At 42.2% G+C, this 121213-nt stretch overlaps 4 protein-coding genes across 4 annotated transcripts; 2 read left to right on the top strand and 2 right to left on the bottom strand.

The window, feature by feature from the left end:
* Positions 1–20929: 20929 nt before the first annotated feature.
* On the bottom strand, positions 20930–22769 carry LOC306921265 (lecithin retinol acyltransferase; the record flags this gene model as incomplete). Its single annotated transcript, XM_079498374.1, has 2 exons — positions 20930–21085; positions 22272–22769. The coding sequence occupies 2 exons, from the start codon at positions 22767–22769 to the stop codon at positions 20930–20932; spliced, it is 654 nt and encodes a 217-aa protein (XP_079354500.1).
* Positions 22770–24444: 1675 nt separating this feature from the next.
* lrata (lecithin retinol acyltransferase a) lies at positions 24445–26104 on the bottom strand (the record flags this gene model as incomplete). The annotated part of the gene is made up of 2 exons (XM_079498530.1): positions 24445–24597; positions 25550–26104. 2 exons carry the CDS (start codon positions 26102–26104, stop codon positions 24445–24447), a joined length of 708 nt encoding a protein of 235 aa, XP_079354656.1.
* A 12288-nt stretch (positions 26105–38392) lies between these two features.
* Positions 38393–45521, top strand: fgg (fibrinogen gamma chain; the record flags this gene model as incomplete). The annotated part of the gene is made up of 9 exons (XM_079498835.1): positions 38393–38455; positions 38700–38750; positions 39046–39232; positions 39374–39458; positions 40136–40266; positions 40784–40917; positions 42495–42679; positions 43635–43912; positions 45294–45521. 9 exons carry the CDS (start codon positions 38393–38395, stop codon positions 45476–45478), a joined length of 1299 nt encoding a protein of 432 aa, XP_079354961.1. The 3' UTR covers positions 45479–45521.
* A 5552-nt stretch (positions 45522–51073) lies between these two features.
* plrg1 (pleiotropic regulator 1) lies at positions 51074–66392 on the top strand. The gene is made up of 15 exons (XM_079498516.1): positions 51074–51262; positions 54933–55039; positions 55227–55345; positions 55983–56036; positions 56497–56590; positions 57071–57158; positions 57684–57782; positions 58201–58293; positions 58428–58577; positions 61094–61195; positions 62219–62321; positions 62741–62849; positions 63536–63675; positions 64987–65180; positions 65570–66392. Exons 1-15 carry the CDS (start codon positions 51254–51256, stop codon positions 65627–65629), a joined length of 1521 nt encoding a protein of 506 aa, XP_079354642.1. The 5' UTR covers positions 51074–51253; the 3' UTR covers positions 65630–66392.
* The last annotated feature ends 54821 nt before the right edge of the window (positions 66393–121213 follow it).

Here is a 121213-nt window from a genome sequence, read left to right as displayed (position 1 = left end):
ACAGCTTAGGGTTGCCTTAATTGTCTCAATCTTCAAGAAGGGAGACAAGGCAGACTGCGGAAACTACCGTGGCTTTTCTCTCCTGTCCACCATAGGGAAGGCCCTAGCTCGCGTGCTGGCCAACAGACTCACTCCCCTGTCAGAAAACATCCTTCCTGAGTCTCAGAGTGGATTTCGCCCAAACAGAGGCACTACTGACATGATTTTCACTATTCGCCAACTGCAAGAAAAATGCCGGGAACAAAATCAAGCACTATACATGGCCTTCATAGACCTCACCAAAGCCTTTGACTCAGTGAACCGCCAGGCCCTCTGGCTGGTTCTGGCAAAGATTGGCTGCCCAGAAAAGTATGTCCGGGTACTGAGACTGCTGCATGATAATATGTCAGCCACAGTACAGTACTTAGTGGCAGTGGAGACGAAACTGAACCCTTCTGGGTCGACACAGGAGTCAAACAGGGATGTGTCATCGCTCTCCATCTTTATTGCTGCTACTGTATATCCTCCATCTCACAAGCAAGCATCTGCCCCAGGGAGTCGACATCATGTACAGAACTGACGGCCAACTCCTCAACATCAACCGTTACAGGGATAAAGGTCAAACCACCACTGTATCAATCATGGAGCTGCAGTTTCCGGATGACAATGCCCTTGTAGCCCTCTCAGAAGAGGACCTACAGTCCTAGGACCTACAATCCTATCTGCGTTTGCAAAAGCATACAAACAGCTTGGTCTGGCCATCAATATAAAAAAGACCCAAATCCTCCACCAACCACGACCAAACAGCAGTACGCCTGTCCTACCCCCCAACATCTCCATCGACAACATCAAACTGGAAAATGTGGACCACTTCCCATACCTCGGCAGCCTCCTATCCTCAAAAGCTGGCACCTAAAGGCACTTGAGACGTACCAGACACGTATCAGAGGTGTCTCCGGAAAGTCCTCAGGATTAGCTGGGAGGATCGGTGCACTAACACCAGCGTCTGACTCCTGGAGGAGGCAAACGTTCTCACCATCACTGCCACCATTGCCCAAAACCAGCTCAGATGGACCGGCCATGTTGTCCGCATACCTGACTCTCGCCTCCCAAAACAAGTCCTGTACTCCCAGCTTGTTAAAGGGAAACGGGCCCCAGGAGGTCAAAAGAAGAGGTTTAAGGACAACATTAAAACAAACCTAAAGAAGTGCCACATTGACCTAAAAGTTTGGGAAGACAAGGAAACAGACAGGACGACCTGTCTGTTTTATATATATACATAATACATAGTCATACATTCACTACATATTTATAGGAAAGGATATACCCCCTTGAGATGTATCAAGAGGGTCCTTTCCAAGGGCACAGATGGGCTCTGACTCTGAGAGCAGAGAGTTCTCCATTAGTTGATTGATTGATGTTTCTATTGACAAAAATGCATTATAGAGGAACATCGTTGCTGTCAGGCAGAAACCTTATATCTTTATATTTCGATTATTCAACTTAATGTTTTCTTTTCTTTTGTAAATTAACGTACGTAATGTACATTGTAAAGCGCATTGGAGAAAAATATTACATAAATGCAGTCCATTTATCAAAATTATAAAACACAAAAAGCTTCAGGGCTTATTTATTTCCATGGTTGTCCTTGGAGTGTAAACGGTTCCAGCATCTCCATCTCATTTGAAGCATTTACACAGTCCCACATAATCTTTTATTCAATTACTCAATGTCATAACATGTCCTCCTACGCTACATTACCAACTGTATTAGGCTGGTCAAACAGACCCAAGGTCTGCCCGCATCTCCTCAGTACAAAGTACACGAACCTGTGGACTGGCACCCTCTACTGACAGTGACGTCAGGACTTCGGTGCTCTATTTGCCTGAGCACCCGGGCCAAGCTGAAAGCATCAGAGAGGATTCGTACCCCTGTCTTCTCGGTGGTAGGCAGCTGGACCAGCTCATAACAAACATTATTTATGAACAATTGAGACCTTTGTCATATAATCGGTTCAGGAATATAAAAGAAGACATATCACAGGTTGTTTTCTAATCACTTACTTTTCGATGTGCACAGTAGGCCTATATCATTTTATCTGAGGATCTAAACAGCAGCAGGTTTCTGGCTCCGAAGTATCGCGAGATTTGGCTGCCAGACAGGAAACGGTGGGAAGTCTTGCGATACTTGATACGTTCAGAAATGTACTTTGTGCTCTTTAGATACCATACCTCTGTACAAATTACACAGTGTACACATCGAAAAGCAACACAGCAGACAATAATGTGTTACAGTGATTAGTTTACAAAAGGTCTCAGTCATTCATAAATAATGTTTGTTCATGAGCTGGTCACTGAGCTCTCATTGACTAGTGCATTCTGCCAAACTTCCGGGTAGTTTGGCTCCCATGAAAGTGTCCATGAAAGGGTCATGGCGCAGCCCAGTCACGTGAACACTTCTCTTCCTTCTCAAAGCTTCCTTGCCATGCACCCGGATGCCCGCTCTAGTCTCTTGTCTCATTGTTGGCTCCCACAATTTTCAAACGCTTCCGCCTAACAGTCTGTGTAGGCTATACATTGGAAGTTCTGAAAATGATAAAGCAGACGTCGTGCCTTGCTCCCCATTTCCGTTTCTCCTGTGCAGTTTGTGCCCTACTGATGTGGATCAAATTAGTTGAAGCCTATCTAGCCCTGCTGCTTAGCAGAATGAAATTCAACATTGTAAATATATTTTAAATATATATTGTTGTCAACGGAAATGTCAAAGTTACAGAGATCTCCATAATATAATATATGGAGATGTATCTTCGTCATATTTGTGCCTGGCACAAAAGGGACACAGACAGTTCAACAGGTTCAACAGGTACTCTGACAAAGCCCCTGAACAATATGATTATATGAAGCTGTCGCAACCTGTGAGGCGAAGTTACAGCAATCGAGCACATTGTAGTATTCAAAGAGGTGCCATGGCTTTTTGAACGCTATAAGAATTGTTTGGCCTTCATCAATCGAAACAAGTTAATCACAGTCTGTAATCTGTTGTGTCTACTATTTGAATTCAAACCATCATCATAATTTGTGCGGTTTGTGATTGTGTGGGACTTCCAGCCTGCAGTATAATCAGGTTATTTTGGTATTAAGTTTAAAAGGCAGGTGGCTTGCGCACATCCAGTTCCTGGCTGGTGCCGGACCAAGGCAAGTACAGTGAAAAGAACAGAGTCCGCACACAGGATTGCTCCAATGTTGTTTTCTTTTTATTGAAACACCATAATATAAGACACGACGTTTCGACCGCAGGCGGCCTTCATCAGACTCTCTTCTTTTCACTATTTTGGCATTAACACACATGCTTTCTCTTGCCTCAGAATTCATCACTATTAGTGATGAATGTGCTGTGACGTATTTAACCTTCGCATTCAATAAAGCCACTGCAAATGGTCCGTCACAGCAGCGCTCAGGTGGGATAATTGGTGTGCCAGAAGGTTCAGTCTTTGTTGTGGGGATGTAAGCATGGCAGGGGCAGTTGTGCTGGGACTGTCCGTTCGAATTAGATGAATTGTGAATGTATGTGACACCTTCATCACAGCAGAGTCCTCAGTGCTAATTTAACCGTGAAAGTGAGGTATATAGAATCAATGGCCACTTTCTCTTCAGAGGCAACTCAGGCAATCAATGGAACAGCTAGGAGCACACAGTACACACCAGCAGCGAAGCGGTGCTGATGACCACGGGAGATATAATATAAAAGATGTAAAAGAGAGGAGGACACACAGCTTGTAGCCACGATGCAATCACCTTTTATTTATGCGTTTAGAAAGACACCAACGTTTTGTGAAGTGTTCTTCAGAGGTTGTACGAACAATTAAAATAAAAGTACAAAAAAATCGTATTTTGGTGCAATATTTAAAAAACTTTATGTTGGTACTGTACTGTATCTTCATCAACCTCGGAATAAACGTTACCTTACTATAGCCTATTAAGACTTCACAATGAAAGTAATTAAATACTACATTGAATTGCACCTGAACTGATCTATATAATTATGTACAGTATCTGCTGCTATGCTCATCCACCTTATGTCTAACCTTATAGCATCAGGCAAGCCTCATCCTAAGGGATGGAGTATGGAGGTACAGTACATAGAATCCACCTTGATCCTGTTCAAGGCTGCATGCACTCACAGCAAATCTACTTTCATGACAAAGGGCCCGAGCGCATCAAATCTAATCTGGAGAGAGAACCAGCCTAACAGCACAATTACTCAACACACAGGTCCCTTCCTTTCATTTTACTTCCACTGCTCTGCCTAATGGGACCTGTACGTCTCTGTCTGGCGCCACACAGCTAATTTATTAGTCCAGGTCACCTAACCTGTCACCTGTCCCCTTCCCATTTCTCTATCAGTGTTTGGAGGAAACCAGTGTGTTGTGCTCTCGCTCCCTGCTTACAGTTAGAGTCTGCGTCATAGAGTGTCGCAGTCCCCCCCCTTTCATGACGACGCCAGGCCCAGGAAATAATCCCCAATTTTTCCCATAAACATTTCCAAAAGTATTTATTTAAAGACCTTTTAAGTGTCGTACAAAGCCAACTCGAGTTGTGACAAATCATGACAACAAACACAATATTTTGGACCAAACGAATAATTACAAAGAAGAAAAACTAAACAAAAATGTGCCGTTTTTTTCTTCTTTCTAATTATTTGTTCGGCCCAAAAATGTTTTGGGCCTGGCGTCGTCATGAAAGGGAGCGGGACCTCTATTGTGGATGATCACAGTGGGGACAGTGAGTGCGTTGTGAGCATCCAGTATTGGTACATATAAAAGGCAGAGTTTCTGAAACCTTTGAATTTCAATGACCCCCAGTTTGGTTTACATTTGGCCACAGACCCTGGCAGAGTACTTGATGTTAGTCAGCTCGCAGTCCAGATATGGTTGCTGTCGGACAGAAACCATCTTCATATTTTAACTTTTTCTTCTTCATAAATTATTGCCCTACTAGTACTTGATCACACTACAACGTCACACAATCCTACAACATCACACAATCCGCTTCGAGCTTGCCACTTTTGTTGTTTTCGAATTTGAATCCTGAAAAGTAACAGTTTTGGACATATGTGGTTTCCAGGCGACAGAGACAATATGGAAACCAATATAATATAATATAATATGGTTATGCAGACTCATTGGCATTGCGGCTGGCTAGGCAGTGATGCACCACATGTCCCAGTTCTCTACATCCGACCATAGCAGCCATACTGACTCTAACCCCAATGGCTTCTCTCACGACTGGCGAGGGAAAGCAGGAGAATTGTTTTTTTTTCAAAGTCTCCTGAACTTGAACGCGGCATTTTGCATTGAAGTAATTTGTTTCGAAATCCATGTCGTACGCCGCATGTCCAGTAGATAAAGAGTGCAGGGTTGCACCCCGAAAATAGCTGATCTACAAGCTCTCAACGTGTCGCAGCACGACGCGTTGTAATCTTGTAGATCTGCTATTTTCGCTATTTTGGGCCAAAAGTGCCCTCTTATGGGATTTCAGCCCCTGCCTCTCTGCCCTCTCTAACACTTTCTGCACGTGCCTGATACACACAACATGCATGGCATGCTGTTGAAGAAGTCTATACTCAGCCACTATGCAGCCCAGGGGACGATACATTAAATTAAGTTACAGCGCCTCCAGTCCATCCAGAAATTGTGACTGAAGGCTGGAGGGTCATTATCAACACCAGCCCTATCTCCCTATACCTGTGTCAGCCTGCCTGTCTCAGCGAGAGTCAGTGCAGAGCCTACGCATCTCACACTTTATTGCATCGCTGTTGGCTGGATAACCTTATATGTCCAAAACCGTTACTTTTCAGGAAATGTGTGGGGGAAACCTGCATTGGAGCCAATGTAGTTACTCACAAGCCCTATAGTTAGGCCTAATACTTTTCATTGGTTCGATACTGTCACATTCCTGAGCCAATAATTTGATCACCATGCAGGTCATCGGGCAGTAGGAGACTCCATAGGAGACAAAAATTCAAGGTGTAATTGATACGTGATTGATTGATTGATTGATTGATTGATTGATTGATTGATTAACTACTCCTTTAACCACTTAAGGATGTAGTACATGTGCCTCTGAGATGTAGTGGAGTAGAAATTTAAAGTGTTAAGAAATGGAAATAGTTGAGGAAGTAAACGTGCCATCATGACGTGACATTGCACTTAATGTACAGTACTTGAGTAAATGTACTTAGTTACTTTGCACCACTGCAGCTCATTAAGGTTGGTGTTGGAGAGATCCTAACAGCAGCATGGCTTCTTTCAATCTGAACTGAGGAAGCACAGGGGGGAGTGGTCCTATACCAATTTAATTATATTCGCCAACCACTGGCCCCATGGTCCTCTTCTCACTGAAGTGGAGTTGGACTTAGAATTCAAAGATGAAAGCAGTAACTGATGTATGTATGTGGTCACTTCATGATTTATTTAATGCTAAAAATCAATAATTGCTTTGGCTTGGTTTTGTTCTAAATTCCGTGTTCATATGTGTTGAATATCACATGTATCCTCGTTAGCAGTATAGCATGTAACCAGAGTTCCTTGCTGAGGCCATAGTGGCAGGATATGATATCAAAGAAAACGAAATGAGGAAGAAGAGGAGAACATACAATAAAATAATAAGATGATCAAGATGAAGATCAGAACCACAACAAGAGACAAAACCTAAGTTTGTCACCTGTGCCTTTTATATTGTTATATTGCTATTTTACTGGATTTTTATGATCTTTTTTGATATATGTCATATAGCCCAACGTCCTAGTCAGAGTCTTTGTTACACCTACCATTGCGTGGCACGTACATCTATGCACGAAATGTCTATGTTCACAGGCTTCTGTGTACGGCCTAGAGAGCATCTGACACCTCTTACACCATGTGTCCTTTGGGAAACCGGGCCATTATTATAGGTTCCCAAGTTGCATCGTTCTCAAGTAGGCCGGTGGCCGACGGCACGTACAGGTCTAGTAGTGTTAATCAACAATGTGCAGATAGATATTCAGTCCAGACTCCACATTCACCTCTCTCGCTCTGCTGCTGAGCAGTCAAGTCATCTTTACTGGTTCAGGCCAGGGTTAAAGGGATATTTCACTTTGGGAAAAGAAATGTGGTCATTGCGTCTACTCAGGCTTTTGTGAAGACCCCAGACAGTATTTAAGTTGCTCGATTTGGTATTTGGTATTTGGTATTCTGATATTCATTTTAGCTGCACTCAAGAAAGAATGTTGCAGAGCAGAACGAGTTTGGAGAAAGAACAAACTCATTATTCAGCTAGAGATTCTATAGGAAGTCAACAGCTGCCTATAACAAAAGCCCTGCGCTTGGCAAGACAGGCATATTTCTTTGGCATCATTTAGGGTGCGCTCGATATGCGCACCGGGAATGTGCTCAGTTTTTGTGCAGGTGAAACCTGACCTATATCCTTTTTTCTATGCAGACCTTTCCACGATCTAGTCCTGATTGGCTGGCTCGAGTCTGACCCCATGACGCCTAAGCCAATGGGAGTCTGACTCCATACTCTGAAACGCCGCCTAAGCCAATGGGAGTCTGACCCCATACTCTGAAACGCCGCCAGCCAATCGTGTAGTAGCGACCTAGTCATGATTGGCTGCCTCCTAAGCTATGACACATTTAATAAACATAGCAGCGCGGAGTGGAGTGCCTGATAACACTGGCTAATTATGAGCTACAGTAACTGGAGAGCAGGAAAAAAGAAAAAAGGGGGACAGATGCACAACGGAGACAGCGCTTGTTTCACCTGACAAATATGACTATATCATCATTTCTTGTTTTACTGTGCTGAACGAGGCCAGTTAAAACATGGGCCAAGGTAAATGATGAACTAAAGGTACTTTCAGATATGCCCCAGTTTTTTTAGTGTGCTAGCGGTCACGTCACGGAGCACACTGAGTGTGGATTATTTACGAACGACCAATTAAAACTGGTCGTTTTAACCAGTTAAAACATGGGCCAAGGTAAATGATGAACACTACAGTGCTAAATGCTAGCTTATCTTTCTCCCCTGTGGAGCACTCGAGACACTGCAGTGACGCACGCACTCACACTGGACAACCCCAACTTCTGTCTCAGTAGCGACATACCAAAGCCTATACTGGTTGATACAGTCGACGCGCTGTGATTGGCCAGTCGCTGTGATTGACAGCCTAAACCTAACCCTAACCCCTAACCTTAACCTCAGTAAAACTTAACTTGCCCGGGGGCGTGGTTATAAACACAACCCGTGTCTCAGTAGGGTCGGTCAGTGCGGGCACTCAGCACACCCGGGGCGCAGCGCACCAAATTTCCGGAAGACAAGGCACCGAGTGCACTGAATAAACAAACGAGAAGAGGGCACACCATGTGCGATCAGTGCAAATTTCCGAACGCAGTGTCCGGCAGGACTTTATTTCACTCCTAATAGTAAATGCAAATTGAGGACACGTTTCTGAACTGACCCACACCCACTTCTCTGCCAGGTCATATTTGACCTGTAACTGTAACACCTGCACAGATGCCACTTATGCCACCTAGAGACCATCAGAATTAACTAAAATGGTGTAATTAATTTTGTTGCATTAAAATATATCTGAGCTTCTCATGAAGCTTGTTCCCGTAAAGAAATGTAAAGGGTACCATTTGTTTTACCCAATTAAACTTGAAACACAATGAAAAGGTTCATATAATCTCTCACTGGCATATTTGTTTTCAGTATAACCATTCCACATAAGTATATTCAGCAACTTCCCTAAGAATTATTAAAGACTATTTTTAAAAGTAGCATCACGTTTCGAGCTTGCGGATCTGCTACTTTTCCTACTGCTGAATTTGAATCCTGAACACATGAGGTGCTGACAGTGACAACATATCAAGTAGCCTAAGGCACAGACAAAAAGTTGTCTAGCTCCCGGTCATGTAACATTGGTGTGCATGATGTGACGGCGTGGTTCTGTAGCTGTCATGCCGAGCTCTGGGAACCCACTGCGGCCCGGCCTGGTGTGGGCAGTGAGAGGTTGAGCTGCGATCTTCTGCATCTTTCATGGTTTTATGTCAGATTGTGTAGCCCTGCGATGATGATATGTCTGGGCTGCAGGGACTCTGGGAGGCATGTTGTTGTGTTGGGTGTACTGACATGCCACGGTGGTGATGGTGAGTGGAGTGCATGTGTGGGGGGTGAAGGAGGTGAACAAGCAGTGATGGAAGTATGGATGGAGGTACCCTGATGACGCGGAGGAGAGAACACGCCCCCTGTGACACAGCGTCCCCAGCGGGAATCGAACCCATGCAGGACCTTCTAGCTGTGAGGCGACAGCACTACCGACTGTGCCACCATGCCCCATCATGCTATTGTTTAATAGGCCTATTCGTTTTTGTTACTTTTGTTTTAATTTACTTTACTTTATGCTGCTTTTCTCTTTTTACTGCTCTGGAAAGCGCTGGATTTATGTCATGAAAGTTTATTATTATTATTATTATTATTATTACTACTACTACTAACTGCTCCCCGAGGCGCTGCCCCCTTATATTGTATTATGTATTATAACCGTGTTTGTCCAAAACTGAACAGATCTGAACAGAATAATAACCATGTTCCAATGGGTCCAATGTAGTAGTCACAAGCTCGTGCCAATACTTTGGTTCATTGGTTCAATATTTATAAAACCAACAGACACACACTTTCACTTCACAAACCTAATTGCCATGTAAAAAGTTGAAATTTGGAGATATGAGGTTTCAACTAAAGTCCTGCCGGACACTGCGTTCGGAAACAACATAATAAATACTGTACATGCAATAGTTAATTATCAGATCAGGCTTAAGCTTCATTACATCAATTTACTCTCCATTTCAGCCCCATTAGCCCTCTCTCAGTCAGTCAGCCAGTCAGTCATATCATAGTCGTATATTAGCCCTGGAGCTAGAGTGAAGGGTCAATGGCTTGTTATTAATCACATACATATATCATATCACCCCCCCCCCCCCCCTCCTCTCTCTCTGTATCCCTGTATGTTTTCTGGTTGTGAGAGACGTTCTTGGTTCAAGTTTATAGGAACATTGCCTATGGAAAAAATACTCGTCTAGATGTCATTGCATCTACAGTCTGCATGTGGAAGAAATGCATTTAAGTGCACTTGTGCAGACGTGCGAGAATGAAATCAAGGCTACATGGACCCCTATGGTCAACAACCCGGGTAAATGGACAAGTAAATAGAGTGCAGACGAGAACCATGTGAAGCGCTTCTAAGAAACTATTATACCAGCCTCGATCGTTCCTGGCATCATGTTGTTGTTGTGGTTCTCAACATGGGCCGGGGCCCACGAGTGGGCCGTGAGGATATTGGAAGTAAAGAATGATTGAATGAATGAATTATTATTTTATTTAAGTGTCCTGCCACCTCGTGGCCCATCCCTCATGGGATTATATGACACCTTTTCATACAGTTACAATTATTCAGATATAACACTGGACTTCAGTACAGTACTTGAATATTATGTACTTTAGGGGTGTAATGATATAGTAACTGCATCGAAAAATCTATTTTAATTTCAAGAATCGAATCGTATATTGAAATGTAAACAGCAACATCGACTTTGTATCATATCGTTTTGCAATGCAAATAATCAGCATCCAATCGTTTTGCAATGCAAATAATCGATTTTATCAATAACTTTATTGTCAATAACAATAAATTTGAATAAGAAAAAAAGAAGAAAGGGTAATTACTTTTCCATTCAATATCGCTACACTTGGCCTATCGAACTGTGTTCATGTCAAGGTACGGGTTTGTCTATATGTGTTCAAATATAATGTATTTGCCAGAGAATATGCCTTACTTAGCCTATTTATATCCATATTCATACATTTTCCCTTAAAAAATCCACATGTTTCACACAAATGTAATTTCTTTGCTTACACAGTAGTTTCTGTATCGATTTTAAATCATTGAACCGTATCGTATTTGCCATAATGAACCAATATCGTCCATGTATCGTATCGTCAACCATCCTAGATTTCGGCACCATACATGGTAATTATGCATTCAGTTAGAGATGATCAGACCATTAGTAGTCCATACCAGTGTTGTTTTCACTAAAACATTCCGGGTGACTAAAATGTGACTAAAACTAAATGAAAACTATTCAAGACACTAATGACTAAAACTAAAATCAAAATGTGCTGCCAAAAACAACACTGGACATATACCAAAACCTAGCTCTGGTACATAGCCTTCTACTGCTTCTACGATTCTGCCCTGCAGTATAAGGCTATGGGACTTTCGGTTTTAAATCTCAAATCGAAATCAGACCAGCCTCTCCTCTTTAGCGTATTTTAAAAGAACGTTTTTGCTACTCACCAAAACAAAGGCGGGTTGTGTCATTAGAAAGCCTACTTTCCTTAGTGGACGCACTCTGAGCCCCCCACCACACGTATAAACGGTACTTTTTGGCCGGAGGAAAAATATTCTCTATGAGGCAGTTCTCTGGGCAATATCGGTAGAGGGCGCATTGGAGTAACTAAAAGTATTTTTTTCCCGGTGGAAACAAAATCCCTTTTTGGCCAAAAAGTACCGTTTATACTTGTGGTGGGGGGCTCGAGTGCGTCCACTAAGGAAAGTAGGCTTTCTATTGACACAACCCGTCTTTGTATTGGTGAGTAGGTCAAACGTTCGTGAGATTTCCACTAAAGAGGAGAGGCTGGTCTGATTTCGATTTGAGATTTAAAACCGAAAGTCCCATAGCCTTATACTGCAGGGCAGAATAGCAGTAGAAGGCTATGGACCAGAGCTAACCAAAACCCTACATCTCTCTCCCCTCTCTCGGCTCCCTCTCTCTCCCGCTCATATATAACGGGTGTCCCGTGTGGCACATCTGTTATGCGATGCTCACCCAATCACAACTACAGTATAACGGATTTCCACCCTGGCTGACACATGCTATGCGCTGTTTAGCCAATCACAGTGCAGACTTGCAGACCTTTCATCCAATCTCAACGGCCCCTCCCTTTCTTCTGCCGTCCTTTCGACGATCTACAATCGACGATCTACAAGCTCACAAGCTGTGAACTTATTGATCGGCTATTTTTAAAAGATTTTGGAAAATGTAGAAATATTTTAACTAACTTCCAATTCAAACTTTGAATGGGAGGTCCCTGGAACAACATATTTTCAAATGAGAGGTCCACGGCCAATTACAAATTCATTCTCACATGTCACCCCCCTTCTCCGCTCCCTCCATTGGCTCCCGGTCGCTGCCCGCACAGAATACAAAACTCTGATGCTGGCATTCAAAGCAACCAAAGGCATGGCCCCCCCATATCTCACAAGTATGATCGTACCCTACAAACCCTCCCGCGCACTCAGATCAGCCAACGCAGGGAAGCTGGAGGTACCTTCACTAAAAACGCCGGGACAACGCTCCACATGTCCCAAACTCTTCTCCCTTCTGGCTCCAAAACTATGGAATGCACTTCCCATCACAGTCAGAACTGCAGCCTCACTCCCAATCTTCCGCCGTAGTCTGAAAACCCACCTCTTCAGACTCCACCATGGCCCGTAGCACTTGCCCTAGCCTAGCCCCTTAGATAGCACATTATGTAGACTTAGATAGTATTTTAAACAGACTTATAGCTTGTTAAGTAGACAGCTCTAGAATTGCACTTTATGTAGTCATAGCACTTTATAGTACACATGTATAATATATTATATAGTATAGTATGTATAGTTTACATAGATACTCCACTGTTACGTTCTTAGTCTAGGCATGATTCATGATAACTACTTTTTATATATGTGATGTATGCCATGCTTTTGTTATTGCTTAATGTAAGTCGCTCTGGATTAAGAGCGTCTGCTAAATGCCTAAATTGTAAATTGTAAATTGTAATTCAGGGATCAAAGGTTTTTATATCCCAGCCGGTGCAGCCCCTCCGGCCCAGTCCTAAGTGGGGAGCCTTGCCTGGGCACTTACCAGACACACCTGACCTTTTTTGAGTGGTGTAAACCACTCCTACAACTGGCTTTTGTGTGCAGAAAAAAATGAGCATGGTTGCTATGTTCAAAATAATTTCTGACGTAATTAAATCACACCCGGGTGAACTGGATGACCGTAGCAACCATGCTCATTTTCTCTGCACAAAAAAAGCCAGTTGTGAAATCACATCCAGGTGTGATTTCATTACGTCAGATCAGAGCTGATCAGGCTATATAATACCTTACCTTATATAATACCTCACATCGGACAAAAACTCCAGCTGAATCAACTTCATGGTCACAAATCATCACATCAGAAGACGAGTCTACCTAGCCAAAGATCTTTAACGTCAGACATTACGTCAGACCACAGCTGATCATGCTATATAAAACCTTACACCACTCAGTTCACACGGGTGTGATTTTTTTATCTGTAATTCATTGGCACACACCTGCACTGATTGTAGAGGGCCTTCAAAAAGAGTATAGTGTTTAAAAAGAGCTCCCTCTTAAAGGATAATCTTACCCAGTCACACCTACCAGCTGTCATTGGTTAAATAGACCAATCAGCACCTATAAATGTCTGCAAACAAACTGTAACCATTGCTCTAATGTTATACAATAAAACAAAATCAGAGATATTAAGACCATGGAGACTCACACATGCAGTTATAGAGGGTATGCGCATGCATAAAGTGAATGGCAAATCGAGTGGCAAATCGAGTGGCAAAGCGACAGGCAAAGTGAGTTTAACATTGTTTAACGTTGTTTAATGCAATCAGATAGGACTTTTCTGTTTGGATGTATGGGCTGTCAAGGCCAGAAAGTAGTTTTTTGCCACTCAGTAGGCGTCCCCGGGGTTTGATGATGATGTCACGCGCATATGTCGAGTGGCATTATGAACAATAATATGTCCCATGGTACGTCATTTCCAAAGCTGTCATAACGGCAATGACAGCCTGAGAGTGGAGGGAATAGAACAAGTAGGTGGCATCAGACTTTGTGTTGCTTCAGAGAGAGACATTTTGGATATTGTCATACGATGCTATGGTGTACCCTGGCCACGGTCGAATGGGGTGCTCAATTAGCAGATTGATTTTAAATCCGATGTGTAGACACAGAATTGGTTTGACATACCTAGATTTCTGTTTTTGTATGTCATAGTTATTTGTAGGCTTTGTGTATTGTAAAACTTCACAACACATATGGCTATTCATTAGCCTATATTGTATTGTATTGTTTTTTGTAATTATTTTTAATTATGGTTCAAGCTCTCCTATCACCTCGCTAGGTCCCCTCAGTGCCAACATCCGCACTTCCGCATCAGTTAAGAACCCAATTGGTGTGACTTTTGATACTGATAGCAATCTAAAATTCGATAAGCAGATCAGTTCTCTGGTCAAAGCAAGTTTTTTCCAACTTGGGCTTTTGGCTAGGCCACTATAGGGACAGGGTAAAGGCCTATCTGCCCCCAACCGACCTTTATTTCTTCAAGGCTGGATTACTGCAATGCTCTCAGTCAGGAATCAGACGTCTATATAGCTTGTGCAAAACGCTGCCGCTCGAGTTCTTACCACCCTCCACTGGCTCCCCATTTGTTTCAGAATAGACTTTTTTCCAAAATGGGCTGACCCCTCTATATATGTCTGATCTCATTTATCCATATATCCCAACCAGAGCCCTGAGATCGGCTGACTTGTCGCTCCTGGTTGTTCCTGATACGCACTGCGCAGTACAGGACCAAAGGTGCTTTCGCTGTGGCTGCAGTCTCTGGAACGCCCTGCCACTCCATATTCGCTCTGCTCGGTCATTGGAGGTTTTGAAGTCGTTAGAGACAGGTAGATACAAAAACGTGTACCCCTGGAGAAAATGTATGTACCCTGGTAAAACAAATGCCTTGACCTTCCATCTGACTGGGAAACAAATCAATGACCTTCCCCAAGTGATACAAGAAAAAAGAATCACCATGATTGAGATGCTGAATATAGATCTCTCTCTCTCTCTCTCTCTCTCTCTCTCTCTCTATCTGAGGGAGATTTGACTTCATGGGTCGTTCACACTCGCAGTGTGTTGATGGCTTGTTAATAACCGTCATTGTCTCATTGATTACTATTGTATGAATTTAAATTTGTATGACCCTCCATCGGACTCAAGGTAAAATTTGCTCACCTTCCTTTGCACTTAAATTAGAAAGGCATGAACCTCCCATATTTCCCTCCACTTGCTTTCAATGTGTAATTAGTTTACCCTGGCCCTCACAGCCTACCTTTGATGTGCTGCATATATTGATATATTTTCGTATATTTTCTTTTTGTGAATCACTTTAGCACTCTAAACAGCATCCTGGTGCCTGAGTAGAATTAGGTAGCCTACTAGCCAGGCATGAAAGATATGCTATGAAACAACCACAAATGCACTCTCTTATTATTTCAGCAGGGATCATTAATGTGTTCTAGTCACTAATGTGTGGTGAGCCACCCACTTCGAATGCCATCTTTGAATACATTGATGGCACTCGAAGCGGGTGGGTGAGCTTCATAGTGCACAGTACAGAAACCTGACGCCCCTCTCATCAATCCAATATGAAAAGAGCTAGGGCATAGTTTCTGTCGAGTGGAAAAGCGTGTCCAAAAGCGTAATTTCCTACCCTAAAACATGATCAGATTCATCAGGTATTATTATTATATAAGGAGGAAGGTTTTTTCCTCTAGCTAAGCCGGTCTGGGCAAATAATAATTGTCTTTATTGTCTCTAGAGAGATGTTTGTCTTCACAGTCTGTTAAAAAAAACATATTGCACAAAACAACAATATCACACAATATTACAATTCAACATATCGAAACAATACAACAGAATGGGTTGAAGAATGCTTTTGTAATTACAGTAATTTCTATCATATTGTTGTGATTTATCACTGTTATTATGCTGGCTGCTACAATGTCTGAGAAACTGAAGAAAAGCTTGTCATTCTGTACAAAAGGAAAGGTCTAACAATAGAGAGCCTTGAATCCATCCATCCATGTAGGACGTCAATGGGGCTCGGGACTACCTGTCGGGGATCATACTACAGCGTCACACAAAAGCATCCAATGTAACATATCCACAAGCCCACGAGCTTGTAGAACTGCTTCTTTTTCTATTTTTTTATTTCAACCCTGAAAGGTAACAGTTTTTGACCATGACAGAGACAATATATAAATAGGGTTGAGTACAGAGAACCGGTACCAGACTAGAACCGGTATTACCCCCCTCGGATTTGAATGCTGGTACTACACACTGCAGCCAAGCATTTGACCTGATGTTAGGGTTAGGGTCGAATTTGGATGAAATGTAAGACAGGGCAGGTCACCCAGAATGGCTTTATAAATTAAAATAATGCTAGAGCCTGCAAGATGCCAATGAGAACCAACCGACTGCAGCATACAATGTGCAATGATGTGTTCTGAAAGGTGAATTTGTTATGAATCTCAATGCAGCATGGTACAAGGGATCCAATTTGGCCAAGGTGGAGGAGAAGGCAAACCTATAAATGGTATCACCATAATCCAATTGGGACAGAAAGAGACCAATGACCAGTTTTCTACGAGCTGAACAAGCAAAACAAGCCTTCAATCTGTAGAAGAAACCCAGAGTGAATTTAAGCTTTTTGCACAAGGAATCAATATGAAATTTGAAATTACAAAGCCTACAAAGCCAAGGTATTTGTAGCGCTCCACCCACTCAATGGGAGTTCCATCGAGAGTGGAGATGGTCATTGGAGCTGAAATAGCTCGTGGAGTGAACAACATAGCTTTAGTTTTAGTGCCATTTAGAAGGTCCTGGTATTTTAGAAGGTCCTGGGTTCGATTCCCGCTGGGGGCGTGTTCTCTTCTCCGCATCATCTGTGCCCATACCCGAGGCGGGGTTGGCACGAAAGGGCCTTTCTGTGTGGAGTTTGCATGTTCTCCCCGTGTTCCCTAGGCCCTAGGGTAGGTACCCTCACAAAAGAACATGCAGTAATCCTGGTCTCTAAACTATCTTCCCCTGTCCAGCTGGGGTGCCTGATGGAGGAGAAAGATACTGATTGGAAAAAACGTGTTCCTTCCATGCGCTACGTCCGGCCGGGGAAACTCCCCCCTGTCAGGTGGCTTGGACTCCTCATGCAAGTTATCATGAGGTCAGTCAGAGGAATTGTAGCGCCATTAGATATTTTACACTCTGTGAAGAAATGGGTTGAAAAATTGTGGGTTAAAAAAATTAAAAAAAAGAAGAAATAAAAGATCTGCTATTTTAAGATTTTTTTATACATTTTATACATTTGAAAAAGGACATTCTGCATAATGAGAACTTTGAACAGTATTACAGTAAAGTACATTTTGAATTCCAGACTTTTACATTGTTTCTACATTTCCGTATTGATACTTTTACTAATGTAAAAAAGTAATTTTTCCATCACTGTTTTTTACATTCACTAAATGTAAAAAATAAATGCCATCACTGTCTATACATTATACATCATAGACATGTAATTTTGGGGTCCTTACATGAAAAGGTTTGAGAAGCTAAGTTTTTCAGAAAACTGTTAGGATTTTGGAGATGTGTAGAATCAGCCTCAGGTCAGGTAGAACAAGAACACAAGCTCATCGAACCCACTACCCACAACAATGCATTTACCAAGCTACCAGGCTTCATGACATACTGTAAACACAAGACTAAACAACAAATAATTAATTATGTCTCTTTCTCAGCATACAGTAACTGTTCAAATAAAGTAAAATAAAGAACAAACCATGTTTTTATCAAATGTGTATATAAATTAAATTGTATAAATTGTGTATCAAATGTGTGAATGTAGGTGTAGCCTACATTCAATTTCAGAATCAGAAGCAGTTTACAGGTGTAAAGCAGTGGATGCAAAAACAATGTATGCGTTTTATTACGTGAGAAGAGAGAATACAGAGGTAGAGTATATATATCTATCTACATACAGAGGTAGGTAGATAGCTATATATAAGAAAGCTAGATGGCTCACCCGCGCTGCTGGCCAATGAGAGCGACGTTGCTACGTGGCGGCCATCTTACAGAGGGGCAGCATAACATTGTGTCTATGGGCATATACTTTTTAAATAACCATAACTTGCTTCATTTTCAACCGATTTTCAAACGGTTTGGTTTGTTATAAACGTCAGAGACGCCCGCATACTTATATGCTTGTATATGACATTTTTATAAAAAATAAAATTAAGCAGATAAGAATCCTGAATCATAGCCACGTTGGGAGTTATGACTATTTTTGTTTGAGCTGCCATTGAACATACTGTACTGTAGCCCCTCAGCAAGATGGCCGCGGGTGAACTACGCCAGAGACTCCGCCTTGAGCCATCTAGCCTTTATATATGTCTATGAATAGGCCTACTAGAAGACTCTGACCAAACATCTGTCTGCAGTGTACTGTAGCTAGCAGCTGTTTAGAACAACACTACCGTCACCTTGATGCATACCATTAAGTTATTTTGTTCATTGGATTGTATGTTCTTTTGAGTATGTGTTTATTTGACATTCATGCCTTTGTTTGTTTTTGTCTACTGATACTGTTTTTCCTGTTCAGTTCAGTCATCATCAACATCATTGTTCACCCTCGCATGTACCTGGAGTCTAAATAAAATAATTTATAAAACCTGGCTGGAACCCTGGTACTCGTGCTCTGACGGGCAGGCATCTGGTCATCTCTGTGGTCTGCGTTGATCTAGCTGTAGTCTTCACTGCCTCTTGAGTGTTAGTTGTGTGTTGCGACACATGGGCTTAGTTGCCAGTTGCCACATGGGTCTTGTGGGTGACATGCACATGTTGTTTTGACAAAGTCAAAGTTCATGATGTCATGCAGGAGGCACTCATGGCATATAGTACACACAATGCATTGTCTTCAAGAATTAAGTTTATTGTACTGAACCTACACAATTAAAATTGAATCCAGTAGCAATCTTAATGAATTGCTTGGATTAAATGACTTCACAAATAAATAGTGAATGTCAATTACAATCAATGATTAAGGAATTGTTAATGAAAGAATGACTTTAGTGGAACATTATGACATTGACATAAATGGTTATCAATAAGTCAGGGTGTGATTGACAACATAGTCCAATGAATGGGAATTCAAGATCAAGTCTTATTCCATTCAGGTTGTGAGTCTGTGTCTGTGTGGAAACAAGTCAGACTGTGTCTTTCCTTACTGAAGCAGAGGCCCCTGAAATTAGAGGGTTCTAGGTAATAGAGTATGTGGGTCAACCTGCTTTTGTCAGAATATGATGCTGTCTCCATGTCTCAGAGGTGCCTTGGTGACCATTCTTGAGGGTCAATAGGTCAGTTGACTGTGCATGTGTAGGGTGTACAGAGAGAGAGCGACGTCAGGAGACGGGGAGAGTCATAGGATGTCTTAAGGCCTGGGCTACACCTATATGGATCTTTTGCAAAACGCAAATTTTTTTGTGCGTTTGGGCCTTTCAGCCACACGCAAACGTTTTTGGAAACGGATAAATAAGTGAAGATTTTCCAAAATATCCGGATCTGTGTAGTCATGCAAAACGGAGCTTTAGAAATTATGACGTCACCGCTCATTAGCGCATATCATTTTTACTATAATTAGGTGAGAAATGCAGCTTGCGCCTGCATGGAAACTACACAGATATCTATCGGATTGTTCATGTTTATATATCACTGTTAACAACTTTAAAACGTATATGTTGCATCAACTGCACCACGTCACCAGCGAGCAAAGGCTGCTCTGCTGCATCCAATAATAAATAATTTATCAGCCTACTAGTCCAGTGCGGACTGGTGATTTCATTTGTATTGGTGCAGAGTGCGAAGCATGAACAATAGGTTAATTGCGGACCGCTACAGAGAAACTGTGGATATTAACCTACCATTAAGGACCCAGGCCAAATGCCATTGCACAGTACACCAACAACAAGTCAATGCGTGGTGTGTGCATGTTATGTGAAACTATTCTCGTGCCGTATTTTGCTCTCCATTTCATGGTCATGGTCATGGAGGGAGAGAGAGAGAGGTGTGAATGCAATCGCATCAATAGCGTGGTTGGTGAGAAGAGAGTATACAGTGGGTCGCCGCGCGTATATATGGCACATCTCTCTCCTCTCCTGCATTCCGTTGTCACTGTGCCTGCATGTGCGTACGTGAACCTTTATTAGCCTACATTATAACGTGACATTTATTATACACCTTGAAAATAGCCACTCTACAAGCTCACAACTGACACTTCTATAGGTCTGACTCTGCTATTTTCTGTGCAGGACTTGCCAGAGCAATGGTAAAGTGTCTGTCATTTTTAAATGGAGAGAAAAGTTGAGTCGGGATTTGTAGATTTACGCACATAGTGTGACATGCTTAATGGATTATTTCCCAATTTTCCCAGTGTCTTTGACCACAGAACTCTGGTTCAGCATGCGACAGCAAGCTGCTTCAGTCTTGTGCCATGGCCTTTAGGAAGCCATCAGGGTTGCCATGTCCGCTTATTATAAGCGACTTTGGGCTTGTCAATTGTTTGGGGCTTGTTTCTAGTTGCTTATCTGGGCTTTATTCCTAATGTTCAAAACAGTGGTTCTCAAACATTTTCATGTCAAGGACCCCCCAAATGATTATATAATTGTCCACGTATTCCCCATCTGAAAACATTTTGTGCCAAGGACCACCATACCAGACTTGTGTTGTTAAAATCCTAGTAATATTTATTTTATTTTCCCCCCAATTTTGTTTTCTTCTTTAATACAGATCTACAAGCTTTTTGCTCGGCTATTTTCAAATAGCCGATATGTTTAAAGTGCTCATGTGTATAGTCGCTTCTTTTGGGCTTGTTTTCATAGACATGGATGCTTATTTTTCTTGCAACATCTGACAACACTGGACAGAAGGGGAGGAGCAGGATGATGGCGGGTGGGCGACGCTACGACGCCATCCAGATGATGAAGGGGACGAGCATTGCGGACAGAGTGCCGAGAGGTGTCATGCAGCCCACATACAGTAGCCCTGCCATCCCGCACGCCGCACTGAGGTATGCGTTGAGCCTGCTGAACACCAGCTTCCTCACTGTCGTACAGAACTGCAACACACACACACACACACACACACACACACACACACACACACACACACACACACACACACACACACACACACACACACACACACACACACACAGTGAAGTAGAACCTTTGTTTCTACTTTCCAGCCCAACACTCCCCACTGACAGGTGCTGCCCCAGTCCGTATGATTAGGTGCAGTGACAAATATCACCCTACAGCCTCACTAGGATAGTGGTATTTATGAACTTTTCAGACATTTGTAATACCAAATTGACCAAATTGTCAAATATTACGTAAGAAAGAGGCCAACATTGTGACAATATTTATCTATGTAACCGAGTCAAACTAAATGTAATGCCTATAGCCTACAATTCCAAAATGCTTGTTGAAACGTAGCACTAGATGGTGCTGCTCACTCTGGGTGAGTGAACTTAGTTGTCAATGTCCTGTGTGAGTGAAGCAAACCGCTGAATAAAATATTGTATGTGGCTAAATGTCAGTTAGACAGGCAGAAACAAACCACAGTCCCTGACCTCCAACTCGTATAAGGTTTCCTCAGCCACATTCCCCCGTAAGTACAAAAAGATTAAGTCTGTCCTCGCATGTGAGCTGAATTGCATCTCATTAGTCATTACTGTCCAAAAATCCATGGAAATGTTTGAGACAATATGATTACTGACACGTGCACGGTAGCATGACGTGCCTGGGTCTCATTCATGTGAACTTTCTGAATGAACCCAGTTTGTACAATCCAATAATCGGTTTGTGCTTCACATACCAATAGTCATAGTATTATGTGACTATTTACTGTCGTTTGTTCGCTAGGCTTCATGCCATGCATGTACTGGGAGTGGGATATCTATGTTGCTCTGGATAAGTTTATGATGAATACTGAAATAGGCATATAGTATATAATATGTATGAAATGTAGGCCTATGGAGCTTATCAATCTCTTTTCTCTTTTTAGTTGTTCATGTATAAAGTGAGTGAAAAATCTTAAGAATTGCTATTAATGTCTAAAGTTGAAAGGAAAGGAAACATATATTTTCTATAAAGCAGCTATGCATTGATCAGTGGTATGCAGATATCAGTCTTCCTACAGGTAGCTCAGCATTACGTTGTAGCTGCCAAACAAATCATTCTTATAATGGACCAGTGCCCATGACCAGTGCCGTGGTTAAGAAGAGCCAGTATAGCGCTCACCTGGTACGTCTGGTAGCTGATGGCCATGCCGTAGCGACAGTACATGACGTAATGCTCGCAGTTGTACCACAGCAGGCTGTAGGTGACACCGCCCAGCAGCCTCTCCGCTCTGCGGCCCACCTCGTCCCCGTCCAGGGGTGGCTGCTTGGACACCTTGTCCATCTCGTTGACTATGATCTCCGAGCCGTAGGCAAAGTCCTCCAGCGAGTCCACCCTGACGCTGGCCTCCTTGGCGATGACCCCCAGGACGAGCCGCATGTTGGTGACCATCTTGGCGACGGCAGCTTTGTTCCTCGTCATCATCGGCAGGATGTCCGGGATGAGATGGGCCACCCGGTTGTCGCCCAGGTAAATGCCGAAATGGGTGAACAGTGTCCTGGGGACCTCCAGAAGGTCGCCACGCTTGTACAGAGACGGGTCCATCTTGTTGTCACACTCGTCCTCTTTGGCACCTTTGGAGGCCACTGCCAAAAGGTTGAACAGTTGGAACTGAAACATGTTTGAACGTTTCTGCACGCAGCGGTCGGACCACCGGAGGTCGGACCACCGTTTTTATTCCCACGGGGGGAAACTGGGAGGTGTCAGAAAGTGGAATTTGGCCAATTGTTCAGTGTGCTTTTGACAGAAAAGGAGCTTTGGCTATAATCTCATGGCTGTGAGGTTGGAATTGATTTCACAACAATGCACGGCATGGCTCCCAGTGTATTCGGGTCAAGGGGGTCTAATTCATAAGCCTAGGCTTAGAATTGATCCTAATTTGAACGGTTGCAAGTCATGTAGCGCAGTGGTTCCCAAAGTGGGGTCCGGGGACCCCCAGGGGTACCTGAGGGACTCCCAGGGGGTACCCAGCTAAATTATAGTTTGGAACCAAATGCACCCTTATGGGTCTGTAACTCAGAGAGTGTACAAATGAGTGTACATTTGTACACTCTCAGAGTTAAAATAACATTGATTTTACAATATAAATTGGGGGTCCCAGAGATAGAAATGCCATTAAATGGGGGCCCGTAGTCAAACTGGGGGACCTTGAAGTTAAACTGGTTGAGAATCACTGCTAGAGCCGTAAAAATCTTCTCTTATGGAGGTCCCTGGCATATCCTTTCAAATGGGGGTCCGCAGGCTTATGAGTGTCAATTTGGGGGTCCTTGACATGAAAAGGTTTGGGAACCACTGATGTAGCGCATTGGTTCTCAAGGACCCCAATAACTGAGAGTGTACGAATGGAACCAAATGGACCCATAAGAGTCCATTTGGTTCCATTCGTACACTCTCAGAGTACCCTGAGTCCCTGGACTCCCCTAGCCCATGAGAAAGCATCAGTTGTCTAAAAAGTAGGCTACGTATTACTGATAGTGATTTGCATATTTGCTAAGTCTGTAGAGAGGCTTATTAATCTTGTCATTTGTTATGATGAAACTAGTGACTCACCAAGTACTTAATAATATATGATTCAATATGTAGCTTATTAAGTCAACTGTGGTATGCTGTATACCACAGTTGACTGTAGTGCTGTCACACACACAAGGTACACAAATTAAAAAATAATGTTTATTGAACATATTTACATTATACAATTTAAACAAAAATATAGTCTATAAGCATCATTATAAAATATTGCAAGTGCAAACCTTGAATGTATTTATTTCATATGTATTAGTTGAAAATAGGCTGTTATTGCTAGTAGTAGGCTGTACTAACAGGCGTCAGTTGACTAAATGTATTGTAAAGTGTACAAAAAGCATTATTCCTGTGTCCGGAATGAAGGTTTGACGGCATGACTGACCTGATTAAAGATCATTTTAAGTGTGTGTGTATGAGCAGTTGTTGTCGGTGGAAACCTCAAATGTCCAAAAGTGTCACTTTTCAGGATTCAAATAAAAAAGTAGCAGATCTACAAGCTGAAAATGTGTGCTTCGCGCTGCGTTTCGAGCTTGCAGTTCTGCTACGTTTGATACTTTTGTATGACGCTGTAGTATGATCAAGTCAGGCATAAAAAAATAAAAAAAAAGGTTAGAATATGGAGAAGAGGTTTCTGCCCGACAGCAACATATACTCGCTTGTAATGGCCAGGAGACAAAACTAAAGTGTTTCCCAATTGACTGAAAAGTGAACCAACTCCTATGAGTGTTTGTTCTCTGAATGAATGTTCACTTCAAGATGGAGGAGAGCCTCATCAGCCAGCCATCCAAAGTGTAAAAGGGATGAGAATTGTGGGTAGTGTAGTTGATGGCAACATCCCAAAACAGCAAATGGAGATAATTCCCAGAAGAACTGCTACAACGGCGCTGCGCTGGTCTCTGATGATGGACTTTAGGCACTCACAAAACTACAAAGAAACAGAACAACAAATGTTGAGGTCATATATATATGCTATACTCAAAGTATTATTTTTAGTAGAGTGGGCACCTAAACATGGTGTGCACCCCCCAAAAAAAGGGTCTGAATCATATAGGCTAAAGTATATAGGCCTACTACATGTTTTGAACATGCTTGGGCATTTAAGGCCTTTATATTTCTACAAATTGTTACAAAACCTGTGGCAAATTATGGGAATAAACACAAAGTTGAAGGGTAAATTTAAGTCTGGTAATGATGCACCGGATGCATGCATATGTTCAGATCATGTGTAGAAAATATGTCCATATAGGTGCCCACTCTGACTACATAATTTTTCCCATGCACTTTACAATCATAGCAGTATAGCCACAGTACACTATGTCTGCACAATAACAAGTTTGCACTGCGCTATAGTTATCAACTATGTTGGGTTTATTAATTGATAACAGCATAATGAATTTAATCTATGTAAAGAAAATAGACAAGCTAATTTATTTACATTAGCTACATTTCTTAAACTGCATTGGCCTATAGCCTATTATTAACTGCTCACCAAGCTATTATAATCAAACAATGACGTTAGGCTGATTGCATTTGTCTGCATACAGATAATGTGCAGCTGACATTTTCACTATCAGGCAGGCATGGTTTGGCATTAAAGTGTAATAAAGAAGAGTTAATTAGAAAAGCAAGATGACGCTAGACCATGCATAAAATTAAGCAATTTGGGATATCTACTACTCCATCATACGACGGTGTCGTCTTGCGTCTTACGTGCGCGACTGTGCGTAATGGCCAATTTATGGGCATTACGCTCGAAAATAGCAGTAAGCTGGGGGACGTGGCGCGCCGCGCACGCGTTTTGGTCTTGTAGATCGGCTATTTTCGGCGAGCGACACCGTCATCGTGCTTAAATTGAGGCTATATATGCTATTATATACCTTTTCTGTTTGCCGGCTCGCCGCAGAGCCGTATCTGCAGTAGGTGACAAAGTGCTCACAGTTGTTCCACAGTAAACTATACGTGATGTCCCCGATCAGTTTCTCGGCCCTCCTGGCCACCTCCTCGTTGGGGAGGGCTCGCCTGTGGACCGGCTCGTCCATGAGGTTCACCAGGACGCCGGCGCCGTACGCAAAGTCCTCCAGCGTGTCCACGCGCACCGTGGCGCACTTGTACATGCAGCCCACGATCAGCCTCGTGTTCGTGATGACGCTGGCGATCAGCTTCTGGTCGCCCGTGACCGCGGGCAGGATGTCCGGGATGAGGTGCGCGACCCTGCCGTCGCCCAGGTAGATGCCGAAGTGCGTGAACAGTGTCCTGTGGACCTCCAGGAGGTCCCCCCTCTGCTCTCCGTGCGCCCCCGGTGTCGCTGCTGCGCGCTCTTTGGCGCGCTCCTCCACACCGTCTGCTCCTCCTGACCGCTTCGACTCAAACAGGTTGAAGATGGAGAGAAGGGACAGCTTCTCCGCCAGAAACGTGAACAGGTCTGGAAGCATCGTGGAAAAGTTTTTGTTTTTGTTTTGTTTTGCGGAGTAAGAAAGTTGTGCGAACGTGTTCACGCGACCGTGCCGTGGGTCTTTTTATCCTATTCCTATAGAGCACGTCATGGAGAGGAGAGGCAATCCTCCATGCACAACATGATTGGCCACAAGTGACATTCCCTGATTCCCCTTGTCGTTTATTCTAGGCTACACGTGCACCAAGATTTATGTCAACAACAAGATTTTACTGGTTGTTGTAGTCTGACTTTGAACGCTCGAGATTAAGTGACAATCATTTATTTTGCATGTGAACCTATACAAAAGGGTATAGGCTAAATCACAGATTAAAATCACAATAACATGTCATTAACACACTGAAGACAGGCAGCATTTATACTCAGATTAAAATATAAAGTTTAATATTAATCCGATTACTATTGGTCTTTAAAATTAGATTAGTTTTAATCACATTCATAGCTTTCTTTATTATTTGGCTATATAATTTAGATTTGTTCTGCTTGAAAGTCAAACAGTGAATTATAACTTTAGACATCAAGTGACCCACTTGTGTTCATCAATAAAATTGCAATATTAGGCTAGTCTCCATAGCTGATTAAGTTCCAGACAGAGATTTGGGTTAGGGGAGAGAGTCAAGTGGCTGTCTGTCTCACAGTGGCCACTCTGTTCTACCTCCATATGAACCCCTTCTCATTAACCTCATTTGTAGTTTAGCAGTAGTTGTGTGAGAGTTCATGTGCACATGTTTGTGTATTATTGCATATCAACAGCACAAATGTTTGTGTTATAGGATTTATTTTATTTTTTTACATTAATCACTTGAACCCTAGAATTCCTTTTCTGAAGGGAACCTTAGCTGAAAATAGCAGATCTGCAAGCTCACAACGCCTCACGCTGTGAGGCGTTGTGACTCTGAGCTTGTATCAGCATTTCTTTTTTGCAAAGAGGTTGGTGTATAGGGGGAAAAGACAGATCACGTTTTCAGCTTAGATCAGCCTACCGGTACACATTTTCCAACTAATGTGTGCAAGTGGTTAACTGTCTAAAAATGTGAATCCAACACTGAGGCTAGTGCTGTCAAACAAGTCTATCAAATCTATGAAAAGGTTTAATCTGCAACATAATGTTCATGCAACGGTATGTTGTGGGGGTCCCTGCTGCATCTCTCTCTCAGGCAGCTAAGGGGTCCTTGGCCTGAAAAACATCGAAGACGCCTGCATGATTGATGGATCGCTGAGTCAGGGAAATATATGGTTGTGAGACTTATACTTATTAGTATTAACTTATTGTAGTATTTTTAGGATCTGAGTCTGACCTTCAGGGGGATCGACTCAGCCCCCAATGGATAACTACAACAACATGCAACCAATACCTCCAAAGAGTTAGAATTAGAAACTCAACTGCAAAAATGCTTCACTGACAAAAGTGACAATACATTAAATGATAAAAGCATTTCATTATAAGTAACTATATATTTACACAGGCCATATATTTTAAAATATATTTACACAGGCCAGATATATCACGCCTAAAACACATGACGTTAGTTCAGTCAGACAACTCACGAATAGATTTACCAATATTTATTACAGAATGAGTAATGAGTGTGCATATGATATTTGACTTGGCGTTCGGCTCTGCTGGATTTCTCCCTGCTCAGCAAGATTAAGCAACAACATAAAACATTAAGAGCAGGGAGATAGATATACAATAACCCCCCATGGGGAACATAAATAGCAGAGCCCACCGGTGGTGCTGGGGTGGTGGTGGGAAAAAACATCACATACAACCAGGGACCATATGCAGAGGAAGAGCATGCAGACTGGTGAGCTTAAGTAGCCCGCCCAATTGGTCAGCTGACGTGAGGGACTTGCACACACTTGTACACCCACATAGTAATGCAGCATGTTAACCCCTCGATTATAGTATGCGCCTTTGAGCATGGCATGAACCCCCTCGAGTGTGTCTGAATGAACTGACTCCGCAAGCTACGTCTCATTTACAAAAAACAGACAAACCAATATCTTTGGACAAACTGTAAAGGAAAACCCACAGTGGTCATAATGAAAATTAAAGTAGGCCTAGCATCAACCCCAAACATGCAAGTGGATGACTTTCTTTTAATTATGGTTTTTTTTTTCTTTTTTTTTTTCCTTTTAGGGGTGCAGATATGACCATTAGGGGTGCAGGGTCTAGTACTCCCCTCGTCAGGAAAAGCATTTGAATACCAGCAGTGGTCTAAAGTAAGTACTATAGGTAAATACTGCACTTACAGTAAGTACAATTGTGATGTATTTTTTACTTTACTTGAGTACTTCCAATTTTCAGTACTTTTACTTCTACTCCGTACCATTTCTCTGCTAGAATTACACTTTAGTTACTAGTTACTTTGCAGATTTGGATTATTATTACCAGTAAGACGCCTGAGGGCGACAAGCGATCTCGCCCTAAAGGGCGTGGTCGCGTGCACGCATTCGCCTGGGTGACAGCAGACTGCTGGGCGAGCGCTGGCGCTTTGCATGGATGGTCAGATCAACATGGGATTAATTCTGTACTGGCCATATATGGAGGAGTGTACAGGGTTTGATGAGGTCAGATCAACATATGGAATGTCAGAACAGGTCAGCTCTATATATGGAGATCTATAAGGGTTTGAGTTGCACTGTAGAGTTGCAGACATTTGATGACATCAGGGATCTCCATATATGGGCTTAATATTGATGACATCACGTGATGTCATGCACAAGGCATGACCATATGGGGTGTGACTGACTGACTGACGGGAAATGCAAAATTTCATAGTTAACTGCGACCTGTGGTCACAAACAAAACATGCATATTGCCCACTTCATACATTTCGGTCATTTTAAAATACAATGTGTCATCATGGTTGTGAGCTATTGCTATTTTCAATAGATTTTTATACATATACAAACTTGTGAAATTGGAACATTGTGCATTTTTATACCAATATTGCTTTTGTACTTTTAAGTAAATGTTGAATTCCAGACTTCTACTTGTAACATTGCTGTATTGATGCTTTTACTTAAGTAAAAAAAAAAGTGTGAGTATTGTTCCACCACTGAGTACTAGGCTACCAGTGATTCTGTCCCAGTTGGGGATGGCGATGACATGAGAATGGAGGCAGCATGGGGGGATTTAGTTTGTGAGAGAAATAACCTTATGAGCTGAAACATCCAGCAGCCAATTATACCTTGTAATCCTGTATGGACTCAAGGACATCTTTAGGAGGAAAGTTGAGAAACATCATAAGCCTCTTTTGGAGCTTATACGATACTTTTGTTCCTTGACCTAGATAAAGCGCTAGAACATCTACTGATATCGAACATGAATATCTTCAAACTATCTTAAAACTGTGCCTCTTTCTGTAAAGAGCACATTTGTGCCATTCCTAATTGTCACTCTTGCACATGCCCTTTTTTAAATACAATGTAATACTATAATACTGTTGCTGTCGGGCAGAAACCTCTTATCTTTTACATTTTGTTCAAACATGTATATCTCTGCTGTCCAGAGGAAATTAAAAATTTACGTTTTTTTTAAAGGAAATGAATAAAACCATATATTTATAAAAACGATGCAATACTGCCTCATCAAAGTTGGTGTTGTGACTTTAGATATTGTCAATTACTTGCATGAGAAGGAGAGAGGTGGTGGAGTTTGAGGATCCAATGTAGTTAAGAGGTTTTGTCCAATGCGTTTTTTACTACTTTCCATTGGTTCAATATTTTTGAAACAACACACAGACGTAAAGGGTGTTCTATAGCACATATTTATGGAATAAATCAAAAACCTAAAAAATTGAGTTATGAGGTTTCATCCGGACAGCAACGTAGGTTGTGTGCGCAGAGATGAACACATGCATTGATGTTTGTGAAGTGAGTAAATATTGGCAATGAAATCACTTTTATAATGTGCCTAATTGCTGTTGCAGAATATATGCATAATTGCATATGTTCTGTGCAAATTGTATCTTGAAGGGCATTACAGTTTATTTAAGTGACTGGGGACCTCCAGGTGTCTAGATCACCTCCTTTATCTGCTCTACAACAAATCTCTTCACCGAAAATAGAGCAGAGCTATAAGCTCACAACATGTCACATTGCGACCCGTTATGAACTTGTATATCTGCTATGTTTCCCCAAGAATGGGGACACTGGGGTTAAATAAGGTTTTCAAATTCTAAACAAAAAACGTCTATTGTGGTCCAGACAGCCCCTCTGTCTACTCTGTATGTAAACTAATCAAACCAAAATAAAACAAAACAAGTGTTGATCAATGGCCAGGCCCTGCTCATGAACTTGTGTCCTCTGGGTATAAACAGACGTTTCTGGGATGAGATATGATGTGCTGTAACTGTAGGCTGACCGCAACACAACTCATGTTTTCACTAAGAGCAATGCCGGGATGTTAGACATGTGTTATCCAATCTGAATTGTAGAGTATGTTAATACAATACAATAACTTATACAATTTCGGTGGTTGTATTTTGTCTCCCTGCTCTTTGAGACGTTTAAATTGTGTCAAAGATCATGTCTCACCTAAAGACACAATTTGATCTGATGGTGAAGACTCATGTATCCTGTGAGCAAGCAGGCAGGCTCTATTGGATCAATGGGAAATATGTCAGCAGGAAACCAGGCTCCCAACTGCGGTAGAAAAAAAATGTACATATAGTGCAGCTTTACTTTCAACCTGGCATACCTATTTTGGGAATGTTAATATAGGCAAACATTTGCTCACATTCCCAACCCAATCTGCTATTTTTATTTTATTTTAAATACATGCTATGAAATAACTGCTTTGGGACATCACCAGATAGAAAGTGGTTCAAATCATCAAATGAGAGCCTGGCAGCTATTTTATATGTGATGTTTTTATCACTATTCCAAAGTCATTGCTGTACGCACGCACACACGCACGCACGCACGCACGCACGCACGCACGCACGCACGCACGCACACAGTGAACTGTGGGGAGGGTCACCGCATCCATCCAGGTCATACCATGTTCATTCATCCAGGTCATACCATGTTCAGCTGAGGGAGCTTTAACCCTGCGACCACATGCTGGACCTTCAGGCAGCATTAAAACAGAACCTTTGCCCTCTGTGTCACTTGTAAGATTTTCTCCTTGGCCAAATGGCCCCATACTTATAGTTATGGCCACTGGGGGACTCTTACTAGACCCTCTAAACCTCAATTCCCAGTGGGGGCCACCTGTGAACTGTCTGTGAATGGCTTTGTTCCTCGTGGCCTGTAAACTTGAGCTGATTGATTGCACAGATGCATTTTTTTGCATTTAGAGTTCAGTCAGCGCCCTGATCAAATAATGATGAGGAACCATTTAGAGTTAAGTCAGCGCCCTGATCAAATAATGATGAGGAACCAAATGTAGTAATCGGTGATCAGTTGTATACAGTCCAGAAAAGAGCTGTCAATTTGCAAATAACTTCCTCCAACAAATCAGTAAAATATGAGCCGCTTCTGGACATGTTTGTTTTAAAGAACATGTTACATGATTCTGGAGAACCGCTGATCTGATCGACTATTGCGACTGTAGGTCGCAAATACTATGAAAACCTGCATCTCCCGTCCGTCCGTCCGTCCGTCCGTCCGTCCTTCCTGTTCTGACATTCCATATGTTGATCTGACCTCATCAAACCCTGTAAACTCAAGACACGCTCCATATATGGCCAGTACAGAATTCATTCCATTATGTTGATCTGACCCCCCATGCCAAAGCCCTAGCGCTCACCCAGCAGTCTGCCGTCTGCCGTCACCCAGGCGGATGTGTGCACGCTTCTCGCCCTCAGGGCGTCTTACTGGTCTGTACTTTTAGTAGGCTACTTAAAATATAATCTTGAAGCCAACAGCCATTTTTGTACTTTGACTCAAGTGAAGTTCTGAATACAGCACAACAGAGTATTTCTATTACATTGTGGTATTATTGCTACTTCTGGACTGGTCTGGAGGATAACTTTGTTGAGGCCTCCTCGTGTCATGAAGAAGCACTTTCCATCTGGTGTTCGGGTTCAGTTCAAGCAGAGTTCACTACTGTTTAGGTTCACGGGTCCGGACAGTTCATTCCCAGGTCAGCCAACAGGCAGCATATCTCTGCCTTGTGCCTGCGCTTTCCCTTCCCTTTTCCCATAATAAAACTAGGTCACCAAAAGGTAGCCGAGGTGTCATTCATCATGCAGTGTCAACACCAGATCCTGCAGATTGAAGCTATATATTAATCTATAACCATGTTATCATCATGTACCTTTGAAAGTTTGCTCTGCTGTCATCATAAAGAACCAGGTGATGCAGTTGTACCGTGAATATGCACTTGTATATCTGTGAGCTTGTATAATCTGTATATGCTATTTTTCTGAAAAGTAACCGTTTTGGACATGTGAGTTTTCCACCAGACAGGGATGATATGCATCAAGTCAAGTCAAATATAAAGCACATTTCATATGGCAAGCGCAGACTTAATGTGCTTCACAATAAAAACAGAAAAATGGTAATGGTCAATGAAAACAATTCACACAATATGAGTAAAACATAAGAATAAATTAAAATGAATGACAGTACAACTGCACACTTCAAACCTAGCTAAATCTTGTGAAAATAGATGGGGGTTTTGTCTGCTTTTAAAAGATTACACTGTAGCAGGCTTTTAAAAGAGGACACTGTTGATCTAAGCCTCAACTGTATAGAATCCCCAAATCAGACCACAAACCCTCATTTAATTCAAATTGCTATATTTCTGGGATCCCAATCCACACTGTAAAATCCAGTGTCTAATATAACTCTGACAGTGTACAAATGGAACCAAAATGTCCGCAGGCCTGATGTTGAATGAGAACCAGTGGTATAGCGCACATTAGCATAATCATCTACAGTGTAAACAATAATTGTGGCATTTTTGTCCAAAGCTTAGTCCAGACATTGAAGAATTAATCCTTCTTTGTGGTGTTGCTGTATCTCACATTAAGCAGTATCACATGGGAGCTTTATTGAGCTATTTTATCTCTCTCTCTCAAGAATGATACATTGCACACTTAATGGTGTGTATAATTCCTGTGGTGTCAGGAGACGATTAGCTACTATATCTTTGTTCTGTTCCCGCGGAAAGGAAGTGATGAGTGCATTGACCCACTGACTGCATGTCTGACCCTAAACAGTAAACCAAGCAAAACCATGGAGACAGTGGACTGAAATCATTCTCCCTTGTATGGGCGGAAAAAGCACCCAAAACTTTTTTTTTTTTTTTTTTACGGTTTTCAAACCTGATCAAAAATAGCTTGCAGATCTGCTATTTTTGAATATCAGAAGTATAAAATAGGGCTTCATGGATAATGTATATGTTTTATAATAATGATAATACAAGTAACTTGGAACTAAAGCTGTGAAATAATTGTAGTGGACTAAAAAGCAACTGCATTAGATTAATAGAAGTTAAGTACTGAAAACTGGAACTACTCAAAATTGTAGGCTACTTAAGTACAGTTACTTACTTACTTACTTACTTATGCCTATTGTTCCTTTTCATGGAGCATAGGCCTTTGACTACAGTTCGCCAGCATCCTCTATCCTGGGCCTTCTTTTCCAGCTGTTTTCATGTCAGTCCACACTGTGTCAAGGTCCCTGCGCCAGGTGTTCTTCAGCCTCCCTCTCTTTCTTGTGCCTTGTACTTAAGTACAGTAGACTAGAGTAAATGTACTTAGTTACTTTTTACACTACAACCAGAAAGGTCGGTAGGTCAGACTGGAGGAAACACGTTTCTGTCAAGTACGCCACATTGTGTTGTATTGAATTACAGCATTGTCACGTGAAAGAGGAGAGTGAATGTACTCCCATCTGATGGCACAAAGCCATCAAGACTGTTTTGTGCCATTTCTCAACCTCCTTTCATAGTTAAATCCCTTGAGAACAGGCCAGTAAGTACCTGCCTGGGCAGTGGGCACACACTGTTGCACTTTGAACATTGTTTCATGGCACTGGTGGGGAAAAAGTATTCAATTTTTTTACTTAAGTAAAAGTACCAAAAAAAGTGCTATATTCAAAGGTTTTGTTGAGTGAAAGTACACAAATATCAACATATACTTACTAGTGCTCCAGGTTTTCTGAATGTGAAACGTATAAAAAAATGCACATATACAAGATCACAATATGTCGCATTGTGACACGTTGTGAACTCGTAGATCAGCTATTTTTGAATAGACAGTATAAAATACAGCCTAATTGGTTAATTAGTCAGTCTACAAAGTAACGTGTGTAACTAAATAACATGTAGTATTTGCCACTGAGATGTAGTAAAATTGACATACTCAAGTAATGTAAAAGTGCCTCAAAAGTACTATAGTACTTTTCTGTACTTTTCCGCCACTGTTTCACAGCCAGTATATCACACGCCACCGTAACAGGAGTCAGGCACAATGTGTTTTTATAGGAAACAGGATGGAAAAGTGATGTGGCTCCGTTGACCCCCTGACCTTTTCACCCTATAACCTTACCTTACAGTAGACAGACATAATTCTCCCTTGAAGTATATATGAAAAGCTTTCCAACTGCGTTGGCCTATGAGCGATCGGTCATGCCCGGGGAAATGTGTCTCACGTGACACCATAAACAATGATAGTTTAACCCTGTAAAACTAACCGTTGCTGGTTGACTGGTTATTTGGCATTTTTACCCTAGTGTAAACATAACATTTGATTGTTTTATATAGTCCAACATCTCAGAAAGAAAGAAATAATGGCACAGAGTCAAGCAGAGAACAGTTATTGTTTTGTTGTCGTCTGTTCCTCACTAAAATCCCCTCCAAACAGCTTAGCGATCAGTGCTTGCATGAGCTCCCAGCTTGCTGCACTTAAAAACCTTTGGCATTCTGCTGCATTTATAACAATCATCAAGTTCAAGAATAGAATAATAAGCTCTGCATTGAGCTTCTCACTGAGTGTTTGATTGTTTCTTGTTTGACTACTACTACACCACCTTGAATGAATGTTGGCACACCTCTGGCAGTTCTTTGAGTTCTATACGAAGTTTGGTCTCGCCAAATGACCCCGGAGAGCATCCATGAACGATAATGAGTCACACAGAGTTCTCTACAGCAGTGGTTCTCAATCTTTTTAAGCCGCAGCTCCCCCACCAAAAAAAAGGAAAAAAACACACTTTGCTTTGTTTTTTATGCAGTATTTTTTAGAGGTATAGGCAAAAAAGTCTTATGCACACCTGTATGCTCTGAGGTGGGTGCGTAGGCAGGGCTAGAGGTATAACAAATATCGTATTAATTGTCACTTTAGAAATGTGCAGATACCCTGATTACTTACTTACACACACGCACGCACGCACGCACGCACTCATGCACACACACACACACACACACACACACACACACACACACACACACACACACATCTGGGGGACCCCCAAAAGTCATCTGTGGACCCCTCTGGGCGTCCCAACCCACAGTTTGGGAACCATTGCTTTACAGGTAGCTGCAGCCCTTGCAGTGGCAGATTTAAGGATCGGGAGGCCCTAGGCGAACCCTAGAATGAGGGCAGTTCAGAAACCCGTCTACCAGTGACATCATCAATGGGGAATCCAAGCTAATAGAAACTGCAAGCTTTCTATCCCTGAAAAGTTGCAATGCGATAATGGAAGCCATCATTCTCACGATAAAAATCTAAATAATTTTTTTTAATCACTGGTGGACGTTTCTGAAGTAGCTTGTAGATTTTCTTTTAATTTTATATCTAATTCTATTCTATATATAATATTTAATTATCCCCGAGCAAGACTAGCTCAATGGTAAAAATGTCAGCACTTGCGCAGGAAACCGGTTTCAAATCCAAAATGGTAAATGGTGCATTTATATAGTGCCTTTATCCAAGGTTCTTTACATAGATTGTGCATTACATTCTTTGATTGATTGAAGTATTTATTAACAGTTTGCAGAATTACAGTACATTTCAAGCACAACTCAATACAAAAAAATGTTAACTGTGAGTGGACGACCCAATAAAGCACTACACTTGTTCACCCATTCATACACCGATGGTGGCGGAAACCATGCAAGGCACCAAGCAGCACATCAGGAGCAATTCTCTCCTCTGGAGGAGCCCGGGTTCGAACTACTAGCAACCTTGCGGTTACTATCCGGCCACTCTACCCCTGAGCCACCGCCGCTAAATCCAAGGTAGAAGAGTAAAGTTACATAGTGCAGCGTTAGGTCTTTTGTCATTATTTCATATTTTATGCAAATGTATTGTATGTATTGTACTAAATATTGATGCAAATCAGAGCCACATTTTGTACTTGTTTTTTCTCCACTACAAGTATTTGGAGCTCACCACACGCTGCAAGCTTGTAGATACCGGTAGACTACTTTTTGAAAAATGTTGGCAATTTGGAAAAAATAACTTCTGAAATGTGCTACATTCTGTATTGCAGTACTTTTGTACTTTTATTCAAGTAAAATTTGAAATCAGATTTATTTATTTATTATTAGTATTAGTATTTTACATTGTGGCTGTTTCTACTTTTACTTAAGTAAAGTCTAATCTCAGTACTTCTTCTATCACTGGGTCACATGGTTACATTTAAATTGAAGGCTCTCAAAAGTAGCTGGTCCAAAGAGGCATCATGCCCACTAGTGGTTATGTGAATAACTGCAGCCAAAGACCCAGATGGATAGTTGTTGTAATCTTTTCTTTGCTGGAGATTACTATCATGTCATCAACTCTGACCTTTTTTTTGACCACCGCACTCTGACTCATGGTGCGTTACCCGTTCAAATCATGCAATAGAAATAACGGTGATGGGTCGCATCACAGCCTTCATCAGTGTCACACTGATGAAGGCTGGATAGCCGAAACGTTTGTCTATCATTCACTATGCAAGAATAAAAACTAAAGCAGTTCTTGGTGTATGCGACCCATCACCGTTATTTCAACTCTGACCTTGAAATCATTTACATTTACCTTACTGAAAGAATGTTTGGACCCAAAAAGAATGGATTCTGTTTTGCCAAGATGTAGTGAGTTTGTTAGTTTGGGTTTTAGTGAGTTCGGAACTGAGAGCCTGCTCAACCTGCATTTTGTCTTCTTCCGAGATCAGCAGTGCTGTTCGAGTCGTCAGCAAACGGGAACAATTTGCAGTTACAGGCAGCATTCATGTCATGTTGTTAATGTATAGTAGGAACAGTATAACGACCCTAGTATGCTTCCTTGGGGAACCCCACAGTTCACTGGGCAGAGGACATGGTTCCATTGATGTCAACCATTTGTTCTCTTCCCTCAAGGTAAAGGATTTCATCCAGTTTAATGATGTACTATCAAAACCGATCGCCTTCAGCTTGTCCCATTTCACATTTTCCCATGGACCACCCCCCCCCCCCCCCCCCCCACACACACACATATTTACCCATGGACCCCCCCACCACCACCACCACCCCCACACACACATTTACCCATGGACCCCCCCCCCCCCCACCACCACCCCCACCCCCACACACACATTTACCCCTGGACCCCACCACCCCCACACACACATTTACCCATGGACCACTCAGTGTTGAGCAACACTGCACTAAAGGACATTTTAGGCCAACAGGTTGCTGAACAGGAAATAAACTCTGTCACTCACGTCTGATCTATATAGTTACATGATGCACTTTGTATAATCTGTTCTGTCTGTGTTCTGTTTACACACACTATTCTGCACCCATCTTGTGCATACTGTACATTAGGCCTGTCACACACTTCATGTGTATATCTGACTATAGATACCACCTATTGATTGATGCTTGTCGTCCTTTGAGTGAATGAAGTTCATTGCACTAGACAAGTAAAATCATTTGAATAACATAATAAAATAAATAAACATAATAAGCCTTAATTGGATTAATGCTTTCGGAGTCTCAATAGAAGACTCTTTGAAACCTGAGACTCATTGACTCTGCCGGTCATCAAATTAGAGCATAAATATTTGTCCTACATGTACATGTACATGTACAATATTTTGCACAACAAAACTGTGGAACACAGTATATTTCATCTGTTTGTATGGTATATTTGGGAAATGATCAACACACGGGGACATTTGACTCATAACTGTGAGTCAGACGGTGTGTGTTGTTTACACATGCAGTCCTTATCAGACATCGGAGCGAGGACCTTGGTCAGATAAATATACGGCAGTGGTCCGTCTTCTCCTCATTCTCCATAAAGGACCCCACATCACCACAGCGGCGGCACCTGACACAACCATGGCTCCTACACTTCTACACAGAGCAGTGGGACTTCTCTTACTGCTGTCCCTCTCGTCCGTTGTGAGTGATCTTAGATATGACTTAAACTCACTATCACGCAGTGTTATACCGGATTCTCAATTCATCGATTTACCTACATGAGCAAGATTAAGTTGGTTATTCGTTTTATCCATATCCGTTTGTATATATTTTTTCGGTTAATTTCCCAGCCCTATTCGAGATATATTTTATAGTTTATTTCTTTGTCATTCAAAGCGTGTTACAAGCAACATGAATCTAATTCTAAACTGTTTCTCCCCCACAGGAAATGAGAGGAGACAGTGGAGCGGATGCATGCACGCCAGACGACAGATTTGTAAGAATATTTTGATATTATTATACAATATGTTACTGCATATATATTTTTGTTGACTTTGAACACACTTTTCTTTATTTTATTATTATTCCCAAAAGGAAACATTTGTTGATTATTATTATTTCTAAAGGAGTCAAATGGAATATTTTGGCAACTATGAAGTATGGATCTAAATAGCCTGCCATCATATCAACAACAGCACAATACATGGTTATAATGACATCTGACATCAGTCATGAGTTCATAATAGGTATGAAAGCATAATGCTTAAACATAATCTCTGTCTGTATTTCAGGGGAAGTATTGTCCCACGACATGCGGCATATCGGACTACCTGTTCACGTATCAGCCGTCGGTAGACCGTGACCTGGAAGAGATGCTAGACACGCTGGACAGAATTGCCAACCTGACGCAGGAGGCAGAGGATAAGGTGGTTTATATGAAAGACTCTGCCACGTCAGCCCAGAAGAGCTCCCAAGGAGGTAAACACGATCAGAACAGAAATGGTTTTCGGTGCAAAACTCTTCCTTTTACGGTTTATAATTACAGTTGAATATTGTGAACCTTAAGTGTGTGTCTACTGTACTCGTACTGAAGCAGATTGTTGCTATCATGTCCTCCAGACACTTACATCAAACGCTCATCCAGCATGTTGGACGACGTCCTTCGCTTTGAGAAGACAATCATCACTCAGGAAACGCAAATGTAGTAAGTTCTCAAACACTGAAATTAAGCCCCGATCTTCATGTACTTCAAAAGACAGAACAATAAGTCTAACTATGTGGTAGTTCACATTAAAACCCCTCAACAAACTGACAGCGTTAAATTAGGATTAGCTTTTACCAGAATATCCCACTTAAGTTGAAATACTGTTACATGGCACAGTACATAGCCTACTGACTGACCATTTTGATATGTATGTCCTGTCAACCAAATCCATATCCAGTTATGTTCTCTAAAGTGGTGGTGACCGTCTTTTCCTTATCAGAAAACCCTCTGAAGGATTATCATTTACGAGGGAAACGAGGTTAAAACAAAGCAACTTCAATTGAATCTCCTCCTGATTGTGACATAAGCTACTCTGAGATAGTAGATGTCAGTTGAAACTTTTAAGACCTGAGGCTGATTCTACAAATTCCTTCTAAATCAGTAGTTCTCACACTTCTCAAAAATAGCAGATGTACAAGCTCACAGTGCATATATTTTTTGTATTTTTGAATAGCCAATGCTAAAACCTAGAATGACACAGATGCTTTCCCGGTTTTAATGGGTTAATGTGTTTGGGAATGGACTACTAAACTACATGTAATTAATTACATGACTTTCTTTCACTGAATATGACCACAGTATAACGGGTGTATTTTTGTTTTTGTTTTTGTAACCAGTGATCTTCAGAATCAGATAACAACCAATGAGAGGCGGATGGCTGACCTCCAACAGATGACTCTGCAGTTGGAACAGAGATGTGACGAGCCATGCAAGGACTCTGTGGAGATCCAGCCCACCACGGGAACGGGTAAATAAACAGCATTTCTGAAAGAGTTGACCCACCAGACACACCCCAGTTAACCACGGGTTTCTCAACCCCGCTCGTCAGGTCCAGCGTTTTGTCCTTGTTGATTTAAGTTCAGACACAAATCGATAGCAGGCAGCCATGGGTACACTGAGTGGGCTGAGAGTGCTGCTGCTGTGTAGACCTGCTGTGAAAATAAATGAACTTTATATGATTTAAATGACAGCAAACATGAAGTAATGTTCCTTTGTTGTCTATCAAATTTGAATTATGTTCAGATGGATGGATGGATGGATGGATAGATGGATATTCTTGGTTTTGTGGTATTTCGTAAATTAACGCCCTACATGATCATACTACACCATACCTCAACAAAAGAGGCAGATCTGCTCAAACCCCGTTTCGAGCTAGCAGATCAGCTACTTTTGATACTTCTAAATTTGAATTCTGAAAAGTAACAGTTTTGGACATATGCGGTTTCCACCTGACAGAGACAATATATGAATGTATTGTTCCTCAGACTGTCAAGACATTGCCAACAAAGGAGCCACCAGCAGTGGGTTGTATTACGTGAAGCCCAATAGAGACATGGATCAGTTCCTGGTCTACTGTGAGATCGACAACTATGGACGTGGTTTCACTGTCCTGCAGAGGGTAGGAAACACTTAATGTAAAACAATGCTACTGTGTTGTCTTACTATATGCATACACTGTGTGTTTAGACTGTTTACCCACTTAAAGGAGTATAGTTCACCTGAAAAATGATACCCATGACTTATTTTCGATCAATTACACACGCCATGAAGCCTTGAATTAATTCCTGAGCCTATATTTGGATGACTGGCTGGCTGGCTGGTCAGTAGCGGAGACTCCACTGGTCATCAAATTAGGAATGCGACAAAAGAAAAAAAACTACTCCATTAAACCCTACTTTGTTGATCTCCCTCCCTTGCCCTCTACACCAAATCTTCTTCTGCGATAATACGTGACCGAATGTAAGCCCCCAGAAGAGGGATGGGGTGCTTCAGTTACGTAACAATGTCAGTGTGTTGTCGTGTGTGTGTGTGTGTGTGTGTGTGTGTGTGTGTGTGTGTGTGTGTGTGTGTGTGTGTGTGTGTGTTCCAATCATATTACTTTGTGGCTATCACATTTAATGAGGCAAAACTGCACTTCCTGTTTGTAGCACTAGATAGATTGCTTATAAACATGACTTTAACCAGGACATTGTTATCTGGAAGATTCACTGTCCACTGTAATGATGTTTCTAAATACAGAAGAACAAAATAGATGGATTAGATCCACTTGTCATCTTACTTTGACTTGTTGTGTCTTTGAGGCCTAAAAGCCACGACAGAAATATTGGTATGATATTGTATGAATAATAAGCTGTCGGCTACTTTTCCCTTTATGTTTTACTTCTTCTCCTACTTTAATTACTTCTACTCTTTATTTCTTTTTAAATGCTTTTGTATGCCTTATGTAAAGTATTTTGAATTGCTGTTGTGTATAAAGCACAGAGTATCACTCTATGATACTTGCTCACAGGTGCATATAGGCTACATACAGTAGAGTAGTGCACCTGTGAAGAGCATGTATGCAGTAGGTCTTACAACTAGAACACATGGTTATGACAGGATATACTGTAGAAGACCTGCCCACTGTTGAACATGTCCATGAAGATACACCCACAACACAAGCATGTGCGAAAATGGCTATTATGTGAACCATGATGCTTGTGGATAACGACCACAACTTTGTTATAAATATAGAACATTGAAATATTTAAATTGTGTTTGTATTGACTATTGACACTGATGATGGTCATATGACCAGAACGTCTGTATTTTTAATCACTTTCTTCTGGACACTAATCACTTAAACTTAGTTTTTAGTAAAACAATAGTGGACCAGGGCTGGCTCTAGTCTGTACTTGGTCTGCTCTTTTTTCTTGGTCTTTTTAAAGCAAACATTTTTAACTCAAATCTTTGCTTCTGGGGGTTCCTGGAAAAGAATATATATTTTGAGATTGCAGACAAAAACATAAACTTGGGGGTCCTTGACATGAAAAGGTTTGAGCACTACCGATATAGTAACACATTTTCACAAACTGTTTTAGATTTAGAAGACATTTTTCAGCCATCAGATCTGTATACTGGCCCTTACTGCATGGTGAAGAACGGCACATTTGAACATTTTGTGTGTGACTCACTCTCTGTGTCTCATGTCTACAGAGACGCGATGGAAGTGTGGACTTCCATAAGAACTGGATCCAGTACAAGGAGGGCTTCGGCTACCTCTCCCCTGACGACACCACAGAGTTCTGGCTCGGAAACGAGAAGGTCCACCAGCTCACTGCCGCCACTAACATCCCCACCGTGCTGAGGATCGAGTTGGTCGACTGGGATGGCAACAAAAAGTATGTAAACCCCAACATGTCTTTGACATTTTGAGACGATATACAACTATACAAAAAGTTATGATTTTTTTTTTTAAATTTGCTATATCAGGACTACAGTGAAGGCACGCATTTCCCAATTCAGAGGCAAATTCATTCATGCTCACAACTTGTCACAATACAGGTTGTGCCTTGAGATTGTGACTTGCTCATTGGTGTGCCTTCGGCACAAATAGTTTAAAAAACACTGCATCGGATTCCAGATTATGCAAGAGGAGAGCAAAGACCCATGAGACAAGGCAAACATAACCCTGTCAGGGTCCATTGTGGGCTAACTTGTAAAACAGATATATATTGACTTGGCTAAAAGTTACGCTTGTGTGCCGATTTGACCGTCTGAGTTGGAGCAGGAGCAACGTACCTACTACCTTCCCAACTCAGTGGTGTCTGGGGGTTAGATTCCTCCACGGCGCCTCTGGTTTGGCCTGTACAGGAGACCGGGCAACACAAATGGTCACTTTTGGCGAGTCCCAGTTCAAATATGATGATTTTGGGGGGGTCCCCCGTTCAAATATGATTATTTTGGGGGGGTCCCCCGTTCAAATATGATTATTTTGGGGGGGTCCCCCGTTCAAATATGATTATTTTGGGGGTCACGGCCTGAAAAGGTTGAGAAACAATGGATTACACACCATATACACGTAGATACTGCCTCGGCTGCTGCTTCTTGTTGGAGGGCTGCGTCAACGGGGCCTCCATATTGTCGAGAGCCTCGACTTCCTAATGCATGTACATGAAGCAGGACATCTCCACTTTTAAAATCGTAATTCTCAATGCGGTGCCAATGTGGTGTAGTAGAGGTGAGCAGTGAGAGGGACTGTACACATAGGGGAGAATTTATGGGGGAGGGAAAAGCAACTATTGCTTGTGTGCCAAATCCATGCATCCAGTTCTAATCCCATGCGATTCTCAACAGGTATGCTGACTACGCAATGTTCAGGCTGGGGGCCGAGATAGACATGTACCGCTTGACCTACGCCTATTACTTCGGAGGTGACGCAGGGGACGCGTTCAATGGCTTCGACTTTGGGGACGACCCCAGTGACAAGTTCTTCACCTCCCACAACGGCATGCAGTTCAGCACCTTCGACAAGGATAACGACAAGTTTGACGGCAACTGTGCCCTCCAGGACGGCTCCGGATGGTGGATGAACAGGTGTCACGCTGCCCATCTCAACGGAAAGTACTACACAGGTGAGACCAAAACATATGGAGAGACCAAACCTTATGGTTAGACCTAACATTATGGTTCGATCTAACCTTATGTTTAGACTATTGTCTTGCGTAACCAGACAACTATTCCACAATTTCCGAATGCTATATAGAGTCAGGAAGCTGTCATCTGTTCGTCATTTCCGTTCACAAAAATATATATTAAAATATCTTTACATTATTTATTTTTTAGTGCTGTCTATTATTGCCATTGCTGCTTTTGATTTATATTTGCATAGATTTGCGAACAGAAGTGGGAAGGAGGCACTATATGGTTACACCAAACCTTATGGTTACACCAAACTTTATTGTTACACCAAACTGTAAGATGAGACCAAATCTAAGTTGAAGGCCCTATCTACACTCACTCACTACCTACCACACACACATAGAAACACACATCCAGATTCCAGACCTTCTCCAAAAGGGGGCCATATTTGAAAACATGAAAATACCGTAGCGCCGACTGCTTCCCACACAACATATGGCACTCACAGACACACAATATTAATATTAATTGTAATATTAATAAATTCATATTGTATGTAATACTCTAGTTCACTTTTGGACCATGGCAAACTCACTTACAAATGCATCACATTTCAGCTATGTACAGTATTTACTCACAGTGAAATATCAATAGTCTTTTGTCTAAAGTAATTATTTGTATCTGTTGTAGTGGAGCTTATACCATCTTAAGAATCTATTTCCCTGAACTGCATCTAAGTGACAAAATAAATAAATAAAATCTGAAGTCACTCATCCATGCTGTGAACAAAACAAAATCAATTCGGACGCTTTTCCACATACTGTACATGCAGTTGCACTGCACTGTAGGCATATTGCTTTTTTTTTGTTCAAATGTCAGTCTAGCCAAATTGAAAAGGTCTCTACAAAACGTTGAATACAAATTGAATGCAAAATAGGTCTACTAATAGATTTTCTTTCACATCTTGAGAGAATGAAACTTAACTTTGAAACACTCAGAAACTTTCACGTGACTATAAATAATACAATTTAGGAAGGAAGGATGTGGACCATTGAAAATGTGCCCTCGTGCCACAATTGGCTCACAGGGACGGACATGTGTGCTTTGTAGCACTGTTTCCCAAACAGTGGGTTGGGACGGGACCGATCTTTGGACCCCATACATTTTTGGTAACTTGCTGTTTCCTACATTAAAATCTGTGTTAGTTCAAAAGATTTAAAAGGGTTAACCCAATAAAATTAAAGACAATTCCAAAGTTTTTCTAAAGTATTTCACTAAATAAAGTTTAAAATAAACTTAATTTCTCTTTTAGGGTCTCTTGAGCTAAAATGTTAACCCTGCTTCATATGGTAAAACCTCACTCTCTCCATCTAGGTGGAAGGTACACCGAGAAGGACGCGGGCGAGTTCGGCTACGACAACGGCATCATCTGGGTCACATGGCACAACCGCTGGTATTCCCTGAAGGAAACCACTATGAAGATCATCCCCATCAGCAGGATCACGGCCGGCAGCGGGCAGCAGGACAACGTCAAACAGTTTGCAGGATTAGGCATCTAGAACCGTCAAACGTTCTTGTCTCAGATCACCCCTGTAAATAACTTTTTCATACAAGGCACCCCCCCCCCCCCCCTGAATTACGTTGATACTTATATAGAACCTTACATTGATGTTTACAGTATGTACACATGTCAATCTTTTCCCCTAAGATACAGTATGTGTCACAAGAAAAACTACTTAGAATAGTAGTTTCCATTATAACTTTATACTTTAACCACTTCAACCCCAGCATCCCTATTCAGGGGGGAATCTTCACCAAAAAAAGAAAAGAAAACTCACAGCTTCTAAGTTTGTAGATCAGCTATTTTTGCGAGGGGATTTGGTGGTCCGTCTGACTAAGTCTAGAGGGTTTAAGTGGTTAAACTGAAGTGATATTGATGAATTCCAAATATTATCAAAGTATTCTGGACTTGCATCCACCCACTTTGAGAACGACTGATCTAGAATATGGACCTTGCCTTGTTTTATTGTTTTATACAGGTGGCAAACTGAACTGTGGCTTGAACTGTTGGTGCACCTGACTATCTTGACCACTTAATCCCTATGCTGTACTTAGTAGACTGGGGGTATACCCCAGGGCTCCACTAGTACACTGGTCCACGACTAGTACACTGGTTCTTGTACTTAGTAGACTGGGGGTATACCCCAGGGCTCCACTAGTACACTGGTCCACGACTAGTACACTGGTTCTTGTACTTAGTAGACTGGGGGTATACCCCAGGGCTCCACTAGTACACTGGTCCACGACTAGTACACTGGTTCTTGTACTTAGTAGACTGGGGGTATACCCCAGGGCTCCACTAGTACACTGGTCCACGACTAGTACACTGGTTCTTGACAAAGAAAATATCTGAGAACCACTGCACTAGTAATGTCCCAGTATAGGCTACACCAAATCTCTTCACCGAACATCGCTGATCTACAAGCTCACAAGCATGTACATCTGACATCTGCTATTTTCACCGAAGGTTCACCCCAGAATTGGGATGCCAAGGTTCAAGTGGTTAAAAGCAGCATTTGCATCATATAGCACCCCTCCAATCAATCCCAGGGTGGTTGATTCCGTGCGATGTGTAAAATGTACATCTTGTGTGCATTGTGAGATGTCTGCTCGCCACTCTGATCTCATCCTGTCAGCCTCAAGATGTCGTCTTTAACCCCCTTCACAAATGTTTTGACCTCTAAATAAATGTCTCTTCTTTATCTAAAGATGTTTTGTCTTTGATTATAAATCGGTTATGATAGATACACAGACAGACAGACAGACAGACAGACAGACAGACAGACAGACAGACAGACAGACAGACAGACAGACAGACAGACAGACAGACAGACAGACAATATTAATGCATATTAACACACACACACACACACACACATTGTCACACACACACACACACACACACACACACACACACACACACACACACACACACACACACACACACACACACACACACACACACACACACACACACACACACACACACACGACAGATACAGAAAAAGACAGAAGTTTAAAAATAAATAAAAAGATAGTAATGCAAAGGAATTAGGAGTACCAGCTCCAAAGCCATCCTAAAAACCACAGCACATTTCATTATAACATTATAACAGTTCTGACAAATTCAAATGAGATCCGTTTTTAATTGATTTATTAATATTGGTCTGCTATTACGATTTAAAGCATGTCATTTTTTATTCTTGATGCACATACAGATCGACACTCACTCACACGAGTCACACATGCACACGTGCACACGTGCACGCACGCACGCACGCACGCACGCACGCACGCACGCACGCACGCACGCACGCACGCACACGCACGCACACACACACACACACAAACACACATTAAGGCAATGATAAATGGGAGGCAGTATTTATTGTCATAACACTGCACAGGCTTTTGACTAATGGACAGCGTGGCTTCACAAGGGAGCTTTTAGAGATATTAAATACAAGAACTGGAAAAAACGAGAAAGCATTTCTCAGATGCTCTTTGTCAAGAGCCCAGCTCAAATTAGACCGACCAATTGGTTCCAGTAACTTGCCCAAAGGCACTTTGACAAGGAAGGACAAAGGTCAGGGACACATTAGCACACATGCTGCTTTCTATTATGTTCAGCATGCTAAACCATGGCTGTTACTGTTAGAGGCAATGGGACACTCCTTCTGTTAAGGGATTAGTGTACCTTCTGAATCATATGTTATACTGCAGCAAAATAATAACTAGATAAAGTGCCCCTCTGGGCACATGTCTCTACTCTCCACCAGGGCAGGTCAGGTTGTGGCCTCCTGGTGGCGCTATAATAGGCCAAAGTGAAAGGGGTGCCATTTCTTATTACGCCTTGGATGGCAATTGGATGATTTGAGGCATTTCGTTCCAAAAATGTGTGTAGCAAAAATCCACCTGTTGGTATAACAGGCCAATGTAAAAAGGGTGGGATATATTCCTCAGCCTAGTAGGAAAGCCCAAGAAAGATTTCACGTAAATTGCACGCTGCTTTCATGATTTGAGTTTTTTTCTTCAAAACGGGCCAATCCTGCAAACTTTGAAAGCCAATGTTAGCCAATTAGGATGGAATATGAAATATCGGACAGATCCGTCTTGAACACTTGACTATAGACTAGAGATAGTATGAAACAATTTGCGGGATTTTTGGACAGAATCTGGAGGAGTAATATCAAAAAATGTGTTTTTCAAAAGTCAGCCTACTGGTGGCGCTATAACAGGACGTTCTGGAAAGTTTGGGGCAGAGGTTCATCGTTGGCATCTAGGGAGTGTGTGTGCAAAATTTGGCATAGACCGGGTTAACGGTGCCAGAGATTAGCTGTAGCCTACACAGACGGACACACGGACACACACATGGACCGACGGAGTGCAAAACATACTCTCTCCCCATGCCTTCGGCCTGGTGGAGACAATAATAATAATAATAATAATAATAATAATAATAATAATAATAATAATAATAATAATAATAATAATAATACAATTAACATACAATAGAGGGTATGCGCGTGACATCATCATCAAACCAAGAAGTTATGCAGGAATGCCTACTGAGTCCAGTGGCTAAAAACTACTTTCTGGCCTTGACAGCCCTCATCCAAACAGAAAAGTCATATCTAATTGCATTAAATGACATTAAACAATGTTAAACTCACTTTGCCTGTCACTTTGCCACTCGATTTGCCACTCGATTTGCCATTCACTTTATGCATGCGCATACCCTCTATAGGGAGAGAATTTCCTTCCTTGCACATTAGTACTGTATAGCAGGGGTAGGCAACCTTAGGCACGGGTGCCAACATTGGCACATTGGAGGGTGACCACTGGCACACTGGCATAGGTATGAGAGAGAGAAGTTCTTTATTTTAAAATTAAATGTTCAAAAAAAGTGTAGTCAGTTATCTTCAAATTACATCCTGCACATAATTGTACATTCATTCAAACTCCAAACTCATGACTGCGAGGGATACTGGGAGATATAGGTGGGTTATTGCTTGAGTTTAATGACCATTACATCCTGACATATTTCTAAGGTTGTTATGTGTATCCTCAAAAACATTTGGGAATATTTAATTGTGATGTGGTGTCATAATTATATATGGCACACTGACTATCACAAACATGAAAACATGGCACTTCATGTGAGAAAGGTTGCAGACCCCTGCTGTATAGGAACACAGTAACTGTTTGTGTTTGTTGTGATTCACAAAACCATGGACTTGCTCCCAAAACAAGATGCAGTTCAACCCAACCATGAATTAGTTGAGAGATGTAACAGGTTCCATTTACAGTATACCCACGTTCTATTTGCTATTTTATTTGTCAAGTACATTGACATTGATTAATTTATGTACAGTATGTATCTGCTACCTCCACTCCCCCCAACATATGGCACTGAGTATACATATACACACAATATAAATATGAATTGGAATATTGTAGGCCTATGTATAATGTAAACAGTGAGGTTCTCGCATAAGCCCCTGCCCCCCTAGGGTTTCTTAACTGCCGCCTAACTGACATCTTCTGACTACCATATTATGCATGCATATAGGCCTATGTAGATAACTGTTCAAATAAAATAAACGCACGCACGCACGCACGCACGCACGCACACACACACACACACACACACACACACACACACACACACACATACACACACACACACACACACACACACACACACACACACACACACACACACACACACACACACACACACACACACACACACACACACACAGTCTCTCAATCTTTTTTTGTGTGTTTTATCCTTTTGACTGAGATGTACAAACATCAGCCAAAATGCTTTGAGTTTATAATTAACTTTATTTTAGAAACAATTACAGGATGGAAACATTCTCTTGAAATTGATAACTTTATAAGGTAAAAAAAAAAAACCTAAAAAGAAACACAACAACAACAACATTCCAAATTTGAGTCTATATTATGTTGAATGATAGATGACATGGAGGTGTGTGGGTGGATGCGTGGTTGTTTGACATGCAGTAGCCTACGGTATGTGGGTGTATTTGTCTTACAATGCATCAGTACACTGACCAATTGAGTCAATATTGCCCAACTATTCCCTCTGGCTTGCTGTAAAAGGATGTTAAAAGACCTGCCATACAAATTGTGATACACATTCAATTAAAAAAATGTTGAATGTTTGTTGAATTACATAATTGATTGATTGATTGAAATATTTATTAACAGAATTACAGTACATTTCAAGCACACACTCAATACAAAGACTGTTAACTGTGAGTGGACGACCCAATTAAGCATTACACTTGTTTACAAGAGGGTCCACCATGTTCAATTCATCAAAACATTTAGAGACGTACAAATAGACACTTCTATATAGTCAAAGAACAGAACAGGAATTCATCATAGAGGTAAAAAGGGAAAAGAAACATAATATACAGTGAGGGGAAAACAAGGGGGGGGGGGGGGGGGATTCAGATTTTCCTTCCTTCCTTCACATTTTCCTTCCTAAATTGTTTATAGCTACAGTAGAGTGGGCCTATGTAAGGCTTCTTAAAAAATACTATAATTTACTATTTACTTATTACTATGTAGTTGACTATAATATAGACTATTTTCTGTGATTTACTGTTAAAAGGGAAATCCAAATAATCTTTGACATAGCTACTGCTTTTTTATTAAAATCGGAGTGCCTTTATAGTGACTAACATCATGGCTTTGAAGCATTAGATAACCATTAATCTATGTACCTTTTTAGACAAACAATTTTCAGAGGTAGGCCTACATAGCAGGCTACAACACAATGCAAATATACACTTTGAACCCATGGTCTGTATCACATATAACTAATATAATTATAAATTACACTTATTTATACTCATCATGTTATAATGCTGAAATGCTGCACAATGGGAGTGTGCGAAGTCTTTCTTTATTTTTCAACCTTGCTGGAATGAATAGTTTGAAGGTTGTTTGTGGCATAGATATATCTATGGTTTGTGGCGCTTGTATTTTAATTCATACAGACCACTAGATGGCGCACATCAACAGCCAGTGTAGTTTTTAATAGATTCTGAACCGGAAGAAAAAAGCCCGTACCGCTCTCCGTGTCCATTGTATATATCCGGAGCGTTCATTCGCGCATCGTTTGTGTGTGAGTTTTGTCTAGTGTGGAAACTTATTACATTTTAAACACAATTAACTGCAAATAAAGTTGTTTATCGGAGGACTCGACGCTGTCTTTCAGCCACCTGTTGAACGCCACGATGACGGAGGTAAAGGAACATTCCTCGTGTTTTGTTTTGTTGTGAATACAACGAGCTACCGTGTTGTAGCTACGTACTGTGTTCAGGCAGCCTTCATTGATACTGGGGAAGAAATCAGCAGAAACTTGCAGAATCTTTAAATCTCATAGCGGTTTAAGTAAATTCACCCAATGCACTCAACTATAACTACACATATTATTTCACTTTGTTTTAAGAACCGTTCTTATCCAAGTGGATGGCTGAGTTTAGCCACAAGTAACTGAGATACTATGAATGCTATCTGCAGCCCCCTCCATCATAGACAGCCTCAGAAAAGTCCTGAATCTGATTGTAATATATAATTAAACAATGGTTATCGCATCAATATTTTACCATTATGGACAGCTTGGGTTACTCGTTGTCTTTGTGCAGTCACTTCTCTTTGTCATCTATGCCAGCGAAGGAACATTTGATTGAAATTCAATTCAATACAAAAACTGTTACTGTGGACACAACATGACACTCACACTTGTTTACAACAGGGTCCACCATTTTCAATTCATCAGTACATTTTGAGACTACAAAAATACACTTATTAAAACAGGAAATCGTATAAAGAAAGTAAAAAGGGGAAACATCTCTAAAGTTAGATGCTTCCAGTCTCAATCAGATTCTGCATAACTGGTTCATTTGATTTTACTAGATTACTGTAATGGTCTTTCCCGGACTGACAAAGCAGGTTCTAGCTTTGGATCAAGAGTCAAGACTATCATTGATGTATTTTATTGCGTTCCCTTTTTTCTACCCGTATCTATGATTAAGTAAACGTCAGACTATAAATTACTATCTATGATAGTCTTGATCTAAAACTGCATCAATACAGCTTGTTCGGAATTCTGCTGCTAGGGTTTTAAATTAAACCAAAATATGTGAACATATCACCCCTGTTTTATCTTCTCTTCACTTGCTTTCAGTGAAACAATTGCTTTTTTAAGAGCTTATTTTTTTAATCTCTCAATGGCGTAGCTAGCTCCTTCCTTTGTTTCTTATATACTCACACCAAATATCCCATAATTTGATCATCAGACAAATGTATCCTCATTAAGCCCAACATAAACTAGTCTAAATCAGGTGGGTTCTGACTTGAGTGTGCAGCTTTCTATCTATCTTACTTATTTATTGGATTGTCACCGTTATTTTCTTATCCTATATTACAATTGAAAACATGTGCCCAAAAGCACGCACAGGAACAAAAGGCACCAGCTACTACGTCACTGACACGCTGCAACACGCTGCAACACACACTGCAACAACACACTAACACGACACAGCCTTACCCTCCGCGTCGATCCACGGCTATCTCCTCATGTCGCGCCGCACGGCCACACTCGACACCAGCCGCGTAAAAATTGTCATCGCACTGCCACTAAAGCCGGCTCCCGTCCACACTCGCAAACAATATCAATATCAATAATAAACACAAACACGCCACAAGCACCGACACCCCCGCCTAATTTGTTGCCACGTCTATGAAAACAAGCCCAGAAAAAATGCCATTCAACACGCTACTTACAACTCGCTTACAATTCGCGGACCTGGCAACACTGCATCCTGTTTTCCCATTGGCTACGGTTGCTTACAACACGCATTTGCACTGCATCTTGGGAGCAACACAGCTTAATGTAGGGGTCACCGATTGCTGTGCTACATCCCCCTCATGTTCTCACCACCCCGTTCGGCTGCACCACACACACTAACCTACAGAATTCTCCACATGCAACACAGGGCCCTTATTGGCTAGCCCCCTCACATGGCGATCCCCACGCTGCAAAACACAGGGCAGCCAGACACACACACACACACACACACACACACACACACACACACACACACACACACACACACACACACACACACACACACTCATTCTAACTTGGATGGACAGCGCCGCGATTACATACACAGTTTACCATACGTCCTCTTCTGGGGGCCTGTCCGGCCACTCCGGGTGGTTTTATACATTCCTTCAAATGTCCGGGGTTTCACACGTATCGCCTGTAGTGTATCGCTACGCTCACAGACCATTCACACCAATGTGTATTACAATGCACGTTCAATGGTTCGTAGTGGCAAAACACTGTGAGACGTGGACTTTCAGCCCGAACCCCGGAATGTGTATTCTTCATAACTCTGCATGCGCTGCACGCTCACACCACTACCACTGGTCCCGACCGCAGATCAGAGAAAGGCTCGCTGGCTGCTCCGCTGTCTGCAGATAGACAGACAGCGGAGAACTATCTCATCATTGACATGCAGAAAAAGTAGGCTGCTGTTTTCTTAGCTTTGTGACTGACCAATGAGAAGCACATTGTATTGTCTGCAAAGGAACTATGTGTCTGTCACAAATACAAGTTCTGTCCTGCAAGCCCATGTCATGTCAACACAGACAAGGCAGCTGTGCGCGCGGTGAGTCCTGCACATTATAATGACCCAATATTATTTCGTACAACCTAGCAAAGCATCACATATGATGGTTTGCAGAATAGGCTGGTCTCTCTTTTTACAACAGATAAGCCATTGCATACAGGTTCTCAAACTTCTTAATTTCAAGGACCCCCATAACTCTGACAGTCAAACCAAATGGACCCATAACAGTCCCATTTCATTCCATTTCTACAGTATCACAGTTAACAGTTATACAACACTCCATTTGGTTACATTTGTACACTCTCACAGTTACAGACCTGTAAGGGTCCATTTGGGTCCATGTGTTACACTCTCACAGTTACAGACCTATAATGGGTCCATTTGGAACCCCCTCAAGGAACCATGAGGGTCCCTGGATCACACCTTTCACAGCCACTGCTTTAAATAAATACATAACTAATACAGAGCATATTTGATCCATTTATTGTTAGGCTATAGATTCTTTTGACATCTCAATTTAACAGAACCGCCCACGCACGGCACATGCACGACGTGCACGACGTGCACGCGCATGAGCACATCCACATCCACATGCACGCGCGCATGTGTCCTTTTTGGTAATTCAGAATATGGTATGCCTACACAGTTACAATAATGCAAACACGCCAATCGCACAAACGACTGCGTCGACACCTGGCGTGGAACAAACGGGACGAACCGAGGCGCATATATGGATAACAACAACACTACACGCGCGCGCGCGCACGCGCTGCAACACAAAACAGCTGCATACAACGCGTGTCACTGTGGACTTCTGTATCTGTGGACTTCTGTATCGCAACGCGGGGCAACGCAACTCTGGGATGAGCGGGCCGAAGGCCCGCGAAATTCTAGTGTGTTACATATATGTATTTGTGTCATTGTTGACCGTGGCATTTTGTCTGTTTTTATCTTGAAGCACATTGCTTCTGCACTTTTCGTATGAAATGTGCTATGTAATTTATGAATGTGACCTATCTTTTTTATGATATGTTTTCTTTTAAATTATGTGCAACTAAACTAAATGAGACTTGACTTTGTTTGGGAGGGGGGGCGTAATCACCGTCATGTTTCTGTCGATAAACTATCATGATGATGTGTTAAGCTTTCGTATTATTTAAACTCCATATTAAACTCTTCAATATCACAAAACATGGGTTGAATATATATGGGTTGATGCATATTTCAATATTTTGGCAGTTTAATACATGATGTCTTTGTGGTTGTTTTGCAGGACGTGCAGAAACATTCGGTCCACACTCTGGTGTTCAGATCTCTCAAAAGGACCCATGACATGTTCGTGTCGGACCACGCCAAACAGATAGCACTGGATGAACAATGGTACGCATCATTTAATCTGGATTTTGGTATTTAACCACATCTACAAGCTCACAATGTTATGTCTTGATCTACAAGCTCACCCCTGGTATTCCCTCCCCAAGTACCCCTGGGGGTCCCTGGACTCCACTTTTTAAAACCACTGGGCTACACGGCTTCAGAAGATAATCATAATGTTTCTGTTTTACAGCCACAAGGTGAAGATGGCTGCGAAGCTTAGAGCTGATTACGCAGCAGTGTTGCACATGCCAGTACTGAAGGAAACGAAGGACAGAGTCCAGATGCCTGGACAAACCTACACACAGCCAGGTGATACCCACATCATCTGTGCATGTTCATATTCCGTCTGCTGTACATTCATTATCTAATGCAGAGGTTCTCAAACTTTTTTTATTTAGCTCTGGGTGACTGGCACAATTAGTTCAGGCAGCCTTCATTTATACTGGGGAAGAAATGGCAGAAACTTGCAGATTTTAAATCTCACCGCGGTTTAAGTAAATTCACCCAATGCACTCAACTATAATATAACTACACATATTGTTTAACTTTGTTTTAAGAACCGTTCTTATCCAAGTGGATGGCTGAGTTTAGTAGTAAGTAACTGAGATGCTATGAATGCTATCTGCAGCCCCCTCCGTCATAGACCGCCTCAGAAAAGTCCTGATTGTAATATATAATTAAACAATGGTTATCGCATCAATATTGTACCTTTATGGACAGTTTGGGTTACTCGTTGTCTTTGATGCTATGAGATGCTATGATGCTATATTAATAATACACACACACACACAAAATGATAAAATAAGGCTTTATAAGTGATTACTACCAGGAAAAGAGTACACTGTTGCTATATCACAATATTGAAAATACCAGACATATTATATTATATTATTATTACCCAGCCCTAGATGCCACGCTGCTAACTGTGTGTGTGTGTGTTTTTCAGAAGATGACCCAGACTACCTGGTCACTGGGACACATGCTTATCCATCTGGACCTGGTAATGCCACACAGCCTACAACAGTGTTTCTATGATATGTCTATTCACTAGGTCTGAAGTTGATTCCGACAACAATGATTTTAAGACATGTCTATTTATGACATTTTACTTGATGATTGCATTTCTGTTTGGATTTTAGGCTTTGTAAACAAAAGTTGCACAGGGCAGATAGGACAAATCCATCCAGATATGACAAATAACTTAGTCATGACCTGACGAAGATATAACTGAAACATCGAAACGTTTTTACGTTTTTTACTTGCACCCTGATAATAAAATAAGGGCTTAAACTGTCTGAGTTGCTCCAGTGCCTCCTTTTCTCCTCTCAAAATAACTTGGGTGATTTAATAACTTCATTCTTTCAGAAAACACAATTCATTTTGAGCTTCTTTTTTTTTTTACATGATTGACTATGACGATTATTATAATAAATAAATACCAGTGACATTTTGTTCCACAGGGGTGGCCTTGACCGCTGACACCAAGCTCCACAGACTGCCCACTGAGGGAGCGGTCCATGCTCTGGCACTGACACTGCCACCTTCACAAGCCAGGTAATATGCTTTACTGCAGTGGTTCTCACACGTTTGCGTGACCAGGACCCCCAAATTGATAGATATATGTATTTATGTATGGAGCGGATCCCCCATCTGAAAATGTTTTGTGCCTGCGGGGAGCAGGACCCTTAGAAGAGAAAAGTATTTATCTGCTATTTTGGAATATATTAAATATAAATGGATAAAGTGGTTAAAATCATTGTGATGCTATATTAAAGCTGCTATAAGCAATAATATGTCAATCTTTTAATGACCTTTTTATTTTTATTTTTATTTGGACAGCCAACAATGGGTAAAACGCACCCAAAAAAATGTAGTCTCTGTGACACATCTAGGGGCCACAATCTGCATTCAAAGATTTTCATAGAAGCTTTGTCATTGGTCGATTTGCCTGTCTACTTCCTGATTCGTGTGCGTGCGTGCGTCACATCAGTTCTATGGTGATCAGTGTAATTGAACCCTGTGCTTTACTTTCAGACAGGACGCCAGTCGGACAGCAGCCAGCGTTGGCGACATCCACAGGCATGCAGGAGGTGCTGAGAAAAGCTACCCTCCCTCAAACATGGTAGGTTGTTGTTTGGCACAACATTCTGTTCACCTTATGCACCTTACAGTATAAAGCAGTGGTTTTCCTCATTAGACCACAGCAACAAAGTTTGCAGTTTTAAGGTTGCCGCACCAAGGCAACTGTCATTGGGGAAAATGGTTGCAAGTAGATGCATGGCGAACCATTAGTGTGGAGTGGGCGTTAGACAGTTCCCACAGGAATCTGCATATCCCTGATCGCGGAATATTAACCGCAGAATCAAGGATTGTTCTCTGCAGAATCAGAAATGTTCTCCGCGGAATCAATACTTTTTCTCCGTGGATTCCTGTGGGGACTAGTTTCAGACTGGTAGGAGGATCCGTTTGGTTCATAACTGTCAACAATTCAGCTGGGACATTTTTCACTGCTGGTCCCAAACACTATTTTCATTTTTGTGCAAGCATAAATGCCAAATAAAATGAACCTTGAACTTTGAGAACCAGTGTTCTAAAGTAAAGAAATTTGCATATGATGAATGTGATTCTCACTCTGTCTTTACTGCAGTCGCTCCTGGAGGCTGGAGGCACCAAAACTTCTTCCCTGGTGAGGAAAGCTCCAACCATGCCCAAGCCACAGTGGCATCCCCCGTGGAAGCTGTTCAGGGTAATTTTTATTGTATTTTTATGTATACTATTTTGTTTCCTCTGTGCTTATTGGAAGTGCTCAGCTTTGGTTTAAAATGACACACAAGATCCTATACTTTAATATTGAGGCCGTGGTCCATAACCAAGGTTATTGGCTTTGACTGTCACTGGATGCATAGATTCTGGCAATAATGTATGTCACTGGTATTATGAGTACAATGGAAATAAATATTTACATTTTAGAACCTTTTTTGGTATGTCATTATAGGCACAAAAAAAAGAACAAAGCAGATCTACAAATTCATACATGAGCCACCTTTTAATATTCGTCATATACATTTAGGCTAGGGTATAAGTGTTTCAGTCACATGTGTAGCATTTAGACATGATTAGATCCACACTGCATCTTAATCATGCATCATGACATGTTTCTGAAGGTCATCAGCGGTCATCTGGGCTGGGTGAGGTCCATTGCTGTGGAGCCCGGCAACCAGTGGTTTGTCACTGGCTCGGCTGACAGAACCATTAAGGTGCGTTCTCACTTCTGTATCAAAGTTTAAAGTCTGGTATCGTGACAAACCTATAAAATATAACATTGGCTATGAATATGATGCATGTTAAATGAGCCCCTTTTCCCTGAAATTCCCTCCCGTGTTTGTATCAGATCTGGGACCTGGCCAGTGGGAAGCTGAAGCTGTCTCTGACGGGTCACATCAGCACGGTGCGCGGCGTGGCGGTCAGCAGCCGCAGCCCCTACCTCTTCTCCTGTGGAGAGGACAAGCAGGTCAAGTGCTGGGACCTGGAGTACAACAAGGTACTACCACCGACTGACCACTGTCTTTATGAGCTTAGGGTTAGGCGTTTTGACATTTAGAACCAATAACAGACTAATGTTTAATAATCGAGAAGGAAGGTTTTATGGTTTATCTTTAATTTCTTATACTGTACAGTACATCAATGACTCGACACAAAATGGTTCACTTCGAATAGATTTTCTATAATCAACTAAATTGATTAGTCTGATTAACACATTTGACTACATAACCAGTTAAACCCGCGTATTCTTTCCCGGTGTAATACGCTAAACCCGCTATTTGTTTTATGTGTTTAATTCACCGTTGTTTAATTACTTTAGTGAAAATCCGGCTTTGTCGCGGACATCGTGACGAGGGTGACGCGTTATGATGACGTAACTGGAAATCGGGAAAATTAGTTCAATGCAAGTGAACAGGGTTTCACCATGAGATCCCTCCGCTATTACTGTTTGTTGTTCTTTCGCATCGCAACGGTGGATTATTTTTCGGATAGGCAACAAGTCATGGGACTATTTTCAGGGGGAGTTTCATAGATCAAAGGCACAAATTCTTCGGCGTATCGGTATGGTCCAAAGGTAATTAAAAAACACCGGCAGCGAACGTATTTTATTAGACTATAAACGCAAGGAATGAGTTATACACTTAAGCGGCATGTTATACTTCGTTGCACAATGGTGGCGTGCGAAAATAGCAGATCGACAAGCTGTTGTATAGCGACGCACTGTGAGCTTGTAGATCTGCTATTTTCTCACTTGTTTTTAATTAATCGCAAATCGAGGCAAAGCTTTTGAAATTATCGTGATATTCATTTGAAATCGTCCAGCCCTAGCTTACCGTTTGTAACTGTTATTGCCCTGAGAAATGACAATCTATGAGGGACACGGCTGTAAGTTGAAAGCTTTGTATGTGATATATCGATGCTTGTGCAGAAAAGATTGTGTTCTTCAACTTTTTTCTTTTTTTTGCCATACATTATTATGCCCTACTTACACAAAACTAGTGAAAATAGCCAAGCTCACAACGTTGAAAGTGGTTAAAGGCACTACAACATGCATTTTAAAACTGTTTTTAATATTTAATATATAATATGTGTTCACTAGATAAGTACAGTACACGAGGTGGTTAGACTTAGGTGCAGAGTGGCATCACATCGCTAGGTCCACATAGCAGCAGGTGCCGATGACGTCCAGGGTAACCAACACACCATCCCCCATGTGGATCCTCCTGAGGTCCACATGATTGGATTTTGGGTTTAATATTCTTTAGTTTAGCATACATTACCATACATTTGGTAATGTAACATTGTCAAGGGCATCAGCTGATGCAAGGTTACAGTGTGCGCATGTACAATTTAGGCATTTAGCAGACCCTCTTAATCCAGAGCGATTTACATTAAGAAATAACAAAAGCATGGCATACATCACATATATAAAAAGTAGTTATCATGAATCATGCGTAAACTAAGAACGTAACAGTGGAGTATCTATGTAAACTATACATACTATATCATATATTATACATGTGTACTATAAAGTGCTATGACTACTACATAAAATTCAATTCTAGTGCTGTCTATGTAACAAGCTATAAGTCTGTTTAAAATACTATCCAAGTCTACATAAAGTGCTATCTAAGGGGCTAGGCTAGGGCAAGTGCTACGGGCCATGGTGGAGTCTGAAGAGGTGGGTTTTCAGACTACGGCGGAAGATTGGTAGTGAGGCTGCAGTTCTGACTGTGATGGGAAGTGCATTCCATAGTTTTGGAGCCAGAAGGGAGAAGAGTTTGGGACGTGTGGAGCGTTGTCCCGGCGTTTTTAGTGAAGGTACCTCCAGCTTCCCTGCGTTGGCTGATCTGAGTGCGCGGGAGGGTTTGTAGGGTACGATCATATTTGTGAGATATGGGGGAGCCATGCCTTTGGTTGCTTTGAATGCCAGCATCAGAGTTTTGTGTTCTGTGCGGGCAGCGACCGGGAGCCAATGGAGGGAGCGGAGAAGGGGGAAGATGTGTGAGAATTTTGGCTGGTTGAAGACCAAGCGAGCTGCGGCATTTTGGATCAGTTGGAGGGGCTTAAGTGCGCATGCCGGTAGGCCAGTAAGGAGGGAGTTACAATAGTCAAGTTTTGACAAGACTGTTGTCTGGATTAGGAGCTGTGCTGACTCCTGGGTGAGGAACGGTCTAATTTGTCGTATGTTATAGAGTGTAAACCTACAGGATCGAGTGACAGCTGTGATGTGTGTTTTGAACGAGAGCTGACTGTCCAGGACAACACCAAGGTTCCTGGCTGTCGGGACAGACTTTACCAGGGCGTTGTCTACGGAGATAGTATAAAACCAACCAAAACAAATCAAAACGTTTTTTCTTTACCTTAAAACATGAAAAATGTCTTCTTTGTGATGCAGATAGGATAAGGTATATAGTATGTTAGTTACATTGATCAAATCTGGAACACGATTGATTGGTCATAAAAATGTACATGCTCTGAAAACATACGTGTCATGTGTTGGTTGTGTGTTAGGTCATCAGGCACTACCACGGACACCTCAGTGCAGTGTACGACCTTGACCTCCATCCAACCATCGATGTGCTGGTGACGTGCAGCAGGGACGCCACCGCCAGGGTACGAATATTTGTACTCGTAAAAAAAACACACACACACACACACACACACACACACACACACACAGATGGCAATGCCAATACCGAATTTATAACCAAATTATTGAGAAGCAAGTTTATTTTTATTTGAATCAATGCCAAAAAGATTCTAATAGATTCTTTTTTAATAATCCAATCAATTCATTAGTCATTCATTCATTAGTCTGATGTTGTACTTTGGTAGTGTACAACACGTCACCCTGTGATCATTCAATGTAATTGAGGCAAAAGCTTGAATAATATTAATGCAACTATATATTAATATTGACGAGGTCATATCGCCCGTCCTACTCTGGTGTAACGTGTAAATGGCAACACAGTTATTGTTTGGCCCTTGAGGAAGACATGTCAAAACAATGGCTTTGTGATTCACACGATGCCATTAAAAGAAGAACTGGATGAAAGGAACACATGTGAATGCATTCCTCTTCCAACCAGATGAAACACAAGCTTTTAGCTGAGTGGGTAGAAATACTGTCTGGGAACTGGAAGCCAAGGTCATCTGTCCCTGAACAAGGCACGTAAAAACATTATGCAAAGCTTGTAAACAGTATTAAATGTAGTTTGCCAAGTTTAACACGGATGACTCTAAATCCAACTTGAATCAATTTACGTAAGTAAATGTAACGATACCACAATGTGGAAATAGTCTGCTTCCTGTATGTACAGTTTTACGAGACAAACTAAGTCCTGCGTTAAGTAGTGGGAGGCGGAGCTGATGGTCGGTGTGGCGCTCCACCTCAGCAATCCATCTCCCAGGGAACTAGCACCGATTGTAACAGGGATAGACTCCTGTCTTCTCTGAATCTTGGCTAATACCGTCAATAAGCCTCTTAGAATCAACGAGCGGGTTGTTCAACTCTGCGACAGATATGCTGTTACTTTATAGCTTTGAGTCTTTTGTAGCTGCCGGGGTCATAAGTCATCATGAGCGTCATTTGTATTTCATGTGCTGTTTTTCTCCATGTTGTTCATTTATTTTTAGGTGTGGGATATCCGCACTAAAGCCAACGTCCACACCCTGGCCGGACACACCAACACAGTGGCTACAGTTAGATGTCAGGCAGCAGAGCCACAGATCATCACAGGTACCCGAGCGTCACACACACCATGTGTGTATGGTGGAAAATGACAGAAATTTTAAATTGGATTAAACATTCATCAGTTTAAAAAAAAGAGCAAAAATCTAATCAAAAATTTAAATTGAACTTCAGGTGAGTCATAGATTTTGAGAATCGTTACACCCATGTTAGGGGGTGTACCAGATCTGACTTTGGACCAAAATGTATAAATGTGACTAAATATCCTAACACCATAGGGAAAGAATCTTAATTAATGGAAGGTTTTCTAAGTGGTTACTAGTACTGCAATGACAGGTCAAACATGATCAGCCACCATAGTAGCCAGTCTTGTCAGTGTTGGCTCTCAGGTGTATTCGGCAACTTTCTTTTAAAAATGAACACTGGATTTTGCAGCGTTAACACTTCATATTATTGTGATCCGACAGGAAGCCATGACTCCACCATCAGACTGTGGGATCTGATCGCTGGGAAGACCAGAGCCACTCTGACCAACCATAAGAAGTCTGTCCGAGCTCTGGTGCTTCACCCCAGACAGTAAGCTATGTGTTCTGATTGAAGGGACCGCCGTTCACACGGGAAGCACAAATCAAATGTTTGTGGCAGATTCAAATTGGAATAGGATTGCACGGATTAAAGTTCTCAGTCATCACAACTTCTTCTATGGAAGCATGTTGCATCCTGAAAATGGCAGATCTACAAGCTCACGCATGAGCTTGTAGATTTAACACATTACACAAGTTATTTTTAGATGACCTAGTATTTGAAGTGGTCAAACAATATCAGCAAAGCAATATCAGAAGCATCATCCATGAAACACGAATGGTCTTCATAAAAGCAAAGGTCAAAGTCTATCTGATTTCTTCAACTGGTTGGCTGTATGTAGAACAGCAGCAACATAGGTTTCAGAATGATAACTCACACACACTTCCCATGTTTGTAGTCTAGATTCGACACATACAGCAAGCTTTGGTCCCATGTAAGTCTGCATCCGAGCAGACTTGAGAAAGAGCGGCCCTCCACATAATTCAGACAAAAAAACATCACTGAATCAAGACTACCAACGTCGAAGTTTGGAAAATACCTTTACACCCAAAATATGCGACAGCTCAGTGAATCGGGCCCAGGGTCTCAGTCTGCAGTTGACTCTCTGGACACTGAAACCTGATGTTAAAATAGCCGATCTATAAGCTCATAACGTGTTATGCTGTGTGTTTGTCCAGATACACCTTTGCGTCTGGTTCTGCTGACAACATCAAGCAATGGACGTTCCCAGACGGAAGCTTCATCCAGAACCTGCCCGGACACAATGCTATCATCAACACACTGGCGGTCAACTCTGATGGTGTGCTGGTGTCTGGAGGTACAGTGCTTCATCACAACTTCCTCAACAAACCCAATTTATGCGACGCCGGAGAATAGTGACAAATTAAAAATCGGTCTTGAAGCTCTCACTGACCCCTTTTCCACCTAAAGAACTTCAGTTATAGAACCTTGGTGCTTGCCTTTCACAGGATATGTCATGAATAGAGTGCATTGATGATCACAGTTTACATTTATTTATTATACAGGGAAAATCAGTCATCATTGGTATTCACAGTTTCCCGAAATAAACTAGTTTGCACACATTTTTTAAAGTGGAACCAATATTTTATGATTAAGGCTGTCAATGTTATGAATTGATATACAGTATGTATGTAGCTACATAATATCTAAAGTGGGTATGAATAGCTGATTTGTGTGTTTAAGACACACATTTTGTCGCTTCGTCTGGCTAAATAACTTTGATGAGGAGTAGCTGCTGTTTTGCGTCAGCAATGCATTCATGACAGGTTACACCCCTTAGAAATGAATGACATTATACTCATTTCATTTTACACGAGCAGAGATGAGGATTACTGAGACTTTGTCTCCTCAAGACATAATACATCGCTGTGTGATTAAGCTTGACAGGTTGTAGTCTACAAAATATTACAAATGAAAATCAGTACACTAAAATACAGTGACTGATAACACTAATGTATTCCCTGAGTGGTAAATTATGAAGGTGATATAACCAAACAGCCCTGATGCATATAGTGTCTATCAATTTATTGTTAATCAAAATTAAAAAACAAAGCCCTAAACGGTAAAGCAACAATGTTGTCCCAGATTGATAAATCAGACTGTTTACATTTTTGTTCTTGAAATGTGACAACACAGATTTTTTTTAAACTTTATTTTTAACCTATAGAACGATTTTTTTAAGATTTAGATTAATCTTAAAAATCGTTCTATAGGTAAAAAATAAAGTTAAAAAATAGCAAAAATCTCAACGGGACCTTAAAATCTTACTTCAAATTGAGTCGTGGGTTTTCAGAATCGTGACACCTCTATTATGGGATAAGCCGACTTTGGACCAAAATGTATAAATGTGTGACTAAATATCCTAACCTTTTTACCCCACCTTGGGGAAAAAAATTATGAAGGCTTTCTAAGTGGTTTCTATTGCAACGAGACGGGGCAAACTCGGTCAGCTACCATAGTAGCCATCTGTCAGTGTCTGCTCTCACTTTTTTCACACAGTCTGCAGTAATCTGTAGTAGACTGTTTGGTGGAGATCTACCTGTATGGCATTAAGTTAACCAGGGCCTCCCTCAAGTTCCTCAACACATATTTTATTTCCTCTGTCCAGCGGATAACGGGACCATCCACATGTGGGACTGGAGGACGGGCTATAACTTCCAGAGGATCCATGCTGCCGTGCAGCCCGGCTCCCTGGACAGCGAGTCGGGCATCTTCGCCTGCCTGTTCGACCACTCTGAGAGCAGGCTGATCACCGCCGAGGCTGACAAGACCATCAAGGTGTACAAGGAGGACGACACGGCGGTAAGTTAACACCCCACACATCTTTATAACGTTGCTGCCTGATAGAAACCTCTTACTTGATCATACTACAGGATCACACAAAAGTAGAAGATCCGCATACTCGAAACGAGCTTGTAGATCAGCTACTTTTGATATTTTTGAAATTTAATCCTGAAAAGTAACAGTTTTGGACATGAGGTTTCACACGACAAAGACGATAACAACAGTATGTATTCTTACCACCAATGGGAACTGTCTTATAAGCAATATGACTCGATTCATTTTAGTGTCCTGACTCGCATGACTCACAAGGCCACTGAGCTGGTTTACATGTAGCCTCATGTGAGTGTATTGAGGTTGTGTATTGCAGTGTACCCACATGAGCTTAGTCCATCTTTCTCTCTGTACAGACGGAAGAGAGCCACCCAGTCAACTGGAAACCGGAGATTCTCAAGAGGAAAAGATTCTGAGCCATTTCACTTTTTACCTTTTTATTTTGTACTTGTTTTTGTTTTTTTGTTCTTTGTTTTGTCATGGAAACTACCGGTATCCTGGTACTGTGTCTACAGTAACATGCAGTCACTCTTGTCAACACACCCAGGACATAAACTGTCCACGAAAGCTACTAGCTCGACAACTAAAACTACAATCCGGGACTCATTGTAATAAAATCATTTTAACCAATCTGTATGGTATAGTATGTTTATACACAAGTGCAGTGGTTGGAGGCTGACAAAACGTACCAATTGTAGCGTTTTAAGTAAAAGACCTTGGAAGAGGTAGAGGGAGGCCTTTGTTCTTTATCTAAGATACCATTTACAATCTGCGGTGTAAGACGTCAGTCCAATAAAGCTGCCATTTTGGACGGCCAGAAACCTCCCAGAGTGTTTGTTCTTGATGAGCACAGCTCTCTCGCAGCTCTGGTCCCTCTCATCCACCAGTAGGACCCACTCCTCTGCTACGTACGGACTGGCCTTGGTGTACACGTACTCTCCATTGGGGTCAAACCCTGCCAATGACACGCACCGCTCACAGTTAAATCCTCAAGTGTTCATTATCAATCAATAACTTTTTTTTGTGCTTGAATAAAACATTTTATACAGATGGAATAAAATGTTTCCAAAACTGCTCCCCAGATGATTAGCTTAACTCATTTACTGTCTTATTTTGACGGAGAAAACCGGAAGTAAAAAATAAAAGAAAGTCCTGCAATCATTATGTAATTCACCCCCCCCCCCCCCAAAAAAAAACATCATTTTTTTACTTGATGAGTTAATGTGCAACATTGTTTTCTCACTCAACATGAAACAAACCAACATGCATTAATTATAATAATAAGACTATTACATGTCAAAAGTAACCATTTTCAAATATTGCCTAAGAAAGAGGTAACATTTTTGATACACTATCTGTGGAACTGAGTCAAACAAAGTGTAATGCCTTAACTCCTACAATTTTTTGGGAACACTTGTGTGAGTAATACCTACTCTTACATTTATTGTTGGTATCGGGAGGACACTTACTGGTTGCAAGAGGTATTGCATGAAGCTCAAACTTAGGGTTTAATTTGCACACTGGAGTTATAAAAGGATACATTTACACTTGAGGGTTTTACTGCAGGACAAGTAATACAATTCTTATATTATAAGAATGCATTGAAGAGACTGTCTTTGTTTTGATGGAATTTCCAATTGTACATAAAAAAAGAAGTAAAGGTGCCTAGGCTTCAGCGTAATGTTTACATCACAATGTTAAAATAAACACTTTGTTCCTTCCTTTAGTTAAGATGGTAGTCTCTAGGGTGTGTGCGCACGAGTGAGATGACGATGTGAATGAAAAAAAGAACGTGTTCATGTACTCAATCACCCAATAAAAAAATTATATATATTAGTCTCTAGGATAGTGGGGTCCAGGGCCCCCTGCAAAATGTTATCTAGCATAAATCCATTTTAGCCATTTTAATATATTTATTTTTGGTCTTTTTACTCGAGTCGTGAGACTCGTGACCGATACAAATTGGTCCAAGACCCACAAATGGATCCTGACTGTTTGGGAAACCGTGGTCTACTCTAGACTAGAGGCATGTGAACAGAGATATGTTATGTTCCAGGTTGTTAGTGTAAACAACTGGTTCTCAACCAACTTAAGCTGGTAAACTCATTCCTATGTGCCTGCACTGCATGGCTTATAATGCTAAATTAGTTGTTTGTTAGCGACACCAATATGAAACGATAGAATAAAATTAGGCTTAAGACTCTTCAAAAGGGGGTCAGGTCTGGGGCCCCTTAGGGTTACTGGGGGGGTGGCAAAATATTTGATGGGAACTTTATTATTTTTACATTAACCACTTTAACCCTAGCAGCATCCCATCCCAGGGAAACATGTAAAAAAAAGCAGATCTAAAAACTCAATGTGTGACTTGTAGATCAGCTATTTTGGTAAAGAGGTTTGCTAGACTAGAGGACTCTAGTTACTACAGAACCAATGGTAATTAAGGTTTACAAAATACACACTAATTCTCACAATGCTGTCAATCAAGTCCATGAAGCTATCCATCTATGAAATCCATGTAAAAGTGAACAGTAACACAATATTACACTAAGTCAATAGGGGGTCCCTGCTTCATCTCTGCCTCAGCTAAGGGTTCCTTGGCCTGAAAAACGTTTGAAGACCTCTGGTTTTGATGAACTGTGTGACTGAGAAAGTTCCCCCATCATTAAACAAAGTTCTTCCAGAAGGCCTTCACTCACCCAGGTATCCGTTGGTGACCACATTGCGGTAGTATTTACACCCGCTCCCCTTCACCTCCTCCCAGTAGCTGCTCTCTCCTGCCTCCTGGTGGAGCTCCACTGTGTTCCTTCTCTCGCCCTCTGGATGCAGTTTATGCTCACCTGTCACTGTCAGGATGGATAGGCAATGCTTTGGTTGTTTACAATGGCAGAAAATTAAAACGTTGACAAGATTAAAAAATAAATGTCAGATGTACAAGCTGGCAGCGTGGCACAAAGTGACGCACTGTGAGCTTGTAAGTGTTGTAGTACTTGAGTCTTTGACTCTTCTTGAGTCCACATTTTCATTTACTCGGTCTCGCCCCTTAATTTGACTTGGACTTGACTCGGTCCAAGGGACTCAGGACTCTTCCCCCACAGAGTCCACACGAGTCACTACAATGCAATGAAATAATTTTATTATACCCATATTATGAGGAGCCCATTCATATTAACATTATAAGAGAGCTGTAATTGTTAAGTAACGGAGTGCAGCTGAAGCGCCTGAGAAAAAAAGAGGAAAGAAAATCTGGTCTCGACTGGGACTCGACCCCCTCCCACAATCGGTCTTGACTTGGACTCGCATTAGGTGGACTCGACTACAACACTAGAGCTTGTTGTACATCTCCTACTTTTAAAATGCCAAAGTATAAATATGGTTGAAGACCCCGGATCCCACTTTGAGAACCACTGGTTTAAAAAACAAATGTTAATTAAAAGCATGTTATAAAAAACATGATCCCCCAAAACTAAAATGCATCTGCAACTTGTTTATCTTCAGAGTAAAGCCTTCCTGATGGATACAATCGTATAATTAACCACCAAGAACACAGAAGGTTTGAAATTCCTGTTTAACAATAGCCACTATTGTTTAACACAAAGCCAAGTTACTGCTTGTACCTTACTGTTGTTGTCAAGCCTTAACTTAATCCTTGTGCTCAAACAAATGCGTTGATTGTTTTGTCAGCATGGAGACAAACAAACTAACAAAATAACGTTCACCTGACCCACGTGGTGACAGAGACATTTGGCTTCTCAGCCAAGACAAGATCTCGAAAACGAGATGATGCATTTCAAGGGGCCTATCTAGACATCTTAACTAGACGCCATTAGGGTCCTACAAAATGCGGTAAAAAATAATATAGTTCGGGTTGGGGATAAAGAGTTAAAAATAAATAATTACTTGACCTGGGAAACAAGAAGAAATCTTAACTACACCATAAGTGTCCTCAAAATGGTTACAAAAATATGTTTTTCGACTTGGTTCCACAGATAATTGTGAATATAGCAGATCTACAAGCTTGTGGCGTTGTGAGCTTGTCGATCGACTGTTTGCATCTTTCTTATATTATTTGCCAAATTTGCCAATGATTGACTAGTTTTTAATAGTATAGTGATTACTATTATTTTGTTTTTGGTAGCCTATTAAAAAGGTCTTAAAAGTCCTTAAATTGTCACTTCAATGTCATCTGTCTATCACAGCTAGCGGTCCCCACACTTTATTGGCCGTGCACCCTGTTACCTCCTGACCTAGCTGACGCACCCCCAGTGCTAATATAAGTTTTGTTGTATTTGGCTGAAAATGATACATTTTTTAATATGATTATGGCAAATAATCACAGAATGTCACTGCACTGAGAGACATGCAGCTGCTGTATATTCCCGCAGCTGCTCTATACATCTCCTTACAAGAGTGGTTTACCAGATTGTGCCGTTTGTGCTGCTAAATAACACAATAAAACTGCCATTACCCTTTTCATGTCACGCACCCTCTAGTCTAGAAGGTGGTCGCGCACCACAAGGGGTGCACGCACCACAGTTTGGGAACCCCTGGTCTATGACAGTCACAGACCTGACTCGCAGAGGTAGAGCAGGGACAGAGCGTGACGGAAGCATCTTCCAGGTTTCTTCTTCAGGACGGGGTGTTTTCTGGGTTTCTGCTGGTCCACCTCCTCTTCCTCCTCCTCCTCACAGGTCACCACCTCTACAGAGAGTAGGTGACCTGCATTGAACATGATCTCCTCCTCCAGAGACTGCAGACACTTCTCAAAGTGCTCCTCACTGCTCTCTGCATTCCTGGAGGGTCAGACGTCCTTGGAGTTAGTATATCTTCCAATAGTGTACAAATGGAATCAAATGGTTCCATTTGTGCACTCCTTAATTGTACACTCCTAATAGTGTTGCATGAATGGTGCTCTATCCCATGCACTTCGGTAACTTCAGCCCTTCTGTCACAATTTCCAATTATAAAAATAAAATAAAATATAAATGTAGCGTATATACAGTATAAGATACTGATATCACAGTTGCTTGGTGCTGATGAAGATTGGAACCAACCACGACAACAGCAGAATTAATTTAGCATCTATCCTATTTATAGCTATAATTCACACTTCTATGCGAAGGGGCATTTCTTAACGGCTGTTGGTAGGGCATTCCAGTTTAGTGGCATACACGCAAAATTGAGTTAACCAACCCCTTGTTTGAGCTGAATCTGGGTTGAACGTGGTGGTGTGGCCTTCACTCACCTGAAGTCGACCCAGAGCATGCCTGCAGTGATCAGACCTAGCCACTCACTGGCCTCCCAGTTCTTAGCCAGCATGACAGGCACCATGATGACCTCCCTGCTGTCCGCGTAGTTCAGCTCCTTCTTACAGCTGCGAGAGGCCTGGTAGGCTGGCGTCATGAATGGACACACCACCACAGCCCCCTCTACACCTGCAGCTATGCTAACCACACACACACACACACACACACACACACACACACACACACACACACACACACACACACACACATACATACACACACACACACACACACACACACACACACACACACACACACACACACACACACACACACACACACACACAATTATGTTTGATTATAATTCAACAATTTTAGCACAGCAATTTAAAAAAAAATATTTTCGGTGCAACTACGGTAATAAGAAATCAGCCACAACTAACTAACTAACTCAAAATTGTCTTCACAATCACAATGTCTATTTCTCAAACTTGTGGGGAGGGACATTTGGCCCTCACAAAAATAGTAATGCATGAATGCACGCACACACAAACATGCACATTCAAGGCTTTGACTAATCGGTTCATGTTTATGATCCAATAATGAAGAACCTTCACCAGGAGCTGCAAAACATGCCTGTACACTACCGACACATTCCATTGACCAATTGCATGATTGCTTTTTTACTTTGACCTTGATAGTGACCTTGACCTTTGTTTTAAGCCCAAAAGTGAATCATCTCACCAAATTCCATCGAAAGTATATTACCAAGTTATTCTGTCCCCACATACAGACAGGTATGTCTGTGTATCACAGTATAGTGACAGACAGTACAATATCCTGTCATACATGCATACATATGGGCAGGTTAATCAGATGGTTTTACACTAGTATACATACACACCATAATACACACAGGTCATCATGACCTGTGTGAACCATGCAGATATCTGGAGTATTATCATTAGCAATGGCATGGTGCCAAATGTCCTGCCTCACAAGGACACCGGTGTCTTTCAGGTTTTAAACGTATGTAGGTCAGGGCAACAATTAATCAAACTAGTCAATTATTTAATAGAATAACCAATTGGTAGGCTAATGAATCCCTATTTTGGGCATGTTATTACAAAGGAAAAGTTTCAGAAATGTTAAAAAAGAAAACAGCTTGTAGAGCAGCTATTTTCATATTTTTTGCATGACACCGTTGTGCAGCAAAGTATACAATAATGTGAATTGATTCAAGGACATATACTGTAAAAGCTAAAAACGTCTCTCTGTATTTGATTACTTTATAAAGTAATTGATACCACAATGGGAAATAATCAAATAGTTGTGGCCGCAAACTCACGCATCGTTGATGTTTCCCGTCACCCCTCCCTCGATGTCCATCCACACTGACAGACCATCGTCTCTGAGACGGTCATAGATCCTCTTCACCAGAGCCTGCTCGTCCCACTGGTAGGACAGCATGATGTGAGATGGCATCTTGTTCAGATCAAATAATAATTCAATGATTCGTTAAACCAGTACCTTGCTGAAGTAGTGTTGTGTGGCTATGGTGCTGTGTACAGTGTCGGTAAGAGGGGATTGTTTTCAGACAATGAGAATGTTGTAGCTACAGGTGATGCTGTTTGTTTACTCGGGGGAATGGCTCAGGTTCCATCTGTTGCCTGGTTACACAATGTGCCCCACTGGGATGGTGAACGCCGACTAAAGCTGACTCCATGGCATGTCTGCACATGCACATGGTTATGTTCATTTTGTTTTGACTCTTTGTCCCTCAGGAAGCTATACTAGTGTATTTTACTCTACATTAAAGTGGCACTGCAGTATGTAACTTTTATTTAATGAATGAAATGTAATTTTGTCCAATCTGCAGGGTGAGTATGTTAAAGGATAATTCCATGCTAGAAGGCTTTCTTACCTTTCTTTGTAGTTGTTACGTCCCCACCAAAGAGGTCCAGGTGTTTTTTTGTGCAAAAACTCCTTATTGGCTATTTCCCCTACCATAAGCCCTCAATGAATTGTATTGAATTGAATGGGAATTGAATGGGGCTATGGGGTGTTGTGCTAATTCGCTTATTTCCATCGAAATAAGTAGTAAAGTGTGCCGCTTGGGATATTATTTACATTATGAAGAGAGGATATATACAAAGAATATATAATTTTGAGCGATGGAAATAAGCGAATTAGCACAACACCCCATAGCCCCATTCAATTCCCATTCAATTCAATTAATTGAGGGCTTATGGTAGGGGAAATAGCCAATAAGGAGCTTTTGCACAAAATAACACCTGGACCTCTTTGGTGGGGACGTAACAACTACAAAGAAAGGTAAGAAAGCCTTTTAGTATGGAATTCTCCTTTAATACAATTAGGGTGGTTGTATTTTGTCTCCCTGCTCGTCTATTGAGACATTTAGATCGTGTCAAAGCATAAGGTTATGTCTCACCTATAGACGGGATCTGACACAACTTTTGACCTGAAGGTCAAGATTCAATTTATCCCCTGAGCAAGCAGGCAGGCTCTACTAGCTCAATGGTAAAAATGTCAGCACTTGGTCAGGACATCAGTTTCAAATTTGGCGTAGAAGAGAAAAGTTACTGCAGCGTTTACTATCTTCGCAGGGAAATGGCAGATTTACAAGTGTGAGCTTGTAGATCTTCTATTTTCTGTGAGTTTTCCCCACAATTCGGATGCTGTTTTTAGTGATAAAGATTTTACTTGAGTTAAAGTGGAAAAGTATTGGTATCAAAATACTTATAGTAACCCTATCAAAATTGAAAGTACTTATATGCAGAATGAACCCATTTCACCATTTTATGTTTTTCAGGCTACTATAACACACAATTTGTCAAATTGTTTTAAAACAGCAGATCTACAAGCTCATAACGTGTCACGACCTGTTGTGAGCTTGTAGATCTGCTGTTTTGAAAACCGATAGCTGAAATATAAAATGGGACATAATTGTATTTTAAATCTATGTTATTTGGGTCCAGATCCTGAATTACAGATAATTGGTGGCTTGCCTATTGGATTTAAGATGCTTCAGTAAATTAAATGAAGACTGAAAACCCCGTCAATGAAAAGGTTGAAAACCCAGTCAGCTGTATTCAGTCATGGAGAGCACTTGCACTGACTCTTGCACTCAGGTTTCAGTTGGTAGTATACTGCCATATTAATGGTTAATGCAATGGGCATTATTATTGCAGCCATACAATATGGAGATTCGCCATATTAAAAGGTTTTCAGAATGTGATGTCAGATGTGTACATTAGTGTGCTAAGCTGTTTTGCTTACACATGTTTTCTTGATTATAGACCATCCTGTCGCTGGCTCTCTTAATTTGCTCCTGGTATACCAAGGTTGCTGAGGCTGGAGGCAGAGTGGCAAAGTGGGGAAACAGGTATTTATGGTTACCTCACTATAAAAAACAACCATGGCCCGGACTCTTCACTGGAGGAACTTGCTTCCTGTCGCAACCTCTGGCTATCTTGCTCCGCACAGGGAGTGCAGCATATGGAAAGCAAGCGCACACAACACCGTGCAGCAAAGCGTGCAAAGAGGCATGCCCGCAAAGCCCCAGTTCCCCCCAGTACCGCTTTTATATGCCCGGTCTGCAACCGTGACTGTGGAGCCAGGATCGGACTACAGCCACCAGAAGACTCACAAATAGGAGAAGATGGTCATCATCGGACACGATGGACAACCACAAGCAAGCAAGTGTGTGTGTGTGTGTGTGTGTGTGTGTGTGTGTGTGCGCGCGTGCGTGTGTGTGCGCATGTGTGCGTGCGTGCGTCTCTCCCTCCAGGTGAGATCATTAACTGGGTGCCATTGGACAGGGAGCGTCACGGTCACCACATGGTGAAGGTGATGCTGACAGACGCGGGTGTCCCTCGCCTCAACGCCACTGTCCACGCCCTGCGACAATGCCCCCCGCTTCACCCACCTGCCCGCCACCAAAGACATCAATGTTCAGGTATACTGGAACACCAACACTGTCTGCACAATATGGACACTTGAAGTGGAGTCTTAATTATTTCTCTAGGTACGTTTGAAAAAAGGAAAACGACATGTATTCACATCCCCAACCTGAACTTGAGCAGGTGCTGAGCGAGACGGAATAGTAAGCAGAGAAAAATAAATAAATTATCGCTCCAATGCGACAGATGCTTTATTGCACGACAATAAAGCATCTGTCACATCTGTTCATTTTTCTCTGCCCAGGGATGTTTGCCCATGTGAGGAATTGGAGGTAGATGTGAGCAAAATGGCCACAGCAATGTGCAAGTTTGGTGCATTTGTACTTTGTAGACCCCCTGATGATAACACTTTACTATAATGCATTGTAAATTAATCGCATGTATAATGCATCGTAATGCACTTGTAAGACATTATAACACTCGCTATAAATGTTTACAATTTAATATGCATAACAACTTCTTATATAAATATCTTTGGACTCATACTTAGTTGACATCATTGAACGTGCCACTTCAGCAGTGAGTGGGTGACAGATGCGTTGCGTCACTTAATTATGATGTTTCTACCCGACAACAACTATTTATTTGTCACTTCATCAGTGGGGACCGTGTTGACATCATTAGCAACAATTTCTTGCCATATTTTTTGTTTTGTTTTGCAATCTGTCTCCATCCCTCCACTCCACTTAGGCTTTCTTACAAATTACATTTCTTCATTCAGCCACAGTATAACAATAAACTTGTATTTGAGAAGTTGAAATGCTTTTGGTCATAGCTCATTTCCACACGTCTGGCATGCATTCCACGGTGCTGACAAGGCATCAATTGAACCAGCATGAACACACACAGACATCCACTTCAGGAACAATTGGCATTCATGTCTTCTGGTTCACCACAAAATGCATCAATCCCACATTGTTTTTTTTTGTAGGCTCTGCTCTAGAACAAAAATAAGAAGAATTTATAAGCAACGTTTTGTGAGTGAGGCGTATTGTTCTGGGTTTGCATGAAACACTTTATTGTGCCCTATTCTGGGCATGCCATTATAGGCGTATTTGCATACGTAATAAACAATAATACCATATCCTGCATATATTCTGCAGGATACGGTTCCGCTTGTATACTTCAAAGGGTCAAATGTAGGATCTTCGCCTACTCCGAGTCTCTCTCGTGTGACTGAACTTCTCACCCTATCTCTAAGGGAGATACCAGCCACCCGTTGAAGAAAACTCATTTCGGCAGCTTGTATTCGCGACCTTATTCTTTCGGTCATGACCCACACTTGACCATAGGTGAGAGTAGGAACGAAGATTGCTCGGTAGACGGAGAGCTTTGCCTTCTGGCTCAACTCTCTTTTCGTCACAACAGTGCGGTACAGCAACTGCAATACCGCCCCTGCCACTCCGATTCTCCGGCTGATCTTCTCCGTCCTCCCCTCACTCGTGAACGATTCTCCGGCTGATCTCCTTCTCCGTCCTCCCCTCACTCGTGAACAAGACCCCGAGATACTTGAAGTCCTTCACCTGGGGTAATGCCTCATTCCCTACCCGGACTGCACAATCCACCGATCCCTTCCGGATCGACCCTCAAATGGGAAGTCTGATTTGACTGAGACGGAGATCTGGATGAAAACAGCCTGCTCTCCTACAGCATCCTCTCTGGAAATGAGGAAGGATGCTTCAGCCTGGATGAAAGGACAGGTAGTTTTACATGCCACCAGTTCTCTGCGTGGTGTCCGGGCACCCTTTCTTTCTTTTTCCTTAATTTATTCACAGAAGCCCATTGAGATCAAGCGTTGGTTCAAACATTTGAACATTTGAACCAAATGACAGCGTTACCGTAATTAAATGCAAATAAATATAGGGTTACAGGTGCAGTCCCTATTGTAGTGTGTCCTCAAGAAGCACTCTAAATGTCTCTATCGAGAGACCAATCAAACCAGTTTCAGAGAGTCCTCCTGAAGTTTGTTCCATTTGTGTGGAGCACAGTGAAGACCCCCCAGGCTCCCCGACTAAATGATGGGTAGTTAATAGGAACCAAATGGAGCCTTACGGATCTGTAACTAACTGATGTTCCAGGTCTAACAACCAGACAACGAGGCAACTATAAGAAATGACATGGACGGCAGGTGAACTCCCTGCCACTATGGACAGCAAATGGGAAATTAATTAAGTTTCAGCTTCATCCTGGTGGCTGCTCAGATGGTAGCCAACACTGACAGAGAGTAAAAAATCACACCTGTGTGAAGTAAGTGGTGCAACTCCGTGTGGGGGTCCCCGGGGGGGAGTTCCAGACCCACAGGAACGCAACCAGGGTGCCGGCCCGATTCCGGCGAGCCGCCCCGCATCAGAAACGGTTGAGAAATGAGTTACCGTGTGGGGGTCCCTCTACTGTACCCGCTACTGTACTGTACTGGCACACCTGAAATCACCATATATACAGTTAATATGTGCGTGTGTGTTTGTGTGTGTGTTAGGTTGCGCACAGGTGGTGAAAAACAACCATGGGCTGCAAATGCAACTTGGTCCAATCCTTAATCACATACGGACAAACATCTATGCCGATGCTATCTAACTTGCGGAGGTAGCGTGCCTTGTCCACGGGCAACAGATCTTTCAACGTATGGCATTGCAAATACGTTTGATAATCACTACTCTGCTCAATATTGTTTTGAAAATGCCGCAAATTGCATTGCAGTGAACGAGCGCAAATCACAACTTCCCCAGGGGGTGGGCGGAGTCACAGTTTGAGGCGCTGATTACGCGCCATGGTGTCAGTGTATAGCAATGATTACTATCAGAACATAAGCTTAAAACCTTTTTGGTTTAATCACGTTTTGTGTTTGTTTGTGTGACGCTGTAGTATGATTTACAAGAAAAAGGAAAAAAAAATAGATAAGAGGTTTCTGCCCGACAGCAACGATACTAGCAATTCATATTTTTCATCCACTATCATGCTCTCCTCCGCCCTCTGTACATTAAACTCACGGTGCCGAGTTTGCCTTTTGACGCCTTTTTTAATATCAATCGATTATGATTCTCATGTGTTCTGTACACTCTGGTTGCGGTGCGATGAAAAGAAAAAGCGTCTATGGAGATGCAGTTTTTAGAATCGTAATATCTTGTATTGTTCTTTTTGCCTCAAAACAAGCTTGATTTGCGCCTCATTTCTCTAAACGGTGTGAGATCTCAGTAGGAAAGGTCATAGTGAGTGCGTTGCCATGGTGACCAGGGGCGGCAGGTTCTTAAAACGTCAGTGGGTGCTCCCCAGCCCCCCCCCCCCCCCCCCCCCCCCCACCCCAGGGGTTTCCCCCTGGTTTCCTGTGTCAGAGTCTCACAACGGTTACATAAAATGTATGTTGTGGGTGAATTAAATAACAATCGCGGCACCCATTACAGCGATAATTCACTTCCTCAGTCTCGGTTTCCGAGTGAAATGGCTTTCAAACATAAGAGTCTTGTATTGACTGGGCGGTGCATGGTCCTAGTACCCTATTCCAAACGGTAACAAGACAACTCACCCTTTTTGCCCCCACCCCGAAAGTCCGGACAACTCACCAGACATCTCACCCCGGTGAGATGTCTTCACTTTCGGGGGTGAGCTGTCTTCACTTTTGGGCACTTTCGGGGTGAGTTGTCTTCACTTTCGGGGTGAGTTGAGTTATAATCTAGATTCATTCAACCTTATCTTCCTGAATTACGGCATAGATCCACTGTTGATTTCTCTCTCTCTCTCTCACTCTGTGTGTGTGTGTGTGTGTGTGTGTGTGTGTGTGTGTGTGTGTGTGTGTGTGTGTGTGTGTGTGTGTGTGTGTGTGTGTGTGTGTGTGTGTGTGAGTTAAACTTCTGAAGAAATGTGTAAAACTGTGTTGGCAACTTGGCCATAGATATGTTAATATTACCTGGACCCCTCCTAATTTGTTTACTCAAGATGGCTGAATGGTTATATAAGGTCACTTGTAATTTCTCACATGCTAATATATAACTAGCAGTAGCCATCATCATCATCATCGTTGTTGGGGGGGTCAATATATCAGATGTATCCAGACAGTAAGTAGGCCTATTAGAACTGTGTTGTTGGGAGTGCAGTCTAATTAGCAACTTTGTACAGAGACTCTGCCTTTGAAGCGCAAACATTATCCCCAAACGATCCCCCCACGTCCCCCTCAATACTGCATAGAGAGAGTTAGAGAGAGACGCTCTACCAGGGCTCTCAGCTGGAAAGTACAGACAACTCACCCCGCCATGTCAGAAAGTGAAGACAACTCACCGGGGTGAGTTGTCCAGTAGGCCTATTCTTTCAAACACCAGATGGGTGAACGACCTCCTCTCTCCTCCACCCACACCCTGAGGGTGGAGGTGGGGGGTAACAGGTCATCTCGCCCATTTGCCAACTAGCCCCCGCGAAAAGTGAAGACGGCTCGCCACAGAATTTCAAAAAGTGAAGACGGCTCGCCCCGAGCCGTGGAGAGCCCGCCCCCAAAGCGTGGACAGCTCGCCCCACAGCGTGGATATCTCTCCCCAACGCACGGATATCTCGCCCCGTGTTTATTTCATGTTTATTTTACCTTATTTCTCATATTAGAACATTGTTTGTCAAAGGAGAACATTTAGAACCAGTTAGAACCATTTTGTTGTTGTTGTTGGTCAAATGAAAATTATGCATGGATAATGAATGGCTTACTCCCCTCCATTGTTCTGGAAATTCCATTCCTTTATTGTTACTGAAATTAGTTGTTGTTGTACTATTCTGCTATGTCTGCCTAAAAGTACATTACTTGAAATTCCATTCTGGAAAGGTGTTCCATTCCTCCATTACTTATAGAGAGATGACTTCCGCACACCCGGTAGGTTTGGAGCAGGTGCGATGATGAGGCATATACAATGTGAAAGGAGGGACACCCGCACACTGCCACTTGCTGGGTTCAGAGCATTTTATTAAAGCAACATTTCGGTCTTGCGACCTTCCTCCATTACTGAAATTAGTTGTTGTTGTTGTTGTTGTTGTTGTACTACCATTATGTTAAACTTGGGCCAAAGCCATATGCACTCATGTTTACATAATGTTATCCAGTAACATTCGTTTTTGCATGTCATGGTATGGAGTTGCTTATTTCATTGTTTAAAAAACGTTAGAGTTAAATATTTAGCTGGGGACCTGGAGTCTGTGTAATCTTTCACAGACTTACAGTGCCACCAACACTGACTCAAATCATGAAGGCAGCGTGCAATTTACGTGGAATCTTTCACAGACTTTCATACTAGTCTACTACTACTACCATTATGTTAAACGTGGGACACAGCCATATAAACTCATGTTTACATAATGTTATCCAGTAACATTCGTTTTTGCATGTCATGGTAATAATAATAATAACATAATAATATAGGCCTACCTGCAATTTTGCATTTATTTCAGCTTTATTTCCAACTTTAATTTCTCTCTGCCCTTATGTTATTATATGCTGTGTGTGTGTCACATTCCAGGCTAGGGTGTGCCAGACACCTTTGATGATGGGCCATTCTGTAGAACAGAATCCCAAGTCAATGAATCAATGATGGCCTGGAATGTAGCCTACAGAATGCAAATGCTCCAACCTCCAAGGAATTTAAAACCTTAGAAGTTAGACTTATTACCCCCTTTTAGACTTATAGCATAATGTACAGATAATAGCCTACTACTATACATACTATACTATACATACTATACTATACATACTATATTATATATTATACATGTGTACTATAAAGTGCTATGACTACATAGTTATGGTTAATATAGTCATGTGTATGACTAATTGTAAATTAAGTAATCCAGATGTTTATTTATAAATATCAATATAAATCAATACAAATATAAATCAATGCAGCATAAATATCAGGTTATTTCAATGTATTTCAAGGATTTACTATAGCCCATAGCATTTACCCTGGCCCCTTTTACTATACTATACATACTATACTATATATACTATATTATAGTATAGTATATATATAGCATAAATATCAGGTTATTTCAAGGATTTACTATAGCCCATAGCATTTACCCTGGCCCCTTTTTCACAGTATTAAGGTGAAACAACAAGTTGTTTACAAATTGAAATGTATTTCAAAGCTTAGTGTCTGCCTTTGTTTTGAGTGGAGGGTGGAGGGGCTCGTTAGCACGCCCAACTCATACATATAGGCCTACTGTTATCATGTCTCACCTGCACCTGAACGACAGTCGTTGAGGTAAAAAAAGGGTGGAGCTTTGATTTTCTTTAAAAGGGAAGGTCACAGAGCACAATGATACAGTACTACTGCCAAGATGCCAAGACAAGTCAGACTCCCACAACGCTTTGCCGGAGGAGACTTCATCCTCCAAAGAGCTCCAATGAGACGAACCAGCACCGCTGAACCAGCAGTAGTTGCTCCAAAGAGACGGCGCCTGCAGCCTGCAGTTGTAGAAGCAGCTTTGATTGAAGCCATTGAACCGCTACCAGCTGACACAGCTGTGGAAGCAGCAGAACCAGCAGTAGTTGCTACCGCTCCAGTTGAACCAGCAGTAGTTGCTCCAGGTGTGACTGAAGCTGTGATTGAACCAGCACCAGCACTAGCTGACACAGCTGTGGTCGAAGACATTGGACCTTTGCAGTACTCAACGATAGAAGGCGGCACACAGCGTGGTGGCAGCCTGTTAGTTGATAATTATGGCTACAGCTACGTCATCAGGAGGAAGTGCGGGGCAAAGACATCATGGCGTTGTAGTGTACAGGGAAAAAGTAACTTTTGTCTTGCTTCATTGAAGCAGATTGGCGAGGTCTACACACCCGGAGCACATGACCACAATCATGATGGACAGCTTGGATTTGATACTAAGGTGAAGATCTACAAAAAGACCATCCAAGTCTCTCAGGACAATGTGCTCACGTCAGCTGAAGTCATAGCAGGGGCAGTATTGAGAGAGCACATGCCTGAACAGCCTCCCTGCGTTGTCAGCATGTGCAATCTGACCAGAGCTGCCAATAGACACAGGCAGAAACTGAGGCCTGCAGCAGGATATCACCATGGCAGCCATAAGGAACTTGGCTCCCAACTTGTGCAACGTTGATATGGTCACTGATTTTGAGGCAGCAATTTGGAAGGTTGCAAACAAGGTGTTTCCTGCTTCTGTAGCTTCCACTGGGGCCAGGCTGTGTGGAAACATGTTCAAGACCTTGGCTTGGCAGTGGACTATAAATCCAATCCAGTTGTCAAGAAATACATCAAGATGTTGTTTGCCCTGCAGTATCTTCCCGCCGATGAGATTGAAGGACAATTCACTCGCCACGCAGCAGGTGCCTCAGAGCAGCTGAAACCCCTTGTTGACTACATGGCTCGCACCTGGATTCAAGGACTTGCTGCTAGTATTGAAGTAGCGTTGTGTATATATATTTTTGTTAAACTTTTTTTCTTCTAGTATTGAAGAAGCGTTGTATATATATTTTTTTGTTCAACTATTTTTTAAAGTGGCATCTGTATATATTAACTTGACCATTATTTCTCTCAAATAAATAATAATAATAATAATAAACTTTATTTATAAAGCACTTTTTAAAACAATGTTACAAAGTGCTTTCCAATACAGGTTAAAATACAGTAGTAGAATAAAACAACAACAATAAGCAATATTAATACAAACAGGTGAACACAAAATAAAACAATCAATAATTTAAGTAAAAGCCATCGTGAACAGGTGGGTTTTTAGCTGTGATTTAAAAGAGCTCAATAGGGTGATTTGTCTTAGGGCCTCTGGTAGGGCATTCCACAGTTTAGGTGCACGGGCCGAGAAAGCCCGGTCACCCATGGTGACACGCTGGGTAGCTGGAACTACCAGGAGCGCCTTGCTTGCCGATCTAAGGCTACGTGTTGGCCTATGGGGCTCCAGCAAATCTTGTATGTAGATGGGGGCCAAGCCATTTAGTGCCTTAAAAGTGGTAATTAAAATTTTAAAATCAATCCTAAAATGAACAGGCAGCCAGTGGAGGGAGGCGAGGACAGGGGTAATGTGGTCACGCCGTCTGGAATTGGTTAGTAATCTGGCTGCTGAGTTCTGGACCATTTGAAGACGGGAGATAGTTTTTTTATTGAGTCCGGAATATAGTGAGTTGCAATAATCTAAGCGTGTTGTGATGAAAGCATGGATTACCTTCTCAAGGTCAGGGAATGAGATGAATGATTTTATTTTTGCTATATTACGGAGTTGGAAGAAACAGGATTGGACAACCTTAGTGACTTGCTGATTAAATGAGAGACTGGAGTCGAACATCACGCCTAGATTACGGGCTGCATTTGTTATGTTATTGGACAGATTGCCAAACTGTGACTGGAAAGCGGGGATGGAATGTGGGGGGCCAAAGAGGAGGATTTCTGATTTAGAGTCATTTAGCTGGAGGAAGTTCTGGGACATCCAACACTTGATGTCTGATAAACAAGCTAGGATTAGGGATATATCTGTGCTGCCAGGTTTGAGGGGGATGTAGAGCTGAGAATCATCTGCATAACAGTGAAAGTTTATTTTATGTTTCCTTATAATATGGCCAAGTGGGAGCATATAAATAGAAAATAATAATGGGCCTAGGATTGAACCTTGAGGAACACCGGAGGTCAGGGGGATCTGGGAGGATTTTGCATCCCCAATTGCCACTGAAAAGCTCCTATCAGAGAGGTAGGAGCGCAGCCAGTTAAGGGCTGTGCCTCTGATCCCCACCCACTCTGACAGACGGTCAATTAAAATGGAGTAATCCACAGTGTCAAACGCCGAGCTAAGATCTAAAAGTATTAAAATCGAACAATCCCCGGAATCGGCAGCACGTAGAAGGTCATTTGTGACCTTTAAAAGCGTTGTTTCCGTGCTGTGACCGGCACGGAACCCAGATTGAAAGTCCTCAAAAATATTATTAAAATTCATAAATGAAATAAGCTGATTTGAAACTATTTTTTCTAAAATTTTGGATAAAAAAGAAAGATTAGAAATTGGTCTAAAATGATCTAAAACAGAGGGGTCTAGTGTTGGCTTCTTCAGGAGGGGTTTTACAAGAGCAGCCTTAAAACTAGAGGGGAAAATACCAGTGGATAAAGAGCAATTAGCGATGGTTAAAATGTTGGGTCCTAAAACATGTAAAATCTCTTTAAAAAATCTGGTTGGGATGGAATCCAGAGTGCAGGTGGAGGATTTCATGTGAGATATAATTTCTTCCAAGGTTGACGGGGAGACTGGTTCAAAATGAGTGAGCATAGCAGGGAGGGGGGCGGGGCATTCCCCTAGTGCTCTGGACTCAGGGATAATCTGTTGTCTGATGGTTAAGATTTTATTTGAAAAATGGATGAGAAACTCTTCACACCTTTCTGGTGATGCTTCAAGGGGTTGACTGGGGGGGGGGGTTGATTGCTGAGTTGATGGTCTGAAAAAGTACCCGGGGGTTATTAACTTGTGTACTAATTACACGTGAAAAATAATCATTTCTTGCCTCTTTGACTGCGGTCTGATAATCAGCCATGGCTTCTTTAAGCATATTGTGGGATGTGGCTAGCCTATCCTTTCTCCATCTCCGTTCAGCTCTACGACACTGTCTTTTCATTTCATTTGTGTGATCATTCAACCAACGCAAGGTGATTGGTTTTTGATGTCTAATTTTAAAAGGTGCTATTTTGTCCAAAATGTGTATGCAATTACTGTTAAAATGGTCTACTAGCTCATTCACAGAGGGTTGAGGCTGAGCAGCGATGTAGGGCGGAGCAGCTAGGAAGGCATTTTTAAAACGGGCGGCAGAGTTTGCATTAAAAACACGAGAGCGGGACGATAAAAGGGGCTTGGGAGCAGGATAAGGAAGCAGGGTTTGAAAGGACACAGATTTGTGGTCAGATGGAGGGAAATCTGTGATAATTACAGTATTTACAGAGAAACCAAATGAGAGTATCAAATCAAGTGTGTGGCCCTTCAAGTGAGTGGGACCAGTAACAGATTGAACCAAATTAAATGATTCATAAAGTGTGATAAAATCAGCTGCTTGCACAGATTTGGAGGGACAGCAGACATATAAATTTATGTCACCAACCAGAAGGAGTCTGTCATATTTTGGCATAATGAGTGATAAGAGGTCAGAGAACTCATCTAGAAAACCGGTGCTTTTCGGGGGCCTATAGATTAAAACGACTAGGAGGGAGGGTGTCTTGCAGTTTACTAAAAAGCTAAGACTTTCAAATGAGGAAAAACTACCAAAAGATATTCGGGAGCACTTAAAATTGTCTCTAAAAATAACGGCAAGACCACCACCACGGGAGGTTACTCTAGGCTCATTAAAATAAGCAAAGCCAGGGGGCAGGGTCTCCGTAAGAGGGGCCACGTGGCCTTCCTTCAACCACGTCTCTGTAATAAAGAAAAAGTCCAGGTTATTGGACATAATAAAATCTTGACATAAAAATGATTTCTCCTTCAAAGCCCTGACATTTAAAAGAGACATTAAAATTGGGGTGGTGGCTGGAGTAGTGGGGGGGGATTGATTGTGATGAATTGCAGGTCTGACTAGGTTAGTGAAATTTACTGTAGATAGAGGATGAACCAGCACGCAGGGCCTCTTACTGATAAGTACAGGAATATGGAAGTGAGTGGAGGCAGAGGTGATAGGGTGATATACAGCATGTTCAATGTGTCAAAGAGTGTTAACATTGACATTAAAGGCAATGCAATGGATGAAATTGGAAAGTAACTGTCTTGTGCCTTTCAAATTAGGATGGAGACCATCCCTTTTGAAGAGGTCATACTTTAAGAAGAAATCATCAAAATTATCAATAAAGGTGTAGCCTGCTGCTAGGCAGAAGTTTTGCAGCCATTGGTTAAGATTGAACAGACGACTAAAATGCTCACTGCCTTTGGAGAGAGATGGAATGGGGCCAGACAGAACACATTTCACTTTCAGGCTCTCAATTTTGACACACAGTGTCTCAAAGCTGGCTTGAAGTTTAGCTGATTCTCTAGTCATGACGTCATTTGTGGATGCATGTATAATAATAGTGTGGACAGAGGGATGAAGGTTAGTGAGAGTAGGAATGAGTTCAATAAAGTTCTGAACCCTGCCACCACTGAGACAGTATGTAATGGCGCAGGGCAGCCTTAGAAAACGCACAATGCTGTCGCCCAGAACCATCAGTCCAGGCTGGCTGGGGCTGTTCTCGTCACTGTATACTGACAGCTTGGGGGGGAGGTGGGGGGGGGCAGACGGGGCTTGCCTCGATGGGACAGTGGGCATTGTCACTGACACTAGACCGGAGCTGTTCCCAACTCGTTGTGCTACTTGAGTGGGGGAGGGGGGGTGGGGGGCGAAGGACACAGCTGGCCTCATCAGGGCAGGGGGCGTTGTCGCTTCACCGGGGGCAGGGGTCATTTCCACGGTTTCACTACTATCAGCGGTGGTCGGAATGTGGGAAACGAGAGTGGTAGCTTTAGCTGTTTTGGCTACACTGGGCGACCCTCGGCGCCGCCGCTTGCCCACAGGACGAGCCTGTCTTGGGGTGGAGGCGAGAGTTACGGAGCCGAAGGCGGAGGAGTCGGAGGAAGAGTCGGAGTTGTGGCCGCGGCGCTTTTTCGGAAGAGATCTCGGATCCGTGCGCCGTGGACATCCACCATTTGGCATGTCCGCCAGGTCCTGTAGCGATGAGAAGGAGTTGGAGCATTGGAATCCATCGACCAGGTCCCGATCTCCAGAAGCAAATGGGCTGAAGAATGGCATAGAATGTCTCCGATGTGCTCCTTTGACCACCGAAACCCAGGAGGGCGTCGCTCCGAGAGACGGCTGCGAAGCACCGCCACTCTGAGCACCACCAACCGGGGGCTCCACAGGGGCAGCCTCGCCGAGCACCAGCGGGACATCACCGGCACCCGGAGCGCCAACACCCGGGAGTTCCATGGTGGCCAAACGGTCCTGGAGCTGTGACTGCCGCTGGAGAAGTTCATTGAGAAGGTTTGTGATGGAGTGGAGCTCCGTCTTCACTGAGTCTATTTCCGTCATTGTTGGAGCCATTGTAGAACCCGTAGCAAAGTTATCTACCAGGCTAGATGTCAGCTACACCGAACTCTGCTAGGCTGGCACCATGGCTAAAGACGAGCCACCGCCAGCTAACAGAGATCAGTCCAAAAGAATGTGATCAAAAGTGTCGATCACTGAGATCGCATAGCATAGACAGATCTGCTAGACAGGCACCATGGCTAAAGACGAGCCACCGCAAGCTAGCAGAGAGTTGTCAGAAAAGTGTGATAAAAAGTTCCGATTACCGAGATCCCGTTGTGGTATGGAGAGTGTCGATCACTGGGCTAATATCCAGGTTTTGGATTTAAAACACTGAGTATAAAGCTGTTAAAATAGCGTTTAAAAGTCACTATGTGACAGAGCTTCTCACTGACAGCACGGACGCTCACGCATGCGCTGTAGGCAGTGCGTCTCATCTCATAAATGGTTACATTCCTACAGTTGATCTGTTGTTGTTGTTCTTGTTGTAGTAACGACCCAGCACAATCAAACAAAAGAGGCTGATGACCCCCCTTGGGCCCCCTCCACTCTCACTATAACTAGACACATACCTACCCCCCCTCTCTCTCTCTCTCTCTCTCTCTCTGTTTGTTTAAAAGTACAGTACTACATGTAAAAATATAGTACAGGTAAAAATCTCTCTCTCTCTGTTTAAAAGTAGGCTACTATTGTGAATCAGTGGACCATGAGAGCTTAAACACAACTCTTCTTTACTTTCAAAACTCAGAGTCATAATAACAATGGCAAAGCAACATCATCACACATCATGTTGTATGTCAAGACTGAAGTAGTCGATCCCAGATAATCCCCTCAATCATCACAAACAACACAGGAATATGCAAGAACGCAGCACAATCAAACAGCTGTCAGTGAGACATAACAGCTACATGTAAAAATCTCTCTCTCTCTCTCTCTCTCTGCTGTTACCTCGAAAATACGGGGCGACTTTTGGGGGCGACTTCTCCGGACTTTTGGGGGCGACTACTCCGCGCTTTGGGGCGACCGCTCTTCCCGTTGGGGCGACCGATCTTCGTCGCTGGAGGCGAGTTGGCAACGGGGCGAGCCGTCTCGTATTCAGGTGGGGGACGTGAACGACCTCCTCTCTCCAGGTGGGGGACGTGAACGACCTCCTCTCTCCTCCACCCACACCCTGAGGGTGGAGCGGCAGACGTGAACAGTGAACAACCTCTCTTCTCCACCCACAGCCTGAGGGTGGAGGTGGGAGACGTGAACGGTGAATGACCTCCTCTCTCAGTCTCCTCACTCTCCTGTCCTCCACCCACAGCCTGAGGGTGGAGGTGGCAGACGTGAACGATCAGGAGGCTCCTGTGTTCCTGCAGGACGGCTACAGCCGGCGCTGCCGTGGTCGAGAACGCCCTGCCCGGCCAGGTGGTGGCGACCCCACGTTCTCTGGTAAGATTTACAAGTTATGATGTTGATCATAGGGTTGTTTATTTTTTGAGGGGCGCTAGCCATCCTATACACAGGTTTAATGTTTGTCTTTAGTTCAAAGTTTGTTTTGTAAACGCATTGACAATGAAGGGAAAATGTACCACATAATGTGTTGTTTACGTCATAGGCCTATAGACCTAATTGTCTCTTTATTGAAATTCTCCATTCATTGTTAATGTGAATTTAATTTTGTGTAGGACAAATTTCCAATATTCACTAAAAGCTGAATATAGGAGGGACTAGCGCCCCCCCCATCAGACAGATGACATATTATGTTGTCATTTTTCTGCCCATAGTCCATAGACTTACAAAACAAAACATGTTGTTACACTGCTTTTAACTCTGTCCATTTGGACCACTGTGACCCCACGTTGAGAGCCAATTGTCTAGAAGAGGAGGTCTGTCTGTCTTATAAACCATATTGTATTGGGCCGACAAGCACCACATTTCTCATGCTGCCAGTAGGCCAAGGAAATAAATCCCTTTATATTTATCACATGTTCTATCTTTTATACTTGAAATGTTGCTTAGACAATTACTCCGGGCTAAGATAAATGTGTCATCTACTGTTGTTAGAAAGATGTGTACTTATTATTTTTAGGAGTGTAGTGACCGTCAGTATCGTCTATAACCCCTAGGTGGCAGCACTAGCATGTTAGTCGTATTCAAGGCCTTAATGCGGGGGTCTTCAACGTTTTCAGGCCAGGACCCCTTAGCTGTGAGATAGACGAAGCAGGAACAGCACTGTCATCATCAGTGTTGTGTACATTTATGTTTTTGGCCTGTCTTTACACATGATCTTCTCTATTAATATGTTGGATTCATGTTAATGTGTTTATTCAGACATTTAATTGTCTGAATTGAATCACTATAAATCCTCAATAGGCCTAGTATTGACCTTTGTCCTGACCTTGGTCTGCTCTTTTTCCCCACTACACCAGACCTCTTTGCTGAAAATCGCCAATCTTCAAGCTCACATTTGTAGATCTGCTATCTTTGAGGGGCACTAGCCCCTGCTATGCACAGCTTTGTGTTTAGGTGTGTTTGAGCACGGAATGTGCTCAAAATCACAATTGTGTGATTTATTTTTAGCTTTCTGTTGAAGACCCCTAGCAGTCCCGTCCCCTCTCATGACGACAACAGGCCCAGGAAATAATTCCCCATGGATTTTTCCCATAGACATTTCAAAGAGTATTTATTTAAAAATATGTAAGCCTCGAAAAAAGCCAACTCGGATCGTGACAAATCATGACAACAAATAAATGTTTTTGGGTCGAACATATAATTAGAAAGAAGAACAAAAGGGCAGCGTACAACTTCTTTTGTTGTTTTTCTTCTTTGTAATTATTTGTTCGGCCCAAAATATTGTTTGTTGTCATGATTTGTCACGATCCGAGTTAGCTTTGTCCGCGCGTAAACGTCTTTAAATAAATAATTTTAAAAAAGTCTATGAGGAAAATGGGCCTGGGGCCTGTCATCGTCATGACTGCGACCTAAATGGAGTTCTGAATCAGAATCACAAGGGATTACAGGTATCATTTTTTTTGTCAGTGAGCTCTCAATATTGCGGTTACAAGAAACATTCATTTGAAATAGGGAGATACAAGGTTTCTTCCCGACAGTGACGATAATGAAAACTTTACAGTAGAACTTAGAAGTACATTTCCAGCTCATGACCAACAACACATCTCTGATAATATAATTTAATGGACCGTAATAGAAAAGGAAAGAAAGGAAAGTGGAGAAATCCTCCTGTCTTCTTTGGCCCCATAATTCCAGTTGATCACTATTCATTTGTGGTGATGTGTGACAGAATGCGTCTGTAGCAGCAGTGGCCCACAGGGGGCCCCGTTGGACTCTGCTTTATACTTTAAGTGGCGGAATGAATCAATGTTCACTTCTGTTTGGTCCCATTCCATTAGCCGCCTGATTGAAACTGACCACAGGCAGGGGTGGGAGAACTCTCGGAGTACTCTGATTTATTTATTTTGTTTTACTTAAAGGTAGAGCAAGTGACTTTCCTTTAAAATAGGTGTTAAATGGATTTGTTTTTACTGTACGTCCGGATACCCTGTCCAGGACACGCTTCAGACGCGCCTCCTCAGGAGACTTGGCTCAGCTCTGAATCCATTTGATTTGGCCTTTAAAGATGCCCTTCATCCATTTTCAACCGTTTGTTGGTAATTTGGTCCTCACTAAAGATGGCACAATTTCTACTCACGCTGCATGTCATTGTTGGGCTTTGGACAGTTCAGAAACATCCTGCCAATGATATCATCAATGGGGATTCCAAGCTAATGAACTCCAGGCTTTCTATTCCTGGGAAGTTAGTATGCTGCTATTGTATGAAAGCCATTGTTCTGGCATTAATATAAAACATTTTTTTTTTTTTAAATAGCCAAACTGGCTTACTGGTTATGTCATTGATATAGACAGGGTTTCTGAACTGTCCACAAGCTCTGTAAAGTGTAAAATATGGCTTAATCCTTCTACCCTAATTGAAAAAGGGTGACCCGTTTATCTCTTCATCTTCTTATGTATGTATGTTTAATAATAATCTACAAAGTGACTTGTAAGAGCATTTGCCTCTGAAATGTAGTGTTGTAGAGGTAGGCTATTAAATCATTGAAAAATGGACATATGGTAGGCTACTGAAATAAAGTCATTGATTGATTGAAATTTTATTTCACAGTATGCAGAATAGGTAAAGCACAAGTCAATACAAAACTGTTACTGTGGACAACACCATGTTTAAGCATTACACTTGTTTACAACAGGGTCTGCCATTTTCAATTCTTCAGAACATTTAGAGACATACAAATATACACTTCTATAAAAACAGGAAATCATCATATAAAAAAGCAAAAAAGGGAAAAACAGGTACAGTATGGGGAAAAGAGCTAAAGGACTCAGACTTTATTTATGGGTCCAGTTTCGAATTGCAGCCATCCGTAGGTGCTCTTTGAGAGCAGTTTTGAAGGAGTCAAGGGATTCACATGTCTTAATGGCTGTTGGTAGGGCGTTCCACATTTTAGTGGCATGGAGCGAAATTAATTTAATCCCTTGTTTGAGCCGAATCTGGGTTGCATGTGATTTGTTGAGCTCCCTATATGCTGTGAGTGTGGACTTCGTTGACATATAGGGAGTATTTAGAAAGGTACAGGAGTATCTTGGTGGTGTAGCGAATCTTGTAGACCAGACCCATTACAAGATGCTGTACTCTGTCGTCAACCCTAAACCATTCCAGCCTATCAAAATGGGCAGGGGTGAGGTGGGTTCGGGGACTGAGGCCAATAAGTAGCCTGACCAGTTTGTTTTGGGAAGTCTGGAGCCTTGTTTTAAGGGCCTTTGAGGTGCTGTGGTACCAAGAGGTGCATGCATAGTCGAAGAAACCTACAAGGTCTCCTGTTAGGATCTTCAAGGTGTTTTTGTTGACCAGTGAGGAGATCCTGTACACTGTAGGAATCTTGTTCTTTGGTTGACTTTTTTGATTACGTTGGTGGCCATTTTATCACCGGAAAGATTTGCCTCCAGGATGGAACCTAGGTAGGTAATTTAATCTTTTTGTGTGATAATATTGCACCCACTTTAACTGAGAAGCCATTTTACTATTTGATCCAAAGATCAGGTGTAAAGATAGTTTGTTATCAGCGAGCAAGGTGCAGATTCTACCGAGTTCAGAGCTGAGGGCCTTTTCAACCTGCAGTTTGTTCCTGTCTAAGACCAGTAGTGCAGAGATCCGCGAACAGGAACAAGTTGTAGTCACAGGCTGATGTCATGTCGTTTACATATATTAGGAACAGTAAAGACCCTAGTATGCTTCCTTGTTGAATGCCACAGCTCACTGGGAGGGGGGGCAGTGTTCTGTTCACCTCCACCATCTGTTCTCTCCCCTCCAGGTAGGATTGCATCCAGCTCAAAACTACCTAAAATCTGAAGTACAGTACTTGAGTATATAATAGTACTTCACTACTCCACTATAGCTGCCCTTTCCTGATCTGCCTTGTAGCGTTTGTTATCCTTTCATATGCAGGCTTAACCCAACACCGTACTGGCTTCTATACGCTGGGCCTCCTCCAGACGCGTTCACAAATCCTCACTTCGGCCATGTTTGTTTTAACGCCTTGTGCGCAGGGCCCCCCTTCCATTTCTTTCTCCTTATGTTGACCGTGCAAAGCCCTAAAAACTGGGGTTCCCAAACTTTTTCTGCTTGAGTCTCCCCCAAAACAGAAATGTGGTGTCTCCTCTAGATTCTCTGGACCCACATGTACAAAACATTATGAATTATACACTTATTATCCCTATTTCAATAATTGTGAAAATAGCAGATACTCAAAGTTCACAGTATTAAAAAAAATTAAAAATCTTGTGAATTAAATTACTTTTCTTTCAGATTTTTGTTTTCTTTAGTTAATTCCTGAAATCTGTTCAAATCAAAAACAGGATATTTATTTATTGCAACCCATAAAATGTGGTCTGCAACCTTAAAAACTGGGTCCCGCCCCATCGTTTGGGAACCTCTGCCTTAAAATGGTCTTCGGCACCCGAAGGTGTTAGCGGGGGTCATGCGTGTGTATGTGTGTGTGTGTGTGTGTGTGTGTGTGTGTGTGTGCATATGCGTGCGTGCGTGCGTGAACTGACATTCTTTGCGGATGAGAATTTATCCAAGAACAGCAAACGCAGCGCTCCTGTGGGACATGTGAAAGGTCCTCTCTGCCATCATTTCCATAATCCCAACCATCTGTGTTAATAGCCCTGTGTGTTTTCATCTGTCTGTCCCACTGCACTCGTCTGAGACCCCTCTCTCTCCCACTGCTGCAAAGTAAACTCTCTCTCCCACTGCTGCAAAGTAACCTCTCTCTCCCACTGCTGCAAAGCAACGTCTAAGTACTGTACAATTGTACTTATCGTCGCTATCGGGCAGAAACCTCTTATCTCCATATTCTAACTTTTTGTGTTTTTCCGTAAATTACATACTATAGCGTCATGCAAAAAAATATCAAAGGTTGCAGATCCACAAGCTCGAAATGCGGCACGAAGAGACACGTTTTGAGCCTGTAAAAGACTACAAGTATTTGGGTTCATATATATCTTCTTCCCAAAAGGACTTTCAAACTAGGAAGGGTATGGCCTGGTCAGCCTGCAATGACATGCATAAGATCTGGTCATCCCAGCTTAGTAAGATGTTAAGAGTAAAAATATTTAGGACGGCCGATTATACTCTAAACAAGAGAATCGGTTGGATGGCACTTACACCCGCCTTCTAATGAGAGCGCAAAATCTGTCTTGGAAGAGCCACCCATCGACTAATCTAATATACGGCAACCTTCCCCGTGTTTCTTCACTGGTCCGATCCAGAAGAGCGCAGTTTGCCGGCCACTGCTACAGAGCTGACAATGAGGTTATATCTTCCCTTCTTCTCTGGAGTCCTGCCTCAAAGCAGACCAGAGGTAGAAAGCTGTCGTTCCCTGATGTCATCGCTAGGGACACATGCTTCAGTAGGCAGGAACTGGGGGTGGCAATGCAGGACCGGTGCTTCAGTAGGCAGGAACTGGGGGTGGCAATGAAGGACCGGTGCTTCAGTAGGCAGGAACTGGGGGTGGCAATGAAGGACCGGTGCTTCAGTAGGCAGGAACTGGGGGTGGCAATGAAGGACCGGGAAGTCTGGCGTAGCATTGTGAAATCCATGATCTCGACCGCGGTCACAAGTGTTGTGATGTAAGAACATGCCAGCTCCATATATGGAACATATAGGCAGGGGCCCTGCCAGAGCCCGGGCAGAGGCCTTTTGTGGCGGTTCTGGACAACCGTGGGTCCGACCGACTCGACACCGGGCACTGCACTCCCTGTGGGGGTGTGGAACGTGTGTGTCAAATTAGAAGTCGGTGGGGCGAATGGTTCTTGAGTTACGTGCATTACAGCCATACACACGTACAGACAGACATACAGACGGAGACATGGTGCATTTATAGATAGAAGATGAGCCATTGGCATCAATACTGTTTACTTTTACTGCATGTAAAAAAAAGTATTCATACAGGTATTGATACATAAAGCAGCAGTATGTAACTTTTTTTTAATAAACAATGGTCATGTCTCACATAGACACAGAGAAGGTAAAGATTAAATTAACCCCCTGAGCAAGCAGGCCGGCTCTATTAGCTCAATAGTAAAAACCAAAAAAGAAGGTCAGCACTTGCACAGGAAACCGGGTTCAAATTCGGGGTAGAAGAGGAAAGTTACATAGTGCAGCTTTAAGTAAAAGGGGGGGCGGGGAGTCCTGTACCTGACCCCTCTCTTCTTACTTGATTAGCATCAGTGGCGCTCGACCGACGCTGGTGAAAAGATGACCCATTGTTCTGTGTCCCAGTGTCCCACCTGGAGTCGGTCGAGTGACGTGTGTAATATCTCCGCATCTAAAGAACATAATTTTCTTTTCTCTGGGTTGGTAGTGGAATATGCCTGCAGGGCTCCTGGCGTAGGGTGCTGTGCATAAAAGTTTATAAGTTTAATGTGGTTTATAGTTTGGAATGAAGATGTCTGGAGCAGTCTGCTCTACTTAGTGCGGTAGCTTAGGGCCATATTTTAGAGAAATGTGGACGCGGCGGACAAAAGCGCCACATTTTTTCCACATGCTCTCCATAACCATACATTTCATTTTGGACGGGGGGCAACGTCATCAATATGGCAGAAGGCGGCCATCTTGGCGTTCAAAGATAGCTACCATGTAATATCCATAAGTGCCAATATCTCAGCTTCCAGGCCACTTAGAAGGTCAAGCTTGGTGTCAAAATATATGTTTTTGGGGTCAAGGAATTCAATAAAGCCATCAGGAATATCAAAAAGTGACTATTTATGCAAATATTTGAACATGGTTAATTCTGCCAATTAGTTCCAGATTTGAGAACGTCCTTCTCAGCACATGCAGAGGACAAAAGCACCACATTTTATACACATGTTCTCCATTACCATAACTTGAATTATTTTGGTAGGAGCCAAGTCATCAAGATGGTGGAAGGCGGCCATCTTGGATGGCTCAAAGATGGCTACCATGTAATGCATAAGCGCCAATGGCTTCCAAGCCACTTAGGTCAATCCTGGTGTCAAAATAATAAAATAATTTTCTGTGTCAAGGAATGCGTTTAATGAGAAGGCCACCAGATGTTTTTGTACCAATATCAAATAAATATGTTTATTCTAGCAATTAACTTACAAAATGTTACCAGTAAATGCCTTTACTTATTTGGGAATCCAAATCGTGCCAAGGTTGGAAGAGGTTGTGAATGCCAATTATAACCCAATTTTAGCCACAATCGAAAATTCAATTAATAGATGGTCAAGTCTTTCAATATCTTTGATCGGCAGAATTAATATACTCAAAATGAATGTACTTCCCAAGCTATTGTATTTATTTCAAAACGTACCCTTGTCACCTCCACCAAACTTCTTTTCTAGAACCAGGAAATTGTTTACCAACTTTATTTGGAACAATAGACGTCCTAGACTTAGATTGTCCTTACTTTATCTACCCTATGATAGGGGAGGATTACAGTGTCCTAACTTGCTGTGGTATTTTTGGGCAGCTCAATTGAGAACACTGATGTTCTACTTTACAACGGATGCGGCGCCGGCATGGAAAGATGTGGAATCAAGCTCCTTGAAGTTACCACTCCCCCTTTATATTTACTCAGATACTTATAAAAACCTAAAAAGAATGACAAGCAATCCTATAGTTAAAACAATGATTGAAGTCTGGCATGAGGTTAATATATTTTTGGGAGAACATCCACGTCTCTCTCGCTTCAGCCCAATATGGGGTAATAATCAATTTGTGCCAGGTAGAGCTGATGGGGGGTTTAAATTGTGGGCTGAAAACTAAAACTTCTACAATACAATTGGCTTATGAGAGTGTACATCACACCAGTTAAACTTAATAAGTATAATTGTAATATTCCAGATGTATGCACCAGATGCGGTGAAGATAGAGGCACATTGTTCCACTGTCTATGGTCCTGTCCAAAATTGATTGAGTTTTGGGGGAAGGTCGGGCAGGAAATACAGAAGATTTTGTCAATAAATATTGTACCAGAACCAAAGTTCTTCCTGCTCGGTCTATATCCGGAGGGACACAAGATAAAGCGTAATGAACAAATGTTTATAGATATATGTCTTTTACAAGCTAAGAGAGTGATAGCATTGACCTGGAAGAGGCCGGACAAACCAAGTATTACACAGTGGTTCAGAGAATTGTCTTTATGTCTACCTTTGGAAAAGATTGCATACATTCTTAAGGACAAACAAGAAATGTTTCAGGAGGTGTGGGGCCGTTTTATGAGATACATAAAGAACAATAATTTGTCACATTTAATGGATGGAGCTGAAGAGGAGTAGTGCTGTTGTTGTTGTTTTTTGTTTTGTTTTGTTGTTTTTGGTTATTGTTGTTTTGCTTTCTTTATATCAGTAATTGTCTTGTACTGTTCATTGTTGTTTTTTGTATATTTGTATTGTCATTTGTGTGTAAAAAGGAAAATAAATATATTGTTGAAAAAAAAAAAAAGAAACTTACAAAATGTTCATATTGGTTAGCATGGCACATGGAGTGAATTGACGTTTACCAGGATAACAACACATACAAATGTATCACATTGACAACTGCAAAGATCTGTGTAATTCCAGTGTGCCTTATTGCATGAGCACTTTGCACCACAATCACTTCTCCAGTTTAATGCAGGCTTTTGACACCATCAGTAGGAATGCTCCACAAAGGAAGCCAGACCTGGTTGTCAACATCCAATGTCCACCTTCTGGACTGGGTGTCCACAGCTGGGTCAGTTCAGACGAGGCCCAGATTCAGACTGGTAGGCAACTCACTCACTTCACAACACATGCTGCAGGAGTTGAGATGGTGGAATGTGTTCCAAAAAAAGGCAGAAAGGCTTATTGTCAGTATCAGCTGAGAATATGGGAGTTTGTCCCCGTTACAATGCACTAGACCCCTCAGATATGGATTGCTGACGTGGTGCTCAGTGAAGTGCCACACATGGCATCAACTCCCAGTACTTACTGCACGATTTGCGACACCCAGCCTGTGCTACTCAAATGTTGAGTTGATGGTGCCCGGGATCAAACACATGACCATGTGGTCGAAAGGCAAGAGCTCTACTGACAGAGCTACCTGTCTTATCCTGCAGGACGCTGATGTGTCACAGCCTGTATAGAAGTGAAAGATGGGAAGTTCTCATAGGAAAGATAGTATTCATATGCCATGTGCCAAAAGCAACCCAGATATCTGTAGCTAGATACGTGGGCATGGAACTTGCCGATGGTGGTAGAGCAGGTCGGCCAATGATCCATGAGTCGGCGGTTCTAATCCTGGCTCATCCTGTCTGCATGTCGAAGAACCCTACACTTCCTCCAATGGTGAGTGCTAGTTTGCCACCATTGGTGTGGGAACTTGGAAATGATGACGGTGGCATTGACTGCTCGCTGCTTCACCTCCCAAACTATTGTAAGCACTCAAATATGCATAGAAAAGCGGTATAAATATGCAATTGATTATTATTATTAGGTCTCATGCACAAACTGTAGGAGTTGTGCTTGTGCGGGCCATCCACTTATTGAATGTTCCACTGCACCTCGATAACCCTTCACCAGATCACTATTCTGCTGCAGCCCATCTTATTTTTATTTTTTAATACATTTAGAATAGCCAATTATTTTTACCCCCTTTCTTCCCAATTAAATTGTTATGCCAATTGATTCCTCCCCATACACATTTTTGTGTTGTCACTGCTGTTGTTTCCTACCGACTCACCTGCCAGTGAGGAGCCCCCACCGTGGGGGCCGTTTGGGTCTTCGTCCTACTCCTTCCACCCAACACACCCCGCTGACAGGTGCCGCCCTCAGACCGTAGGAGTATGTGCTGCAGCCTTTCTGATCACAGTCTCCACGTATGCTACTCTGTCAAAGTTCTGCAGTAGTTATACATGCAGTCTCCTGGAGCAAACCTAGTGAAGGCTACAATTGAAGGGGGTTTAACACTTGCTTCCTGATGTAAATCATTTGAAAATTAAAAGGAAATGAGAGTCAGATTTGTCAAGTTTAATGAAAATCATATGTTGTGCATAATAAAGCCAAGGTATAATGAGTTGTAGATATATTACCAGAATGAACCAAATGTTCAAATCTTGGCAGAAATAGTTACTTATTGATATTCCAAATTGCTTTATTGAATTCCTTGACCCCAAAAACATATTTTGACACCAAGATTGACCTTCTAAGTGGCATGGAAGCCGATATATTGGCACTTATGGATATTACATGATAACCATCTTTGAACGCCAATATGGCCGCCTTCTGCCATTTTGATGACGTGGCTCCCCTTCCAACGTATGGTGATGAAGAGCATGTGGAAAAACATTGTGCTTTTGTCAGCCAGTCCTCTGTGCTGAGAAGGACGTTCTCAAATCTGGACTAAAGCGACCTGAATAATTGGCAGAATTAACCAAATGTTCAAATATTGGCAAAAATAGTCACTTATTGATATCCCCGATGGCATTATTGAATTCCTTGACCCCAAAAACATATATTTTGACACCAAGCTTGACCTTCTAAGTGGCTTGGAAGCTGAGATATTGGCACTTATAGATATTACATGGCGGCCATCTTTGAAAGCCAAGATGGCCTCCTTCTGCCATCTTGATGACGTAGCCCCCCGTCCAAAATGTATGGTTATGGAGAGCATGTGGAAAATATGTGGCGCTTTTGTCCGCCGCGTCCACATATTTTGCTAAGCTACGGACTAACTGTGCTTGGTGGGTTCATGATTTGCATTTGCGACGTGCGTGCGCGCGTACGCGCGTGCGTGCGTGTGTTTGTTCCTAGGACATTTTTGTGGCCTATATTGTTATATCGCCTATATCAGGTGTGTGTGTGTGTGGGGGGGGACGACGACAGACATATTCAAACGCCCTGCTTGATCATACAGATACAGTATATTCAAATTCACTTGATCATACAGCGTCACACAAAAGTCACATCAAAAGTAGTAGATCCGCAACCGTTTCGAACTTGCCCATCTGTCTACTTTTGCCGTTTTTCAATTTGAATCCCAAAAGTAACGATTTTGGACATAATTATGAGGTTTCCCCCCCGACAGAGAGGCTATCTAAACGTGATCTGCAGGTTGTCGGGTAGATTCCACTGCCATGATCCACTCCGCTTCCTTCACGAGCTGCTCCTTCGGTCTGACCTCTGCCGCTTCTCTTATCCTCCACTCACATCTCCCACCGTCTGCTGCAGAACACTGCACTCCTGTTCAGTGTCCGCTGTGCAGCCTCTCAGCAGCCCAGTACGGGGGTGGGGGGGTTGGGCTTTTTGTGCGCGTCTCAACCCCCGACAATTACCGCGGAGGTCCTGTGAACATTCTCCTGATGTAAAACACATGCACACACAGTCCTGCAACAGCTGCAGGTTGAGTGTGTGTGTGTGTGTGTGTGTGTGTGTGTGTGTGTGTGTGTGTGTGTGTGTGTGTGTGTGTGTGTGTGTGTGTGTGTGTGTGTGTCAGTGGGATATGGATGTAGGGAGGTTGGTTGTGTTATGACAAGGTCAGAGAGAGCAGCCAGACCTGCCCCCCCCCCCCCTCCCTAAGCACACACACGCACGCATGCACGCACATACACACGCACACGCACGCACGCACGCACGCACGCACGCACGCACGCACACACACACACACACACCCACACACACACGCACCCACACACACACACACACACACACACACACACACACACGCCTTCCATCCGAAACCATGAACTATAGTATGTCGTTTTTTCTCGATTTTCATCTTTCTCTCAAAACCTAAAAAATCGAGAAAAACTACATGCTATAGCCTTCCGTCCGAAACCATGAACTATAGTATGTCGTTTTTTCTCGATTTTCATCTTTCTCTCAAAACCTCAAAAATCGAGAAAAACGACATGCTATAGCCTTCCGTCCGAAACCATGAACTATAGTATGTCGTTTTTTCTCGATTTTCATCTTTCTCTCAAAACCTCAAAAATCGAGAAAAACGACATGCTATAGCCTTCCGCCCGAAACCATGAACTATAGCATGTAGTTTTTTCTCGATTTTCATCTTTTTCTCAAAACCTCAAAAATCGAGAAAAACGACATACTATAGTTCATGGTTTCGGACGGAAGGCTATAGCATGTAGCATGAACACTAATTAAACACTAATGAACACTAATGAACACTAATGAAACACTAATGAAACACTAATGAAACACTAATGAACACTAATGAAACACTAATGAACATTAATGAACACTAATGAACACTAATGAAACACTAATGAACACTAATGAACACTAATGAAACACTAATGAAACACTAATGAACACTAATGAAACACTAATTAACACTAATGAAACACTAATGAACACTAATGAACACTAATGAAACACTAATGAACACTAATGAAACACTAATGAAACACTAATGAAACACTAATGAACACTAATGAACACTAATGAAACACTAATGAACACTAATGAAACACTAATGAACACTAATGAAACACTAATGAAACACTAATGAACACTAATGAACACTAATGAAACACTAATGAAACACTAATGAACACTAATGAACACTAATGAAACACTAATGAACACTAATGAACACTAATGAAACACTAATGAAACACTAATGAACACTAATGAACACTAATGAACACTAATGAAACACTAATGCAACACTAATGAACACTAATGAAACACTAATTAACACTAATGAAACACTAATGAACACTAATGAACACTAATGAAACACTAATGAACACTAATGAAACACTAATGAAACACTAATGAACACTAATGAACACTAATGAAACACTAATGAACACTAATGAAACACTAATGAACACTAATGAACACTAATGAAACACTAATGAACACTAATGAACACTAATGAAACACTAATGAACACTAATGAACACTAATGAAACACTAATGAACACTAATGAACACTAATGAAACACTAATTAACACTAATGAACACTAATGAAACACTAATGAACACTAATGAAACACTAATGAACATTAATGAACACTAATGAAACACTAATGAACACTAATGAACACTAATGAAACACTAATGAAACACTAATGAACACTAATGAACACTAATGAACACTAATGAACACTAATGAAACACTAATGAACACTAATGAAACACTAATGAAACACTAATGAACACTAATGAAACACTAATGAAACACTAATGAACACTAATGAACAGAGTTGGGGTCCGTTACTCAAAAAAAAAAGTAATACACTACACATTACACATTACTTTTGAAAAAAGTAATGCCTTGCATTACTTGATTACGCCCTGGAGAAAATAACTAGTTACACTACTCGTTACATTACTTTTGCGTTACTCCATAAAATCGCCATGAGGACATACACAAGATCTTTCTTTATGCACTTTAATACCAGGTTGTTGAACAAGTGAAGGAATAAAACAAAAATCAAACTCCACTCGTGGCGGGGGCCGCTGCTATAGCCTTCCGTCCGAAACCATGAACTATAGTATGTCGTTTTTTCTCGATTTTCATCTTTCTCTCAAAACCTCCAAAATGATGAATGATGATACAATTTGAAAATGATGATAAATGATGATAAATGATAGATGATAAATGATGATAAATGATGATAAATGATGATAAATGATAATTGATGAATGATAAATGATGATAAATGATAAATGATGATACATGATAAATGATAAATGATGATAAATGATAAATGATGATAAATGAAAATGATGATAAATGATGATAAATGATAAATGATTATAAATGATGATAAATGATAAATGATGATAAATGATAAATGATGATACATGATAAATTATGATAAATGATAAATGATAGATGATAAATGATGATATATGATAAATGATGAATGATGAAAAATGCGTGATTCTTCATCATTGTTGAGGATTTGAAAGAAAAGGTGAAAATCTCGGAAAGCGAAAGGCTATATTCCAAGGTCTCGGAGGGCATGCTATAGTATGTCGTTTTTCACGATTTCGGAGGATTAAAAAAAAAGGTGAAAATCACGGAAAGCGAAAGGCTATAGTCCATGGTCTCGGAGTGAACAGAAATCATAAGTAATAAATAGACTTGGTAGCCTAACTGTAGGGAGTACAAACAGAGAACCTTGGGGTTATCATCTATGAAAAGGCAACACAATGAGCAGAACATTTAAATAAACCATGTAAATACAACAAATTGAGCAGAGCACTGCAGGGACTTGAACCCCGTTCTGGTAAACCAGGAGTACCACACCAGTGCCTTTGTTTTGTTGTAATTTACAGGTCCATTATTTTCATCTTTCTCAAATCCTGCAAAATCATGAAAAACGACATGCGGTCCAAAACCATGGACTACTACTACAGTATGCCCTTTTTTCGTGATTTTCATCTTTTTTTCAAATCCTTCAAAATCATGAAAAACGGCATACTATAGTATGCCGTCCGAGACCATGGACTATAGTATGTCGTGATTCTCATGATTTTCATTTTTTCAAATCCACCAAAATCATGAGCTTGTAGATCTGATTTGCTTTTGCTAATGTCCCCCTCAGGTTGGAGCTGGAAATAACAACTGTGATAGAGCTATTGGGAAACATGGCTGTGGTGTGAGAAATGACAACGGCGAACGTCTTGTTGACTTCTGCCTAGAAAACAACTGCGTAGTTGGTGGTACCATCTTTCCACATAACATCCACAAACTCACTTGGAAGTCACCTGATGGACTTACAACCAACCAGATTGACCACATCATAATCAACACACACACACACACACACACACACACACACAAACACACACACACACCCCTTCACCTCCGCTCAAATCCTAAACTTCTGGAATCCACATGCACGCACGCAGACTGTTCACGCGCACGCATGCAGACGGTTGGACACATGCATGCACACTCGCAGAAGGCAGGCGGAAACAGCATTCAAAAGACCTTGAGTGCGAGTGTCAGGCTTCCACCTCGTCACTTGTCGGGTGGAAACCTTGTATGTCCAACAACATGTGTTCCAATCGATCCATTGTAGTTATTATTTAGTCTCAAGCTCTTTCTCTGTGGGACTGTGGGAGTCAGCTGTGGTGCAGGAGGTAGAGCAACGGCCCTAGCGAACGAAAATAAAAGCCTGGGTACCCAGGCTAGAGCAACGGCGATTCTTGACTAGAATGTCTGTGATCTTACATACATTTCATGTATTCCAAATACACAGCCATAGATCGGTCCTATCCATGCACGGATAGCAGACTGACCTTCGGCATTTAAACTTGTAGCACACTCTGTGTGTACTCACCACACTTTGACAAGTGCATTTGAATGCACTTGTCCGGAAAGATTTATTGGTTGTCCAGGACAACAGGACAAGCCATCATACTTTTTTCTACAAGCTAACAAAGCTTGTATGGAAACCTCATGTGTCCAAAACTGTTACTTTTCCGTATTCAAATTGAAAAAGAGCAAGACTTAGCTGATCAACAAGTTTGAGAAGTGTTGCTACCCATAGCTTGCAATTTGATGCTTTTGTGTGACGCTGTAGTACGATCAACTAGGGCGTTAATTTATGAAAAACAACAGTTTAAATATGGAGATACAGGTTTTCTGTCCGACAGCTACAATACACTTCAACAAGGCTGGTGAAATAAACACTACCACGGGGCTCAAGGAAAGGTTAGCCAAAGCTTTATTTCTGCTCCCGACCATTTTTTTCCACAGGTGACAGATTCTATCTGTAATGATTTATTTGCGGGGTCCTGTTCTCAATCTAGCCATCAGATAAGGGTCTCTCTCAAACGGACGGGGCCATAAACATAGACTGATCTAATGAGGTGCTAAACGGTGGACCTGGGAGTGGAATTTTTATTAATGTGTTTTAAAGCCCAGATTAAAAGGAGCGACGTCAAATTAATTTAACGTCATCATTTATTATTTGCCCCGTGAAACCGAGAGTTCCATTTTGGCTTTGATGGAAAGGGCTCGGTATGTTTTCTTTATTTGGGAAGGTGCTGGGAGGTGGCGTTCCAGCAGTGGAAAGTACATTTATCCAAGTATTGTACATTGTACAATACTTGGATAAATACTCAAAACCCACCTGTTTAGGCAGGCATATGGCTGACCTCTGCTGCAAGCTTTGTTTTTCTTTTAACTGTGTTTTTGTATCAACTGTTTTTAACCTGTACGGCGACCTTGAGTGCCCTGAAAGGCGCCTTATAAATACAATGTATTATTATTATTATTATTATTATTATTATTATTACATTTTTTTTTTCTTTTATAATTTTTATCCCACGATTTTGTAACCCATTTTTCACCCCTGTGTCAATTATCTAATGTGATCCTGGGCTCTACACACCCTCCGCCAACCTAGTCCCCATATATGGGGGACATGGGGAGAGCAACGGACTTGAACTCATGCTTCCTTCATGCCTGAGTGTCCAAGTTGCTCCTTTACACCTGACAGGGGGGGTTGGACGTAGCGCGTGGAAGGAACACGTTATTCCAACCAGTTCCTTTCCCCTCCATCAGGCGCCCCGGCTGGCCAGGGGGAGGCAGTTTAGAGACCAGGATTACTGCATGTTTTTTGTGAGGGTACCTACCCTAGGGGACACGGGGAGAACATGCAAACTCCACACAGAAGGGCCCTTTCGCCAACCCCGCCTCGGGTATGGGCACTGATGACGCGGAGGAGGAAACACGGCGCCAGCGCCCCGAGCGGGAATCGAACCCAGGACCTTCTAGCTGTGAGGCGACAGCACTACCAACTGTGCCATGCACCGTGCCCCCCTTATTATTATTATTACATTACGAGCAATTTTGAGGTAGGCCTACATTTTCAATACTTTATACTTCTACTCCACTACATCTCAGAGGCAAATATTGTACTTTTTACTCCACTACAATTATTTGAAAACTTAATTGGTACAAGTTACTTTTTGAGTGGTGTAAACCACTCCTACAACTGGCTTTGTTAGTTTACGTGTCTGTCTGTACCAAAAAAATCACACCCGTGTGAACTGAGTGGTGTAAGGTTTTATATAGCATGATCAGCTGTGGTCTGACGTAATGTCTGACGTAATGAAATCACACCCGGATGTGATTTCACAACTGGCTTTTTTTGTGCAGAAAAAATGAGCATGGTTGCTACGGTCATCCAGTTCACCCGGGTGTGATTTAATTACGTCAGAAATTATTTTGAACATAGCAACCATGCTCATTTTTTTCTGCACACAAAAGCCAGTTGTAGGAGTGGTTTACACCACTCAAAAAATGAGCATGGTTGCTATGGTCACCCAGTTCACACAGGTGTGATTTCATTACGTCAGACATTACGTCAGACCACAGCTGATCAGTCTATATAAGACCTTACACCACTCAGTTCACACGGGTGTGATTTTTTAGATTATTATTACAAAACGTACATTAACCAATTAAGCCCTGCAGGCAGGTATTTTATACACCATCTGTATAAAACCATCTGTACGATGAGAAGTGTTGTGAGCTTGCATGCAGATCTACTATTTTTGAAAGATTGACAGCATTTTGATAAGAAAAAAGAAAAGAAAAAGTACTTTACCTTATATTTTCCTGCCAATACATTTGTACTTCTACTCAAGTTAATATTTTGAATACAGGAGATTTACTTGTAACAGAGTTTCTATAGGCTACAGTACATTTTGGTAGGGATACTTAATTAATTTTTTTGTAATCTGAATACTTCTTCTTCCAACCCTGGTTCACATGCCTCAGAGGGGTTGGGTTTATATTAACAACAGGGTTGTTAATATGAAATGGATTGTTTTTATGGGCATACCTGCCATTTATTGAACAATATCCTATTCAGCACCAGCTAGGGACCAGGCGGATCTGTGCTATGATTTCATAAAATGAAACAAGTCTGAAGTATTATATGTGGTTTGCCTTTTCATTCTCCACTCGTACCATATTTTATAATGTTTCCTTATGTTCTTCAAAGTTTTTTTTACGAGTGCTTAAGTTTTACTGTTTTTATTCTTTATTTAAACCAGTGGTGGAAAGTAACAAAAAGTAATGTACTTTACTTGAGTGTTTCCATGTTGTGATACTTTATACTAGTAGGCCTAAGGCTATACTACTAGCTAGTATCGTGGCACTCCATCTTTAATAGAGTAAAATAATTCATTACCTGTCCAACTTGGGAGACCCCTGTCAGCCTAACACAGAGCGATGTATATTGGAACAACCAGTACCAAAGACCGACTCTCCTCACTAATCCTTCCCGCCTATGAGCACTCATTTTGGGCATAGAACCCATCGAAAAAAGCAGATCTACAAACACACCACCCGTTGCCCTTAACTAAAGATAAATTAACGTTGTTTAAGTCCTAGTGAATTAACCAACACATTTGCTGCCGCCGTGTGGTCATGCCGTTCCTATTTTTTGGGGGGAAATGGAGAACGGGGCATTTATGAAACGATTCAAGGTCAACATGTATGTTGTGGTGTTTGACAGGAGTTGGTGTGGATTTCTCCTTAATGTCAACTTCTTAGTTTGAAAGTCTTAAGGACTATTCATAGACCAATTTTCATAGACCATGTTTTTTTTTACAACATGACGTCACGCCGCGGTGGTCACCGCTCACACAACACATCTCTTTGTTTTTACTAACCACTGAAACGGTGGTCACCTCTTCACCGAAAACTGGAGTATGAGTAGACCTGTTAACCTCTTAAACCCGAGGGGGGTCCAGGAGGGAAAATCAAAAATATCGGAGTTGGAACCTGAGACCTTGACCAGCCCCATTTACCCGCTGAGAGCGGTTCATGAGGTGGACAGCCGCATACTGTACATTCAATCTGGGGTGGCATCTGTGTCATTTTAGATTTGGCTATATAGCAACATTATTATGATTCATTCATTCATTCATTCATTCATTCATTCATTCATTCATTCATTCATTCATTCAATTTTTCTCCAGCAAACTCCAGGATTTTTAAGTGGTCTTCAGAATGGGCCTCAGGTCTAAACTAGACTCCAGTCTGAAGAGTTCTATTAGTTGGCCTATAAGCAAGCAGCATTCTTCTATTAATCGTGTGCAGCCAGCAGCAGTTCTTGGGCTTTGCCAGGAAGGCCCATGCAGAGCCCAGACCACCACCCGTTCACCCACCCATCCATCCCTACTTTCCACAACTCCGTCCAAACAAATAACCCCGGCTTTCCAAATCCTCCAACCCATTCCTCACCAAAAGCCAGCTTTATTTCTTCATTGGTGGTTAGAGAGATTAGACCACTCGGGTCTCAACGCCAGCTTCCGGGGACTTCCAGGGGTCCTTGGGGGGGGGGGGGGGGGGGGGGTAAGTAAGTAAGTAAGTAGCCTTGCCGAGCCATGATCGAGGCCCATAGGGCAGGAGCCTATCTCCTGTTTCTGTAGCGTGAGGCAGCTTGATGTACAAGTACACCCCCTGGACATGACGCTAGTATGTCGCAGGGACTTACCCCCAATCCAACCCTTGATGCTGAGTGTCAAGCAGGGAGGCACTGGGTCCCATTTTTAGAGTCTTTGGTATGACCCGGCTGGGGATTGAACCCCGACCTCCCAGTCTCAGGGCGGACAATCTAACCACAAGGCCACTGAGCTGGTGGGGGGGGGGGGGGTATTATTATTGAATTATTTAAACAAGTAGGCCATACTTGTGCGCAAGCAGAGCGCGCCATGAGGTGTGCTCACCACTGCTGGTACGACTAATACTCTGAATCCTAAAGCTCTCTGCTGCTGTCTAGGTTTGAAATACAGCAGTGGTCAGTGGTCCCTCATTGCCCGGTGGAGTACACTGACATACACACATACCCAGCCAATACATACCCCTATTGACCTTATACCAATTTTGAAACGTACTTTAGTTACGTCATCGAGAACAGTGGTTTTTCATTGGCTGGTGGAATGTACCATATACGTATGTACCGGCATACATACCCAGCCGATCGCTGTTCTTCCGACATACATACTTTACAGTATGTAAACAGTACTTGCGCGCTCTGCTTGTGCAAGTAATACATTGTACGAAATGGGGATCCGTGGACTGTACATATCAAACTGATCAATATCAATACATATCAAATTGATAAGAGGTTTCTGCCTGACAGCAATGTCATGCACGTGTGGCGAAACAGGCTATGCATTAGGGCTACGGACCCCAATAACTCTGAGAGTGGAACGAAATGGACAATTTGGTTCCATTTGTACACTCTCAGACTCAGAGTAACCAGTCATGTAGCTGGGGACCCCCTGGAACCCTCCTTGAGAGCGTCCCCTTACCCCACGTTTGAGAACCTGTCCTAAAGCATATACTGTGCATAGCATGTGACCCCCTTCATCAGAAAACAGGATTTAATTTGGACTCTGTATTTGGCTGGAATCAATAAACGGTCTGCCAGCTTGCTTTCATTTGAGTCTGGTCCTCCTCTTCGCTTTCCTTTGAGCATTTTCATATGGCCACAGTGTAACGTAAAGCCTAATGATACGGACATGTTCAACTGCACAGAGCAGCTCAGCACCAAAACTGGCATTCAACAGTGGGTGGAAGAGGTATTCAGATGTGTTACTCGATTAAGTGGCAATAAGTCAATGTAGAAAAACTTCTGTATTCAAATTTGTAATTAAGTAAAAGTACAAAAAAGTATTGGCATCAAAATAGTGCCAGAGTAAAAGTACTCATTATGCATGTCCAATTTCCTAACTTTGTCAATTATTGTTCTGAAATAGTCAATCTACCAGCTTTTAAGGAAGTTTCCCAGTTTTGATCCCCAGCTCCCCCAGAGTTAGTGACCTATTAGTATCGAAGTGTCCTTGAGCAAGACACTGAACCCCTTAATTGCTTCCGATGAGCAGGTTAGTGCCTTGCATGGTTTCCTCCACCATCTGTGAATGTGTGTGTGAATGGGTGAATGTAATGCACAATCTATCTAAGCGTATAAAGACTATTTGCCTCTGCGATGTATAGTGTATTGATTATACTGACATATGGGAATACACAAGTAAAATAAAATGACCTCAACATGTATACTTCTATACAATCTATACAATCAAGTACTTATCTAGGGACTTTCCAACACTGGGATTCAATGAAAAACGTCTGTCGGGTTGTGTCCAAAACTGTTACTTTTCAGGATTCAAATAAAAAAAATAGCAGATCTACAAAGGCAAAACGAGCTTGCAGATCTGCTACTTTTGATACTTTTGTGTGACACTGTATAGTGATCAAGTATAGGGATATGAAAAAACATGCAAAGTTAAAATATGGAGATAAGAGTTTTGACAGCTATGTTGTAACAGAGGTTCAGATCCAGCGGGCCGTGAACCAAACCTTTATTTCTTACCTCTGTTTCCATTTCCTTTCTCGTAATGTCTATCCGTTTTATTGTTTGTATTAATATCTCTCCCTTTGAATTATACTTGAATTAGTCTGTTATTTCCTTTTGCTGCGGGACAGGAAGTTGTCTCAAAAGCTTTTTCTTTTCTTTTTTTGCTGTGAAGGACTCACCAGTCAGCAGTATTTTAAAAGACATTTTTATGGCATTATGCGATTTTCCTTTCCTGTTTGAATAAAAGAAAAACCGAAACGGGATAAACAGGCTTAGTCTGGGTTTGTATAAGTTGATCTTGTTTTTTGATGATTTAAAACCACTTTAAGCTACACCACATATGTTATTTTAGTGAATGTTTGTATTTTGTCCACTGTATGGTAGAGTATGTTAATGCAATATACAGACACAAACACAACTTTGGTGGTTGTACTGTATAGTTCATGGTTTCCGTCGTTTTTCACGATTTTTTACGATTAACTCAACCCTGGCTAAGGACTCCTTTAACGTCTTTAATGAGATCCAGCACCGCCAACAACGCCTTTAACGTGTTAATTAGCGCTCTAATTAATGATAAAACAATAAAGTTGGCTTACCGCTAATCAAAGCTCCCCTCGAGCGATCAGAATTATAAATCACGCCGCTTACTATGCACCAACAAATCCACTGTTTATTCAGTCACATACCATACATACTGTACCATTACAAGTATAAAACATTAACAATATAGTATGCCAACTATAAATCATATCTTATTAAGTATATATTCATTAAGATATAGTAATTCTACAACTGTAGAATAACCTTTATTTTCATGTGCAATTGTGAATTCTGAGTGATCAAATTAGTGTTCTCCTATTCTTTTTTATTTATTCTCTTTTTTTTTTTCTTTTCTGTATTTTTGTTTGTTTGTATTTTTTTCCTCCGTTTGTTTGTTTCCCCCTGTTTGTTTACTGCCCCCCCCCCCCCCTGTGTTAGATGTTAATATTTTTTTATATGCAGAAGCCACTGGCTTTTTGGTCTAAATAAATGCAAAGTTATGATGATCAAATTAAATTAATGCATTCAATGTTCATTCTATGACCAAAATTAACTGAACTATAATGTTCGCCAATACGTCAATGTTCGCCAATACGTCAATGTTCGCCAATACAATACGTCAATACGTCATGTTCGACAATACGCCATGTTCGCCAATACTGTATGTCATGTTCGCCAATACGTCAATGTTCGCCAATACGTCAATGTTCGCCAATACGTCAATGTTCACTCCAATACGTCAATGTTCGCCAATACGCCAATGTTCTCCTATACGTCATGTTCACACCAATACCTCATGTTCACGCCAATACGTCAATGTTCACCAATATGTCAATGTTCGCCAATATGAAGATAGATACGTAGATAGATACGTAGATAGATTAAAAAAAGATAAACTTATGCAACCTCAACAGGGCACAAGCCAGTGTCCTATTTGTGCCGGTCCCAAGCCCGGGTAAAAGGACGGGGTTGTGTCAGGAAGGGCATCCAACATAAAACCTATAAGTCAAATCAAATATACAAATCAACTCAATAACTTCCATACCATGAGCTCGGTTGAGCCCCGGGTTAACATTTGGGTTAGCCTACTGGTAAAAGAAGGAGAACATAGATAGATGAACTGATATGATGATAGCATAGTTTATGCATTTTGGGGGTTTGGGGGGGATTTGACACCCCCCACAAATGTCACCCCCCCCCCCCCCCCCCCCCCCCCTTATCATTTGGGTTTCTAGGTGTAAATATGTAGGACTAGTAGCATGTCAACGTTTGTGTTATTGCCATTGATAATGCATTGGGTGTTCAGAAACTACAAAACATTTCAAAGTAAAAAGTTCCAGCATGTGTGTTTTGACGTGCATGTGCGGACGACTTGCGCGACGGCCAGATTCCCGGAAACGCTCTCCTCCGCAGCAGTCGTCCGCGGAGGTGGAGCTTCTTTTCCATCCACCAGCTGTCTAAAAACTCGGAAAATAAGCTGCGCACAGCTTAAGACGTGCACGGCTGTCGACCGTTTTGCGCTTAGGTGTGGAAACACTGACTATAGGTGCTGCCACACTATCTAAAGAGCCGCGCACGTCTTAAGCTGTGCGCAGCTTATTTTCCGAGTTTTTAGACAGCTGGTGGATGGAAAAGAAGCTCCACCTCCGCGGACGACTTGCGCGACGGCCAGATTCCCACGGAGGTGGAGCTTAATTTCCATCCACCAGCTGTCTAAAAACTCGGAAAATAAGCTGCGCACAGCTTAAGACGTGCACGGCTGTCGACCGTTTTGCGCTTAGGTGTGGAAACAGTGTATCAGTGCACTGAAACAGCATTCACGTGTCATCATGAACGTGCGCAATGATAGTCAACGGACTAACGCGTTCATGAGTTTGGCCCAGCGCTGCAATACCAAATTCGGCCACTATGTCCGTTTCGCCTCAGGGTTTCCTCCAGGTGCCGTCTCTATTCATATAATATATAAATAGAGTATATTATACTCTAAGCTTTGTCCCTCTGTCCTTGACATTGCAGGCTTGTGCTTCAGGTGACAGACAGGGGGCGCCCTCCCCTCAGTGGCAGCACCACCGTCATGGGTGGAGGTGGTGGATGTGAACGACAACCCCCCACCCTGCCCCCCATGGAGCCGCTGTTCATAGCGGAGAGTAAGACCTCAATACGCATCATTCTGCATTATATTATGTAAAAGATCTATACTGTAATATCGCTGCTGTTGGACGGAAATTTCTTATCTCCATATTCTAACTTTTTTAACTACAGTGTCACACAAAATCATCCAAAGTCGCAGATCCATAAGCTTGCTTGTAGATCTGCTGCACACCACACGCACGTGCACGCGCACACACACACACACGCACGCACACACACACACACACACACACACACACACACACACACACACACACACACACACACACACACACACACACACACACACACACACACACACACACACACACACACGCACACACCAAAGATCACGGGGGGCCTTGGCCTTGTGAGGCCTGGCTCTTGACTGTTTGATGGTAGTCCAACATTGCAAACATGCTGCACAAAATCACAACTTCATTTCATCCACTGTCTGCCTGCGTGTTCTTAATGTGATCAGTCCAAGTCTTTTTTTTCCAAAAGTTTCAGAAATAGTGAAAAAAAGACGATCTACAAGCTCACAATGCGACACATTGTCAGCACGTGATATACAGATGTGGTGCATGGGTCTCTGTTTTGGCAGATGTAAGAAGGGGGGCTCCAAGGAAAATAAATGTTTGGGAGCCACTGCATTACATCATGCGTTGTCATCAGTTAATTAATGTGTGTTTGTGGTATTGTGCTGGCTGGTAAACATTGGTACCGTATTACTGTATTATGTGGTAATGCAGTGGTTCTCAAAGTGAAGAGTGGGGACCCTCAGGGGTCCTTGAAGTGCTTCCAGGGGGTCCCGAGCAAAATCAATTAATATAACAGAAACATATATTTAACCCCTAATATACATCATTTGAAAATAGCAGATCTACAAGCTCACATATTTGCGACAATGTGACAAATTGATGATGTGTTTTATGATTCAAGAACACAAACCTTGTATGGAGGTCCGTGGAATAAAATTCAGATATGGAGAGTGGGTCCACGAAAACAAATACATAATTTTGTCTCTGTCGGGTGGAAACCTCATATGTCCAAAACTGTTACTTTTCAGGATTCAAATTAAAAAAATAGCCGTGTGTTGAGCTTGCAGATCTGCTACTTTGGTAAATGGTAAAAAAATGGTGCATTTATATAGCGCCTTTATCCAAGGCGCTTTACATAGATTGTGCATTACATTCACCCATTCACACACACATTCACACCGATTGCGGCGGAAGCCATGCAAGGTACCAACCAGCACATCGATAGCAATTTGGGGTTCAGTGTCTTGCCCAAGGACACTTCGACATGTAGACAGGAGGAACCGGGATTCGAACCGCCGACCCATGGATCATTGGACGACCTGCTCTACGTCTTGAGCCACAGTCGCCCCTTTGGATGTGTTTGTGTGACGCTGTAGAATGATCAAGTAGGGCGTTCATTTATGAAAGAAAAAACATATATGGAGAAAAGAGGTTTCTGCCAGACAGCAACGATTTGTTCCTTGACATGGAAAAGGTTTGAGAGCCACTACCGTTAACTTGTAATGACTCTTGCTGTCCCTATAGACCTGCCCGCTGGGTATACGGTGACACGGGTGGTGGCCAGTGGCCATGGGTGCGGACCTCAGCTACTCTGACCTACAGCTTCCAGAACGACAGCAACACAGACGGATGCTGCTTCTCCGTGGACCGCTGCCGCTGAGCCGCCCCCTGGACTATGAGGACCTGAAGGAGCACAAAAAAAGCAGCAGGGGCTCGCAACTCACTTTAAGATGCTGCAAACCTTTATTCAGCGACAGGCAGGCAAGTATATATCATATACTTGACAAAGACTGTGAGGTCGAAACGTTGTATTTCTTCTGCCTGCCTGTCGCTGAATAAAAGTTTGCAGCATCTTAAAGTGAGTTGCGAGCCCCTGCTTCTTTTTATGTTGACTGTTTTTACAGTTTTGGCTCAGCACCAATGGAGGATGTGCGTTACATAATCTTACTCTGAAAGTTTGACATGAAGGAGCATACCATGACTGTCTGAGCGTCCGACTCCCTCCACCGCTTCATCACGGGGCAGAGGTCAAGGTTCAAGTGCTGGACACCAACGACAACACGCTGGCTTTCACCCGTCACTCCTACCAGGTATAAGTATACGTGTGTGTGTGTGTGTGTGTGTGTGTGTGTGTGTGTGTGTGTGTGTGTGTGTGTGTGTGTGTGTGTGTGTGTCCAGAGCATAACTTGGCCAACGTCTGACCGACCAATTTCAAACTTAGTGTGTGTATTGATAATCTGTACTGATTTCTGATTCGCACCATTTAAATTTAATGACCCTACAAATTTATATTTTATCACTGGAATGAATCATGATTCTACTGGAATTTTCAAAGGTCGCCATTTTTCGAAACCAAAGATGGCCACCAAATTGGCTGCACAAATGTAATACATGGATTTTATGATTTGTTATTCTCAGAAGTTTCTGAAAATGTAAGCTATAGTTTTCCTAATCGCCCGGAAATGTTAACAAAAACACAAAGAACCAGACTATAACACCAGTAAGACGCCCTTTAGGGCGAGGGCGCACGTGCAAGTCTGAAGAGGTGAGTGCTAGGGGGTGAGGTGGAGTCTGAAGAGGTGAGTGCTAGGGGGGAGGTGGAGTCTGAAGAGGTGAGTGCTAGGGGGTAAGGTGGAGTCTGAAGAGGTGAGTGCTAGGGGGTGAGGTGGAGTCTGAAGAGGTGAGTGCTAGGGGATAAGGTGGAGTCTGAAGAGGTGAGTGCTAGGGGGTGAGGTGGAGTCTGAAGAGGTGAGTGCTAGGGGGTGAGGTGGAGTCTGAAGAGGTGAGTGCTAGGGGTGAGGTGGAGTCTGAAGAGGTGAGTGCTAGGGGGTGATGTGGAGTCTGAAGAGGTGAGTGCTAGGGGGTGAGGTGGAGTCTGAAGAGGTGAGTGCTAGGGGGTGAGATGGAGTCTGAAGAGGTGAGTGCTAGGGGGTGAGGTGGAGTCTGAAGAGGTGAGTGCTAGGGGGGAGGTGGAGTCTGAAGAGGTGAGTGCTAGGGGGTAAGGTGGAGTCTGAAGAGGTGAGTGCTAGGGGGTGAGGTGGAGTCTGAAGAGGTGAGTGCTAGGGGATAAGGTGGAGTCTGAAGAGGTGAGTGCTAGGGGGTGAGGTGGAGTCTGAAGAGGTGAGTGCTAGGGGGGAGGTGGAGTCTGAAGAGGTGAGTGCTAGGGGGTAAGGTGGAGTCTGAAGAGGTGAGTGCTAGGGGGTGAGGTGGAGTCTGAAGAGGTGAGTGCTAGGGGATAAGGTGGAGTCTGAAGAGGTGAGTGCTAGGGGGTGAGGTGGAGTCTGAAGAGGTGAGTGCTAGGGGGTGAGGTGGAGTCTGAAGAGGTGAGTGCTAGGGGTGAGGTGGAGTCTGAAGAGGTGAGTGCTAGGGGGTGATGTGGAGTCTGAAGAGGTGAGTGCTAGGGGGTGAGGTGGAGTCTGAAGAGGTGAGTGCTAGGGGGTGATGTTGAGTCTGAAGAGGTGAGTGCTAGGGGGTGAGCCTTGACAGCCTTGATCTCCCCCCAATCACAAAACCTTGATGTCGAGCAGAAACCTATTTTTTCTACTCAAACAAAGTACAAACGAATACATAAAAAAGAGTACTAAAGTACAGTAGGCTACTTGAGTAAATGTACTTTCGACCACTGATTATGAGTGACATTGAACGTGCTGCACTCCATCAGCCTGCAGCTGCGTGCTTTCCAAGGTTCAGGCTTCGTACGACCGTCTGGCAGGCTCATTTTCATATCCAGCCTGTTTATTCCCTCTATTAAAATCAAATTTCTCTGGCCAGTTCGCCTTGTTTTTTTATGGCCTGTGTCAATAAGGCGGTTTATTCCAACAGAACACAAGAAGACTTGCCCAGTTTTCTAAACAGCTCTGCATGCAGCGTCAAGGTTATGCTCACCGCTCCGCTCTGCCAAAAGACGCGGTTCCAACTATGCTAATGTTTTCACTCGCAAACGTGCAAATGAGTACGAGAAACAGACCCGACAGAGAGATGGAGTGGTGTGGAGACAGGCGTTGAGAGGTCATGGATGCAAAGTGTTACTAATCGGCCATGCTTCTGTCAGCGCTGCAATGTAACGTGATATAGCTAGTCCAGTTGCTCCGTTGATTAGAAACGGATCATCACAAAACAGTCTTGCACTTAGTAATGCACTACATTAAAGTCACGCTTTTAGCACGTTAACGAACAAAGCAGATTTTGCCAATATAGGGTGCCTTCGGGCAGAATATCTCCATATTTAACTTTTTGTGTTTCGTCGTAAACTAATGCCCTACTTGATCATCATACTACAGTGTCACATGAAAGCATCAAAAGTGGCAGATCTACGACCTTGAGATGTGGCGTGTAGCGCAATTCATATAAAATAATAAGACGTAGGCTACTGGGTTTTGTGATAAATGGTAAATGGTAAATGGTGCATTTATATAGTGCCTTTATCCAAGGCGCATAGATTGTGCATTACATTCACCCATTCATACACCGATTGCGGCGGAAGCCATGCAAGGTACCAACCAGCACATCGGGAGCAATTTGGGGTTCAGTGTCTTGCCCAAGGACACTTCGACATGTAGACAGGAGGAGCCGGGATTCAAACCGCCGACCCATGGATCATTGGACGACCTGCTCTACCTCCTGAGCCACAGTCGCGATGTTTTATATTGGCAGAATCTGCTATTCGCGTTTCTGTTATGTGCTAAAGGAGTGTCTTTGAGACCTGTTTCACTCTGCAATGTTATTTCATCCAAAGGAGCAATGGTGCAAGATATGACAATATTAATACACAATCCTCTACCAAAGTGTCATTGTGCTTTATGTATGTTTTGATGCCATATACCTTTGCACTTTCCGTAAAAGTATTTTACTTGTAGTATTTTCTTTCTTTTATTTGTGGTATTGTTACTTTGACTTAAAAGGTAAGTGAAGTGATATGTTTAAAACAAAAACCACTATATTATATTCTGATTGTAGTTATTGGTATACAGTACAGTCCAGTTATGATTGTTCATTTCACACACACTTTAATAAATAGAAAATAAACCGATGGGTTGCCAAGTTCAGCCAATCAGGAAAGAGTACCCATTTATCCTCTTCAATGTTATAGTAGTCCAGTTCCAATTTTATCAGCTCACTTCTTTGTGTCATCAAATCCAATTTCACTTTATCCTGTAGCCTGTATGAGTTCTCTCTCCTGATTGGATACAATTTGTATCCTGACCTGAAAATGCATTTTCCAGCTTTTACAAAAGAGATGGAGAGACAGACATCTGACTCCTGTTACTGAACAAACACTCATAATACTATAGCAATAGAGCACCGAAGTCCAACGTAATGTACAAATCCTACCTGGGTCGCATTTTTTCCCCATTCTGAATTCCCATAGACTTTTTTCATATTGCGTCAAATAAGAACTGTGTTCCAAAAAATAAACAAATAATCCTGGGGGTTTGACTCATATCATGGTACTATCAACTGACAGCGAGGAAATGCAGCCAAATTTATTTTCACCAGAAACAGACTGTATCAAATATGAGTGACTGACTAACGTAAACGATACAGAGCCACCTCCCAGACAATATCACAGAGACAGTTTGTTTATTTTTGTACCACAATGTTTATATGAGACGATTTTAAGATGACCCAATGTTATTCTCCATAGGGAAAAACTTCCCCAACCCAGGGGAGGAACGACTGACGTCAGGACTTCTGTACTCTATACGATTACTATCAGAATATAGAGCTATATTTAAGAATTATTTTAACAAAAATACATCACTTACCCTACTTTACTCTAAGTAGCCTATATATATATATAAAAAAGATCAGTGTACTTTGTCCACTACTGGCTATGATCTGTTATGTAAAAGCATCTCCAAAGCCCCTAAGTGAGAAGACTTCCAACCGAATAGAACTGAGATAGAGCAGCCTTTTGCAGCGCTGGCCAACAGCTCTTCTTTGTCATGTGTTGTGGTCAGTTATATTAATGGGAAGTGAAACCTGGATTTGTGTCAGTGTGGAATACAGTTCTCAGGGCCTTGACTTCATTGTGACTCGGTCCATGAAGAAATTCTACACTCTCTCTCTTGTGTGGGTTCATGCTTAAATGAGCACGTCACCCATTTTAAAACATATCTTCATATAACTGGTCATTATAAGATGGCACCATTTCTGTCTATGTGGACAGTTCTGAAACATACCTATCAATGACATCATCACCAGTGGAGATTGGGAAGTTAGCATGCTGAAATAAAATCATTATTGTAATGTTCTTGCATTAAAATGTAACATTTAAACGGACAAAGCCTGCCTAGTGACCATGTCATTAGTAGGCATGCTTTCTGAACTGTCCACAGCCCTCTGAGCAGTGCCGAATCAACACCTCCGAGGGCCCTGAGCTACATCAAATCAAAAGGCCCCATGCACGCGTGCGAAGTGATTCGCATGCGCATAACACAATCAAACATGACACTTTTTGCGTTTGCGTGCCCAGTGAAAGAACGTGTGTGCGTTCAGCACACCACCAGCACCATCACCGCTGCTTCCATAGAGTTCTAAGGCTGCTCCCCGACACTGATCTGATATTTTTGAGTACCGGTATCCTGTCCAAACCGAGTGGTTAAGGAACTGTTGGAGGACCAAAAACACTAGCTGGGGTTCCTGTGTAGCATTACTTTGAAATTGGTGACCTATAATATGGTTTCAACGGAAGCAACAGCTGTACCTATTTGAAATAGTCTCGCACAGGGCCCTGCAAGCTGTGGGTCTTCCTGTCGCCTGTTTATAGGCTACGACTCTACAAGCCGATCTACAAGCTCTCACTGTGTTTTCACTATTTGTCAAAAAGTATATCGTCGAGCTGTCGGGCGGAAACCTCTTTCCTAACACTAACCTACTTGAGCGTGCTAGAGCGTCACACAAAAGCTTCAAAAGTAGCACACCTGCAAGCTCGAAATGCTGCACTTCAAGCTTGTAGATCTGCTAGTTTTGAATCTGAATCCTGATACGTTACAGTTTTGGACATATGAGCTTTCCACCCGACAGAAACGATATACAGTATAGTAGTTCAAAACATATACACCCCCTCTGTTGTTGTTTTGTGGTTTGTTTGCTTTTTACAAACAAACCATGTTCCAGACAATAAAAGGACCCTCTCCCTCGCTGTGGAGGTCTCGCCTCTGTACCTCACTCCCCTCTTTCGAAACATCGTTAAGCCACGCCGCTTTAAAATGGCCTTAAAGTCAAAATGTCACACAGCATGTTCCCGTTTTCCTTTTTTGTTCTCTTTCTTTGACCACGATTGTTTGTTGCTTTTACTGTCTCATGATTTTCTGCATTGGTTTGTCTACCCTGCCCGCAGCAATGCATGGCTATTGTAATCACCACACTGTCTGTCTGTCTGTCTGTCTGTCTGTCTGTCTGTCTGTCTGTCTGTCTGTCTGTCTGTCTGTCTGTCTGTCTGTCTGTCTGTCTGTCTGTCTGCAAAACAATTTAAGAACGGATGAGTTCTTGAATTGTTTTGTTCACGGGTGACACAGTGGTAAAGTAGCTGCCCACCACCGCAGAGGCTGTTGGTTTGAATCCAACATGGTGCATCCGGCTTTGTCGAGTGTATGTATACATACAAACACATTTGGCCTGTGTCCACAGGAGCTGGGCGGTGTATTCATAGGCCGGTGCCTAAATGTAGAGTGAGAATCCAAGGAATCCAGGGGGAAATATTTGTTATTGTACAAGCTACGGATCCCTTATTATCCCTATAACTCTAACCCTTTTCACAAATGTTCAATTCTGAACAAAAAAAGGAAATATTTGCAAATGTCTGTTTGCTGATTTCAAATTGAACCAACAAATTTAAATATATGTTTTATAAATGTTGGATTCAGATTGAAATAAGCCAATATACTAAGGTACCCTGACCACTAAGGTACCCTGACCAGCGTTTTTCATGGTTTAAAAAACACGATTTAAAAAACATGATTTTCATCATGTTTTTGATGAAAATCACGAGAGCATATAGTCTAGACTATCATTTTTCATAGTTTTTGACAACGTATACAGTACTATATTTTTATTTTATGCTGTGTTTTTCTTGATATGGATTCCCCTGAGTCCCCATGGTTTTCAAAAAATAAAAAAATGAAAATCATGTTGTTCATGGTTTTCGACGACATACTATAGTATAGTAAGTTGTTTGCGTATACTGTATATTATTGAACTGCCTAATGATAATGTCATTGCTAGGTGAGTCGGGTGGGGTGCATACTTAGTTTAGACTAGTCATTGGTTAGACATGGGTTAAGGTTAGGTTTAGGTGCCCGTGGGAGGTTAGGTTTAGGGTGAGGGTTTGAGATAGGTTGTAGTTGTAGGACTAATGACTGGTCTAACCAAAAACTGTCTAAACTAAGTACTGCACCCGAGTCGGGTACTATATCATGAGCAAATGGGTGAAATTGTCCGTTAAGTAATTCAATAGATGCACTTAAAGTTACTTTCCAGCACTGCTTGAGGGCCAGCCGGAGGGCCAGTGAATGAGATGTAGTGTGATCATAAAGTGAGGTTCAAACCAGACCCAGCCAAGCCTTTGGATGCGCTGTTGCTTTTCCAGCATAGAGATGCATTGTTTCCATTAAATATGAGACAGCACCTCATCAGCATTATAGCAGCACTGTTCTGTTTAAATATGAGACAGCACCTCATCAGCATTATAGCAGCACTGTTCTGTTTAAATATGAGACAGCACCTCATCAGCATTATAGCAGCACTGTTCTATTAAATATGAGACAGCACCTCATCAGCATTATAGCAGCACTGTTCTATTAAATATGAGACAGCACCTCATCAGCATTATAGCAGCACTGTTCTCAGGCCATGCCAGCGCTGTTAAATTCAAGGATAGCGTTTGATCCCTGAAACCTGCACCGACACAGTACCAACGCACCGCTACCCCCGAGACACAGTACCAACGCACCGCTACCCCCGAGACACAGTACCAACGCACCGCTACCCCCGAGACACAGTACCAACGCACCGCTACCCCCGAGACACAGTACCAACGCACCGCTACCCCCGACACAGTACCAACGCACCGCTACCCCCGAGACACAGTACCAACGCACCGCTACCCCCGAGACACAGTACCAACGCA

The sequence above is a fragment of the Electrona antarctica genome (assembly GCF_951216825.1).
Source record: "Electrona antarctica genome assembly, chromosome: 4".
NCBI lineage: Eukaryota > Metazoa > Chordata > Actinopteri > Myctophiformes > Myctophidae > Electrona > Electrona antarctica.
The sequence above is the reverse complement of the archived record's forward strand: the minus strand, read 5'-3'. Positions and strand labels throughout refer to the sequence as shown.

What these genes read in the sequence shown, in the direction of transcription:
- plrg1 (XM_079498516.1), top strand. An exon ending in TGCTTATCCATCTGGACCTG is followed by an intron (nt 56,037 to 56,496) that starts GTAATGCCACAC and finishes TTTGTTCCACAG; the next exon opens with GGGTGGCCTTGACCGCTGAC. An exon ending in AGAGCCACAGATCATCACAG is followed by an intron (nt 62,322 to 62,740) that starts GTACCCGAGCGT and finishes GTGATCCGACAG; the next exon opens with GAAGCCATGACTCCACCATC.